General features: G+C 43.9%; 1 long non-coding RNA gene across 1 annotated transcript; it reads right to left on the bottom strand.

Annotated features, from left to right (window-relative positions):
* Nucleotides 1-69,316: 69,316 nt before the first annotated feature.
* On the bottom strand, nucleotides 69,317-126,640 carry LOC137561354 (uncharacterized). Its single transcript, XR_011029979.1, has 5 exons — nucleotides 126,549-126,640; nucleotides 99,570-99,772; nucleotides 96,993-97,075; nucleotides 76,773-76,822; nucleotides 69,317-69,584 (listed from the first exon to the last, which is right to left on the bottom strand). It is a non-coding gene; the product is annotated as an uncharacterized lncRNA (long non-coding RNA).
* Between the last annotated feature and the right edge of the window lie 17,539 nt (nucleotides 126,641-144,179).

Below are 144,179 nucleotides of genomic sequence, written 5' to 3'. Positions count from 1 at the left end.
TCAACAGCTTGAAAAATCTTACCAATGGAGAAGAAGATGAGGAGCCTGTATGGGAAAAATGTGATGGCATGTTTACTGCATTAAATATCCTTTTAGTTTTTAATAAAAACACCCAAAAAATAAAATGTAACCTATTTTCCAACAGTAAAAAACACAGACAATAGGAGTTCATATTTAAAAGATTAGGGCAAATGTAGTCACAATGCCTAAGGCGATGACATCTCTAAATATGCACATACCAATCCGTTGCATGAATCATAGTTAAAGAATCCACTAGGATTATGCTCTGTTTGCTCTATAATAAGTAATGAAAAGAAGACATATTTGTCAAGCTTATCACCTCATTGGTTCCAATGGTTTTAACCCAGAGGAAAGCAATGCAAAACGTTTAACCTACAGGAAAGAAAACCCAACCCAGCTCCAAAACACCATCAGATTAAGCCCTGGATAGCAGCATACAATGTAGGTCTTTTCTTGCATAACTGTGAACACTCCTTGAACTGAGAAAACATCTAAATTCTTTTTAGATGCAATACTTGATTTTTTCTTTTTCCCTTTCTGCCTTCACCACTTTTTCAGCAAAGGAAAAAATATACTAATAAGAATGAGAAGAAGAAGAAGAAGAATGTTATTGTCTTTTTATAACAGTTTTGCTTTGTCAAAATGAAAAAAAACAATTTCCAAACAAGAACTCTTTTGGATTGTATTATTACTATTTTTAATGTGTATGGTTCAGGCCACTTGCACACTGGCCACAGTGTGTTGCACTGCGGTACTCTTCCCTGCCACGAGGGAGCAGCGAGTCTACAGAGACTGACACAGTTCACGCTATGTGAAGCGGCATGACCGAAGTATTAAAATCACCACAATCCTGATGCAAAGTCAGAAGTGTGTTACTGCATGATACTTGCCTACCACACGGATTATGCAGTAATGCAAGTTAATGGGCAATGCAAGTAGTGTGCACGATGGGAGCACGGTGTGATGCGGCACAAGCACAGACCAACCCAAATCCAAGTGATTGACTTCCTGCCCAGCCTAGAGTACATCACTAGCCAAGGGGTGTGCCTATGTATATGACCTTGTCTCCGCTCCGTCGCACAGGGTCATATGAAGCCTCATTTCTGAGGTGCAATGCGGTGTGGTGAGGTGCAATGTGGTCCATGCACGGCACCACATCGCACCTATCCACTGTAAAATCAGCCTCAATGTTATGGTATAGAAACTAAACCCTATCTGTCCTCCTGCACCTTTGCAAATGTTTTATGTCAGGTAAACTATGGAAGTGCAATTATTGGAAAAATTGTCACAATACTAATAATGGAGTAAAAAAGTCTCACACTCAGAGAGCTGCTTGCACTGGCAAAAGTAAAATAGTTAAAGCTGGCCACATACTTCTAGATTTCCACCCAATGTTTCAAGATGATTAATTCCTTTCTGAAAAGAATCGATTTAGAAGGAATCAATTCCTACCACATACACAGGGCCGGCCCGCTGATGAGGCGGGGTGAAACTTTTGCCTCAGGCGGCAAAATTCCAGGGGCGGCACCCGCCCGTCCGTGGGTGCGGGGAGCCGGCCGCCGAGCTGGAGGGGTAGCTGGCAGGACGGGGGTATTGGGCCTAGCGGCGGGGAGGGGGGTCGGACCCCCCCCTCCCTCACCTGGGTCCCCCGTCCTCCGCTCCCCTCCAGCCTTAAATACAAGCAGCCGCTATGTGTAAGAGGCACGGGCGGGTAGGACTCACCTCTTCCTCGTTCCAAGCGTGCGCTCCACTGACGTCACTTCCTGCAGCGTTGCAGGAAGTGACGTCAGTGGAGCGCACGCTTGGAACGAGGAAGAGGTGAGTCCTACCCGCCCGTGCCTCTTACACATAGCGGCTGCCTGTATTTAAGGCTGGAGGGGAGCGGAGCACGGGGGACCCAGGCGAGGGAGGGGGGGGTACGACCCCCTCCCCGCCGCTAGGCCCAATACCCCCGTCCTGCCAGCTACCCCTCCAGCTCGGCGGCCCCCCAGAGCGCGCCCCCCGGGGGGGGGGGGCGGAAATTTTTTTTTTTGCCTCAGGCGGCAAATAGTCTAGGGCCGGCCCTGCACATACAGCACATCAAGTTTAAATAGATTCCAGCAGGGAATCTATTGAAATTTGATCAACCGCAGCACTGTACTGTTACATTTAGTGCAAAGCTATGGGCCATCAATCTACCAATGCTCTCGCCCTGCCCTCAATCGACCAAAATTTTACATCCTGTCTAATTGATACTTTAAATTGATTTTTGGTCAAAAATCCCAACAGATGAATCTTCTGGGAATCAAATGTGAAAATCGATGAGTGTATGGGCATCTTAAGTTTTGGAATGAAATAGCAAACATATAGTATGAGTAGTGTAATAAGTAATTTAAATAAAAATCTTGTAATACTTAATCTCTCTCTGCTCACATAAAAAAGATTGTGTAAATATAGACCTGAATTTTGGTCATCACATAAAAAATATCAATTTCTTTGTTTTATCTCCAAGTACATGCCTATCTGGGGTAATCCCAACTCCCTCCTAAGTCTAGAAAAAAAACTCCTCAGACCTGAGATAAAGAGATGATACAAATATTTGGTAATATATCTCCACTATTAGATGGGAGGAGGCTAACTTTTGATGAGGTTATTTCCAAAAATGACTTTCTAACAGATTTGGTATGTTAAAGAGAATAGTGGGAACAAGGGTAAAAAAACATTTTCAAAAAGACCTTGTAGTTTTTAAAAAGACCCTGATCACTAATTAAAAATGCAATTGGAACTTACCTGGGGCTTCCTCCAGCCCACTGTAGGCCACAAGGTCCCCCGACATCCTCCTGGCTCCTCTCCCAGTCCCGGCTGGCGACTCTGTTATTAGACGACTTCAGCCTAAAGTCGTCAGGCTGCTTCCCGCTTTGACAATATGTCATCACGCCGGCCGGCGTGAGAGTCCTGCACATGCGTGGTTCTCTAATACGTGATTACACATATAGTCAAAGCAGGAAGCAGCCCTGATAACTTTAGGCTGAAGTGGTCTAATAACTGAGCTGCCAGCCTGGACTAGGGAGAGGAGCCAGGAGGATGCCGTGTGGCCTACGGTGGGTTGGAGGAAGCCCCAGGTAAGTCCTAATTTCATTTTTAATTAGTGCTCAGGGTCCCTTTAAGAAAAATCAATTTTAAAGTTACGATTATAATTTTTTTTTTTAAGTGTGATTAAACATTTCTTGTCAGGGTTTCCTGTTGTCAGTACACTGAAAATGTAATGGCTAACCTGAAACCCCAGCAGAAGTTGCAACGCCTTTTCTGGGGATCACTGACTATAATACTACTGTATAAGGATCCCTGACAAATATCCCTATTATTTGCCTTAACAAAATTAGTGAAAAAAAAATGATGTGGGTCCCCCCTCCCAAGCCTTTTTCACTCCTTGCCAACCATGAAGGCTGGTATAACTAAAAGCCAGAGCACAGACCGTGTGGGGATCTGCACCTTGAGCTCTACCAACCAGCATTTTCCATGATATGGGGGGGGGGGGGGGCTCTGGCAGAAAGGGGTGGCAAAATTCATCTCTATTCCTGACTAGGCCTAAAGTTAGCACTTAGCTACAAAGGGAATTGTCAAAAAAATTAACACAGTGGGAATTCTGGACACTGTCTTGGCTCAAGTGACTACCCATTAATGTTAAAACATCCCCCAAGACAATAATGGAATAATAAAGTAAATCCTGCACCATTTTTTTTTTCAAGAATCTTTTCTGATTAAGGTTGTCAATGTCATTTATGGACCCCTGAAATTCCCAGAGTCAGAAAATTAAATTTACCAAAAAGGTTTTCAAAATTGTTGTGATCCACTATATCCCAGCATTGAATGGTCAAAAATGTGGCAGTTATAAAACATGTAATGGCTCAGTCAGTGATAATAATACACATGAATTGGTCAAAACAGTAAATAGGTAGTTGAAAAAAGGTACCCTTTTGTTAATAGGCTGTTGCCATGAAATATCCATAAATACATACTCATAAATATAAATAGATCAATAAAGCAAAAGCCAGGATCGAATCTGTAAATTACAACCTCTTGAAAACCCAACCTCCAGTTCATTCCCTTATGCAGCACCCTCCTTCTGCCCCATATTAGGTCCTATGCCCCTCTCCCACTGCAAAGCACCTCTGTCAGCTATGGTGAGGATAAGGGGCTCTTTCCTGCCCTATGTGCTCCAAGAAAGATGGGGGTAACATTGTGGGGGAGGAACTGGTAGAAATGGAAGTCCCCTTTGATGGATCAACCAAATATATATATATATATATATATATATATATATATATATATATATATATATATATATATATATATATATATATATATCTTCTGTTTATGCTGATTAGTTTCATAACATAGATGGGAGGCACTGTGGTGACATATAGTAGACTGCAGTAAATTATTCCGGATGCCTTTTTTTACAGTAGTTTTCCTGGTTTCAGCATCAAAAATACTTCCTATATAATTTATTGCTGTACATTAGTATGTAGCCCGACCCTTCCAGCGATGCTTAGTCTAGGCATCTAGGAGATGGGGCATTGTTTTTATTGGTTTTGGAATTCTCAGAAACACATATTCCACAGAGCTGCACCTGACAGAGCTAAAGATGTGGCAACATGTGATAAACGTCAGAATGTAAATCAGGGTGAGAAAAGATTTTATACTGGACAAACACTGATTAAATAATTAATAAATGAATATTGAACAAAAAAAACAACAACAATTTTATTCATTATACTTCATCTTAACTATTTGCCATTTAGGCTGCCGTACAACACTGGAGACAATATTTGCAGGGAATGAAATGCTTAGGAAGAGATACCTGGTTTTTGTGTGGAATATCTACATGTCAAAATACATTATTATCAGATATATAACATTATTTTGCTGACATAGATTGTGACCTACATAAAATTCTTCTCTGGATTATTTCCACATGAATCATATTTTCTTTATAGTTTTTTCAACATTTAGCAAATGTTTGCACCAGTTACAAACACACACTTAATGGACTCACTATAGACTTAAAATTGTCTGAATGTACCCAAACAATCTAACACCTTTTAGTGAGCTATAGATTTAGCTTACGTTATTCTACATGATAGAAAGCATAATTATATGACCTATATAGTATTCCAGTATAGAATTAATTTGTATGCAGTTAAGCACTAAACCACAAGTTTATGTCCACATTACTTTCAAATAAATGGATGTTGTTTATTCTTTTTGAGAGGACATATATTGATCAGGAACACTTCAACAAAGAGACTGTCAAAAGGCTTTCAAAGAAATTGACAGGTACTCAATGTTGGTTCCTCTATAGGTCGGAGTATTAAATAAAAACAAAATAACACGGTAACTGTCAATATCCTAAATCAAATATCAAAGTAACACATCAGAACAAGCAACATTTCTCACTCTAAAGGCACAGAGAAGAGACTCCAAAAGCATTAAAGGGGTTGATTCACAAACAGTGCAATAAACTCCATTACCTGGTGTAAATATTACTACAGAGTACCATAGCTTACTGCATGCCTAATTCAGTAAAACTGCATTAGGTTTAACTCATCTGCAAGCTGGTGTAACATACCTTCTGTAGTTGCTCAGTTAACCTAGTAAAATACGTTTTCAATGGATTGGAATATGTCCAGCTTTGTAAAAAAGTCAAAAAGAAAGAACTGCATGACATCCCTCCCTCATTAAGCTAAACCAGCTTTGGCTATAGGAGCTGTAAGCAAAGGCCTAGAGAGAAATCCTGTGAGCCTGACGGTCTCTGAACACCACTGTAGTAAGGGGTGAGAGCTTATAGAGCTATTTAAAGCACCTACAAACTCAAGAGATCAGATACGTACACTCACCCTGCCTAGTGTATGCATAGGTCTCCTCCCATTATGAATAGGTCCAAAGCCTTTAATAATTTTAGTCAGTAAACCACACTTATCATATTTTGTTAGAGACCCCACTTCTGTTTATAGACATGGCCAGGGCATGCAATCAGTAGCAAATAGAGGATATGTGGGAGACATCTGCTAAACTTGCTTGATTTGGGTTGTATCATGGAATGTGGGCGTTATTTTACTCATTTCTGATACCTAAACAACTAACTCAGTTAAAAACCCCAAGAGTTTGCATTTTGTGATTGTCATGTTTGTGTGTTAACCATGCAGGATACAATGCAACCTTCACATCAGGAGTATTGTGTCAGTGCATGAATATAGCAGTAGTGCATGCATGTTACCCTAATCATCGCCAGGAATAAGCAGAAGAAGAAACAACACATTTATTATAAAATAGATGTAAATTATGATGCTGAATTTTAATGAATGGTGTCACAGGAGCCCTAGTGGCTGACCGCACTTAGCCTTCTAAACGGTGCCAGCGCACAGATCGTGCGAACTCTGGTCGCAGTCAATGCGCAGGAACCGTTAAGAATTAGCCGCAGACAACTCAGAAGGGAGCCTGTGAGACACGGGTGATTACAACTTCACCCACTGGTTCAGAGTAAACTGCCACCACCGCGGTTACCATGGGACCGTGGAGCCCACTAACTGACTGACTAGTCCTGCGAATAAAACGGTTAAACACACGGTATTCTGTCTAGCCAACAACAAACAAACAGTAGCGTATCTTCAGAGACCCGGGATCAGTTCTGTGTGTGCTGATAAGCAGGGTAGCGGACAGTGAATGACTTGGAGAAAGTCGTTTATTCACGCAATATAAATAATTAATATATACAGACAATTATTAAAAATCACAATTATTAAAACAGTAATAGCCAGTATAAAAAAATAAAAGAAGGGAGAAAAATACTTAGTTCCTGGAAAGATGTCCTTTTTGTGGGAAAATCAGAGTTCTGGGTTTCAATCTGAGTTCAGAGTTCAGACCAGGTGGATGCCAGCATATCCTCAAGCTGGCACCTGATGAGTTCAAGATGTTTCAGTGTGGAGGACACTGAGTTTGGCTCCTCTGCCATTCTTATGCCCCTGATTCAGTAGGAGGGAGTGAGGGCGGGCCCACACCCCCCCTTAGAACATGAGATGAGTCCTCCCCTTGTCCTGGGGGCCAGAAATCATGCCTTAACCATATATGGGCTCTATCTCACAGAACCGTACAGGTCAGGGCAGATTTATTAATATTTTCAGGTCTGCCTCGATGTACCCAGCAGCCTGATACCAAACATGAGGGGTGGGACCCTTGTGGTATCAGCAGGGCACTTCCGAACTGCCTAACTGGCAGTCTTTCCCTCAGGATGGTCTGAAATTCCTTCAGAACCAGCGCCAGATAGGGTCAAGCCTGCTCTGTTAGTTTGGAGGGTCTGCCAGCCTGGCAACACAGAAAATATGATACATATAGCAGTTTATGGAATATGAGAGACCCCTGGGATTTATACCAGGTCATTCCCAGGCAAAGGCTCTTTGAAGTTGGCAGCAGCAAGCCACATGTCGGCTCCCTGCTGGGAAAAGGAGTCGGAGTGTCTGAGTTTCCTCACTCTAGATTGGTTCTGTCATGGTGCTTGTCACCTTATACCTGATGGATGGGCCATCAGCACAGCTTGAAGCCAGGGACTCTCTGGGCCCAGGCTCATTAGCATATCAAAAGAGCCATCCAGCCTGTAGGATGGTGCTCTCTCTCTGCTAAGAAAAGGACTTCAGCTGCCCCTACACACTCAACCCAGATTGTATCGATTTGAAGTGCAATCGATGCAGGGAATCGAGTGCGATCGCTTTTTCTTCATGGGCGGTTCCAGGACGCGTCTGCGGCCCCGCAACCGTCCGTGACAAATGGTTTGAAAAATGCATGTGTTTTATTTCATGTTTTTCTTTTTTTCTCTTCTTTTTAGCCTTTTATGGTAAATAGGTCCTCAATGGCCTTCTTAACTTGTTATTACATGTCCCTTTTTCCATACTATTACCTCTACCACCCACTTGGGGCACACAAAGGTGGAGAAGAGCTTCTTTTTTTAATGTTCTTAACACATTGCTTTGCAGGTGGAAGGAAGGGGGGAGGGGGTTAAGGGGCATTTTCCAAACCTATTGCAAGGTAACCCTCAAATAAGTAGCCTAGACAACCATCTTGGTCACTAACACTGGCATTTATCTGTGTACCACTGTACATACACTATAAAAATGCAACTGTTCGAGAGGATCGTGAGAAGTGCCTTTCTGGCTAGGATCTGAGAAACTAGAAGCAATTCTTTGCAGATTTGTATTTTAATGTCTAGAATTCAGTTGTTAACCCTTCATGCAATACAAACATGCATGGTTTAGGTGAATTTGAATTATTTTTTTAAAACCCACAAAGTTTGAAAACCTATATGGTATATTATATAGAAAATGTTGAGCCATAGCTTGGGTTTAACATCTGATTGTGTTTCAGTGACTTTATGAAATGATACACATTCATTGTGGCTTCCCTTTCCTACACTAGGTTGAACTGTAATTACCACCTAGTAGCATCTGAATCTGTTTCCCATGCTTAAGAAGTTATCTGATTTTTGCTAGTTGCTACACCATTCTATAAAACTAGAACCTAACAGGCTCAATACAGTATACTTTATCTAACTATGTATTTGTATATTCCTGGGTTTATTCAGTTTGTTAATCCAAACTTACATTCTTGTATTGATGAGAGGTGATTAACCCTGAACCTTACAATGAGCACATTTCATTATCTATCATGACCTCGTGGCTCCTTGCTTAAGTAATTGAATTTAAACCTCTCATAATGCAAACTCATTAACTCATAGGTTTTCATTGCTGTCAGTCACTGCCACTGAGATGTTCAAACAGCAAATGACCACATATGAGGCACCTATTTTGCTCAAATTAATTACTGCCAAAAAAATAATTTTTAGGAAATAAAATTATGTCTTCAAAAAAAATCTTTAAGATGAATATAAAGTACTACTGTGTCCCTTTCCTCCAGTGACGTAGGCTGGGAACCACAATGGTCAGTACCTGAAACAAATTCTGCTCTGCTTCAATTGGCTAAAATCTTAAGAAAACAACAATATTTATTTTGGTTTTTTTTTAAATTACGTAACATGGGGCATTTTTTTGTGAGCTGGAAGGCAATAGGGGAAAGAAGCGAATACTTTAGCTTGCAGCTGAATGGGGTCCCTAAAATGGGATGAATCTCCAATTAGACAATGTTTGTACCCATTTCTAGGTACGATAAATTATTTAACATAAACCTTCCTTTCCAGATATTTTTTTCCTATTAATATAATTAACTGGTTGATCCTGTCTTGGCCAGGCAGGCAGAAGGTCTCTGCTAGGCTTTTTCCCTGGAAGGATGACTTGAGAATATGGTCCATATGCAATTAGCTTACTCTCCTAAGTTATCTACTAGGAGAAATTGTTTTCTTTAAAATAACTTTTAAGCATTTTACAATTAAAAAAGTATTATTATTATTATTATTATTATTATTATTATTATTATAATGTATTTTATGACGAGGTGTGAAATTTCACCTAAGAGACAACTCAGGAGATAAAGTGAATTGCATATAGACCTATGTGTGATCTCCCTGAATCAGTCACTGACATTTCAGAAAATACATTTGCCATGTTTAACCTTTTCTCTGCCAAGCATGTACCAGTTACGTGTTGGCAGGGGAGTGTGCAAATTGGCAAGAACATAATAGGCATGTTAATTGGCAATTTGGCCCCCAGGAAGCAACGGGGAGGGGGGCCGACATCATTCCTCCCTTCCTCCACATGGGCCACCGTCCTCCACTTCCTTGTATGGCTGGAGCAGTGGTCGGTGTGTAATTACTCACCTGATCACTTGCTCCATGCTGTGTCCCACACCAGCTGCACTTTCTCCTCTCTACTTCCTGTATGACGCGTGATTACATACGAGTCATACAGGATCAGGAGAGCAGAGAGATGCATGCAGCCACACCCACCGCTGCTACAGCCATATGCCCCCCCCTCCCCACAGTGGCCCTCATACCTGCTACCTATACTGGGGCAACTATACCTGCTACCTATACCTGCTAGCTATACTGGGGGAACCTATGCCTACTACCTTTACTGGGGCACCTATACCAGCTACCTATACTGGAGCACCTATACCTGCTACCTATACTGGGGTACCTATTCCTGGCTACCTATACTGGCTGCACCTATATCTGACTATCTGTACTGGTGGGACATATACCTGGCTACTTTTACTGGCTGCATCCATACCTGGATACCTGTATTGGTGGCACTTATACCTGGCTACCTATACTGGCTGCACCTATACCTGACTAACTGGACTGAGGAACCTATTGCTGGCTACCTATACTGACTACACTTATATCTGGCTACCTGTACTGGTGCACCTATTCCAGGCTACCTATACTGACTGCACCTATATCTGACTACCTGTACGGGCACACCTATTCCAAGATAGGAAACGTGGGATACCAATATATATCTGGTATTATTGGATTCAACAGAATCAGAGCTTTTACAAACAGTAACATTTTTGGCAGTAAATGTAATTATTCCGTGAAAAAAAAAAACAGAAAAATATTTTATTTTTAATGTAACTTTTTTTTTTTTTACATACCTCACTAAAAAATGTTGTGGTATCTGCAAAAAAAGCATTTTGTTTCAGTGTTCAAGCCCAATTCATTACAGAAAAAAAACGATATTTTTTATGTCCTATTTCATGTAGATTTTCTTGTCAAAAATCCTAAGTAAACCTAATGAGTGCAAGATGTCTAAAAACTGCTTGGCAGTAGATGTTCCCATTTAGGACAAATTGGATGGCAGTGAAAGGGTTAAAGCAATAATATCTGGCACAAGCTGTTTCGACTATATAGGTTCCCCAGATCACTGGCAAAACTAGAACAGTGAGGCCTAGATACCATACTTAAACAATGTTATCATAAAGTAAGCAAGACCTACCCAGAGATGTCATACTTTAATTTTAACTATATTTTTTTGAACTTAAAGGATATGCTGCAGTTCTGCATTTCTGCTGTCAGACATTTTTCTGGAGTACCCTCCGTAGCGGCCCAAAACCAGCCAGCTTGTGTTCGCGCTTCCGTGGCCAGGAGCATTCTGCTAAAGCACATGTGTCAAACTCTGGCCCGCGTACCAAATTTGGCCCGCTGCGCCAGAAAACTTGGCCCGCCACTGTTTTTTTAATTAACATTAACTGTGGTCCGCGGCGCTTTAAAACTTGGCCCGTCACCTGATTGTGCGGGCCAATGAAAACTTGCACCAGCTGGCGGCTCCGCTCATCAACTCCACCCACCTCCTCCTCATATTAGTAGAGATAGAGCACTATGCTCTATCACTCTCTTGCTCCGCCCACTGACGGCTCTTCCTTCCTACTCCCGACATGTTACAGCTGACCACGCGGTGTGAGAAGCTCCGTCAGCTAAATTGGAAAGAGCGGCGGGGCATATGTTGAGCAAGTGCTTGCTGGGGAACTGTAGGCGGGGGGATCTGTGTGCTGGGGAACTGTAGGCGGGGGGATCTGTGTGTGCTGGGGAACTGTAGGCTGGGGGATTTGTGTGTGCTGGGGAACTGTAGGCTGGGGGATCTGTGTGTGCTGGGGACCTGTAGGCTGGGGGATCTGTGTGTGCTGGGGAACTGTATGCTGGGGGATCTGTGTGTGCTGGGGAACTGTAGGCTGGGGGATCTGTGTGTGCTGGGGAACTGTAGGCTGGGGGATCTGTGTGTGCTGGGGAACTGTAGGCTGGGGGATCTGTGTGTGCTGGGGAACTGTATGCTGGGGGATCTGTGTGTGCTGGGGAACTGTAGGCTTTGGGATCTGTGTGTGCTTGGGACCTGTAGGCTGGGTGATCTGTGTGTGCTGGGGAACTGTATGCTGGGGGATCTGTGTGTGCTGGGGAACTGTAGGCTGGGGGATCTGTGTGTGCTGGGGAACTGTAGGCTGGGGGATCTGTGTGTGCTGGGGAACTGTAGGCTGGGGGATCTGTGTGTGCTGGGGAACTGTATGCTGGGGGATCTGTGTGTGCTGGGGAACTGTAGGCTGGGGCATCTGTGTCCTGGGGGATCTGTGTGCTGTCTGTATGCTGGGGGATCTGAGTGCTCTGGAATCTGTGTGCTGTTTGTGAGCTGAGGAATCTGTGTGCTGGGGGGATCTGTGGGCTGTGCAATCTGTGTGCTTTCTGTATGCTGGGGGATCTGTGTGCTGTTTGTGAGCTTGGGGATCTGTGTGCTGGGGGGATCTGAGTGCTGTGGAATCTGTGTGCTGTATGTATGCTGAAGGATCTGTGTGCTGTTTGTGAGCTGGGGGAATCTGTGGGCTGGGGGAATCTGTGGGCTGTGCAATCTGTGGGCTGTCTGTATGCTGGGGGATCTGTGTGCTGTTTGTGAGCTGGGGGCATCTGTGTGCTGGGGGAATCTGTGGGCTGGGGGAATCTGTGGGCTGTGGAATCTGTGTGCTGTCTGTATGCTGGGGGATCTGTGTGCTGGGAATCTGAGTGCTGTCTGTATGCTGGGGATCTGTGTGCTGGGGAGATCTGAATGCTGTCTGTGTGCTGGGGAATCTGTGGGCTGGGGAATCTGTGGGCTGGGGGAATCTGTGGACTGGGGGAATCTGTGGGCTGGGGGAATCTGTGGGCTGTGGAATCTGTGTGCTTCCTGTATGCTGAGGGATCTGTGTGCTGGGGGATCTGAGTGCTGTCTGTATGCTGGGGATCTGTGTGCTGGGGGATCTGAGTGCTGTCTGTGTGCTGGGGAATTTGTGGGCTGGGGAATCAGTGAGCTGTTTGTGTGCTGGGGGATCTGTGTGTGCTGGGGGAGTCTGTGGGCTGGGGGAATCTGTGTGCAGTCTGTATGCTGGGGGATCTGTGTGCTGTCTGTGTGCTAGGAAATCTGTGTGCTGGAGAATCTGTGTGCTGGGGGAGCTGTGGGCTGGGGATTCTGTGTGCTGTCTGTATGCTAGGAAATCTGTGTGCTGTCTGTATGCTAGGAAATCTGTGTGCTAGCTGTGTGCTGGGGAATCTGTGGGCTAGGGAATCTGTGGGCTGTTTGTGTGCTGGGGGATCTGTTTGTGCTGGGGGATTTGTGTTTGCTGGGGCATCTGTGTGTGCTAGGGGATCTGTGTGTGCCAGGGGATCTGTGTGCTGGGGAACTGCTGGCATATTTAAAAGGTGCTGCGGACACATGTGGGGATAGATTTAGAGGAGCTGGGCCGGGTGGGCTCACAAGTTTTGCTTTGCTGGTCACCTTCTGCAGCATATTCATAGCTGCTGGGCACCTCAGGCGACGTTTGGTCATTTGCTGGGCACCAGGGCCGCATTTGGTGATGTGTTGGACACATGTGGCAGCATGTTAAGAGGTGCCACATGCTCGGAACACCTTCTTGAGAGTGACTGGGGCCGCATTGTGCTGGCTGGCTCCCTATACTGGGGTACCTGCTATGCCTGACAACTTGTACTGGGTCACTTATCTATGCCTAGCTACCTATACTGGGGCAATTGTTATGCCTGGCTACCCAAACTGGGGCACCTAGTATGTCTGGCTACCTATACTGGGACACCTATCTATGCCTGGCTACCTATATTAGGGGACATGCTATACCTGGCTACCTCTACTAGGGCACCTATCTATTCTTGGCTACCTATACTGGGGCACCTGCTATGCCTAGCTACCTATTCTGGGGCACCTATGCCTGGTTAACCTATACAGTGTGCACCTATGCCTAGCTATCTATACTGGAGGCACCTATTCATGGCCACCTATACTGGGGGCAACTGTACCTGGCTTCCAATACAGGTGTCACCTATACCTGGCTACCTACCTTCAATGAGGTTTTTTGGGTTTTTTTGTCGCACCGCGGCATTAACATGCAGTGCAAATTGTGGGTGTTGTGTGATCATTCCAAATGGGCGGGGAGGAGGATATGACCGTCGGCCCTCGACCTGGTCTAAGTTTTAAATTTCGGCCCTCCTTCTATTTGAGTATGACACCCCTGTGCTAAAGGCACAGTGCTCCTGCGGGTTGGCAGCCACTACAGAGAGGACACTAGAAGAATTGCTAACAGTGGAGCTGTGGCGAGGGACACAGAGATTTCTAGGGGCTGAAGGTAGCCCCAGGTAAGTAAATATGCAGTAATTTTTTAGCCTCCTGTATCCTTAAAGGATCATCTCTTGAAAGCTGCCAGACACTTAGGGCCATATGCAATTCTCTTTTTCACCTGAGTTTTCTCCCAAGAGATACATTTTCATCTTTGATTTTAAATAACTTTCCAGTACTTTTCAACTAAAAAAGTACCATAAAGTTGGTAAAAAAAAGTACTACTAAAATTATTTTGAGCATATTCTTGCCTTCTGGGGGCTTAGAATGCATTTTATTTACAAGTTTAAAAACATCACCTAGGAGAAAACTCAGGGGAAAAAGTTTATTATGTTTACCAATTAACTCTCTGCTGTGTCAGCTGACACAACTAAATGATCAAATTACAACTTGTGTTTAGTCACAGATGAGGGGGAATTAGTCAGGATAAACTCTGCACATGCAGGGTGCTATTCTCTATGCTTTTCTTCTGTCCTGTGCAAGAGCTCAGGTCCACCTTAAGGTGCCCATTAATGGTACAATTTTTTCATCAGATGCAATCTTTTGAGGCAGTTTTTACAATTATGGTGTAATCACACCAATTGTGATTTTACGATTGAATTGGAAGAGAGAAAATGCCCTAATCAACCCGTTTATGGGAACAATTTATTATCACCTACCATAGGCAAATGCAGGGGGGATTACAGCTGCCCAGAATCCCCCCTCAGACCAGGGCCGGTGCAGTGTCTGGGGACAGGCACAAGTTGAGACACCAGAATATCTGCAGGTATCCTGCAACTCACAGCATGGCCTCCTTTCTTTCCCTGCTACAGTTGACTTTGGATGTAGCAGCAGCGTGTGTACAGAGCATGGAGCAGCAGCATGTGTACAGAGCATGGAGCAGTAGCGTGCGTACAGAGCATGGAGCAGCAGCATGTGTACAGAGCATGGAGCAGCAGTGTGTGTACAGAGCATGGAGCAGCAGTGTGTGTACAGAGCATGGAGCAGCAGTGTGTGTACAGAGCATGGAGTAGCAGTGTGTGTACAGAGCATGGAGCAGCAGCGTGTGTACAGAGCATGGAGCAGCAGCGTGTGTATAGAGCATGGAGCAGCGTGTGTACAGAGCATGTAACAGCAGTGTGTGTGCAGAGCATGGAGCAGCAGTGTGTGTACAGAGTATGGAGCAGCAGCGTGTGTACAGAGCATGGAGCATCGTGTGTACAGAGCATGTAGCAGCAGCAGCGTGTGTGCAGAGCATGGAGCAGCAGCGTTTGTACAGAGTATGGAGCAGCAGCGTTTGTACAGAGTATGGAGCAGCAGCGTTTTTACAGAGTATGGAGCAGCTCTGGGGAACTTAACAGAGTTAGGAATGAGTACAGCCCTGTGCCCTGCTGTGTGAATTCCTCACTTTCCCCTTCATTAGCAATGTCAGCTGTCCTCGTTATTATCTGTATCCAAACTGCTCCTGATCGATCCCGTTGTCGATCGGGAGCAGATCGGACATTTGGGAAATAATTGTCAGATCCTGTCAGTCGGACGGAAAATTGCATTATGTGTACCCAGCATTATGTCCTACCACTGCTAAGCATTATGTCCTACTACAGCATTTTGTCCTACTACTGCTAAGTGGTTTATAGTATTCCTTTACCAGTTAGTTTACTGAGAAAATTGTTCATCGGGGTGCTGAATGTGGAGTCAAAAGAAAATTACTTTCTGCAGAAAAGTCAAATTTAGTGCAATCATGGGTAATGCAGAGATACATCCATTCAATACCAGTGTAATTTTTTTTATTTATTTGCATGCTGCACTAATCTTTTAAACTGATTTAATCAGTGATACTGTTTAAAAAAAGAACAACAAAAAACTAAAAATGATAGCAGTTTTTTTTAACGCTACAAAACATTGATTGATAAGGTTTTTAGTAATACAAGCATAGGATTTGTTTCCCACTTTAAGCAAGTTTGCAGAAATCGTATCCAAGCTGTTAAGAGATATTGTACATTTTATTCTGGTGTAACACAAACCAACACCTTTGTCACAACTGAGATTACAAGTGACGATAACATCTATTTAGCAGCTATGAATAGTTCTTATTCTGCTATTAAATGGGTAATGGGTCCCTCTAGTGGTACCAGGCACATACATGTACACCACATGCTATTCTTGCAGAAATGTTTATTCATGAATATGAGCAAATTGTAGCAGAAATTTCTGCTTGAAACTCAACTGTCTTTGCTGCTAGTCACCTGCAATTTTAGAATACATTTATTAAGTTGTGCATCAGGTTCCAGTAACAGCAAACATAAAAGATATTAATAAGTGCTATTTTTAAATCAGTAAAAAAAAAAGTGTGTGTGTTACATTTGGAAATACTGGATATAAAGGTGACCATACACCATACAATTTTAGCTACCTTTTTTAAGACTTGTTAAAGGGACCCTGAGCAGAGGCACTGGGTATGCATTTAAGCATAGCCACGTATAATTGATAATGTACACTCACCATGCTCTGTGTTAAACACTTCCCCCCTGGTTTGCTCGTTCTAAATCTCATTGCAGCGGCAACTCTGCTGAAAGTCGCACTTTGACCTGGGACCCGGAAGCCTTCTGAGTCCTCTCTGTGCATGCATAGGATTCCTGACTTCCTCCTCTGTTGCCCTCCTCTCTGCTACTTGTCATATGTGCATGGCAATATGATGCACAGCAGAGGGGAGGGGTACAGAGTAGGAAGAAGCTAGGAAGCCTGCGCATGTGCAGAGAGGATCCGGAGGCTTTCTGTTCCAAGGTCACAGCACGACTTTCGGTAGAGTCGTCGCTGCAGGGTAATTTAGAACGGGCAGAGAGTTTAACACAGGCCATGGTGAGTGTATTGACAATACCAATTATAAGTGGGAATGCTTAAAGAAAACCTGAACTGAAAATTTAAAGGCAAAATAAACATGAACAAGTCATACTTACCTCTCGTGTAGACTACTCCACAATCTCTTTTTCCTCTCCTGTGTCCTGTTTGTCCACTGTGATCAAGGGAATTATCCATCCTCCATTTTGAAAATGGCCATTGCCCCATAACAGAGTTCTGGTCAGCCCACTGTTAAACTGAAACATCGCCCACTTGAGCCATAGGGAAACATCGACATGATATATAACTGACAGTGACTCGAGAGATGGAACAGCAACTCGGCAATCCTCTGTGGGTGTGCGGGAACCAACCACTTGCACCAACAGGGGGAAGATCCGTCTTGTTTGGAGACAATGGTCCGCACCACATCCAAGTATAAATCAGCTATATTGAAGATCCATAAAATGCTGTGTAGCAGCTACAGCCCACTGTTTCGGTTTACATGCCCCCCTACAAGCCACTTAGCACATTGTGCTGAGCAGCTTGTAGGGGGGCATGTAACCCGAAACAGCGAGCTGTAGCTGCTACACATCATTTTATGGATCTTCAATATAGCTGATTTATACCTGGATGTGGTGCGGACCATTATCTCCAAACATAACTGAGTGACAGCAACTGATATATTTCAGTTCTGACAAAATGTTGTCAGAACTGGAAGGGATCGTTGTCAGAAGAAAATGGTGAGCTTCTGAGAGGAACTGATGGCAAGGTAACTATGTAATGTTCATATGAAGTTACCTCATGTGTTTATTTTAAATAATTTTACTCAGATCAGGTTCCCCTTAAATGCTATAAGGAATATACCTGTGGGTGGTCTTGATGCCGCCGAGACCCGATCGGAATCCACTACTTCCGGGTCTCGGCGCTTGTTCCCCACTGATAACGTGGCTCACAGGCTGCACATCCTGATAGGCGGAGGGTGAGTTCCCAGTACGCCCTACGCTAAGGTAAACAATAGTCAGCTGAATCCGGTCAGCTGACAGATTGGTGTAAGCTGATTCTACAGCTGACACCTAGGCAGGGCCTTGCGTGTGATTGATTGGTTGTGCGGAGTGTGGCTGGCCGCTGATTGGATGCTATATTGTATTGAAACCTGCAGAGTGCTCCCAGTCATTGCCCATGATAAGCATAACTTTGGCTAGTTACTGGGTGTGCACTCTGTGATTACTGATTGCTGGATTTTGACTTTGGATTGTATTTGACTATCCTTGTCTGCAGTGATTAACCTTGTTTGCTTCCTGGATATCCCTTGCCTGCTGCCTGGATTGACCCTTGCCTGTTTACTGGATACTCCCTTGCCTGCTTCCTGGACTGACCCTTGCCTGTTTACTGGATACTCCCTTGCCTGCTGCCTGGACTCACACTTGCCTGTTTACCGGATATCCTTGTCTTCCGCCTGGACCGACCATTGCCTGTTATTGGATACATCTTGCATGCTATCTGGATTGTCTTTTACCTGGAAACTTGCCTGTCATCCCTGTTACTACTACTGACACTCAACGCTGATTGCTTCATTCCTCTGGATTCAGGTAATAACCTGTGTGATACTGCTGAACCGTTAAACTGTGTTACTAGCCTCAGTAGTGGCTCCTGGTGGTATATCTGCCTTCTACGTCAGCTAGTATGCCTTGCTCGTCTAAGTCCTAATTAGGGCCAGCTAGCGGTGTGCCAGGCAGGGACAGTGTAGGTGTTAGTTAGTGGTATGCCAGAGAGGGATAGCTAGGTGAAGAGCGAGACCTTTAGCCTGGGACATACATACATGCTGACTCCGAGAATTATACCACCAAGCCTTACAAATGCATACCCAGTGCCTCTGCTCAGGATCCCTTTAAAATTCCACCAGTTTTCTTAACGCAAGGGTCAAAGTTAGGAGAATTACTGGTGGTTTTCCCACATGCAGAATCACATAGGATGTGAAAGCCCATGTTAATCAATGGGCTGATTCACATTAATGCGGTTCCTGCATGCAGGGAAAAAAAAAACTTTGCTGCCTGCAGTACTTTCTCACATGACTTCAAATCCTATTGCCAACAGTCAGCAGCTCCCAGCTGATTGTTGGCTGACGCATTCAGAAAATACACATTTAAAAAAAAAATGGTGCGATCCCTCCTTAATTGATTGTATTGTTTGAGGAATCAAAGCAATGTAGCATTCCGCTATCTTGCTTTCAAAACCTAATAATAGGCAATTATAGAAAAATTATAGGAAAATAATTTCCTCAAATCGCACAGGATGTGAAAAGTCAGGCTTAGAAAAAAAAAAAAAAAAAAAGAAAAACAGTATTGCTCCCAAATTGTATTAACACTTTTATTCATCATACAGGAAGGAAGGAGATAAAGTCAGAGCAAGTTAGTGCAATACCCTAATACCCCTTTATTAAAGTGGCAACAAATCTTTGGCTTCTCTTGACAGCATCTTTGTCCCAATGTCTACCTCCATTTGCCCCAAAAAGCATGTGGTGTAATAGTTTGCAGGGTGCTTTCTGTTAACCCATTTTTAAGGGTGTGTTACCAAATAGTTATTTGCCAGAGGGAGATTGGTGAATGGACAAATTTCTAGCCTACTACGTATTTACCATAAAGGGTTAAAAATAAATATATAAAAAAACAGATATTCCCCCAAAAATGTATGAAATAAACATATGGATGTTTAAAGTATTTTATGGAATTACTTGTCACTCTTTGTGGTAGATAGATTAGAAGTCATAAATAATCACTTTTACTTAGCTTGGGTGGTGCGACAGCGGGAAGGGCATGGAGGGTCTGGGTTTCCCGGTGGCTCTGGGGCCTGACCAGGGCCATTTTTTAGGGGCAGGAAGCAGAGGGCACCAGTGGTGCTCAAATACCCCTTTTCAAAATTCGAGTTAGGTCGAATTCGAATAGTAAATTATTCAAGGTCAGTCGAATATTCGAGTCGAATAATTTTTACTATTCGATTCGACCTCGGAATTCGAGCTCACTATTCGAGTCGGTATTCGAGCTCATTATTCGAGCTGACTATTCGAAATGGCCTTAAATAGCTTCCAACACTTGTTTTGAGGGTGAATGATGCAAGAAACCTCTTTTTTTCCAAGTAACAACAGCAAGTGATTATGTGGAGATGTTCCTTTAAAAAAAAAAAGTTGAAAAGAGAAGTTGTGTCCAGAAATTTGTTCAGTACTGTATATACTTCTTCTTCTTCTATATCTTCTTCTATATCTTCTTCTATATCTTCTTCTTCTTCTATATCTTCTTCTATATCTTCTTCTATATCTTCTTCTTCTTCTATATCTTCTTCTATATCTTCTTCTATATCTTCTTCTTCTTCTTCTTCTATATCTTCTTCTTCTTCTATATCTTCTTCTATATCTTCTTCTTCTTCTTCTTCTTCTATATCTTCTTCTTCTTCTATATCTTCTTCTATATCTTCTTCTTCTTCTTCTTCTATATCTTCTTCTTCTTCTTCTTCTATATCTTCTTCTTCTTCTATAGCTTCTTCTTCTTCTTCTATATCTATATCTTCTTCTTCTTCTTCTTCTTCTATATCTATATCTTCTTCTTCTTCTTCTATATCTATATCTTCTTCTTCTTCTTCTTCTTCTATATCTATATCTTCTTCTTCTTCTTCTTTTTCTATATCTTCTTCTTCTTCTTCTTCTTCTATATCTTCTTCTTCTATATCTTCTTCTTCTATATCTTCTTCTTCTATATCTTCTTCTTCTATATCTTCTTCTTCTTCTTCTTCTTCTTCTTCTTCTTCTTCTTCTTCTTCTTCTTCTTCTTCTTCTTCTTCTTCTTCTTCTTCTTCTTCTTCTTCTTCTTCTTCTTCTCTTATTTCTCTTATTTCTCTTTTCAAATTTTTTTTTTTAAAGAAATGCAGCTATTTTTGAGCGTAACAAATAGCTGGTGGCGCACGCATGTTGGAAGCGCCATTGTATGTGCTCCCTGGCAGTGGAAACACACAGACAGCAGGAGGTAAATTCAGCAGCAGGAGGAGGAGGATGAGTGTGTGGCAGCAGGCAGTCAATGAGGCAGGCAGCGTGACATAATAGCCCTGGTACCTAGCGGTGATACCAGGGCTGTAAATAAACACAGCAGGCAGGAGGTCCCAGACAGCGGTCGTGCAGCCCACATTGTGTCCAATACACAACTGGGACAACACAGTTTTAAACCCGGGCACCTCAGAAAAATTAAACCTTTTTTTTTTTTTGGTTTTTTTTGTTTTGTTTTTACAACAAATTACACAGATATAGCTATTTTTTGACGTAATAGCTGGTGGCAGAGTGGCAGCAGAAGGTAAATCTGTGTACCCTGGCAGTGGGAAACACAGACAGACAGACAGACAGCAGCAGCAGCAGGAGGAATGGAGGAGTAATTATGTGTGCAGCTATTGTTTGACGTAATAGCTGGTGGCAGACTGGCAGCAGAAGGTAATTCTGTGTACCCTGGCAGTGGGAAACACAGACAGACAGCAGCAGCAGGAGGAATGGAGGAGTATTGTGAGTGTGGCAGCAGGCAGGCAGCGTGACATAATAGCCCTGGTACCTAGCGGTGATACCAGGCCGTAAATGAACACAACAGGAGGTCCCAGACAGCGGTCGTGCAGCCCACATCGTGTCCAATACACAACTGGGACAACACAGTTTTCAACCCGGGCACCTCAGAAAAATTAAACCTTTTTTTTTGTGTTTTTTTTTGTTTTGTTTTTACAACCAATTACACAGATTTAGCTATTTTTTGACGTAATAGCTGGTGGCAGAGTGGCAGCAGAAGGTAAATCTGTGTACCCTGGCAGTGGGAAACACAGACAGACAGCAGCAGCAGCAGGAGGAATGGAGGAGTAATGTGAGCAGCTATTGTTTGACGTAATAGCTGGTGGCAGAGTGGCAGCAGAAGCTAATTCTGTGTACCCTGGCAGTGGGAAACACAGACAGACAGCAGCATCAGCAGGAGGAATGGAGGAGTAGTGTGAGTGTGGCAGCAGGTAGGCAGCGTGACATAATAGCCCTGGTACCTAGCGGTGATACCAGGCCGTAAATGAACACAACAGGAGGTCCCAGACAGCGGTCGTGCAGCCCACATTGTGTCCAATACACAACTGGGACAACACAGTTTTCAACCCGGGCACCTCAGAAAAATTAAACCTTTTTTTTTTTTGTTTTTTTTTGTTTTGTTTTTACAACCAATTACACAGATATAGCTATTTTTTGACGTAATAGCTGGTGGCAGAGTGGCAGCAGAAGGTAAATCTGTGTACCCTGGCAGTGGGAAACACAGACAGACAGCAGCAGCAGCAAGAGGAATGGAGGAGTAATGTGAGCAGCTATTGTTTGACGTAATAGCTGGTGGCAGAGTGGCAGCAGAAGCTAATTCTGTGTACCCTGGCAGTGGGAAACACAGACAGACAGACAGCAGCAGCAGCAGCAGGAGGAATGGAGGAGTAATTATGTGTGCAGCTATTGTTTGACGTAATAGCTGGTGGCAGACTGGCAGCAGAAGGTAATTCTGTGTACCCTGGCAGTGGGAAACACAGACAGACAGCAGCAGCAGGAGGAATGGAGGAGTAGTGTGAGTGTGGCAGCAGGCAGGCAGCGTGACATAATAGCCCTGGTACCTAGCGGTGATACCAGGCCGTAAATGAACACAACAGGAGGTCCCAGACAGCGGTCGTGCAGCCCACATCGTGTCCAATACACAACTGGGACAACACAGTTTTCAACCCGGGCACCTCAGAAAAATTAAACCTTTTTTTTTTTTAATGGTTTTTTGGTTTTGTTTGTAAAACAAATTACACAGATATATAGCTATTGTTTGACGTAATAGCTGGTGGCAGAGTGGCAGCAGAAGGTAAATCTGTGTACCCTGGCAGTGGGAAACACAGACAGACAGCAGAAGGGCAGTACACAGCAGCCCACTGTAGGTGTAAAATGTGTGGCTGCAGGCGACGTAATAGTCAAAGTGAACCAGGCTGGCTTAGTGAGCAGGAGCCAGGAGGTGGTAAAGGGTGGTAAGGCACATTAACGATGGTTCTTAGCCAGTTCATGTCCCCCTCTCGCCGACAACAGGGGCCAGGAACTCGCCTTCCACCCACGCCTGGTTCATCTTGAGAAACGTCAGTCTGTCCACAGACTTGTGAGACAGACGTGAGCGTTTCTCGGTGACCACACCACCAGCTGCACTGAAGCAGCGCTCGGACAGCACGCTGGAAGGGGGGCAGGACAGCACTTCCAGGGCGTACTGCGCCAGCTCGCTCCAGATCTCCAGGCGCTTGACCCAATACTCCATGGGATCAACAGGGGCATCGCTGTCAAGCCCGCTGTAGGACCCCATGTAGTCAGCCACCATGCGGGTCAGGCGCTGGCTGTGACCGGTGGAGGATGCTGCTGCATGCACCTCCTCTCTAGTCACTGCTGCCGGAGCCTCTACAGTCCTGTAGAGCTCATGGCTGAGAGACAGCAGGTCTGTGGGGCGCTTGCTGCTGGATGCAGGCACCTGCTGCTGCCTCTGTGCTGGCTGCTGGACAGTGGGGGTGGAAGGCTGGGGGAAGGCTTCCTCCAAGCGCTCAACAAGGGCCTGCTGCAAGCTCCTTATTTGTTGCGCTGGGTCTCCTCCTGCAGGCGGCAGGAACTGGCTCAACTTCCCCTTGAGGCGTGGGTCCAACATCATGCTGATCCAGATGTCCTCCCTCTGCTTCATCTGGATCACCCTGGGGTCTCTGCGCAGGCACGTCAGCATGTGCGCTGCCATTGGGAAGAGGCGGGCCACGTCTGCTGGCACATCAACGGCAGTGCTGCTGTCCTCATCCTCCTCCTCTGCCTCGTCAGCCTCATCCTCTCTCCACCCCCGCACCAACTCAGCTGCACTGTGCTGCTCCCCCTCATCAGCAGCAAGGTCAGGGACCTCCACCAAGTCCTCCTCCTCCTCCCCCTCAGAGGTGGACTGTGCAGCTGCTTGCCGCTCCTGCTGGTCCAAGGCTGCCGCTCCCTGTTCCAGCAAAGCATCGAGGGCCCTGTTCAGCAGACAAACCAGGGGCACCCACTCGCAGACCATAGCATGGTCCCTGCTCACCATGTTAGTGGCCTGCAGAAAGGGAGCCAGCACTAAGCACACCTGCTGCATGTGCCTCCAGTCATCATCGGGGACGATGGACGGGATGTTGCTGGTCTTGTCCCTTCTCTGAGCGGCGGAAACAGTGGCCAGGGCAAGGTACTGGTTGACAGCGTGCTTCTGTTCAACCAGACGCTCCAACATCGCCAGGGTGGAGTTCCAGCGAGTCGGAACGTCAAGGATCAGCCGATGGCGTGGCAGATCCAGCTCCTTTTGCACGTCTTCCAGGCTCGCACAGGCTGCAGCCGAGCGCCGGAAGTGACGCACAACGTTCCTTGCCGTTTCCAGCAGTTCGCCCATCCCCTGGTAGGTGCGCAAGAACTTCTGCACCACCAGGTTCAGCACGTGGGCAAGACAGGGGATGTGGGTCAGGCTTCCCCTGTCTATTGCGGCAACCAGATTGGCCCCATTGTCGGCCACCACCTCTCCGACTCTGAGGCCTCTGGGGGTCAGCCAAATCCTCTCCTGCTCCTGGAGTTTGGCCAACACATGGGTTGCCGTCAGCTTGGTCTTCCCAAGGCTGACCAAGTGCAGCAGCGCTTGGCAGTGGCGGGCCTTCACGCTGCTGCTGAGGCGGGGGGTTTGGCCAGGTGTGCCGGAGGATGGCAGAGGATCGGAGGAACCTGCTGCAGTTCCCCTGACCCTGCGGGGTGGCACCACCCACTGTGTTGCTGCTGCTGCTGTGCCCGCTGCTGCTCTCCCATCCTCACCCCCTTCCACCAAGCTGACCCAGTGGACAGTGAAGGACAGGTAGCGGCCTGTCCCGAAGCGGCTGCTCCAGGAGTCCATGGTGACGTGGACCCTTTCACCAACCGCGTGCTCCAGCCCTCGCTCCACATTGGCCATCACAAAGCGGTGCAGTGCAGGAATGGCCTTGCGGGAGAAAAAGTGTCTGCTGGGGAGCTGCCAGTCTGGGGCTGCGCAAGCAAGCAGCGCACGAATGTCGCTCCCCTCCTGCACGAGCGTGTACGGCAGGAGTTGGGAGCACATGGCCCGTGCCAGCAAGCCGTTCAGCTGCCGCACGCGACGGCTGCTGGGAGGCAGAGCCCTAACCACCCCCTGGAAGGACTCGCTCAAAAGGCTCTGGCGTGGCCTTTTGCTGGCACGGGAATCAGCAGACACAGCGGAGGAGGCCACTGAGGACTGGCTGCCAGAACAGGCCTCAGTGTCGGCGGCAGGAGTTGCAGAGGGGGGAGGAGCAGTGCGTTTCCGCACTCCTGCTGGTGCTGCTGGAGGAGCAGGAGGGCGGGTGGCTGCTGTTGCTGCTGCTGCTGAAGGCTGTGCAGTGATGGGTGTGGTGCCACTGCCAGCACCAGATGCCTTCAGTCTCTGGAACTCCTCATGCTGGTGGAAATGTTTCGCAGCAAGGTGGTTGATGAGCGAGCTGGTGCTGAACTTTAAGGGGTCTGCACCTCTGCTCAACTTCCGCTGACAGTGGTTGCAAGTGGCGTACTTGCTGTACACAGTGGGCATGGTGAAATATCGCCAGATTGGTGACAGAAACATCCCCCTGCTGCCTGTCTCCCTGTGGTGGTTGGGGGGGGGGCTTGGGGGGCTTGGGTGCGGCTGGTGGTGGTACTGGCAGATGCTGCTGCTGCTGCTGCTGAGCCTGAGACACCAGCAGGCTGTGGGACCTGCCTACTGCTGCCAATGCTTGCAATGATGCGCCTCCTTGCAAGGCCTACAAGAGCATCCTCCTCCTCCTCCTCAGAGCTGCTGAGGACGACATCCCCTGGAGGTGGTGGCACCCAGTCTCTGTCTGTCACCGGGTCATCATCATCCTCCCCCTCCTGAAACATGTCCTGCTGGGATGATGACCCCCCAAACTCCTCTCCTGATGCATGGATGGGCTGCTTGACTGTCGCCACAGTCTTGCTGTCCAATCCCTCATCCCCCAAAGTGCCCATCAGCATCTCCTCCTCAAAATCGCCAACAACAGCAGACAATACCCTGATGGTGCCTGGGGTAAAAATACTGCTGAGTGACAGGTCGCCAACTTGTGACGGTGAACTGGCCTCCTCCCCAGACCCTGCTGGGCGGCTGCTGCGAACAGGGGTGGTGGTGGTGGTGGTGGTGAGGGTGGAGGCCTCGGATGCAGAGCTGATGGCGGGCTGCTCATCCTCCGTCATGAGTTGCACCACAGTGTCTGCATGCTTTTCCTCAATGGGACGTTTCCGACCCGGCTGGAGGAAAATCGGAGCAGGTGCTACACGCTGCTGCTGCTGTGTCTCTGCAGCGTGAGTTGCAGATGCTCCTGCTGGGCGGCGCCCAAGGCGTCCATGGCCAGTGGCTATGGGAGGAATGTTAGCCACTGACGCTGCTGCTGCTGCTGCGGAACTGTGCATGGTGGCGCGGCCGCGGCCTGCCACAATGCTGCTCCCTCTCCTCCTGATTCCCTTGCTGCCCTTCCCCTTGCCCAAACCGCGCTGGCTGCCACTTCCAGACATCTTCGATGTTTTGGGCGTATAGACAAAAGTTTTTTAAAAGGGCGGGTGAAAAGTGGGGTACTTTAATGGAGTGGGTTGGTGGGTGAGGTGACTGAGTGAGTGTCCCTAGTACAGTAAGTAAGTAGTAACAGTCAGGAAGTACAACTAGCAGTTACAATAATCAGTAGTAATCACAAGTAAATTTAGTGTGTGTACACTACAGACAGTGAGTGCACGCACGCACGCGCAAACACGCGCAGGAGCTAGCCTATGAACAGTGACTGAGTGAGTGTCCCTAGTACAGTAAGTAAGTAAGTAGTAACAGTCAGTAAGTACAACTAACTAATTACAATAATGAATCAGTTATCAGAAGGAAATAGAGTGTGTGTAGTGTGTGTACACAGACAGTGAGTGCACACACGCAGGAGCTAGTAGCCTATGAACAGTGACTGAGTGTCCTAGACTCCTAGTACAGTAAGAGTAAGTAGTAACAGTAAGTACAAACAACTAACTAATTACAATAATCAATCAGTTATCAGAAGGAAATAGAGTGTGTGTAGTGTGTACACAGACAGTGAGTGCACACACGCAGGAGCTAGTAGCCTATGAACAGTGACTGAGTGTCCTAGACTCCTAGTACAGTAAGTAGTAACAGTAAGTACAACTAACTAATTACAATAATCAATTACAATAATCAATCAGTTATCAGAAGGAAATAGAGTGTGTGTAGTGTGTACACAGAAAGTGAGTGCACACACGCAGGAGCAGCTAGTAGCCTATGAACAGTGACAGTGAGTGTCCTAGTACAGTTACAGTATATAACTACAATACTAATACAATCAGTAGTAAAGGACAGCAGAAATACTGGTATAGAATAGAGAGAAATAAACAGAGGACAGGAGGACAGCTGCCCACACAGGCAAGGCCCTGAGGCCTAAAGCTGTAAGCCTGCAGCAGCTGGCCTGTCTCTATGTAACACAAATGCTACTAACTAAAATACAATGTCTAACTAACTAACAACAATATAGGTGTGTATAGGAGGTGTATGTGAGCAAAAATGCTAGGTAAATGACCACAATAAAGCTCTTGCTAAGCCAAAGCACAAAGGAGCAACTCTCTCTCTATGCAAGTCTCAGGCAAGCACGGAGAAACGGAACATGGCGGCCGCTATTTATAGGGTAGGGGCTGGCCAGGGTCCCCCTCTGTGATTGGCTGCCGTCAGAGGGCCTGGGAGCCCTCTGATTGGCTCTAAGGACATCAATCTGGGCTATGACGCTATTCGAGCTCGGTACCGAGCTCGAATAGCGCCGTTTGCTCGAATAGCTCGAATAGTGAATGGGCTATTCGAGTGTACTCGAATAGCCCATTCGAATAGCTACAGCTATTCGGAGCTCGAATACCGAGCTCGAATAGCTGGAAAAGAGCTCGAATATTCGAGCTACTCGAATATTCGAGCTCTGCTGAGCACCACTGGAGGGCACACACAGCTGTGGGAATGGGGACCCGACTCCGCCCTCCATCATCTTAGACCCCTCTTTTTAGCGCACCTCCCTCCAGAAATTAGAGCAGCGGCTGGGCAGGGAACATGGATTTGCTTCTTCTGGTTTCCATGCGATGGAGCTCCAGTCTTTTCTGTCTCCAGTGCCGCTCACTCTACTCCCTGATTAGTGGACTTAAAGTGAGCGGCACTGGAGACAGAAAAGACCAGAGCTCCTTTGCATGGAACCCGGAAGAGGTAAGTCAGTGTCCCCTGCCCAGCCTCTGCTTTAATTTCTGGAGGGGGAGCACTGAAAGGGGCCCAAGCTGAGGGAGGGCGGAGTTGCCCCCCCCTCCCCACAGATGTGGGTGCCCACTGCTCCCTCCTTCTTCACTTTAACCCTGAGACACCTATAGCTGGCTATCGATACTAGGGGCACCAATACCTGGCTATTTATACTGGGGGCACCTATACCAGGCTACCTATATTTGGGGCACCTATACCTGGCTACCTAAACTGTCAGGAACCTACATCTGGTTACCTATACTGAAGGCACCTATACCATGCTACTGATATTGGGGGAACCTATACCTGGCTATCTATATTGGGGGCACCTATACCAGGCTACCTATAATGGGGGTACCTGTACCTGGCTAACTATATTGGTGCACATATACTGGGCTACCTATACTGTTGCCACCTTTACCAGGCCACCTATATGAGGAGCACCTATGCCTGGCAATACAACGCTACCTATAAAGGGAACCTATACCTGTCTACCTATACTGGGGGCACCTACACCTGGCTACCTATACTGTAAGTATGCTTTGTTTTTTTTTTTTTTAATATCCTGCCTGCCCTGTCTTTCCAAATTCTGTTTTGAGTGGGGGGGGGGGGGGGGGGCCTCCAAAGTTTTGCAGGGGGGCCCAGTAATTTCTAGTTATGCCACTGGGTGGTGGTGGCTGTTAGTTACCCTCTTATTATTTTCTATACTATTACCCTCACCTCGTATGGAGGAAAGCAGAGTTGAGGAATAGCCCATTTTTCTTAACATTAGGATAAGAATGCTTTGCAAGAAGAGAAGGATTGTGTTTCCTTGCATTGCAAGGCATCCCAGAATGTTAAATTCTCTGTGAGTTGGTATAGGTTAAGGAGTTTAGTTACACTGAAAACCTTGCTTGTCACCCAATCTCCATGATAGTTAAAGGGGTCAATGCTGTTTTTCTTTAATACAAAATAATAATAACAAATTCATCATCATAACATCATTGCAAGGAGGTTTTATAAACAATTCCCATGATAAAATAAATATGTTTAAAAAGCAGCATTCCAACTATTGGTTGGTGCTCAATAGTCATTGGCCTCAATTCACTAAAGGGTGCTAAGTGTTAGCACGCCAGTGAAAAGGCACTTAGGACATGAAAACGGCCACTTCACGCGCTAATATGCGCGCACGCGTTTGCGCGCGCAAAGGTTAGCGCTGCACGGTGTGCGCGAAACATCGCACTGTTCATGCGCAATATAGCCTGAAAAGCTATTTTACACGTGAACAGTGTGACTGTGATGTTTCACACGCAACGGTGCGACGTTTCAGGCGCACCAACTTAGCGCGCGATCAGTAACAGCTTTGGACGTGCAAACTACTTAGCACCCTAGTTTGCACGTCCAAAGCTTTTAGGCATGCTAACTATGTTAGCACTCTTTTGTGAAACAAGCCTGTTGCCTGAAGCTAAGTAATAGTTGAGACTCACTTGTTAAATCTAAAAGTGACATCAGTGGCCGTGTGCAGGCTAATGGCCCATTTTCAATATGGAATTTGTGCTGCATTTATCAGATTTTAAATATGCAATAGGATAGGTGCTGGATGTATAATGTGGCCTATAATGGAATGATAGAAGACAAGTTAACCCTGTAACAAACAGAACCTAGGTATTACATTGCAAACTATAGTGTTTAAAAATTGCTAAATGATAATGAAATAGGCAAAGCATTTTGTTAGAATAAAGTGGTGAAAGGATAGAACAAATGTTGAGTTTGTACGACTGTTTGTGCCAGTGTGATAAAAAAATGTCCCTAGTGACACTAAAGATTCTAATGCCGTCCCCGAGTGAGCATATAGTGTCATAGGTAAAGCAATGAAAAAAAGAGTATGGCAAAATTAATAGTATTCTTCTCCACTCTGCATTAATTATTTTCTTGCGGCCTCAGCCCCTGTTGATATGAGGGGCAAATCTACCTAACAGATAACATGATAGCAAGTAGAGATTCTAGCCCTTTTCATCTCAACAAAAACTAGAATTAATGGTATGGCTTAACTTGAGCTTAAATTATGTTTTATGTTAGATACACTAGTAGTAGTCATATGACAGCTGACATCTCCCCTCTCCGGTGCACACGATCGCGTCAGGATGGTTTGTTATCGTGGACGTTGAATCTATGTCCAGTCAGGGCGGCAGCTCCACCTGCTGGACGTAGATTCAAAGTATGTCAGTCCCCAAAAGGTTAAACGGAACATCTTCCGTCACAATAAGCCAGGTCCCAGTCTCCTGTGTCTTTGAGTTGGAACAGTTCTTTGACTCTTTGCAACAGTGAGTACAGCTTCTCCTTTTCCCATCATGTACAGTGTATGAATTTACATTCATTTCAGGTGGTGACATTTGACCTGGCCACTTGTCTTATGCCAGATAACTAGTTAGGTTCCTATTTTTATTTTCTATTTGTTTTGCTAAAGGAAGCCAACATGCCAATGCATAGACTTTCTCTGAAAGAGGCAATCATAAACATCACTGTTAATTAACCTAGAATATTTACAGTCCACTTCTAGAACATTCACATCTGTTTGACACTGTAATGGCAAATTCAAATGGTTTAACACTAAAATGCTACAATGTAAAGCATTTTATTTTAACAGTGTGACACAGCTAGAGCCTAAAAACAAAGTATTCAAATATAGGGATGCTCATTCAGATTTCGCGAAATTGAAATTTCCGCATTTCCTATCGGATTTTTGCAGAAATACTCGATTACCACAATACAGTAATTTTAGCCCAATCACAGAATTCGGAAGCAATGGATCAATCAGAGATTGCAGAGTCAACTCGGAAGTACCGTATTTTTTGGACCATAAGACGCTCCGAACCATTGGACGCACCTAGGTTTATAGGACAAAATCCAGGGGAAAAAAAATAAACCAAACCTGGTGCATCCATGGTGCAGGGCATCTTTTGGAACATTACCCTCCCTGTCCCCAAGCTGTCCCTATCTCCTAATCTCACTGCCCAGCTAAAGCAACCCCCACAAGCTACACTAACCCCCATTCACTGCATCCCCAGTCCTTTCCAGCCTCACCACCTGCCCCCATTCACCTCATCTTGAGCTTGACCACCCTTACCACCAGCCCTATATCTGCCAGTCTGCTCTCCCCATACACTATCAATCCCTATTCACCAGCATCCCCTCTACCTACCTGGTACCCACCATAAACCCGGACCCCAAACTTCCTCTCTCCCTAACTTCCTTATACCTCTTCTAAGCAGCACCCATCTCCCCCACACTCTGATTCCTGCATCCAGGTCCCCACATGCCACTACTCCTCTCACACACACAGTGCTTGAACCCTCTCCTCTACCCCACAAACTGCCAGGAACCCTCATACCGCCACTCCCCAGACACATTTAAAACCAGTGCACAGCTGAGCTTACCCTCTAGAGAGAGCAGTAGCCCATCTGGCTGACTCAGCTCTTTGTGAGCAGTAGATCCTTTGCTGTCATGGTTGCTGTGCCTCTGGGTCTCTGCCTCCACCGGCTGCGTGTTGTGACACTCCGGGTCTCGCTGCAGCTATTCAATCTCGCTGTCTGTGCTGACTCCTCACCTCCCTGGGTCTGCTCCACTTGGTCACTCTGGGCTGCCATCGCTGCACACAGGAGTTTCCTATCACTGTTATCACTGCCTCACTGTCCGTGCTGGCTCCTCCCTTTCCCTTTCTCTGCTCCATGTGGTCAATCTGGGCTGCCATGCTGCCAGAAGTTTCAGATTGCTCTTTTTCTCTGTCTGTCTGAGCTGGCTGCCATCTCCTCAACCTGGGCTGCCATCGCTGCACACCGGCTGCACATCATGACACTCTGGGCCATATGCAATTCACTTTTTCACCTGAGTTTTCTCCTAGGAGATAATTTTCATCTTCAATTTAAAATAACTTTTCAGCACTTTTCAACTGAAAAAGTACTACAAATTAGGTAAAAAAGTACTATCAAATTTATTTTGAGTATTTTCTTGCTTTCTGGTGGCTTAAAGGGCATTTTATTGACAAGTTTAAAATTATCACCTAGGAGAAAACTCAGGTGAAAAAGTGAATTGCATATGGGCCTCTCGGTCTCCCTGCAGCCGTTCACTCTCGCTGTGCACCTCCCCAGGTTTCTGCACGTGCTCATCCTGGGCTGCCATCGCTTCACACTGAAGCCTCCTAATGCTGTTATCCCCGCCTCGCTGTCTGTGCTGGCTCCTCACCTTCCCAGTCTCTGCTCCATGTGCTGTCGGTGGTGCGTGGTGGTAAGCTTCCTGTCACACTCTCCCCGGGTTGACATTGCTGCTGCCACGCTTCTGGACTTGTACAAATACTAGCTTTACTACTATTTCTGCATAGGTGCGAGCCCAGGATGGAGCGATGTCTGCTGCAGGACTTTCGGAATGGGGGGGAGACACTTGGCACTGCACATTCGGACCATAAGACGCACTGACTTTTCCCCCCATCTTTGGGGGAGAAAAAGGGTGTCTTATGGTCCGAAAAATACAGATTTTGGCCAATCAGAGAATGCAAAAAAATTACCAGAAAACACTACTCAAAGATCGTAAAATGGAACCCGTAAATCAGATTTCTGTTGAAATACTGCATTAATGCAACTTAGTAACTTAAGGCCAATCACAGAACTCTGAAGCATTGGACCAATCACAAAATGCCAACTCGGATGTATGTGACCAATCAGAGAATGCAAAAAAATGACCAAAACATCACTACTCGGAATTTGGAAAATGGAAATCGGAAAACAGATTTCTGCAGAAATACTGCATTACCACAACTCGATAATTTGAGCCCAATCACAGAACACGGAAGCATTGGGCCAATCAGAGAATGCAGAGTCAACTTGGAAGTATTTGGTCAATCAGAGAATGCAAAAAAAAATAAAAATACTAATCAGAACTCGAAGATTAGAAACGGTAATCGGCATTGGCGCAAATAGGAAATTCTGTGGAATCGGAAATCAACATTTCCGACCATCCCTATTGAAAATACTCCAGTAATGATAATATAAAGGTCTGCAGCACAAAGAAAGGAGAAAGTGAAACAGTTATCCTAACTTTACAAATATAAACACCATCCATCCATTCTTTATGGTATATGTCTATTCCTCCCTGTCTACTTTCCAATAGAAAGTAATGTATCCTATTTTTTACTATTAAGATATGGATATCAAAACATGACTTTTCACTTCTCATTGAGAAAAGCCTGATAATGATTTGGTACTAAAATTAGAATGTGCTACTTCTTGCAGAAATGACAGCACCGAACATCATCTGAGAAGCTACAATGGAATTGTGACTTCTGACAATGACTTTTTAACTCTTCTTCATCAGGTACTGGTAAGTGGTAAAGTGATTTGCACATTGTCTGCAAGAGTGTGACTTCTTAAATGTTGAGCATTTATTAGCTTTTAAGATGTCTTTCTTAAGTCTTGCTATTTTAAATGAACTCAGTGTTAGAAAATAATGCAAATTCCCATCTGACTATAGGAAGCCTCTTTATGTTAGATTCCATCAAGTCTTCACGCATTCATATGCCAGCCTTGCCTGTGCTTCATAAGGAGTAACGACATGCCATCTACCCTTGAGCTTCCCCGGGTCACAAAGGGGTTGTATAAGCTGAACTTTAGTGCAGCATGATCTCCTCTGTGGTTGCTAAGCAATAACTGTGTTCTCAAAAGTGACTGATTCAGACCCTTGGCTGCTACATTTCCGCATTTAATTTGCAATTCTAATTTCCTGACAGGCAGAAGCAACCAAGCTGTTTACCTACGATTGCAAAAGTTATATTGAAATGCAAGAAATATCCACTGCCTGGAGCTGTCTCTGGTAGCAGAGAGAATAGGAAAAAACAGATTTAATCACAATGGGAAGTTTATGGTCCATTTAAATTTGATCAGTGTACATCATTATCCCTTAGTTCCTACCTAACCACAAAAGTCTATCTATCCTGCTGTCTCCATTTCTGCACTGTTAGCGAAGCAGACTAGCGTTTCAAGATAAATCTATAGTCAAATAAGAAAAGTTGCCATTTAAAGAGAACCAGTAGCAATGATAAAAAAATAACCTAAGTCTGCACCCTAATGAGCTTCAGCACTAATGAACTTTAGGACCTGTTCAGACTATGCGCGTTCCTAGACGTTTTCAGGGAACGTGTCTGGGTACCAAAAACGCATAGAAACGGCTCATAATGCTTTTGAATGGGCTAGTTCACATGTATGCGTATAAGACGCATACGTTTCTTATCCGCATTGCTGCATGCAGTTCTGTGCGTCACGCATTGAAACGGACGCAATGAAAGTCTATGGACGCGTATCAAAAACGCGTACTATTGTGTTTTTAGCGTCCGTTTTCCTCTGCGGTGCCCATAATTCTTTTTTTTCCCATGGGTCACGTGTGTGTGCAAAACGCAATAGAATACGCATTAGAACGCAAGAAAAACGCATGCGTTTTTCAACTTGCGTTTCTATGATTTTAAACGCATTCTTCATACGCAGATAGTCGGAACAGGCCCTTAGTCTTGGTTCCATAAAAAGGGGACTTACACAAGCCTAAGCAGGTCCTTTTGTACTTGCACCCTCAGCTGTTTTTTCTTTCTACATGATTTTCTATCTGATATTTCTTCCTATATGATATTCTACCTATGCAGCAACACAAATTACCAAGGCATGGTCCCATTTGGGAGCAGTGTAGCCAACTCACCCCTTTAATCAATGCTTGGTGTGATTTGCCTTCTTAAAGAGACTCTAAAGTCTCACAAAAAAGCTTCTTTTTATTTAATAAAAGTGTTTAACCTGGGGGCGTGGCCTGCGCATCATGGTGGATGGCTGCTTCTCTCAGGAGCTCCGTCTAGAGAACTGAAAATCCACAGCCATCCTCACTCCTGCAGCACCTAAACCAGCACAGAGACCTCTGACAACTCACCCTGAGCCTGGACAAACAACCTGAGCGAGGCCAAGGCGGATTTTTATCATCCAGCGCGATCCGGCACCAAGGTAGGCCACAGCGGCCTTCTACTGCATCTCCCACCGCTCCAAAGCTCCATCCACAAAGTCAGACCCCACTACAAGGGCCCCTGACTTCCCCTCCACCCAGACATTACCTTACCTTTCCTCCGGGAAAGCGGCCAGAACATCCGCGCTGAGCGCTGCCCCTCCGCGGGCATCAACCGCTAATCGAGCCCCCGGCTTCACAGGTCCCACTAGGCCTCACCCAGGTAAATCACTCCAAACAGCACAGCAGCCTTAGGAAACACCCCAAAACAGACCCCAACAGCGGAGAGAGCACCTAGGAAAGAGAGGACAGCGCTGAACTGCAAGTTTAAAAAAAAAAGTTCCAATCCCCCTCAGCCATCCTCTTGCTGCAACATACATTAAAGGAGCACTAAGTGCCCCCAATATAATCTATCTCAGGACACTGAAGCTTCTACTGCACACTGCTTAAGCCTATCTTCCCGGTTTTAATGGACTCTCTCACAATCACCAACTACTAACATACAAACAAACTAATTAAAACTGCTGCGACTGCAGCATAGCAGGCTCTGACATGCTGCAAGGATAATACTATACAACAATGAGCACCTAGTGTTTTATCTACTCCTATGCTTACAAACCCACTGGGATTATTCCTACTTATTGCCTGAATTAATAAACACTTTTTCTGTATAACTGATGAATATGGCCTCTAAAGGTAACAAGCAACATTCCTCAAACACAGCACAAATAAACTTCTTTAAAACCAAAGATGCTCAGGCTAACAAACTACCAAAAGATACAGGTAAAACTAGCCAAGATGATACAGATTCTGATCCAGAGCCATCTAAAAACAGAGACTTTACACTCAAGGACATCTCTGATTTACTATCAGAACTGAAAGACTCACTGAGGAACGAAATTCGTTCAGCCACTAATACCTTATCTGCACAAATAGATGAGTTGGGTGAGAGAACACACAAACTAGAGCAAAAAATGGACGAAACTGCAGACACTGTAAACAAACTCCAAGAAAAAGTCTCACAACATGATGTCCACTTTTCAGAGTCTGACCTTAAGCTAGAAGATCTAAACAACAGGGGGAGAAGAGACAATCTTAGAATCAAAGGTGTTCCTGAAAGTGTCACTGACATCAAGGCCTACATCCTTACAATGTTTAAAGCATTACTACCAGAAAGCCCCAATGAACTTTTTCGACTTGATCGCATCCACAGAGCATTGAGACCCCCCAAAAGTGGAGACAGACCACGAGACATCATCCTCAAACTACATTACTCAGAAATTAAATCTGACATTATGTGTGTTGCAAGAGAGCTAGGTCCAGCTGGAATCGGAGATCACAAAGTAACCATATATCCAGACATTTCGCCCATCACCCTAGCCCGCAGAAGGTCTCTCAAACCTGTAACGAACATCTTACAAAAAAGAGTAATTCGCTACAAATGGGGCTTTCCATTCATGCTGTACTTTCAACTTGGTCAGCAAAAATATCAAATACAAACACTCCAGGAAGGCCTCTCAGCCCTGAAAAAGCACAATCTTCTGGAAGGAATAGAAAAACCCCCAATGGACTCCTCGACTACATATAAAAGACTGGAAAGAGAATGGCAGACTTCGCCAAAAAGCAATACTAAAAAACTGAAAGACACTCCAACTACACCATCCAGAATCCCACACGCTCATCGTTCTCTCTCAATGAACACTCCATCTGCCTAAATAGTCAGGCAAAACTATCAGTCTCATATAAAACATACAGGAACTTAAATTACAAGAGGCAGTCGGAGTATTTGAAACAGCCCAGTTTTGATGACCACATCGACTTCCTCATAATATAAACAGATACTACTTTCCTGTAGACCTGTATTACTGGATTAATACCCAGTTGATTAACAGAAAGTTACTTCTTAGCATATAGGTTGTTTTTTCCTTTTATTGTTACAGTATATTGGTGCTCATTAATTTCACGTCTCTATATCAGGCGGTTTTCTTACTTGCCCCCATGAGGACATCTCATTGTGTCCCATGGAGGTCAACTCCACACTCCGTTCTGATATATTTAGGGCTTATTCAAAGCTCTAACAGACCTTACTTGGTCTCTAAGTTTATTACTGCATTGTATTTTATGTGTTTACTTCTTTTTTTTCTCTTTACTCCACAAAAGTTTTTCAAGAGAAACGAATCTAATTCATACTGTTCACTAGTTATAGTTTTTCCCCCACAGGTTCTAACCTCCTCTTTGCAGGCAAAATACAAAATGTTGAATATAAGGATATTGAAGCTCACGATTAACATTCTACAAAAGAATGTTCCACTTACTACATATATGGTACTGGCAAGGTATAGTACATCCCATTACCTAACGTCAACGCTGATATTACGCATAGTCTTATTGCTAACTTATGAGAGTTGTGTCCCTTAATGTTAAGGGGTTAAATTCCCCTTTCAAAAGATCAATGATGTGGAACCAAGCCATAAAACTTAAGGCAGATGTCCTAGGAATACAGGAAACGCACTTTCAGTTAAATAAAGCTCCCTCCTGTACCCACCCTCAATACCATGAAACATTTTATGCATACTCCAATTCCAAAACCAAAGGGGTCATGATAGCCATACATAAAAAAATATCCTTCCATCTCCATAATACCTTCTGTGATCCCCTAGGCAGGTACATTATCCTAGTAGCTGAACTTAATAATAGCATGTATACTGTGGTGAATGTTTACCTGCCCAATACCTACCAAGTAGCTGCACTGCAAAAAATTATTAAGAAAGTCAAAGAAGTGCAAAAAGGTAACCTGTTGATTATGGGTGACTACAATTATATCTTAGACAAATATCTTGACTCAACAAATCCTGCCAGACAGCACACAGACGCTCTAAGACATCTTATGTGGTCATCTGAATTGCATGACACCTGGAGATGCATCAAAGGCAATCAAAAAGATTTCACCTTTTATTCAACCCCACAACGCAGCTACTCACGTATAGATATGATATGGGTAGATAAGCATCTACTACAAAAAGTACGTAACGCCAACATAGAAAGCATTACCTGGTCTGACCACGCCCCAATATATGTAGACATACAAGAAAATTATTCATACAACCATGCCCCTCCCTGGCGTCTAAATAGCAGCCTAATCAATGATAGTAACACAGCCTCACATATCCAAAACCAACTTCAGGAGTTTTTTGCCATTAATGCCACCCAGGATGTTAGTGAAACAACAATTTGGCTAACGCATAAAGCCTTTATACGTGGTATATGCATTGGCCTAGCTGCCAAGATTAAAAAAGACAGAAAAGCCAAAATGGAAGATATTCTTAAACAGATCCAAAGCCTAGAACAACAACATAAAGAAACAGATTCGATAATGGTGTTAGAACAACTAAAAGGCTTGCGAACTAATTTACAACACCTTCTCTTATATCAATATGAACAAGCACTTAAAAAAACTAAATTCAAGTTCTATACCCAGAGTAACAAGCCTGGAGCATTATTGGCAAATCAACTCAAGAAAAGACTTGTGAAAACTAATATTCATTCCCTATACGATAAAAATGGTAGAAAATGTTTCAACCCCAAAGATATAGCAGACTCGTTTGCAGATTTCTACACCACACTATACAATTTAAAAACAGACAATGAAACTTACCAACCAACGCAAGAAGAAATTAACTCCTTCCTTGAACAAATCAATTTGCCTAAAATATCAGAAAACGATGCATCTGCTCTCCAAACCCCTATCACATCCCTAGAGGTACTAGAAGCTATTAACACACTAAAAATCAACAAAGCCCCTGGTCCAGACGGGTTAAGCAGTGAATACTATAAGACTTATTCAGGAATTCTAATACCCTTTCTCACTCAGACCTTTAATCAAGCCATACTATCTGCATCTTTTCCAACAGAAATGCTTCAAGCCACTATTACAACTATTCCTAAATCAGGCAAAGATCCCACCTCCCCTGCAAATTATAGACCAATCTCCCTGTTAAATACAGACCTAAAAATCTTTTCAAAAATTTTGGCCAAAAGACTAATTAACATCTTACCCACTCTTATCAAAAATGACCAAGTGGGCTTCGTTAAAAATCGTCATACCGCAGATGGTACCAGGAAAGTTTTAAATCTAATATTTGAAGCTGAAAAATGTCGAAGGCCTTCTCTGCTTCTCACTTTGGATGCAGAGAAGGCCTTTGACAGAGTCAGCTGGCTATACTTAAGATCTATCCTAAATAAATTTAACTTCCCACTATTCTTTCAACAAGCGATTATGTCTTTATACTCAGTCCCCTCTGCAAAAGTCCTTGTTGCCGGCCTATTATCCAAGTCATTTAGTATCACAAATGGCACAAGACAAGGCTGCCCCCTATCCCCACTCATATTTGACCTTGTAATGGAGCCACTGGCAGAAAAAGTCAGACAACACCCTAATATTCAAGGCATCAGAGTAGGCTCATCCACATACCCAATAGGCCTCTATGCGGATGATGTAATCATCATGATTGAGAACCCTGAAAAATCAATAGCAGCAGTATATGAAGTGCTTAAAGCTTTTGGGAAAATATCTTATTATAAAATTAACGAAAACAAGTCCCAAATACTCCCCTTTAACATACCTGATCCAATGAAAAAAAGAATACAAGCCTCTATTCCCTTTGTATGGGAACCCTCCCAAGTACAATATTTGGGGATTCAGTTGACCAATCACACCACTAAACTCTACACAAAAAATTACAGTCCATTACTTAAAAAAGTCGAAGACTTATGTAAAAGCTATAAACACATATCGATCTCCTGGGCGGGCAGAATAGCAGCAGTCAAAATGCTTATACTGCCAATCATAATCTACCAATTTAGAAATCTCCCCATAACCATACCCGCACATTTTTTCCCAAAAATTCAAAAAACCATTAATGAATTTATATGGCAAAATCGCAAACCTCGTATAAATAGATACATTATGGGAATTCCAACCGCTAAAGGCGGAATGGGAGTGCCAGATATCAAACAATACTACCTCGCCACGCTACTTGACCAATCCAAGTTTTGGCTAATCCCATCGGCAGCTAAAGACAAAGCATGGATCCAGTTAGAACAACACAATATGAGTCATAACTTAAGAGATATATTCCTCTGGACATTAATGCAACACCCAACTACAAAACCCCAATCTCCAACAACCCAAGCCTCATGGTTAGCGATAAAAAGGTTTGCCTCCACACAAAAATCTGGTGATGGAATCACATTACAACATTGCCCCCTAATATGGCTAAACTCCTTAATTGACGACTTAAACATAACTAAATGGTCTGAGTATGGGATAACCAATATAGGACATTTAATGAACGGAGAAACCCCCCACACATTCCTATATCTACAACGCAAATACAATATACCAGACACGGACATATATAGTTATGCCAAAATCCAACATTACCTACAACATCTACCAACACAGAGAATTATGTTCCACAGCGAGCTGATACCCATCATTAAATACAATATGGTCAAAAAGTCTTCTACAGGTGTTTGGTACCAATGTTTGAAACAATTTCACAAACGTGAGCATAAATACATAATTGCATGGGAAAAGGATTTGGGAAAAGAGTTCTCTCAAGAACAATGGAACAAATTTTTCTACATGTCTAGTCATATCTCGCACTGTACAACACACTGGGAAACTTCCCAAAAAATATTGCTAAGATGGTACCTGACCCCTGATAAATTATCAAAATATGACCAGTCCACACCTAACATATGCTGGAGAACATGTAAGGCAGAAGGTTCGTTCTTCCATATTTGGTGGCTTTGCCCTAAAATTATACCTCTATGGAAGCTAGTGATCCAATTAATTTTTGATATTACAGGTGTGCATATACCTTACAAACCTGAAACCCTACTGCTACACCTAGATATTAGTATGATCCCATCACACTTGAAAACTCTAATCTTACATATTCTCTTGGCTGCCAAAATCTCCATTGCTAGAAACTGGAAAACAAATAACTGTCCAAACACCAAACAAATAATTGATATAATACAACAAAACCGGTTATACGAACATATGTATGGTAGGACCTGTAGTAAAGAAAAAATATTCTTAGAGCAATGGAAGTTTTGGATAGAGTGGTACTCCATATATGAAAATAATCTCCGGACCCTTTTAACAACTATTTAATCTCTATAAGCCATAGTGAAACCATCACCAGAGCCTTATTAGACCCTCCACAATACTATGTGTGCATAACTTGCCAACCCCCCCCCCCCTCCCCCCTAACACCACCCTTGTTAAAGAATATCCCTTATCTGCCCCTTAGGCCTGCTTCAATACATATAGGGTATAATGTATAATGCATAATTGTATACCAATCCTTATTTCTACACTTGTTATACCACTTGTAATAGTGTTATTGTTACTGTTACTGTTATTTGGTTGTTATTAACTACGATTAAGAGTAGAATTAGACATCTAATGTCCAGAATGCCTCTTTGTCTTTAGTACTGTAAAGATATATTCACAATTGTAAGAGGTATGCATATAATTAATATCTGTATGCTGTTTTCTGCTTACAAAAAATCAATAAAAAACCAAATGATCAAAAAAAGTGTTTAACCTAACTAAACCGCCGCTTTCCTGCCGCTCTAATCTAACTAAATCCCCCCAAACTCCCCGGGGCACACTACGGGGAGCGCTTCCGCGTGAGGCAGGGCTATGAGCTGCAGCCCTGCTTCACACGCGTCTGTCAGCGGCGGATCGCCGCCTCTCCCCCGCCCCTCTCAGTCTTCCTTCGCTAAGAGGGGCGGGGGAGAGGCAGAGATCCGCCACTGACAAACGTGTGTGAGGTAAGGCTGCAGCTCATAGCCCTGCCTCACACGGAAGCGCTTAGGGTAGCAAAATCCACGACCAAGAAAGTTGTGGATTTTGCAGGGGAGAGGGAGGGGGGAGTTGGGGGGGGGGGGGGATTTAGATAGTTTACAGTGGCGGGAATGCGGCGGTTTAGTTAGGGCTAAAACACATTTATTAAATAAAAAGATGTTTTTTTAGATACTTTAGTGTCTCTTTAAAACAGAAGGTACGTGTGATAATTTAGCTTTAAGTGAAAATCTGTAGTTACCCACAATGCATTGCTACTGAATATGCAAATTATCTCTTTATGGCCCTGAAGCCTGGCTTGCATCCAGAACCACTGGTGTATAGCACGCCTATAGCTTTACATTTTATAGAGTCACATCCACCCAACTAGTGGTTTGAGTCCCCCCGAGCTGCTTGGTTACTCCCTTTAATCACTGACATATATTAATTATGCAGGTCTTATTGGAAGGTAGATGCAGTTTTGCCTATGATTATAAGTAAATCATCCCACAACCCTCAAAACTTAGGTAATTAAAGGAATTATTTGGTAACCCTGCGTTGGAGAGCAGCATGCTGGAGTTATATGCTTGACACGTCTCATGTCTCTTCAGTAGAGTTTAATGTACTGTATGTAGTAGAACCAATGAAGAAGCAATTGATCACTTTATCAAGGTAATGCAGTAGATTTTAAGGCTCAGATTTGCTCGGATCACTTTCTATGCTAGTGACAGTCTACAGTGGGTTGCAAAAGTATTCGGCCCTCTTGAAGTTTTCCACATTTTGTCACATTACTGCCACAAACATGCATCAATTTTATTGGAATTCCACGTGAAAGACCAATACAAAGTGGTGTACATGTGAGAAGTGGATCGAAAATCATACATCATTTCAAACATTTTTTACAAATAAATAACTGCAAAGTGGGGTGTGCGTAATTATTCGGCCCCCTGAGTCAATACTTTGTAGAACCACCTTTTGCTGCAATTACAGCTGCCAGGCTTTTAGGGTATGTCTCTACCAGCTTTGCACATCTAGAGACTGAAATCATTGACCATTCTTCTTTGCAAAACAGCTCCAGCTCAGTCAGATTAGATGGACAGCGTTTGTTAACAGCAATTTTCAGATCTTGCCACAGATTCTCAATTGGATTTAGATCTGGACTTTGACTGGGCCATTCTAACACATAGATATGTTTTGTTTTAAACAATTCCATTGTTGCCCTGGCTTTATGTTTAGGGTCATTGTCCTGCTGGAAGGTGAACGACCGCCCCAGTCTTAAGTCTTTTGCAGTCTCCAAGAGGTTTTCTTCCAAGTTTGCCCTGTATTTGGCTCCATCCATCTTCCCATCAACTCTCACCAGCTTCCCTGTCCCTGCTGAAGAGATGCACCCCCCAAGCATGATGCTGCCACCACCATATTTGACAATGGGGATGGTGTGTTCAGAGTGATGTGCAGTGTTATTTTTCCACCACACATAGCGTTTTGCATTTTGGCCAAAAAGTTAAATTTTGGTCTCATCTGACCAGAGCACCTTCTTCCACATGGCTGCTGTGTCCCCCACATGGCTTGTGGCAAACTGCAAATGGCACTTCTTATGCTTTCTGTTAACAATGCCTTTCTTCTTGCCACTCTTCCATAAAGGCCAACTTTGTACAGTGCATGACTAATAGTTGTCCTATGGACAGAGTCTCCCACCTGAGCTGTAGATCTCTGCAGCTCGTCCAGAGTCACCATGGGCCTCTTGACTGCATTTCTGATCAGCGCTCTCCTTGTTCGGCCTGTGAGTTTAGGTGGATGGCCTTGTCTTGGTAGGTTTACAGTTGTGCCATACTCCTTCCATTTCTGAATGATCGCTTGAACGGTGCTCCTTGGGATGTTCAAGGCTTTGGAAATCTTTTTGTAGCCTAAGCCTGCTTTAAATGTCTCAATAACGTGATCCCTGACCTGTCTTGGACCTGTCTTGTATGTTCTTTGAACTTCACGGTGTTGGTGCTTCCAATATTCTCTTAGACAACCTCTGAGGCCCTCACAGAGCAGCTGTATTTGTACTGACATTAGATTACACACAGGTGCACTCTATTTAGTCATTAGCACTCATTAGGCAATGTCTATAGGCAACTAACTGCACTCAGATCAAAGGGGGCCGAATAATTATGCACACACCACTTTGCAGTTATTTATTTGTAAAAATGTTTGGAATCATGTATGATTTTCGTTCCACTTCTCATGTGTACACCACTTTGTGTTGGTCTTTCATGTGGAATTCCAATAAAATTGATTCATGTTTGTGGCAGTAATATGACAAAATGTGGAAAACTTCAAGGGGGCCGAATACTTTTGCAACCCACTGTATATAGGAAACAAAGGTGGCACATGACCACGATGAGCAAACCTAATCTTTACATATTTCTCACTGAATCAAAATAATCGCGTGTTTTCTGCTATACTTTAGGGAACCATTTGAACTTGCAGGACACCTGTTGCAAAACATTTTGGCAGCTAAAAATTCATAATTTAAGCCACAAGGTCCTTGGCTGCCAGTGCTCAATCCTCCTGTGGTGTATCATCCCACTCTTGACATTTCCTATGCAAACACAGGGAGGAAGCAGTGGCGTAGCTAAGGAGCTGTGGGCCCTGGTGCAGGTTTTACATGGGGCCCCCCCAAGAACTTTATACATAGCAATTGATACAGCGCACCAAAACTTGCCAAGGACAACCACAGTGTCAGAGGTGCAAGAAGGGGATTGGGAACAGTGTGTTAAGGATTACTACTATTCAAAGCATCTATAGAAGTGATTATTACCAGCACAGGACCAATAGAGAGCTAATACTGTGATAGAGGGTGAACCCTTCGGGGCCCCTCTGGCCCAAGGGCCCCGGTGCGGTCGCTACCTCTGCACCCCCTATTGCTACGCCCCTGGGAGGAAGCATTCTTGCTTGGCATACAAACTGATGTTTAGTAAGCAATGTTTAAGGCTGCTCGCCCTTGTATCGCTAAAAGGAGGAACAGAATAAAAAATGGTGTGTTTTGCACATTGCATGTATTGTTTTGTGTCAAGCGAAAGTTCCTCCTTTTTTGTTTGGGTTTGTTGGATCCCATTTTACAGAATGCTAAAAACAGCTGTATTACAGGCTATCTTATGTAGGGCCATGATGCTATTTGTGCTGTCACTCATGCACACACACACACTTACACATCCAAGCTCTACTGCCATAGCCATAAGAGATGACTGCTGTGGTCTGGAATCACTATAGTATAGGTTGCTATGATCCCCAAGCCTGCTATTATACTTTGCAAATCACAATGGCCTCTTAATAAAACTTGCAAATCCTAAGCTTTATAAAGCCATTGTGTCTATTTCACATGGCCTGATGCTGACCCATCATCCTGAAGTTCTGTGTTCCCCATCATGTGAATATACAGGTGAAGGAGTCCCCAGCTCTATCTGTGCGAAAACAGAGTGGCTGGCTGCATGTATATAAAGGGATAATTTGCATATTCAGTAGTGGTGCATTGTGGGTAACCACAAATGTTCACTTATAGCTGAATTATTGCAAAGTTCCTTCTGTTTTAAGAAGGCAAATTTCACCAAGCTTTGCTTATTAGTAGCAGGGCTTTTCGGTCTCTTTTATCCCCCTATACATTCCTAGTGGTTTGGGTCACCCTGAGCTGCTTGGTTACTCTCATGTATATAAAGTAAACTTCTAACAGATGGTCAATAAACCCCATTTATTACAGAAATAAACCCCATCATTAAAGCACCCCATTGCAAAAAACAAAAACAAAAAACCATCAAATAAACATTTATACTAAAGTGAACACTCACCATAAAAATAGTACAAAAGTGAAATTTTGTAACTTCAGAGAATGCAGTAATTAATTTGTTTGTGTTTCCTTTTTTTTCTTCATAATGTCAGACTTTGTGCTGCAAGTAAGGAAGGTCCCAGAGGTGCCTGGCTCTTCTACTGACCACATATGCTATTGCTCCGTTGTTATTGCCTGATGAAGCAGGATCAAACCTGCGAAACACATTGCATTGTCCCCCGGTGTATGTAAATAAACTTGTTGTATTTGAAAATACATTGGCAATTTTTGAGTCTGCTTGGAGGAGGTAAGTCCACCACTGCCTCCTTATTTTTTAAACTTTTTAGATTCTTTTATCCTTTTGGTGCCTCTGTATCCATACTACACTATATTAAGTGCACCCTTGGTGAAGGGGGATCACCCCTTTTTTCCTCATCTACGGAGAGTGACTTCTTAATCCTGAGTGGGGTCAGGTCTAATCTCCCCACCTGCCTATACAGTGGTTGCCTTGGAGGTAACCCTGCTTTGTGAGTATAGCTTATTACTTTATCATACTTCATTTCAACTACCAGTACAAACTACACTATATTTGGCTCTTGGTGTCCCTACTCTGTGTTCTGTTTTGCAAGTAAGGAAGGTCACACCTCCTGCCTGGTCTCATAACAGTACACAGCTTTCAAATATCAAAGGGACTCTAAAAGTACACCTGAAGGGAAAAAAGGTCCCAAGTTGGGTACTTACTTTGGGAGACAGAAGCCTCTGGATTCTCCAGAGGCATTCCTCGTTGCCCTCCTCACCTTCCTGCACTGAGACTCGCCCAACCCTCGACAAGGTCTTATCAATGGGGCTCGCACACACTGCACAGGTGCAGACAGCTCATACCTGCACATTAGCACTCAGCTGAACAGGCTTGTTTTTTTCTGCCGAGCCCATGCTGTGGCTCCATGCTACTGCGCAGGTGCAATCCGTCTCCACCTGTACAGTGTGGCTGAGCTCTTTGGAGGTCCCAGCACTGGAATGAAGGGACAGAGGGGGATGGGTGAAGCTTCTGTTGGATCCAGGGGCTTTCCTTTCCCAAGGTAAGTATCTACATTTTTGATTTTCGAATCTCGCAGTTTTACTTAAAGAGACTCCGTAACAAAAATTGCATCCTGTTTTTTATCATCCTACAAGTTCAAAAAGCTATTCTAATGTGTACTGGCTTACTGCAGCACTTTATACCATCACTATCTCTGTAATAAATCAATGTATCTTTCCCCTGTCAGACTTGTCGGCCTGTGTCTGGAAGGCTGCCAAGTTCTTCAGTGTTGTGGTTCTGCTATGAACTCCCCCTTCCAGGCCCCTGTATGCACACTGCCTGTGTGTTATTTAGGATTAGAGCAGCTTCTCTCTTCTCTCTTATCTTTTACAAGCTGGATAAATCGTCCTCTGAGCTGGCTGGGCTTTCACATACTGAAGAATTACAGACAAGGGCAAAGCTGTTTGCAGGAAGAAACAAGCAGCCTGAAACTTCAGTGCATGAGAACAGGGGGAAAGAAACACACAAATGATCTCTTGAGATTCAAAAGGAAGGCTGTATACAGCCTGCTTGTGTATGGATGTATTTTCTATGTGTGGACATACTGTACATCAACCTACTTCCTGTTTTGGTGGCCATTTTGTTTGTTTATAAACAAACTTTTTAAAACTGTTTTTAACTACTTTTAATGCGGCGAGGAGCGGCGAAATTGTGTCAGAGGGTAATAGGAGATGTCCCCTAATGCACTGGTATGTTTACTTTTGTGCGATTTTAACAATACAGATTCTCTTTAAAGTATATACAATATTAAACTAAGCTCAATGCTTTTTGTTTATTTTAAACTCATTCCAACAATGAATGTTTTAATAAAATGTTGCTCGCATGGCAGGTAGCATAGCTAGCTAGCTGAGGGCTGTATTTCTCACAGAGGAGGGTGAAAATGGCCAGAGGGAGGCAGGAGCCCATTCACAGGGACTCTGGTCACTGCAGTGTTTAAGTTTATCATAGTAGAAATGTTTTCTTGTTAATATTAGCAATTAACAAAATAGTTTTACTTGCTAGATGCTTTTAAGTTCATGAAATCAGTAAAATTTCCTGTAACCCTTATGAAGAGGGCAATTTTTCATCTGTTTGCAATGCTCTCAATTATGGCAACTTCTGCCATGTTGATGTATAATAGCATGCCAAATAGGGAAATGCTACAAAAGATCTTAAAATAAGCAATCCCTTTCCTCTCATTTGCATGTACTCCTTATGCTTTAATTTGCAGTTTGCTGACATCTGTACGTGCTTTTGCAGGGATGAATTATACATGGAGGTAGATGCAGCTTATTTAGTCTTAACCCTTCTGATTTTTTTATTTTCTGTAAGATTGCAATACTACTATCAGATAGGACATTGCGTTTACCTAACAAAAGTGAATACTGAGAAGTTTTCAAAGATAGTCATCATTAAGAATTCCTTTTTTTTAATAGGTGCACAAATTATTGTCAGGGCACATATGCTGGAAAACCATGAACATTATCACAAGGCTAAAAGTCTATACCAAGACCACTTTTGATTCTCCCACTTAAACATATATACCTAAGTGGAGAGGGAGGGACCAATCAAATGGGAGAAATTCTGTGATGAAGGATTTAAAATACAACATTCTCCCATTTATTAAAGAAAAAAAACTTTGTACAGTTTTATCAGTAAATTAACTTTAGGCTATACAGGGTTGATTCAAAGAATTTATCTTATGAAGCATCTCTCCAAGACCCCTATTCAAATTACTTTTTCTCCATAGTTCTCTCTTAGGCAACATTTTAACACATTATCAATAAAATACCTTAACCACTTTACTACCGAGCGCCGTTTATAAACGGTGTATGGCTGTCAGTTCTCATCTGCAGCATCATTTATAAATGGCACTTGGTAAGTAATAGCAGACACTCCCCCCCCCCCCCCCCCAGATGCTCGTATCCCACGGGACCCAGCAGTACACTGTAGCCAGGTCCCGTGGGTAGTAGCAGAGCGGTCACTTGCCGTTCTGTGTGTCACATGACCGCAGTAATCATGTGATCACTGCTGTCATAACAATGGAGGAGAGCTGAACGGATGTTCGTCCGTGTGACTCACTTCCCTGCGATGTACTGCAGGACCTGGCTTTGTACTGTAGCCTGGTCCCATAGCTAGCAGCAGAGCAGCCAATCGGCTGCTCTGAGGGTCACCTGATCACAGTGAGGGCCCTTTTCCACTAGCAATCGCAATCACAAATCACAAATGCCAGTGATTGCGATTGCGATTTTTATTAATTCTGTTATGTGATTGCGATTTGCGATTTTCATTTGCATTGCATTATCATTGTAAAAATCGCTCCAGCAAGCGATTGCGATTTGCGATTAGCGATTTCCGAATCGAATCACTGTAGTGGAAAATACTTCTCGTGATTTCTATGATAAAGTAACAACCCTAGCGATTTAAAAATCACTAGCGATTTGCGATTTTGCGATTCAGCAATCACAATCGCTCTAGTGGAAAAGGGCCCTTATTATGGATTTTAAGTTCTTAAAAATGCAAAATACATTCAGTTGATTCTGGGCCCCCCAGTTATCTAGCAGTGTGACTGAGGCAATACTAATACTAATGTATTTGGTATCTCCATACATGGAAGTTTTAAGATGTATTTTTGGGTCTTCAAACAGCATGTGGGCATTGTGTGTTTTCACAATAGCGTGTTTGCAGAAAAAAAAAACTATTTTTTTTTTATTTTACCCAATGTTTCCAATCAAAAAGAGTGTCCTTAATTACACCCCTTGTCAAATATGTTGAGGGTATAGTTTTCTAGATGGGGCCATTTTGGGGGATATTCAATGGTCTTGTACCTTTAGCCCTGCTATAAATGAAGTATGGTGCTAAAAAAAACTTGCTTTACATTTTTAGTCTTCCGAAACCCAAATACATACAATTTTTCCTGTGACATCCAATAATACCAAATTGGAAATAAACACAAATGTGGTGTCTCTACACTCAAGAGACATTGAAAAAAATAGTTTAATGCTAGGGATACACGGTACGTTTCTGTACCGTGTATCGACCAGCTGATCTGGCCAGCTGATAATATTCAGCTGGCCCGATCATGCCGCTCGACCCGCGCACGCTCGATTCCCGCCAGCGGACAATGGCAGGGAATCAAGCGGAGATAAGGAAGCGCTGGCGGGGACAAGCGGCAATCGATCCGTGTGCACGCGCGGACGAGCGGGGATGGGCCGGCATCGAGCCGCTGGCTCGATCCGGCGCAATAAACGAGCCGTGTATGCACGGCATTAAGAAAAAGTACATTTCAACTTCACTTTCAAAATATTTTTGTAGCATCAAAGTGAAAAAACTTTTTTTTTTCAAAATTCTATGTAGTTTTCATGGATTTATTGTTTTGTCGTAATGTGTTTGATTACATGTTTAACATTAGAATTAAACCCTATCCATTCTGAAAAAACAACAACACCAAGATAGTCTATTTCAAAAAAGTACAGAAGAATTATAAGCTGTGGAACTGTAACACTCCCAAAGGCAAAAACAAATGCTCTGGTACTGAGAGCTGCTTTTACTGAAGGTAGCGACGTGGTTAAAGTACACCTGGGACTTTAATTTAAAAAAAAAAATCAGATACTTATCTAGGAATGGGGAAGTCTCTGGATCCTAATAATTCTCCCCATGTCCTCTTCTGCAGCCCTGATCAAGCATTGGCTCCACTGGAGATACAGCCTCAATAAGATTTACACTGGCCTGCCTGCACAGGCGCACTAGTGGCTTTCTGCTCGAGCTCCGGGGGGAATAGCCAAGTCCGATCAGGTCTGCTCTACTGCATAGGCGTGAGCAGTCTGTGCCTGCACAATAGAGTGGGCCCATTTGAGCTTGGCTATTTCCACTGGAGCCTGAGCAGAAATCTGCTAGTGCGTCTGTGCAGGTAGGCCAGTGTAAATATTATTGTGGCTGTTACTCTGGGGCTCCTGACAAGCTCCAACAAGGGGATTTTCTGGAAAGCTGGCACTGATCCCCTTTGCTTAGGAGGATGAAGGAAGCCTCATTAGGATCCAGAGGCTTTCCCCTACCATGGTAAGTACCCTCTAGAGGCACTTTTTCCCTTTAGGTACACTTTAAACCACCAGCAAGAAAAAAAGACCCATTTCATGAGATAAGGCCATTGTTCAATTACGTTTTCTCATGGAAGATGTTTCTTGAGCATATCAATAAAATATTTTTAAGCTCTCAACGTGTAAGAAACTACTCCAAATAAACTTTGTTACTTTTTTACTCATGTTTTAGCACTTTTTTAATTGTTTTGTGCTGAAAATAAATTTTTTCAACTAATCTACAAAATATCTCCTGGAAGAAAACTCAGGAGGAAAGTTAATTAGATGGGATCAATGAGAGATAAAGCATGAATTAAGTCAGATAAGAAGAGAAAAATAAGGAATAAAGGCAGATAAGAAGAGATAAATCATGAGTTAAAGAGGGATGGAACTCAAAGTTCATATATGGTCTTAACCATTAAACACAGCAGAAAACTTATTAGAGGGATTAATAGTTATTACAGGAATTCATACTCAAACTAAACAATGCAGAAAAGTTGCTGCTGCATCCATGAGAAAGTTAAGAACTTTCTCTCCTTTATTTGCTCAGTAATTTATTCATTACAAGTCAATCGGATAATTTATCCTGCAACAGTATGCTATCAAATAGCTTCAATGAAGTGTAAATATGCATTCAATTTAATTAAATAAATCATAAGGTAAGATAGATGTTGATTCAGGAGTTGATTCATAAAACGCATCTTTCTTGATCTATCTTAGCTCACAAATTACCTTTCCTTATCTGTTTATGTCATGGAAGGTTTATCTCTCCTTAGGGCTAGTTCAAAGTGCATCAATTGAGTTGCAGAATATTTTTGCATGTCAATTGACTGCCCATACAATTCAATGGGTCTGTTCACATCTCTGCATTGCAAAGGATTGTGTTATTCTAACTCACTGCATGTAAGCTCTAAATTAAATTCTATGACCAGTCTCCAATGCAGTTATGCAACACACTACTGTGAATCCAGCCTTAAATAGTTTAGATGCAAAATAATGAATGTGAGATAATTTAAAATAAAACAATAGCAAATCTTTATGGAGTTAATTTACAAATTTCTGAAAGATCCAGTGTTGGCCAGATGCAAACAATATGCGTTAAAACCAGTTTAAAATATTGCAATAGTAGTACAGAGGCGCCAACAGGGTAAAAACAATATTTCTTTAAAATGGATAAAATGAAGTAGGTAGCGGTGGACTTACCCCTCCAAAACAGGTGCCAGGCTACGTACCGGACCGCATTGGTTATATGATCCTATGTATTGCCTGAGGAAGTGGGATATACCCGCGAAACGCATTGCACCTTGTTCGGAGTATGTAAATAAACTGATTGCTTAAAACAGCAATTTTTTGTGTATGTTTTGGAGGGGTAAGTCCACCGCTACCTACTTCATTTTATCCATTTTAAAGAAATATTGTTTTTACCCTGTTGGCGCCTCTGTACTACTATTGCAGTTGTTTCCACCCCTGGTGGAGGGGAATTCTTCCTTTTTCCCAATCTACAGAGAGCGACTTCTTAATCCTGAGTGGGGACAGGTCTAATCTCCTCACCTGCCTTCGTAGTGGTTACCTGGACGGTAACCCTTGTTTGTGAGTATAACTTACCTATACTTACCTTCTATACCCAATTTACAGTACATACTACACTATACTGGGCTCTCGGCGTCTTCCCTTATATTTTGACACCGTTTAAAATATTGATTGTCTTCTTCAATAAAAATTGAGAGTTTATGTGAAAGAGTATAGGCAGGGTATTATTATATCTTGTGTAGCAGAGGTGTTCTAATGTGAACTATTGTGGCCTTGGCTGCTTGTTCCCTAAAAGGGATTTCTTATTAGTAGTATTAGTAGTATTACTCATTATGTTTCCATTTTATAATTAGCTATTTTAGCACTTATACCCTCAGAGCTTGGTTTTTGGCAATGCATCAGTCCTGCAATACTTCATGCAATAGGACGGCATGAGGGTACCTGGTTGTTCAGCCCTTGACTGGTCTAAGTGCCAGGAAAATATGAATATGTTATGGAGTGGACAGACATTATGAAATATTTTTATTGAAGCAAATGATCCTTAAAACATCACTTAATTACAGAAGGATAAAACTTGCAAATTATTTTGTTACGCACTTCTAAGCTAGTTACCTGTTTATTACTGCTGCTTTATGGCACACTTATAGCTATTACAAATCTATCACTTAAGTAAAGTGATTCCTTTCTGCATTATGTAAGTGTATTATTTGGGGAATTTTGTTTCTGTGGCCCCAGTTCAAGGAGCTTTACTTGTTTTGTAAAGAACAAAATTTAAGCTACTTTATTTGTCCCATGTATGTTTACCATGCACAGGCAAACAGAAGCGCCAAAAGGATAAACATCTATAAAAAATGTAAAAGTCGAGGGAGGCCGAGGTGGATTTCCCTCCTTCAAGTAGACACAACAAACTGTTGATAGAGTTCAACCAAATGTTTATTCACATACTCCAGAAAGTTCAACACGTTTCTCAGGCATATCCCGCTTCCTCAGGCTTTGAACGAAGCATAAAACTCATATAGGTCTAGTACAAAGCAAAGTGCCTCTGTTAGACTGTACATGTTCTAAGTCCACCCTTGGTGGAGGGGTGTTGCCCCCCTTTTTTCGATCATCAGAGAGCGACTTCTTAATCCTGAGTGGGGACAGGTCTAATCTCCCTACCTGCCTTTACAGTGGTTGCCTGGAAGGTAACCCTGGTTTGTGAGTAACAATTAATATCATATACTTAATTTGTCACACCTATATTACCAGTACATACTACACTATGGCCTCGATTCATAAAAAGCAGTGCGATAAAAAAAATCTTGTCGGGAAAATACCGCAATCGGTATTTTTCTGGTCTGTGTGCTAATTCATAAAGATTTCCCCAGCCGCCGTTGAAGGTCAGTAAATTACAGCAGCCCATTGAGCGGTAGAGTAGAGCAGTGTGGCGAGATCTCTCTTTTGCCCTGCACAGATGACTCGCACAGATGACTCATACAGACGACTCGCACAGACTTTCCCTGCCTGCACAGATGACTCATACAAACGACTCGCACAGACTTTCCCTGCCTGCACAGATGACTCATACCGATGACTCGCACAGACTTTCCCTGCCTGCACAGATGACTCATACAGACGACTCGCACAGACTTTCCCTGCCTGCACAGATGACTCATACAGACGACTCGCACAGACTTTCCCTTCCTGCACAGATGACTCATACCGATGACTCGCACAGACTTTCCCTGTCTGCACAGATGACTCGCACAGATGACTCATACAGACAACTCACACAGACTTTCCCTGCCTGCACAGATGACTCATACAGATGACTCGCACAGATTTTCCCTGCCTGCACAGATGACTCGCACAGATGACTCATACAGATGACTCACACAGACTTTCCCTGTCTGCACAGATGACTCATACAGATGACTCACACAGACTTTCCCTGCCTGCACAGATGTCTCATACAGACGACTCGTACAGACTTTCCCTGCCTGCACAGATGACTCACACAGACGGCTCTCGGGACAGATGACTCATACAGACTTCGGCTCCCTGCACTTTGCATTGTTAACACCTCACCAGAGGTGTCGGTAACTTGTTAAGACCTCACCAGAGGTGTTGGTAACTATAGTCAGGCTTACCGCTTGTTAAAGGCTTTATGAATTGACATTTGCTGACAATTTACTGACATGTATTGGAGGTAACTACAGCCAAGTCGGTAATTTATCTCCCTGGTTGGTAATGTCATCTTTTCATGCGGTAACAGCCTTTATAAATTGACACTTTGCTAAGTGGTCGGGGAAGTCTGCTGTTTTCAGCATTACCGCATGCGGTAATGCTTTGTGAATTGAGGCCTATATTGGACTCTTGGTGTCTCTTTCTGTATTCCACATGTATGTTTACCAACATTTTCCCATTCTGCCTAAAGTATCTTTCTACAACCTCTACCTCTCTCATTGTCTCTCCCTCTTTTTCTGTCTGCCTGTCTCTTTATTTTCTGCTTATTGTCTCTCCACATTTTCTCTATGTTCTTTTTCTCAATTATTATCACAAATATACACAATTATGTTGATGATAATTACAAACCGCAGGCATAAATATTACCGCATGAATGAAATATACACCAGTCCATGTAATTGTAATAATGTGTTAGCAAAAATAACTACTAAAATTACTACTCCGCCTTCAAAATATTCTGGTGTTTTATGTTTCAATGCCCTTTGAATAGCACGGCTTACAAACTATAACAATAAAAGCGTGTTGCCCAAACTAAAGTTTGGTAGCAATTACTGGGACAAAATCATCAATAATGAAAACTACAATAGACATTTGTTGGAACATCTGAGGAAGTTGATGAAATTAAACAAAAATAAATTTCTAAAACAATACATACTCCACATAAGGGACCTGAAGATCAGCTCAGAATTAAGAAACGCTATTTCTTCACATTCTGATCTGCTAGAACTTCAAAAACTGCCTATGGAAGGTACCTTCTACACAGAAAGATTTGCAGTTGTCAAGCTTGGCAAGTTATCAGCTCACAGCTCAGCTCCTATGCCCCAATCCACCACCACCTTCTTGACCCTATGTGGCGCGTCCCCGCTTGAATGAGAGCTTAAGAGCACACCTGCCCGACCTTGGTTACACCCAAGCCTTGTAGGTGCAAGGTATAGGAGCTGAACGTAGAGTGAACTATATAACTCACCAGAACCGGAGAAAGCGAAAGTGCAGTAACAACCCGAGGTCATACACGTAGTATCAGAAGTATCGAAGTACACTAGGAGCAGGCAAGATCGAGGTCAGACTATTAGAGATGGCCCGAACCTCCGATTTTAGGTACGCGAACCTCCTGCGAAAGTTCGGTTTGCGTGAACTTTCGCGAACCGCAATATACTTCAATAGGGAGGCGAACTTTGAAAACTAGAAAAAATTATGCTGGCCACAAAAGTGATGGAAAAGATGTCTCAAGGGGTCTAACACCTGGAGGGGGCATGGCGGAGTGGGATACACGCCAAAAGTCCTGGGGAAAAATCTGAATTTGACGCAAAACAGCCTTTAAGGGCAGACATCACATTGAATGCTAAATTGCAGGCCTAAAGTGCTTTAAAACATCTTGCACGTGTATACATCAATCAGGGAGTGTAATTAGAGTACTGCTTCACGCTGACACACCAAACTCACTGTGTAACGCACCGCAAACAGCTGTTTGCGTAGTGACGGCCATGCTGGACTGGTGCACACCATGGCCAGAGTGCAGGCTGTGGCGGTTTTCAAGCCCATATGGTCGCCGGGCTGTGGTAGCTCAATGAAAGAACAACAGTGACTGTCCAGCTGATCAAATTTGGTCTGTCCACACTGAAGCAGCGACCTTATTATCTTTAGTGTGCCACCCCCGAGACACTCATATAGGTCATTGCTTCATTGTGACACGCAAGCCCCTTCACCGCGGCAAGGTAATGATCATGCAGGGGAATGGACACATGTACATGCCTTTTGTTTTGTTGTTGCAGCCACAATGCAGCCAGAAAAATTAGGCAGGCAGTGGCCTAAAAAATTCAGGAATCCGCCTGGAGTCCTGGACCCTGTTGGTGGTGGTGGAGAAGGCAGTCAAGCGGCCGGCGGGCAGAGGTGCTGTGTGGGGAGCGACTTAGTCTTGGGGCAGGCAGCCAGTCACACAGCGTGCAGGCAGAGATGCTGTGTGTGGGGACTGACTTAGCCTTCGGGCGGGCAGTAGCCCTCCGGGATCCATGCCTCATTTATTTTGATAAAGGTCAGGTACTGAACACTTTTGTGACTTAGGCGACTTCTCTTCTCGGTGACAATGCCTCCAACTGCACTGAAGGTCCATTCTGACAGGAAGCTAGAGGCAGGGCAAGACAGAAGTTGGATAGCAATTTGGAACAGCTCTGACCACAGGTCAAGCCTGCGCACCCAGTAGTCCAAGGGTTCATTGCTGTTCAGTGTCTACATCCACACTTAAGGCCAGGTTCTCGGCTACCTGCCAGTCCAGGCATTGGTGGAGGGTGGATCCAGAAGCGCTAAGTCAAGGCATTGGACTAAAGAATATCCTCATGTCCGACATCACTATGAGATCGCTGGAGCTTCCTGTCCTTGCCTGCGTGGACATGGAAGGGGGATTTTTGGCAGTGGTATTCTATTGCATTGTGCTGTGACATCACCCTTAAATGCATTGTAAAGCATCGTTGTCAGCTTGTTCTGCATGTGCTGCATCCTTTCTGCCTTCTGGTGGGTTGGTAACATGTTTGCCACTTTGTGCCTATACCGAGGGTCTAGTAGCGTGGCCACCCAGTACAGCTCATTCCCCTTGAGTTTTTTTATATGGGGGTCCCTCAACAGCATGGACAGCATGAAAGACGACATCTGCACAAAGTTGGATGCAGACGTACTATTTATCTCCTCTTTCTCTTCCTCAGTGACGTCAGGTAAGTCCTCCTCCTCCCCCCAGCCACGAACAATACCATGGGAATGTCGAGCAGCACAAGCCTACTGCGACGTCTGCTGCAGTTGTTCTTCTGCCACCGCCGCCTCCTCCTCCTCCAAAGGAACACCTTCCTCATCATTCGAGTCTGACTCCTCTTCCCCACACGACTTTTCCTCCTCCTCCCCCCTCTGTGCTGCCGCAGGTGTTGAGGAAATTGCTTCCACAACTGTTCCTGCCATAACTGTTTCTCTTCACGCTCCTCCACAGCTTGATCCACCAATCTACGCACGGCACGCTCCAGGAAGTAAGCACACGGGATCAAGTCACTGATGGTGCCTTCACTGCGACTAACCAGGTTGGTCACCTCCACAAACGGCCGCATGAGCCTGCATGCATTTCGAATCAGTGTCCAGTTCGGGGGCCAGAACTAGTGTTGGGCGAACAGTGTTCGCCACTGTTCGGGTTCTGCAGAACATCACCCTGTTCGGGTGATGTTCGAGTTCGGCCGAACACCTGGTGGTGTTCGGCCAAACTGTTCGGGTTCGCCCGAACGGCTCAATGCCTGGCCGAAATGGGCCCCTGTTCGGCCGAACAGGGCCCTGTTCGGCCGAATACGGCCCCCCTATGGGGTCGCAGGCATTAGGGGGGAGCATGCCCCGATGCGGGGGGGGGGGTCGGAAATTCCCCCCACCTCCTCCGCTAGCGCTCCCCCCTCTGCCCGCTTCCCCATACAAAAGTTTAAGGATAGTAAAACAGTACCGGTGGTAGTGGCTGGCAGTGGGCGGCACTGTGAAGTGAGTGAGGAGGAGGAGTCCGGAGAGTGACGCGTTGAGGGAGGCCGGGTACCCTTGTGGTACTTCCGCCCTTTCTCTGACCTCACGCCCGCTGCCCGGCCTCCCTCAACGCGTCACTCTCCGGACTCCTCCTCCTCACTCACTTCACAGTGCCGCCCACTGCCACCCACTACTACCGATACTGTTTTACTTTCCTTAAACTTTTGTATGGGGAATCGGGCAGAGGGGGGAGCGCTAGCGGAGGGGGTAGGGGGAATTTCCGACCCCCCCCGCGATCGGGGCATGCTCCCCCCTTATGCCTGCGACCCCATAGGGCCCCCAAAAGCGGGATGTTCGGGGAGTTCGGGGTTCGGCCCGAACATGCCGAACATCTCGGCCATGTTCGGCGAACTTTCCCGAACCCGAACATCCAGGTGTTCGCCCAACACTAGCCAGAACATCCCCATCTCGCCAGATTGTGTCCTTCTACTGAAATTGTAGAGGTACTGAGTGACGGCTTTCTCCTGTTCTAGCAGACGAGAGAACATGACCAGGTTCGAATTCCAGCGAGTAGGGCTATCACATATCAAGCGCCTCACCGGCAAGTTGTTTCTCCGCTGAATGTCCGTAAAGCATGCCACGGCCGTGTAAGACTGCCTGAAATGCCCACACAACTTCTTGGCCTGCTTCAGGATGTCCTCTAAGCCTGGGTACTTTGACACAAATCTTTGAATGACTAGATTCAGCACATGTGCCATGCAGGGTACATGTGTCAGCTTTCCTAAATTCAAAGCGGAAAGGAGATTGCTGCCGTTGTCACACACCACGTTGCCAATCTCCAGCTAGTGCGTGGTCAGCCACTGATGCACCTGTTTGTTAAGAGCAGCCAGGAGAGCTGGTCCAGTGTGACTCTCCGCTTTGAGGCAAGACATGTCTAAGATGGCGTGACACCGTCATACCTGGCATGCAGCATAGGTCCTGGGGATCTGGGTCTGTGTAGCTGGAGAGGAGATCGCAGCACCAGTAGAGATGAACTGCCACTCAGCCAAGGAGGAGGAGGACGACGACAGCGAAGAGGATGTAGCAGGAGGAGAGGAGGTGGCAGCAGGCCTGCCTGCAAGCCGTGGAGGTGTCACAAGTTGGTCTGCTGCACAGCCACATACTCCCTGCTTGCCATCGGTCACCAGGTTGACCCAATGGGCTGTGTAAGTAATGTAGCGGCCCTGACTGTGCTTGGCAGACCAGGCATGCGTGGTCAGGTGGACCCTTGACCCAACGCTGTGTGCCAGAGATGACACCACTTGCCTCTCCACTTCACGGCACAGTTTGGGTATCACCTTTTTAGAGAAATAATTGCGGCCTGGTTTCTTCCACTGCGGTGTCCCAATGGCCACAAATTTACGGAAGGCCTCAGAGTCCACCAGCTTGTATGGTAACAGCTGGCAAGCTACCAGTTCCGCCACGCCAGCTGTCAGATGCCAGGCAAGGGGGTGACTGGCAGTAATTGGCTTGTTTCACTCAAAGATTTCCTTCACAGATACCTGGCTGCTGTGGGCAGAGGAGCAGGAACCGCTCAAGGGAGAAAGCGGCTGAAGATGCTGCACCTGAAGGAGGAAGAGGAGAAGGAAGGTGGCTTTTCTTTTGTGTGCTGCTTTTGCTCAGGTGCTCTTCCCATTGCAGTTTGTGTCTTTTCTTCATGTGCCTTCATAAGGCAGTTGTCCCTACGTGAGTGTTGGCCTTTCCACGGCTCAATTTTTGGAGGCAGAGACAATAGATGGCATTGCTCCAATCTGAGGCAGACACATTAAAACATTTCCAAACTGCTGAGCCCCCCTGGGGTGATGGCACTATGGTGGCATCAGCAGCTGACGTTGAAGGGCATGTTGGCTGGCTTTACATAGGTGGCGATACATGCCGCCGGACACTGCCACCAGCTGTTTCTGATGGTGAGCTCCCCCTGCTTCTTTCAGCAACTCGTCTCCTCCTACTCCTCTCTGAATCCCCCTCTGAACTGTCCCCCTGTTCATCTCCTCTATTGGGGGCATACGTGGGATCCATATCATCATCATCATCATAATCATCCTGCCCAGCTTCGCTTGCCTCAGACACCTCTAAAACTGCACCAACAGCAGGTACTTCATCATCTTCACACGTTACGTCTGCCTAACTCAGACATATTAGGTGGTGTAACTTGCTTAGCTCCTTCATCTGGTTGTAACAATAATGGCTGTGAATCAGTTAATTCCCCACCAATTAACTCCTGCGAAGTGTCAAATGCAATGGATGTGGTGCTTGTAGTAGCGCTGGTGGCTGCGGAAGATGAGGTGTTCTGTGTTAAATAGTCAACCACGTCCTGATAATCTTGGGAGTTAATGGGACTTGCATTCTTCTGAGCACTGTACTTTGGTCGAGAGCCACACGAAATCACATCAACATGACCTCGCACAGACCTGCCAGGTGGCCTTCCTCTGGGTCTGCCTCTACCTCTGCCTGTTTTGTCCATTGTGTCCATATCAGGGGGGATGAAGTGAAAGGTATGCACTGATTTGACTAATACAATGTGCAGTCACACAGGTGCAGTTAACAGGTATGCATGGAGTGGTATATCACACTGCGTGCACTCATGTAGGTAGGTAGGTGCACTGAACACAACAGGTAGGTATATGCAGTGATGAGGTGGGTGCACTGAACACAACAGGTAGGTATATGCAGTGATGAGGTGGGTGCACTGAACACAAGAGGTAGGTATATGCAGTGATGGGTATTACAATGTGCACCTGTCACACACAGACAGGTAGCAGACAGGCACAATGACACTACATGCGCTCAACACACGTAGGTAGGTGGGTGCACTGTGAACAACAGGTAGGTAGGTATATGCAGTAATGGGTATTACAATGTGCACCTGTCACACACACAGTTAGTCACTAAATGTGCTGGGCCTGGCAGTGGCACACACACAGTATGAATTATCAAGGGTGTCTATGCAACACAAGTGTCAGTGGGACACACAGAAAAAAAATAGATCACAAGAATAAGATTAGCTCTCAAAAGAGCTGTTGTGGGGTGCTATTTTAGCAATAAGTCCACCTGAACATCTCCCTCTTTTAGACGGTTTTTAAACATTTTTATTCTACTCTGGTGTCTCTGTACTCCAAGCCTTGCTGAAATCTTGATTCCACACTTGGTGGAGGGGTGCTACCCCAATTCCTATCTACAGAGAGCGACATCTTAATAACCTGAGTGGGGTCAGGTTCTAATACTCCCCACCTGCACTTGAAGTGGTTGCCTATGGGTAACCCATGTTTGTGAGTATTTCTAAATATTTTGCTTTAAACCACAGCCAACTTAACAATACTACACCATATTGGGCTCTCGATTTCTCTTTGTTCTTCCAAGCACATTTTAGCAATAAGAATCAGCAAGGGGAAATCAAAGAAGCCTACAAGAGTCTAACTAATCTTTCCCTATGAGAGAGTCTGCAGCAGCTGTCCCTTCTTTATTTACTGCAGGCACACGAGTGAGTATAATGGCCGGTGGTGCATGCCTTTTATAAGGGGGGTGAGGCTTCAGGCGAGAGTGTAGCCTGATTGGCTACAATGTGCCTGCTGACTGTGATGTAGAGGGTCAAAGTTGACCCTAATGGTGCTCTATGGGGGCAAACCGAACTTCCGTAAAAGTTTGCAGTTGTCCGTGATCGCGAACCACCGGAAGTTCGCTGGGAACCATTCGGGCCATCTCTACAGACAATCTGAGGTCAATGCAGGTGGCAAACAGAGAGTAGTCAGATTCCAGGCAGAAGGTCGGTACAGGCGGCAGACAGAGGGTAGTCAGATTCCAGGCAGAAGTTTGATTCACCAATAATCCAATACAATAATCACATGCAGCAAAAGCACACAGCCAAAGCTATCACAGGCAATGACAGATTGCACTCAGCAGGTTTAAATACCAACAGCATCCAATCAGTGGCCGGCCACACAACACAGCAACCAATCACACAGCTGCAGCCCTGCCTGAGTGCCAGCTGACTAACATTACAAATCTTACCTATGTGTCAGGTGACTAAGACAGTCAGCTGACACAAACTCTTATGTTTTCTTAGCGAATAGGATGGATGTTTACTCCAGATCGTCCGTCCCGACACAGTGTGAGAATGCTGAGGACCTGAAGCGGCGTGCGCAGCCCCGTCGGGAAGGACGCCCACGTTGCTAGGGTCTGCATGCACAGAGAAGGAAGAAGACGGAGCGGCTTGTTTATCGCCGCGGGAGCCGTCACAGCGGGATCGTTCAGGTAAGTCCCTTACAGCAGTCTACTGAGAGGCATATTTTACTCCTATTTTGTGCTCTAGAAGTGTAGGTGTGGCACGTGTGTGTGTGTCTCTCTATGTGTGTGTGTAGTGTTTTGCTTTCCTGTGTACTCTTTGGTGTTTTTTCATGAATGTGGCTATGTAGTGTTGTGTTTTCTTCTCCTGCCTCTGTCCATGTGTGCACCTATTCTTCCTTATGAACTTCCCATCGTGTTTTCTCACAATATTGCAGAACATTTATACAGTCAGCAGGCTTCATTGTTTACTCCGTGCTTGGCAGTAAGAGCCCTAGTGACCTCATAGTCAGGTGAACTCCTGGACTCACCAAAAAAAATTGGCTTTATTAGAGTCTAAATACTGTATATATAATCATGTATAAATTATTCCACACATACACCAACCCCCTTTTTGGCCTAAAAAATAGGCAAAAAACTATGACCCGCCCGCAATTGGCCGACCCTCAATGTGCACATTGGAGCTTGCCAGCATCACATTGGAGCTTGCCAGCATGTGCAGAGTGCATACTGGAGCATGCTTCAGCATAAATACCGTATATACCGGCGTATAAGATGACTGGGTGTATAAGACGACCCCCCAACTTTTTCAATTAAAATATAGAGTTTGTGATATACTCACCGTATAAGACTACCCCTCTTCCAACGTACACCAAATAAAAAAAAAATCATATACTGGTGCTGTACTGTATGTGGTACCCAGTATATAACAGTATATTGTCAATTAACTGGTTGGATTGGTCAACTCTCCCTGTCTCCCTGTTTATCAGAGCAGTATGGAAGAACAGATCGCGCTGTGCCCATAAAATACACATCTTTCATCCTTATGGCTCACCCTTGTATCCTATTTACCTCCCTCTCTGCCTCTCAGATCTCACACATATGCGCCTGCGCCGCTTCACTACAGTCCTCAGCAGCAAGATCTGAGAGACGGTAACAGGATAGGGGGTATCACCCGGCATCAATGATACCCGGCGTATAAGACGACCCCCAACTTTTCAGAAGATTTTCAAGGGTTAAAAAGTAGTCTTATACGCAGGAATATACAGTAGCTACCTGTCCTTTCTCCAGCTTGTATCCTCTAGAGTTCTGTGCAGCTTCTCATCTGGCCACTAGAGCTCCAGACTCTCTGTCATGTGACCGCAGTGAGCCTGCAGCTCTATTGGCCAGTTCAAAAGCTGCATGGAACACTAGAGGATTCAAGCTGGAGCAAGGACAGGTACCTATACATGCTAAAGCACGCTCCAACACACACTCTGCATATGAACCACATGCACGCACGCACGCACGCACGCACACACACACACACACACACACACACACAAACACACACACACACACACACACACACACACACACACACACACACACACACACACACACACACACACACACACACACACACACACACACGCGCACACACATGCGCGCACACACGCACACACACACACACACACACAGACACACACACACACACACACACACACACACACACACACACCACCCTGGTACATCACCAGTGGATATGCCAACTTCCCACTGCTTTTCACCTAAAATTTGAGTGTAAAAGAATTGGCCTATCTGTGGTGATATATGGTAGCTCTTGATATCCTGTCATTGATATTGTTATTATTTGGCAACTCTGGTACAATCGAGGCTGTTAATAATGGAATGGAATTTTTTTTCAATCTAATCTCAAAGTACCAGAGTTATGTTATGCATTTCTAACTGTTCTGAAGAGTTTTGAATGAAAAAAGTAATTAATGTACTTGGGCTGGACCCTTGCAGCGATAAGTGATTCCACGGGGAATATTTGCAGACTGCAAACCGAGCCAAATGAAATCTTAGTTTGGACTTATCAATTTGCTGAACACTAGCAACCTTTTTTCCCTTATTTTTCTTTTTCTTCTTTTAGCTCATCAGTATGAGTTATAAGAATGCCTGACAAAAATAAGAAGCATCTTGTAAAATGCATGTCCTTTGTCTCTTGTAAAAACATGAAAATCTGTGCTTTGTAACATAAAAGCAGAATGATACATGGATACCAGTGGGAAATTATTTTGGGATGACAGTGAGCGAATATACGTAGAAATCACAGAAAGCGACATAGAAAAAAATGTTCTGCCAAGCATCTCAGCAGCTGAGCCTGTCACATCTGAGATCCATGCTGCCTTCTGCCTTCCTGTTCAAATTGAGTTTCCTGCATAAAGAAGTATTTCTTTAGTCATCATGAAAGTGGAGCATTATTACAGGAGAATGGAAATGTGATTTCTCCTGAGTTGTTCCCCTGATGTTATGATCCATCATCATTTGTCTTAAGGGCTAGTTGAATAAACAGTGCAGGTAGATACATTGTGTATTACAGAACCACTTCCCATATCTACATAAATGTTATAACCAGTTTTATGCATGAGATGTTTTATAAACATTCATGTCTATGTGCAAGATCCTAGAGATAATAAAGACAGAATAATATAACTTGCTTGACTCGGCATGGATTTACCTCACAGGAGCCTATAGGCACAGATGTCCTGGCACCTTAGACTTCACCCTCCATGAACCTACAAATTTCCACTAAACTGCACTACAAGTGTGCTGGCTGGCCCAGCTGTCACTTTTCCCTTTCATCCCTTGCCCGTCATAGGTAGCTACAGGTGCCCCTTAGTATTAGGTAGCTAAGAGTACCATAATATTAAGTTTTTAGAGGTGCTCCCAAGTATCCTCAGCTATTATTAGCTAGAGCTGCCCCTGACTGAAGGGAGATCTTGGGCTTGATTCACAAAGCAGTGCCATCTGTTAGCCCGCCTGTGAAAACCCCCTTAGCACATCTAAACCAGCTTTTCGCTCGCGAAACTTTATGCGCGTAAAACTTTACGCGCGCACTGCACAGAACGCAGGGCGCTTCGCGCGAAGTGCCCATTAAAGCTTATGGGACTTAGCGCGCGCATAGGACTTTGTGCGCGTAAAACTTTGTGCACAAAACTTTGTGCGCGATCTGATTGAGAAATCCGGTGCTAATCTACTTAGCACCCTGGTTAGCACGTCTAAAGACTTTAGACGTGCTAAGTAGGTTAGCACTGCTTTGTGAATCAAGCCCCTTGTCTGTGGAATACCAAGAGTACGGTGGGTTACCTCTCATTTACACTCTCATCAGGACTTTGCATCGGGAGGAAGGAGGGAGGCTTTCAAGGAGTGAGCCGCCTTTCAATCATCAGGTGCCTGTAGGTACATGCCTACAGTGCCTTATGGTAACTCTGGCCTTGTGCTTGACCAAAGAGTGGTTGGTCTCCATTCTACTCATCTGCAAAATCCCAGAATAGTCAGGACACCAATAAATGTTCTAAGGGTGTTTCTTGAATCATCAGCCCCATCCATCCATTTTTTTTCGGGAGCCTTTAAGGGTCCCTGTTTATCAGGGCACACAGATACCATAGACTAGTGTACTGTAAGGTATCCAGGTGATCACCACTAACTACCCTTCAGATGAAATACCCCAATCTCCACCACAATCTTAACCTAGAGCAAAGCCTACACTTGCCCAAGAGAATAAATATGTCTACCAAACTTCTATTGCCCCAGGACTTATTCACTTATTTGTACAAAGTATTGAATGTGAGGCTAAGGTAACTGATAAAACACTCAAAGACCAAACAAAGGCAGATTCCAGGTATGAGGCCAAAGCTCATACATAGAAGATCAGATAATTTATGATCAGAGGGATAGCACAAGTCACAGTCAGAAACCAGCCAGAGGTCATACACAGAGGATCAGGCAGATAGCTGGCTAAACCAGGAGATGAGACAGGAGCGTGGTCAGTGAAAAGTAGATGTCAATACAGGCAGTAAACTGGGAAGGTCAAAGAAGTCGAGGTGAATACATAAATAGAGCAATTCAGAAGTATACTCTAAGCTGAGCAGACAACTGAACAACATAAGAGGCATAGAACCCAAACAGGAAGACACTTTTATGTAACGCGCAACCAGTCAGTGAGCAAATGCCAATCAGACTCATTAGAACATTAATTAGCCTGGTGTGATCTACTAGGAATTGGCTGCAATTGGCTGCAACCCAACTGCCATGCAAAGCAGGCTTACTTGGCAAATAATAAGCCTAATGAGAACCAGGTAAGTTTGTGGCAATACCTAGAGTGGGTGACAACACTACTCCTGCTAGCTTAGGCTGATGAAGAGCATAACGAGAATGTACACAGTATGAGTGCATGCCTACTTAGGTCCTATTCCTAACATGTAGGATGCTGTACAATAATTAAAGTGTTAAACTGTCACCATGGTGTTAATTTTGTGTTACATTCCCACCAAAAACATTTAATTAACCACTTGAGGCAAAATGGAAGTTTCTAAACATCCTATTTGTGCACTAATTAGTTTTGATTTGATTAATGTCCATTGTGTTGAAATGCGTGTGCATCAGTTTTAACCCCTCAATGGAGGAGCATTCTGTGGTTAAATCAGTTAATTACTTGACAATTGCAAGCGTTAATATGTTATGGGTCAAACATTCTGGCACCTGGAGTCCCTATCTTGTGAAGGATTCAGTTGATGTTATAATAACCTGCATTGGAACAATTAGTGATCTGCTGACTATTCTGGGATTAGAATAAGGTGGGCCTGATTTATTAGCCAACAGATTGCAAAATGTAATTTTTTTGATCATTTATGGTACATCCTGCCCACCCTGCAATGCTGCCATGATGTGCAGAGAATAATAGTCTACCGCGTCACTCTCATTAGCTAAAATTGGCATTGTAGTTAATTGTGATTAGTGCAGGTAGAAATGTAATTTGTTGGTTTCTATAGGCAACAACACATCTTCTGTTCAGCACCAGCAGCTTAGCTTCAGGGCCGGATTTGTACTTTTTACCGCCCAAGGCCAACGATACTGGCTGTATGGTTGTTATCTCTGTGTGCCACAATGAGAATTCTCCTTACTTTCCATCATTGGATGTCACAGACAATAACTATTTTAGTAATATGTGTATAGATTATAAATTATGTTTTCCTTAAGAACTTTTATGTTATGATTGCCATCTCGTTGTGTCACCATGAGAGTTAGGTTTATGTGTACCTGCAGAAAAGAGCTTACAGGTCTTGCAGGGACGAAACAAGTACAGGATAGAGAGTTCAAAGGTTAACTCTGTCTTTGTATATAGGGATGGCTGCATAGAACAGCTTTACTGCCCCTCACTGAGCCGCCCCTAAATTTCTAGTGCCCTAGGCCATGGCCTATGTGGCCTTGCCAGAAATCCGGCCCTGCTTAGCTTATAGCTGTACTCCGCGATATGACATTCTCACAGCAGGCAGATGTCTCATCTCAAAAGTGGACTCAAGCCTAAAAGAGAACCCGACTTGGCATATTATAATCTTAATAGGACCCAGAGGCATGTTGTGTGCACAAAGACATGCCTCTGGGTCATTGCACCGCCACTGCCAGCCCACTGCACCGTGTTGCACCTCCTTAAAAGATCGCCAGCCTAGCAACAATCTGCTTGCTGCTAGCTGGCTTTATTTATGTGAGCATGTCAGTAGCATCTCCCCCTGATAACACGTTCCCCTCCGCTGCTCTCCGCCTCTGTTTGCTTCCTCCAATAGGAAGCCAAGCCGTCACCCAGGATTACTTCCCTCTTCACTGCTGAGCATCACACTTAATTTTCTGTAGGTTGCTCGCATCATTTATTTTAAATCCTGCCAGTCCTAAGTACATTTATATTTTGTTCTCTATGCAGGTTAAATCTCTTATGGAATTTAGAGCCTGAGAGTGTGGGGCTATGCCTTCTAAGCAATAACAACCTGCACCGTCTATAAGACTGTGGAGTACTTTGTGATCAGAGAAAGTTTACCCCCTTTGAAGAACACCTTATTCCTTAGAGGGTAACTCATGGTAGAATGCGGAAGCCCCTTAACCCTTTTGGGAACGGCCACCTAACCCCCCTTAAGGACCAGGCATTTTTGCATGGGCGGGCGCATTTAAGGGGGGAGGGTCAGGCAGCCGGATCCCTGTTACGGATTGCTGGGCATGGTGTCCTAAGTGTGGCCAGGTGTCCCCCCTGTAGCTGGCAACCTATACTCACCTTCCAGGCTCCAGCGATTGAGCTGCTGTGGACACCTCTACTCTCGCTGGCATCCCCACTCGTACTGCCACTAAGTCCTGGGCTTGATGATGTCATCAAGCCGTGACCCAGTCCTTACGTCACAGCGAGTGGGGATGCCAGCCAGAGCGGAGGGGAGTGCAGGTCGCCAGGGGAACGGCAGGAAGGTGAGTGGATCCTCTTCTTTCCCCCCTACCGCCGAGGTTCTTATGGAGATCACTATGAGCCGCCAGCGATTGTAGCGATCACGTGACCAGGAGCCATACGCTATGGCTCCTGGTCACTGAGGGGAGATGTCAGCTGTCATATGACAGCTTAATCTCCCCTCTCGGGTGCGCATGATCGCGTTGGGAGCAGAAACGGCAGGCGGTGTAAATCCTATGCCGCATCAGGTTAGAACGGCTACAAGTGCGGCGTAGGATTTAATATAGGTGGGCCCCAATGGGTTAAGCAAGAGGGAGAACCCAGATGTCCACCACAACCCATGTGGATTGAGTATAGTGATACATTAGTATGCCTTAACCATTTACAAAAATAATTAGAAGTTAAGCAAAAAATGCAAACACCAAGAAAAATATTTTATGTGAATAATAACAATTTTTAACTTACCTTTTATTAACAATGCCATGTGAAGGACCTCAGAATAAAGGTCCCGTGTCAGTGTCCTCCTAATTAAAATTCCAAGGCAAAGTAAGCAACATTTCCATAAGAAATGACCCATGGTGAAAAACTAGTTGCATGCAAAATTCACCCAAAAAATGTCCCATGGCAAAAAAAGAAAGTTGGGTGATATATTCCTAAAATATTTATTCCCCAGCAAAAAATGATCCCATGCCATGGCCACAGGAGGGCCTACTGCTTCTTCTTAAAGCTGCTGTGATACCTAGAGGAATAGAAAAATAAAAGCAGGAGATGAGACAGAAAAATGTCTTTCATTATATGCCTAATCCATCTGCTTATAAATGATATATACTTTGGAATCACTACCAACATCATTATCACCACCATGTTCCTGTTTAGCCAAGATAAGCAAAGGTCGGGTGCCCATCCAAGATGGTAGCCAACCAACCTTTGCTTATCTTGGTCCCTTTGTTTGCTGGCACGTGTTAGTAGTTGAATCAGACCTATTATTAGCATTTCAGCTAGTACTGACTATGGAATGCAGACTACTGATGACTTTAACTTGTTACTGTGAGGAAACGCGGAAAAGCCGCCGTCTCTCGAGGTGAGGCGGCTGTTTCCGCGTCCAGCATGGCGTCACAACGCGGAAAAAACGCCGCATGCCGCATGGGCAGTGCGGCGGAATCCGCATTGGTAACGGCGGAATCCGCATCAGAGGCGGCCCCCACATTAGATTCATTGCATGACAGTACTGGTGTGGCTGGGACTGATAGTCCACCAAGATTCAAACTTACACGCGCGCGAGCACAGAGGCAGAGTTTAAATAGCAGTTAGAAGGGTGTCGGCTGACCAGCTGGGTCAGCTGACAAATTCCACTGCTCCCATTGGACCAGCAATTAGGGAGGTCCTGGAAAGGTCCTAGAGTATATATACTGCTGGTTGTTCACTTGCTCTTTGTCTGGCGTGCGATCACACATGTGGGAGCACCCAGATCCGTAGTCAGATCCGTAAGTGTGCCGGGACCAGCTGGAGCTGTAATCCTACACTTAGCTAGATTCTGTTGATAGCTAAAGTACTAGTTTGATTGTGATTATCTGTTATGACTTTTGCCTGCCTTGACCACCCTTCTGAACTCTGATCTTGTACCTCGTTATTTCTGATACTCTGTTGCCGAACCCCGGCTCGTTCCTTGACTCTGCTTCTGCCTCCTGATTTTGTACCCCGATATATCTGATACCCCGTTGCTGAACCCTGCCTGTGCTTTGACTCCGCCTTTGCCTCCTGATCTTGTACTTTATCTGTCTGTGTGTGTACGACCTGGCTTGTCCGACCTCGAGAACCGACCTTACCGTTAGAGGCGGTTCCTCGCTCTGTTAGCGATCCTCCCTCCTTAGGGTCACTTTCAGATATACCGTCCTACTGTCAGTCTGACTCCTCCCGTCTTGGAGAGCTCAGGTCTGCGGAAGGAATCTGTGCAGTACTCCTTGCTGCATTGAGGCCTTGTCCTCTAAGTGTTACTGTTACACTAAACACTACACTCTACTCAGGTGAACAGAGGTTAGTTTGTATATCGGATTATCGGTGAGACTGCAGATCACTTATAATCTGGTATATATCTGTATTTCCGGTGATACTGCAGATCACCGGTAATCAGATACTCTCTGCACCCACCGATCGTTACAGAACGCCAGACCAAAATACAAAATGGACGCAAACACTCATTGTCTGGGTGTACTTGCCGCTTCGGTGGACAACATCAATCAAGTACTGGGCACTCACATAACTCTTATTGATGCCCTATCAGGGTCTGTACAAACCCTCCAGACATCAGTGGATCATGTGCGATCCTCTCCTAGCTCTGACATACGTATGCCTGTACCTGAAAGCTTTTCCGGCCACAGATCTGACTTCCGGAATTTTAGGAGTAGGGTGTTGTCCTATTTTGAGTTGAGACCCCAATCTTCGGGTACTGAGACCCAGAGGGTCACGTTTATTAAAACTTTGTTGTCCGGCGACTCCCAGTCTTGGGCGTATAGCCTGCTCGCCGGAGACAAAGCTCTTACCTCTGTAGAGGAATTTTTTAAAGCTATGGCAGTAATTTACGACGATCCGGACCTTGCCTCGACTTCTGAGCGGAAGCTCAAGCTTTTGCGTCAAGGCGAAGGTCCGGTCGAAGATTACGCGGCCGAGTTTAGGAGGTGGTCAGTTACGGCCAGGTGGGACACCTATGCCCTATTAGATCATTTCTTGTCAGGGCTGTCCGATGAGGTCTCTGATTTGATGTTAAGCCAGCCCGAGCCCAGAACAGTCGATGAGGCCATCTCAGCGGCCATCCGAATCGACCGCAGGCTGCGCTACCAAAAACAGACCAGGGGTAGTTCCCGTCTCAGAGGGGTATCTTACACCACGGTCCCAGTGACTCCACCTCCTACTATTTCACCTTCTCCCGTCTTGCCTCCTTCCGAGCTGATGCAGATTGCTCGGTCAAAATTAACCCAGGTAGAGCGAAGACGGAGAATGACCGAACAGCTGTGTTTGTACTGCGGTGAAGGGGGGCATATAGTACAGAACTGCCCCAATAAGCCGGGAAAACGCTACCGCTTAGGAGTGGTGGGGGGTAACACCCTGGGCGTCCGACTTTTACCCCTAGAAGAAAAACGATTGCTTCTTCCCTGTACCGTTACGTGGGAAGATAAGACTGAGGTCACGGAAGCCTTTATCGATTCAGGCTCCGCGGCAAATTTTATGGATTTTGAGTTTGCTAAGAGATTGTGTATTCCGCTCACACCAGTACAACCACCCATCCAGGTTACGGCAGTGGATGACTCTCCTCTGCAAGGGAATCACCCACTGTCTCAGACACCAGAGGTGGGGGTCACCATAGGGGTACTGCACTGGGAAAAGTTACAGTTCTTTGTGTTGCATATGACAACCTCCACCATTATACTCGGCATGCCATGGTTGCACCTTCATTCTCCACACATTGATTGGGCCACCGGCCAACTAATTTCTTGGTCAGCACACTGCTTTCAGCGATGTTTAGGGAAGGTGACATTGGGCCAAACCAGGGTTCATGTACAGGGGGTACCTGAGCAATATGTGGAATATTCTGATGTATTCTGTCCCAAGGCTGCAGACAAGTTACCCCCACATCGCCCTTTCGATTGCCCCATTGATATACGTTCAGGTTGTATGCCCCCTCGGGGTCATTTGTACAATTTATCTGGGCCAGAGAAATTGGCTATGCAGGAATATATCCGTGACAATTTAGCCAAAGGCTTCATCCGGCCGTCCCGATCGCCTGCTGGAGCAGGTTTCTTTTTCGTTAAAAAGAAAGACGGGGGCCTGCGGCCCTGTATTGATTACCGGGGACTAAATAAGATCACGGTAAAGAATCGCTATCCGTTACCCCTGATAGACGATTTATTTACGCAGGTCACCGATGCTAAGATCTTCTCAAAGCTGGATTTACGGGGCGCGTACAACCTGGTGCGCATTAGAAAGGGCGATGAGTGGAAAACGGCCTTTAACACGCCAGACGGGCATTACGAGTATCTGGTGATGCCCTTTGGGTTATGTAATGCCCCGGCCGTTTTCCAGGAACTCATCAACGAGGTCTTCAGAGAGGTGTTGGGGAGATTTGTGCTGGTCTATCTAGACGATATACTTGTTTTCTCCAACAACCTCTCTGAGCACAGAATGCATGTGAAATTTGTACTCAACAAATTAAGACAAAACTCACTCTACGCTAAGATTGAGAAGTGTATTTTTGAAGTCACATCTGTCGCCTTTCTGGGGTACATAATTTCCACCACGGGCCTGTCTATGGACCCCGCCAAAGTCTCCGCTGTTTTGGAATGGCCTCAGCCGGTTGGGTTGAAGTCTTTACAGCGTTTTTTAGGCTTTGCGAATTATTATAGAAGGTTCATAAAGGGGTATTCCACGGTTATCGCACCCCTCACCTGTCTTACGAAAAAAGGGGCAGATACCACCCACTGGTCTCCTGATGCATTAAGTGCTTTCTCCACTTTAAAAGATTTGTTTTGTTCCGCACCCATCCTGAGACATGTAGACACCTCTTATCCTTTTATTGTTGAGGTAGACGCCTCGGAGGTTGGGGTAGGGGCTGTGCTGTCTCAGCGGTCAGGCTTGCAGGGAAGGCTACACCCTTGTGCGTATTTCTCTCGTAGGTTCTCTCCGTCAGAGAGAAACTACGATATAGGCAACAGAGAGCTCTTAGCCATTAAACTTGCCTTTGAGGAGTGGCGTCACTGGCTGGAAGGAGCAGAACATACAATTACTGTATACACGGATCACAAGAATCTAGAATACATCGAGGGGGCTAAGAGATTAAGTCCCCGTCAGGCTCGATGGTCTTTGTTTTTTTCGAGGTTCAGGTTCATAATTACGTATACCCCGGGTAGCAAGAACATTAAGGCAGATGCCCTGTCCAGATGCTTTGAGTTGGAGACAGCGCAGCCTTCTGCCCCAGAGACCATTGTCCCACAAAATTTGGTGCTGGCCGTAACAGAGACTTGGGAAGACTGGACAGAGACCTTGAGTCCTTTTCAGCAGGATGTCCCTGAGGGGAAGCCGGAGGGGGTTTTATTTGTGCCTCTGCCATTCCGTCTCCGGGTGCTACAGATATTCCATTCACACAAGAATGCGGGACATCCTGGGGCATCTAGAACGCAGGATCTTGTGGCCAGGTGCGCTTGGTGGCCGTCTCTGGCAGCCGACTGCAGAGAATTTGTTAAGGATTGTGCGGTATGTGCTAAAAGCAAACCCTCCCGGCTGGCACCTGTAGGGAGGTTGCAGCCTTTACCCACCCCGAGTGAACCATGGACCCACTTGTCCATGGATTTTGTGGGTGAGCTTCCCAGATCAGAGGGCATGTCGGTCATTTGGGTGGTAGTCGACCGCTTCAGCAAGATGGCCCATTTTGTGCCCTTGAAAGGACTCCCCTCGGCCCAGGAATTGGCAGACTTGTTTATCAAACACGTGTTCCGGTTGCACGGCATTCCGGAAAACATAGTGTCCGATCGGGGAGTCCAATTCGTATCTAAATTCTGGAGGGCATTCTGTCATCAAATGGGCATGAAGCTGTCGTTTTCATCGGGCTACCACCCACAGACCAACGGTCAGACGGAGAGGGTCAACCAGTTGTTAGAGCAATTTTTGAGATGCTACGTTGCAGAGGCGCAGAATGACTGGGTCAAATTTCTGCCCTTTGCAGAATTTGCACAAAACAATTTGAAAAGTTCTTCCACTGGATTTTCTCCGTTCCAGGTTGTGTCTGGAAGATTGCCCAAATTTTCACCGTTACCAGTGGCCTCCACTCCGTTTCCAGCTCTGGAGGCTTGGCAAAGGTCTTTTAAAGACATTTGGCGGACGGTGAGAGACAGTTTGGAAAAGGCGTTTCTGAGTCAGAAGGGTCAAGCTGACAAGAAACGGTCTTTGGAGTGGAGATTCCAACCAGGAGACTTGGTTTGGGTATCCACACGTCACTTGGCCCTGAAACAGCCCTCAGACAAGTTGGGTCCCAGGTTTGTCGGGCCTTTCCCGATAGCCAGAAGGATCAACAACGTCACTTACGCTGTTGATCTTCCCGCCAGCATGCGTGGGGTAAGGTCCTTCCACGTATCCCTGCTTAAGCCAGCAGTCCATGTGGGTCCCACTCCTCCTCCTCCTGTGTTGGTGGATGACCAACCTGAGTACGAGGTAGAAAAGATTTTAGATTCACGCGTTGTACAAAACTCGGTACAATATCTCGTACATTGGAAAGAGTACGGCATTGAGGAGAGACAATGGGTACCGGGGAGTCGCATGCATGCGGACGAATTAAGGAGGGAATTTCACGCCTTACATCCCGAGAAACCTGGTAGGAGTTGTCCGGAGTCCACTCCTCGGGAGGGGGGTACTGTGAGGAAACGCGGAAAAGCCGCCGTCTCTCGAGGTGAGGCGGCTGTTTCCGCGTCCAGCATGGTGTCACAACGCAGAAAAAACGCTGCATGCCGCATGGGCAGTGCGGCGGAATCCGCATTGGTAACGGCGGAATCCGCATCAGAGGCGGCCCCCACATTAGATTCATTGCATGACAGTACTGGTGTGGCTGGGACTGATAGTCCACCAAGATTCAGACTTACACGTGCGCGAGCACAGAGGCAGAGTTTAAATAGCAGTTAGAAGGGTGTCGGCTGACCAGCTGGGTCAGCTGACAAATTCCACTGCTCCCATTGGACCAGCAATTAGGGAGGTCCTGGAAAGGTCCTAGAGTATATATACTGCTGGTTGTTCACTTGCTCTTTGTCTGGCGTGCGATCACACATGTGGGAGCACCCAGATCCGTAGTCAGATCCGTAAGTGTGCCGGGACCAGCTGGAGCTGTAATCCTACACTTAGCTAGATTCTGTTGATAGCTAAAGTACTAGTTTGATTGTGATTATCTGTTATGACTTTTGCCTGCCTTGACCACCCTTCTGAACTCTGATTTTGTACCTCGTTATTTCTGATACTCTGTTGCCGAACCCCGGCTTGTTCCTTGACTCTGCTTCTGCCTCCTGATTTTGTACCCCGATATATCTGATACCCCGTTGCTGAACCCTGCCTGTGCTTTGACTCCGCCTTTGCCTCCTGATCTTGTACTTTATCTGTCTGTGTGTGTACGACCTGGCTTGTCCGACCTCGAGAACCGACCTTACCGTTAGAGGCGGTTCCTCGCTCTGTTAGCGATCCTCCCTCCTTAGGGTCACTTTCAGATATACCGTCCTACTGTCAGTCTGACTCCTCCCGTCTTGGAGAGCTCAGGTCTGCGGAAGGAATCTGTGCAGTACTCCTTGCTGCATTGAGGCCTTGTCCTCTAAGTGTTACTGTTACACTAAACACTACACTCTACTCAGGTGAACAGAGGTTAGTTTGTATATCGGATTATCGGTGAGACTGCAGATCACTTATAATCTGGTACATATCTGTATTTCCGGTGATACTGCAGATCACCGGTAATCAGATACTCTCTGCACCCACCGATCGTTACAGTTACTTAATGTAAATACTAGCTGTGACATATTTGTGCTTTTAAACAGACCTAAAATCAGCAGTGGGACTATATTACACTTGTGACCTAAGCCCGTTTAAAAACGGGTTCAACGTCAGTCCTCGCCGCAGCATCACAACACACATGCGAGCGCCCACCCGTCGCATGGCCACTCATGCCTGCTCGCCGAACACGCCCGCCCGCCCAGCCGACCAGCCTACCACCAGGCCCTGTCCTGCATCCTGTCCCAACAGCTTTCAGTGCTTGACAAGCGCAGTAGCATAAAAGCACTGTCACATGGACACGGACGCAGGGGCACTTGCAAATTATTATATAGGATTATTAGTGGTTGGAAACTAAATTCAAGACACCTTGACCACGCAAAAGTATAAATACACTAACAATTTATATACTCACAAAATCTTCAGCTTTTTTATCCTCTGACTGCATCCTGCAGAAAAATGCATCTGACAAAATAAATGTAATGATGATACAGATTAGGCAAGAAAAAAATATTGGCAAGATCAAAGAAACAACAATAAAACAGAACAAACAATCATCGTATAGGCTGTACAAACAAACATCCAATTATTATTACGGTAGGTTTAGGGATGTGTGGAAATGCTGATTTTTGCTATGCCTGCATTTCTGCAGAAGCAATAGTTTACATAAAAATGAAGTGCTTTTTAGGGATGGACTTGAAATTGCTTAAGTTTTTTAGGAAATCGGCTTGCAATTACAATACTAATATTCTTGAGCAAAGAAGAGAACCAGTGCAAAGCAAGGGTGAAATGGGGAAGGTTATGAATGTTAACTACCTTAAGTCCGCTCCACGCCCGTGGGTGTGGCGGCAGCCCCAGGACCGCCTAACGCCGATTGGCATCAAGTCCTGGGGCTGCAGTTTGCAGGAGATCGCGCGCAGGATGTCTGCGCATTATCTGCTCGGGGGCGGAGCTCCGCCCCCTCTTCAGTCTCCGAGTATCGATCGCCGCTTGGAAGACTATTAGACGGCGTAATCGCCGTCTATTTACATGTACAGCGCTGCGATCGGCTGAAGCCTATGACAGCTGATCACCCTGATTGGCTGGCAGTGGGAGGGAGGGAGGGAGCAGGGGATTCAAAATAAAAAAAACAATTTTTATTCAAGAATAAATAACATAAATATTTATAAAAAAAATAAAAATAAACAACTGTTGAGTGATCAGACCCCCCCAACAGAGAGCTCTGTTGGTGGGGGGGTAAGGGAGGGGAGGAATCACTTGTGGGCTGTGTTGCATGGCCCTGCAGCTTGGCCTTAAAGCTGCAGTGGCCAATTAATAAAAAAAACAGCCTGGTCTTTAGGGGGGTTTAGCACTGTGGTCCTGAAGTGGTTAAGAATGTGATGGGGTGATGGGCTGATAAGATTGGGGCAAGAGTTGGGGCAACTGGAGAAAGACCTGCCAATACTGGGGCATACCTGGCAATTTAAACTGGGAACTACTGAGAAACTCATCGGCTACCTGAACTGGGGACCTTGGATTGAGGGGAAGGGGAGCAAGTTGGCCACCCACACTGTTCTGGCTCATCAGTCAAATTTAAGATAGCTATGTGGCATTAAAAAGTTTGCCCACCCCTGGTCTAGGATAAGCATCATATATAAAGTGTTTCTCTGATGCTGCAACCAGGATAATGAACGTAAAATTGGGTATCCTTAATAATGTATTATGGTACATTCTACTATATGTCATTACAGTGCCTCTTTAAGCTATTAGCATGGTTTCTTTGTGTTCCAGGATTTACTATTATAAGTGCTCGTTCACACTGTACTGTGTGCAGCATTCCATTTTAAAATTGAAAAATTGCTTATTTTTTTTTTTACACTTTTTATAAATGATTTAGTCAGTGTTTTCCCATTGTAAAATCTTTCCTCTCCCTGATTTACACTCTGCAATGTAACACAGATGACAACATCTTTGGTCCTGTCAGGTTGTCTCTGCGGAATGTTTGTTTACGGATCATTCTAAACCCAGTACACAATAAACCTGATCTCAGAGTGTGTGGGGGGGGGGGAGTAGATTCTGCATATCTTATCAGCCTAGGCTAACCATCACTGGGTGTGCAGGGCTACATACCAATGTACAGCAATATACAAATAAAAGAAGTGTTTATGATGCTGAAACCAGGATAATTAACATAAAAGTGGGCATTCTGAATAATTCATTGCATTCTACAGAATATACACAGAATCATGTACAGAACATGCGTTCATTGTATAACACTTATTATGCACATAGTGTAATGCACAGTTTACAAGCAGTGTGTCCATGTTGTACATGAGTTGCACTACTGCAATTCCTATGACATATTTGCATACAAATTCTCTTTGAGGTAAAAAAAAAACAAAAAAAAAACTTTACGTGGGCTGAGTATGCATGTGCATTTTAATTGTTTTCTGAATCTGCCTGATAGTGGGTACATACACTAACATTCTCACATTCCTGCATGGAAATTAGCTGCATAGACTCAGAAGACTTGTAACTTATACTTCAGGGACTGTGCAAGTCGCTGCAGCAGGTTGCCACTCCCATTTAGCATTTCATGTTAGTAATTATATGTAAGAACTCATGATTTTGTATACACATAAAAAGTATGGTAAAACGCTACAAACGTCTGCTAAAAACCCAGTAATGCTCAAAAGTGAACTAGAAAAGGACTGATGTTGTCATCTCTATTCTGACAGAAACCGATCTATTACATAGGCGTCAATTCACCAGAGGTTACCAACCTATTTATCTCTTGGGAGGTAATTTACCTCCTGTGATATCTCCAAATAGCAATTCTCCAGAAGTATAGGGGAAAATATCGACAGAGAGAAATGCAAGAGATAAATGTGAGATAAGTATGAGATAAATAAGTGATAGTTAGTAGTTAGTTTTTCTCCAAATCACAATTCACCAGGGAAGAAAGGGGGTGTGGCCATTCGTTATTTTTTCATCTCTTTATCCCCTGAATGAACCTGGAGATATCGTGGTTTTCACACAGCAGCTGCTGCTGTGGAAGATGGAGCCTTTTGAGCTTACTCTGTTAGGCCTGGTGCACACCAAAAACCGATAGCAGATCCGCACAATGCTAGCAGATTTTGAAACGCTTTTTCTTATTTTTCTGTAGCGTTTCAGCTAGCATTTTGCGGTTTTGTGAAGCGTTTTTGGTGTAGTAGATTTCATGTATTGTTACAGTAAAGCTGTTACTGAACAGCTACTGTAACAAAAACCGCCTGGCAAACCGCTCTGAAGTGCCGTTTTTCAGAGTGGTTTGCGTTTTACCTATACTTAACATTGAGGCAGAAACGCCTCCGCAATCCAAAATCTGCAGCAGCCCGGGAGTATGTGTTTCTGCAAAACGCCTCCCGCTCTGGTGTGCACCAGCCCATTGAAATACATTATCCAAGCGTATCCGCAGCCGCAAGCGGATCACAAAACGCAGCTGAACCGCTTTGGTGTGCACTAGGCCTTAGAGCTTGCTTCTATTATGAGGAGACGAAGGCGCAGGAGGAGGGTCTGTTTAATCGCCCCTCGTATTTTTCGTGAGAGAACAGTTCTTGATAATTTTACTGAGACAGAGGTGGTGAAGAAGTTCAGACTCACTCGTGATATGATTTATGATATGATCCGGCAGTAAAAGGCGGGAATACTCTGGTCAGGTAGTGGTAAAACTCCGCCTCCTACCCACAATGCTTCACTTTCGAGCTTACAGAGAGGAAAAGTATCCCATGTAAATCATTAATACCGATTACCTAACTCTCTGCTTTCTCACACTTTCCTCATGCATATCTCTCCATTATCCCCTGCTATCGAACACTTTTCTCTCTGTCCTCTCACACTGGTGAATTGACTTCAGAGTGTTAAAATACCTCATGAGATAAACTACCTACCTTTTTTCTCTTAGTAAATCCCCTCTGGTGAATTGACGCCAATGGCGTCAATTCACCAGAGAGGATTTACTAAGAGAAAAAAGTTAGGTAGTATCTCATGAGGTATTTTAACACTCTGGAGTCAATTCACCAGTGTGAGAGGACAGGAGGCTATATGCAATTCACTTTCTCTCCTGTGTTTTCTCCTAGGTGATATTTTCACAACTTGTCATAAGATGCTTTTTAAGCCTCCAGCAAGCAAGAAAATACTCAAAATAAATTTGGTAGTACTTATTGACCATCTTTTGTTTACATTTTCAATTGTAAAATGCTGAAAATGCACTTTACAGAGAAGATGAAAATTATCTCCTAGGAGATAACTTAGGTGAAAAATTGAATTGCATATGGGCCAGAGAGAAATGTGTTTGATAGCAGGGGATAATGGAGAGATATGCATGAGGAAAGTGTGAGAAAGCAGAGAGTTAGGTAATCGGTATTAATGATTTACATGGGATACTTTCCTCTCTGTAAGCTTGAAAGTGAAGCATTGTGGGTAGGAGGCGGAGTTTTACCACTACGTGACCAGAGTATTCCCGCCTTTTACTGCCGGATCATATCATAAATCATATCACAAATGAGTCTGAACTTCTTCACCACCTCTGTCTCAGTAAAATTATCAAGAACTGTTCTCTCACGAAAAATACGAGGGGCGATTAAACAGACCCTCCTCCTGCGCCTTCGTCTCCTCATAATAGAAGCAAGCTCTAAGGCCTAGTGCACACCAGAGCGGTTCGGCTGCGTTTTGTGATCCGCTTGGGGCTGCGGATACGCTTGGGTAATGTATTTCAATGGTCTGGTGCACACCAGAGCGGGAGGCGTTTTGCAGAAACGCATACTCCCGGGCTGCTGCAGATTTTGGATTGCGGAGGCGTTTCTGCCTCGATGTTAAGTATAGGTAAAACGCAAACCGCTCTGAAAAACGACACTTCAGAGTGGTTTGCCAGGCGGTTTTTGTTACAGTAGCTGTTCAGTAACAGCTTTACTGTAACAATACATTAAATCTACTACACCAAAAACGCCTCACAAAACCGCAAAATGCTAGCTGAAACGCTACAGAAAAATAAGAAAAAGCGTTTCAAAATCTGCTAGCATTTTGCGGATCTGCTAGCGGTTTTTGGTGTGCACCAGGCCTAAAAGAGTAAGCTCAAAAGGCTCCATCTTCCACAGCAGCAGCTGCTGTGTGAAAACCACGATATCTCCAGGTTCATTCAGGGGATAAAGAGATGAAAAAATAACGAATGGCCACACCCCCTTTCTTCCCTGGTGAATTGTGATTTGGAGAAAAACTAACTACTAACTATCACTTATTTATCTCATACTGATCTCTCATTTATCTCTTGCATTTCTCTCTGTCGATATTTTCCCCTATACTTCTGGAGAATTGCTATTTGGAGATATCACAGGAGGTAAATTTCCTCCCAAGAGATAAATAGGTTGGTAACCTCTGGTGAATTGACGCCAATGTCTATACTAATATGCCAACTTTGTTTGCCACAAATGTATTCAGGGATCCTGCGATATGTTTCTTAGTGCAGTTTTTCCCACATCCAATAAATAGATGTGTGAAAATCAATTGCAGGCCTACTTCTTTGTCAAGAACAGCCACTGAAAGAGACACAAACCCATCTGTAGGTACTAAAATTGCTTTGTTTTAAACCTCATCTACAACGTATTCATATCTATGGCTGCAATATCTCCATGGAAACCAGTTTCAGGAAGATATGTGTGAAAGCTTTATAGCTATAATAATGAATCATCAGAATTACATTTAAAAGAATTTATGGTTTATGGGAAAAAACATTTTTCCAATGCAGTTGTAAATGTACTATTTTCCTGGAAAGTAGCATTAACATCTTATATTGAATAGTCCTGTGCAGAAAACTGAATAACGAAACAATGACATATCAAAACATCACTCAATCATAGTATAGTACTACTTATTTGCATCATAAATGTCGACTTAAATATATGAAATCCCTACCAGACTGCAACCTGATCACTAATACAATCATAATATGTTGTTGATTTCCTTCCCTTTTGGAACTCATGATTAATTAGAGTTTACATGGTGCTTTCAACAGAAGCTTCGTACCAGGGTTTCTCAACTCAGTCCTCAAGTACTCCCAATAGTGCATGTTTTTGTGGAAATTCACAGAAGTAGTTAATAAGCTCTGCTAATTACCCCACCTGTGAATGTTTGAGGTTATCTGCAAAATATGCATTGTTGTCGGGACTTGAGGACTGACTTAGTCTAGAAACCCTGTTCCATACCACGCCTTCCATTTGTTTGCAATAGGAAAAAGAGTACTTCTTTACCCTGTGCCACCCCCCCCCCCCAACACACACACACACACACACACACACACTGGTTTGTACTGGTTGAACTCGATGGACGTTTGTCTTTTTTCAACCAAAATAACTATGTAACTATGTAACACACACACTTTTCCGGTATAGCCATCTAACAGAATATACAGTGTATTCCATGAGTACTACAGCATGTTCCATTCAATAGTGAGCAATATATAGTCAAAATGTAGGAGGTAGGGGTGATCTAAATAAGCAAAGGGGATGAAGAGAAAACTTTGTGGGTGGCCTACGAGCTCTGTCCAGCATGTTGGTATGTGCCAAGTTGGCTTCCACTTACACGTTTTAAATGGAATTGGGGTCATGTGATACATGTTTTAAGGTTAAAATTTGGTAAGAAAAGCACTTGCAATGCAATATCTGTTTTAAGTAAAAATTTATGACTAAGTAAAGTAAGTAAAATCAGTAACCAATCATTTGTATAAACATGTTTAATGCATGATAAATCGTATGCAAACCATTACATGTTGTGTTTCTGTCATTGCTGAACACATTCTGCAACTTTGACTGCGCTATCAATCATGTCAATTGTGTTACGCTTTATCACAAATGGAACATATTAAATACAAAATCCCAGAAATCAAAGATATCAACACCTTAGCTTCCTAATAGCTACTGAGGTGTTGCAATTACTGCTTTTTTACATGATACTTGAACATTTATCCCAACATAAAAACATAGAAAAGTAGGCAATATTGCCAGATTAGAATAGGACTCCCTGGATAGGGGCCATTGTTGCATTGTTGCAGTCAATAAACTTATAATGACTTACTGCAGCAAAGTATCACTGGTTTTAATTATAGTTGGGTGCTGTGGCCCATTTAATTTATATATAACCAGATCAATTCAAAACAATAGTTTTCAAAAACAAAACTAAAACAAACTCTGTATATTCTTTTTAAGTTTAATTTGGGGCATATTTTGCCTTTAAATTCCAGTGGGAAATACAGTGGGATGCCAAAGCTTGGGCAACCTTGTTAATCATCATGATTTTCCTGTATAAATCGTTGGTGGTTATGATAAAAAATGCCAGCATATAGGAGGTACACACAGTGATATTTGAGAAGTGAAATTAAGTTTATTGGGCTTACAGAAAGTTTGCAATAATTGTTTAAACAAAATTAGGCAGGTGCATACATTTGGGCACCACAAAAAAGAAATGAAATCAATATTTAGTAGATCCTCCTTTTGCAGAAATCCCAGTCTCTAAACGCTTCCTGTAGGTTCCAATGAGAGTCTGGATTCTGGTTGAAGGTATTTTGAACTATTCCTCTTTACAAAACATCTCTAGTTCATTCAGGTTTGATGGCTTCCGAGCATGGACAGCTCTCTTTAACTCACACTACAGATTTTCAATTATATTCAGGTATGGGGACTGAGATGGCCATTCCAGAATGTTGTACTTGTTCCTCTGCATGAATGCCTTAGTGGATTTTGAGCAGTGTTTAAGGTTGTTGTCTTGTTGAAAAATCCAAGCCCGGCACAGCTTCAGCTTTGTCACCGATTCTTGGACATTGGACTCCAGAATCTGCTGATACTGAGTGGAATTCATCAACTTTGACCAGATTCCCAGTCCCTGCACTGGCCACACAGCCCCACAGCATGATGGAACCACCACCTTTTACTGTAGGTAGCGGGTGTTTTTCTTGGAAAACTGTGTTATTTTTCCTCCATGCATAACGCCCAAATAACTCAATTTTAGTTTCATCAGTCCACAGAACCTTATTCCAAAATGAAGCTGGCTTGTCCAAATGTGCTTAAGCATACCTCAAGTGTCTCAGTTTGCACAGTGACTCCATCTGCAGCAAAATGATGTTGTAGGTCTTTGGTGCTAGTCTGTGGGTTGACTCTGACTGTTCTCACCATTCGTCACTTCTGTCTATCCAAGATTTTTCTTGGTCTGCCACTTCAAGCCTTAACTTGAACTGAGCCTGTGGTCTTCCATTTCCTCAATATGTTCCTAACTGTGGAAACAGACAGATGAAATCTCTGAGACAGCTTTCTGTATCCTTCCCCTAAACCATGATGGTGAACAATCTTTGTCTTCAGGTAATTTGAGAGTTGTTTTGAGACCTCCATCTTGCTACTCTTCAGAGAAAATTAAAAAAGGAGGGAAACTTACACATGACCACCTTAAATACTCTTTCTGATTATTGGATTCACCTGTGTATGTAGGTCAGGGGTCACTGAGCTTACCAAGCCAATTTGATTTCAAATAATTCGTTTTAAAGTTTTTGGAATCAATAAAATGACAACAGTTCCTAATGTATGCACCTGTCTAGTTTTGTTTAAACAATTATTACACAATTTCTATAAATCCAATAAACTTAATTTCACTTCTCAAATATCTGTGTGTGTCTCCTATACGATATATTTAACTGACATTTTTTATTGTAACAACCAATGATTTATACAGGAAAATCATGATGATTAACAAGGTTGCCCAAACGTTCGCATCCCACTGTAGTTTATATTTGAAAATTATTATTGTCTGTGAAAGCTAATTTTGACAATAAATACACTATTGCAAAGGCATATACTTTTTTTTAGGAGTTAAACGTGATATTGTTTTTTTTCAGGTACATATTTTAAAAATAAAAACTCTTTAGAAAAGCAATTATATTGTGATTAAAGCAAGCTTCAAATTAGTAGCAATTACTCTGGCTGCAATGCTGATGAAAATATGTGATGCAATTTCCCTAAAGCCTCCAAACAAAAACAAACAAAAACAGTGCAAGGTATTTATCTTGGAGAAAATTGTTCACAGTCCACTGATAAAGGGCACAAAGCTGCCCATATTTAATTCTGAAGTATGGCCATTTGGTTTTAGTAGGTAAGCTATTAAATGTGTCATTCATTTTGGAGATGGGATTATACATAAAAATATTTACTGTATGTACTGCCATTTTTTGAATATTCCAAGGAAGACATGTGGTTGCAGGTATAAGGTATGTGTATGTGCTATAAGGCATGTGTTTGCCGGTATAAGGTGGGTGGGTGTGTGTGTGTGTGTGTGTGTGTGTGTGTGTGTGTGTGTGCGTGCGTGCGTGCGTGCTTGCGTGCGTGCGTGCGCTATAAAGCATGTGTTTGCAAGTGTAAGTTTGAGTATATGTTTGTGGGATAAGGTAAGTGGTTGCAGGTATAAGGTATGTGTTAGGGGTATAAGGTATGTGTTAGGGGTATAAGGTATGTGTTTGTAGAGTAACCAAGCAGCTCAGGGTGACCCAAACTACTAAGAATGTATAGGGGGATAAAAGGAACCAAAAAGCCCTCCTACTAAAAAAGCAAAGCTTGGTGTAATTGCCTTCTTAAAACAGAAGGAAATTTGCAATAATTCAGTTATAAATGAACATTTGTGGTTACCCACAATGCACACCTACTAAATATGCAAATTATCCCTTTTTGCCCTTGTTAAGCCAAGCAAGCATCCAGATCCGCTGGTTTATAGCAAGCCTATAGCTTTAAGTTTTACACAGCCATATCAAACCCACATGTAGACAGCCTGTTTCGGACTTTTGGTCCTCATCAGTACATGGCAGGGATTGATAAGGCTGTATGAGATAGGGCTTGGACGAGTTCAACAGAGTAACCAAGCAGCTCAGGGTGACCCAAACTACTAAGAATGTATAGGAGGATAAAAGGTGGGTTTACAGCTATACCTGTCCTTCAAACCTGGTGGAACAGACCCTACCCCAAAAATAAACTCTTGCTTAGCTGAGCTACAGGCATGGATGAATGATAACTGGTTGAAACTGAATGCTGACAAAACTGAGGTCCTGTTTGTCCAAGGCCAGTGCCCGCCATCAAAACAGCTCTATCCTAAAGCAACACCAATCAGGATTGGGAATTCAGACATAAACAGCTCCAACCTTGTGCGCAGCCTTGGCGTACTAATCGATGGGGAATTGAGTTTCAGAAACCAAATTTAATCTATAGTTAAATCCTCCTTCTTTCATCTGAAGAACATTGCAAAGATTAAACATCTGATTCCCCCAGAGGATCTTCCAACCCTAGTCCACGCCTTCATCACATCACGACTGGACTACTGCAATGCCCTTTATGTTGGCCTCCCCAAAAAGGACCTGCGTCGCCTGCAATTAGTGCAGAATTCTGCTGCCAGATTGCTAACAAACCAGCCTCGCCACTGTCACATTACACCGATCCTTCGCTCACTGCACTGGCTACCAGTGGAATGGAGAATACTCTTCAAGATTGGACTGCTGACATTCAAATCCCTGCACAGTCTGGGCCCTGGATACATGAAGGATTTGCTAAAGCTGCACCACACCTCTCACAACCTCAGATCAGCAAGTTCTGTAAACTTGGTCACTCCCAGAGTGCACCTCAAAAAATCTGGAGATAGAGCCTTCTGCCATGCTGCCCCTACTCTCTGGAACTCCCTACCACACCCAGTAAAGACAGCACCATCCCTGGAGCTATTCAAATCCAGACTGAAAAGCTACCTGTTTAGCCTAGCATTTCCAGACTTATAAAATTTCTTCCTCTGTACCACGATGGTCTGAGCCATGCTTATGCGCTTTGAGTCCCACGGGAGAAAAGCGCTTTACAAATGTAATTTGTTGTTGTTGTTGTTGTTACATGTGGGTTTGATATGGCTGTGTAAAACTTAAAGCTATAGGCTTGCTATAAACCAGCGGATCTGGATGCTTGCTTGGCTTAACAAGGGCAAAAAGGGATAATTTGCATATTTAGTAGGTGTGCATTGTGGGTAACCACAAATGTTCATTTATAACTGAATTATTGCAAATTTCCTTCTGTTTTAAGAAGGCAATTACACCAAGCTTTGCTTTTTTAGTAGGAGGGCTTTTTGGTTCCTTTTATCCCCCTATACATTCTTAGTAGTTTGGGTCACCCTGAGCTGCTTGGTTACTCTGTTGTACTCGTCCAAGCCCTATCTCATACAGCCTTATCAATCCCTGCCATGTACTGATGAGGACCAAAAGTCCGAAACAGGCTGTCTACATGTGGGTTTGATATGGCTGTGTAAAACTTAAAGCTATAGGCTTGCTATAAACCAGCGGATCTGGATGCTTGCTTGGCTTAACAAGGGCAAAAAGGGATAATTTGCATATTTAGTAGGTGTGCATTGTGGGTAACCACAAATGTTCATTTATAACTGAATTATTGCAAATTTCCTTCTGTTTTAAGAAGGCAATTACACCAAGGTATGTGTTTGTAGGAACTTGACCAGGATATTGAATGTGGTTGTGTTTATCACAGCTTGACTGGCAACAGCTTATTAGAGTTCATTAAAGTAAGCCTATTGTTTACATCTGAATAAAGGGTTCCGCTGCATTAATTACAGCCTTACTTATGGTGTTGCACTGTTGCTTAAACCATATGTCCACCTTCTGTAAAACAAAAAAAAACATTATTAAATGATCATTTGAATGTTTATTCTATGAAAGATGCCTTGCATTGTTGTCAGCTGTAACTGAGATGGGTGTGATTATCCATATTGCAGTGTACAGATACCTCCATCCCTTCTCACAGAAAAAGGTTTCTTCATAGCAGTAAATTCATGAAGCTGCAAAGATCAATACGTTGTACTGCCAGCATTGTAAAGACTAAATATCGCTTGACCCCAATCCATATGCGGTTACCGTGGTTTGTAGCAAGTTGTAAAAAATGTAAATAAATATATTATTACCACCAGGATGCCCAGAAGAATTGGGGTGGGGGGGTGAACACTCCCAAGTCTGTGACAGTAGATTCTGGGGGATGACCCACGGTGGCATTTTTATGATTTAAAAGGAGAACAGGGGTATATTAGTACCCTTATACTCTTAACTAAATGTCCCAAACATTGCAATCCTTTGGGATCTTGATTGAAGATTCCAAATGACTACCTCCTTGGTCCCTGCACTGAAATCTCCAACTGACTAGAGTGTCGAATATTGGCAGGGAGGAAGTGGCAGTTATCTTCCTCTGTCCTCCCTAGGTACGCCCCTTTATCCCCCACCTAGGCTGGTAAAAAGGGAGAAAAGAGTATTTGGGACTTGGGGGCACACTGTTTTTTTTTTTACAATAGAAATGTAAATAAATAAATAAATAAAAGCATTAAAAAGAAACTGATACAGATATGATAAAGTATCAAATGTTAAGTCATGAGTGGTGCTGAAGAAAGCTCAGCAAAATCAATTAGGCTAAGGCAAGCAGGAAATTGCTATCTAAAACATTAGTATGAGTCACCTAGTATGAATCACATGTCACCTTGATTGTCCTTTAACCACTTGCCGACCAGGGGATATTACAGTGATCGGTGCTGCGTGGGCTCTACAGCCCGCAGCACCGATCAGGAGTGCAGCAGGGAGATCATACTACCCCCTTTTTTCCACACTAGGGGATGTCCTGCTGGGGGGGTCTGATCGCCGCCGGCTGCATTTGCTTAGCGGGGGGGGGGGGCTCTTCAAAGCCCCCCTCCGCAGCGTTCTCCGCCGTCTCGCCGCTCCCTCCCTCTCCCTTTCCCTGTGAGCTGCGCAGGACGGATTTCCGTCCTGCGCATTGAAGGATAGGCTTCAGCCTATCATATGCCGGCGATCCCCGGCCAATCAGAGGCCGGGGATCGCCGATCTGCCTTACGGCGCTGCTGCGCAGCAGCGGCGTATGATGTAAACAGCGGGGATTTCTCCCCGCCTGTTAACATTTTGCCGGCGAGCCGCGATCAGCGGCTCTCCGGCTGTTCACGGAGACACCCTCCGTGAACTGACATGGAAAGGCCGCTCATGGTAACCCGCAGACGACCAGTTTACGCCAATCGGCGTTAGCTGGTCGTCAAGAGGTTAATGAGCTAGTGGATTGAACAGAAAGTGATATTACCATATATCCAGATGATACAAAATTATGTAGAATTATAAACAGTAAGCAGGATAGTGACATTCTGTAGAAGCTTGATAACATGGCTAAATGGGCAGACATATGGCAGATGAAATTTAAGGTCGATAGCTAATAAGGTCACATATCTTGAATATGCCTGGGTCAGAGCTTTGTATAAAATAAATAGGATATTCCTGAAAACCACAAACTTGGAGATTGATAGTAAGGTAAGCAAATGTATTCAATGCCAAGCAGTAGCAACTAAGGCACATAAACTCTATTTTTTCACTCTCTCTGTTGTTTGGTATACATTGACAAAAAATCGAATGGAAGGGAGCACCGACAGGCAAAAAGGACAAAAGCGTGCCAAGACCCAAACCCCAGTGCATCCTCCTGGGGAGCACCAGTCAAAAACAACAAAGGGGTTGGCACTGCAATAAGTAATGTATTTAAAAAGTATTTTGGGATAAGTCTCCCTTTATCAAGCCACCACTTTGCAGTTTGATAAAGGGAGACTTATCCCAAAACAGCAGTCACTGTTGCCACGCAACACACAGAATAAAGAGCTTTAAATGCTTATTGTGCTGCTGACCCGTTTGTTGGTTTGGTATACATTGGACAATTCTGCTTATCTTTACAACTTACAGAATACAGTTTTGCTCCATTTTTTTGATTGTTACATTTCCAGAATTAACATAAAAAAATCTTGAGTACAAACAAATAAATGCACTGCCAATGTCATTCAACACCAGCGACTACTAGATATTACATCTAGCAGCTTTGGATCCTCCAGTGTTGAAGTTTGGGCAGTTTATAAATAGTACTAAACATTATAAATAGTACTAAACATTATAAATAGTACAAAATGAGTTGCAAGTGTAGCACAATCCCAATTCTTGGCAACAAGTAGGAGGCGCCCGGGGTGAGGAGTATGTGATACACAATGTAATTAGGCTACTATAGGTACTCCACAGGGTAGGTCCAACGATAAAAGTAATATAAAGTAGTCCTACCTTATGGATAAGAAATTTAGTCGAGATTCAATTTAGGCAGATCAATTTAATAAGAGCACTTTAGACAACGCGTTTCACGGCCTCAGCCGCTTCCTCAGGTCAATACAGTGCCTGAAGTGAGTAGTGTCCGAGTATCCGGGCGCCTTTAGCTCGCGCCGTTCTCCGGAATGTAAACCCAATTTCTTCCAGCCGTGTGCTCCCTCCACCTCCTGCAACTTCTGTAACGACGTTACAGAAGTTGCAGGAGGTGGAGGGAGCACACGGCTGGAAGAAATTGTGTTTACTTTCCGGAGAACGGCGCGAGCTAAAGGCGCCCGGATACTCGGACACTACTCACTTCAGGCACTGTATTGACCTGAGGAAGCGGCTGAGGCCGTGAAACGCGTTGTCTAAAGTGCTCTTATTAAATTGATCTGCCTAAATTGAATCTCGACTAAATTTCTTATCCATAAGGTAGGACTACTTTATATTACTTTTATCGTTGGACCTACCCTGTGGAGTACCTATAGTAGCCTAATTACATTGTGTATCACATACTCCTCACCCCGGGCGCCTCCTACTTGTTGCCAAGATTTTAGATACCCTTTTTTGTAGAGGGGAGATTGAAATCGAGTCTCTCGATTTTGCAATCACTTTTTGGAGCAGCGACCATCCAGAAACTAAAGGCCGAGTGGGGACGGTACTTCCCCACTTGCGAATACGAGTGGTTGCCTCTGCTGCAACCCATTTTTGTGAGTATAATATCTTAAAGAGGAACTCCACTGAAAATAATGTAATAAAAAAAAGTGCTTCATTTTTACCATAATTATGTATAAATGATTTAGTCAGTGATTGCTCATTGTAAAATCTTTCCTCTCCCAGATTCACATTCTGACATGTATTACATGGTGACATTGTTACTGTGGGCATTTTATGTAGCTGTTTCTAGCTGCTCTGGCTGTTAGACAGCTCTAAACAGCCATTTCCTGTCTGTAATCATTGTTACATTGTGGCAGTTTGCCAGGAGTACCGCGGTATTCAGAGCCTCTTGTGGGAGTGGTTTTAGCACAAAATCAGTCACACAGCGCCCCCTGATGGTCTGTTTGTGAAAATCATTCTATTTCTCATGTAAAAGGGGGTATCAGCTACTGATTGGGATAAAGTTCAATTCTTGGTTGGAGTTTCTCTTTAAGATCTAATACCATACACTGATATACTAACGTTATTGCACCAGATTGGGCTTCCGGATCTCTCTGTGTTTTTTCCCTCTACTACTCTACACAATCCCAATTCATCCTGTGCCCTGAATGGAAAAAATACAACTAAAAAGTAGCTACTTTCACAACATTTCAATAAATAAAATAATCCCATTTATGCTTGTTACTTATTTAGGTAGTGAAAGACTACAGCAGGGTTTGATTTTTCTATATGCCATTATTGTTTAGAAATTCACAACAAGATATATTTATGCTTTTTAATGATTTCCCATAAACAAGATTTTATCATGGGAGCCATTTAAACGTGCAGATCTGATGACTTGCGACTCAGTAAATATTATTTTAAGATGCTTTCATGGATCATCCAATCCTTGGTGTCCTGCCAAATACCAGTGTAATAATTTGTAATTTACACAGTTAATTATAAATCAGAAAGAACTGTATCTTACATCTTAATTAGCAAAAAACTTCATAATTAAGTCAGCAGACGTCTTTTAAAATGAAAGGTAGAACTTGATTGGAAATGAGTGGGTTTAGACAAATTAACCTTGGGCACAATTTCATTACTCAGTGTCTTTGAAAATGATAGGAAGCAATGTCAAATCAAAAGAGATGTTATGCTCTTTAAATATTTGTGACGCTATATAAATGAATTACACTGGAAAATAATGCCTTATTCCAGCCTTGGAGTAGTGGGAAAGCCTATTCTATGCATCACAAGCATCTGATCTTTACCTTTAGGAACTTTAAATCTAATTTCCAATAGATTCTGCTGTAATTAGCTATAAATTCCGCTTACAGTGTCATCAGCTAGTGCTGCACTTGCTCTTTAATAAATAACACAATACTGAGAAGTACAAAGTTGTAATAATTAAAGTGAAGCTAAAGATAATTGTACTTTAAACTGCAAACTGCTTGTCTTTTACTTTCTACAAAATATACAAAGTACCGTACAAGTATTTCTTTACATCGGTATGTTAAATTCCAGTGAAACTATATTGGGTGTGGATGCATAAGGGCTGTGAGCAGACATTTAACATAATGAATTCCCAGCAGGTATCAACATAGAGATCTTCCTTAATTAACTGTGGGGGAAATCTGGACTAATGTAAAGTAGAGATGAGTTTAAAGAGAATTTGTAATCTAAAAAAAAAACCTCTGGAAGATACTTACCTTGGGAGGGGGAAGTCTCTAAATCCTAATGAGGATTGGATTCCTCCAAGCTTCAGAGGTGGGGGAAGCCTCATTGGGATCCTGAGGCTATCCTCCCCCCCCCCCCCCCGCCACCGAGTTAAGTATCCCCCCAGAGAGGGGGGGGGGATTACCTGGGGGGGGCGTTGTTACAGGTTCTCTTTAAGGAGAAAGTGAATCATTGGATGTTCCATCAGATAGATAAATCAAAAGCTAAGTACCAAAGAGAAAAAGATAAAAAAAAGTGAAATGTCCCCAGATAAGAAAATTAAGTAGTCACATTATCACATACAAACCTCCAGATAAAAATATAAAGTAGTCACAAGTATCCACATAAAAAAAATTAAACAGTCACATGAAACAGCTTCCAGACAAAAGAATCAAGTAGTCAGAAGCCTCACGATAAATTAATGAAACAGCAAGTTGCCTTGAGATAGAATAATTAAGTAGCCATGTACCTTTAGATATCAGTATTTATTTAATTATTTAAATATTTATATAGCACCAACATATTACGCAGCCCTGTGCAGAGTGTATTGTCTTGTTACTAACTGTCCCTCAGAGGGGATTACAATCTAGTCCCTACCATAGTCACATGTCTATGTATGTATCATGTAGTGCATGTATCATAGTCTAGGGCCAATTCAGGGGGAAGCCACTTAACTTATATGTATGTTTTTGGGATGTGGGAGGAAACCAAAGTGCCCAGAGGAAACCCACGCAGACATGGGGAGAACATACAAACTCAGTGTAGATGTTGACCTGGCTGGGACTCGAACCGCGGACCCAGCACTGCAAGGTGAGAGTGCTAACCACTACAACACTATCATGTCCAGTATTATGTAGCCAGATGTGCCCTCCTTCTGTATAAGTTGCTAGATGCCCTCCCATTCCATATACATACCTTGATGCCCCCCTCAATACAGTATAGGTAACCAAATGACCCCCTGTTTACTTAATAACGTATACAGTAGGTAGCCAGAGTCTCAAATAACACCCCCCCCCCCCCACACACACACACACACACAAACACACACCATTCCCCCAGGGCCAAACGCTGGAAGCTGATGGGGTGGGTTGGTGGGAGGCAGAGAGGGAGGGACAAACACTGGGCACTGATGGAATGGGAGGGTCAAAAACTGGGATTAGATGGGAGGGACAAACTCTGAGTGCTGATTTGGTGGATGGGAGAGACAAATACTGGGTGCTGATTTGGTGGGAGGGACAAACACTGGGTGCTGATGGGGTGAGGGACAAACACTGGGTGCTGATGGGTTGGGTGGGAGGGAAAAACACTGGGTGCTGATGGGGTGAGGGACAAACACTGGGTGCTGATGGGTTGGGTGGGAGGGAAAAACACTGGGTGCTGATGGGTTTGGTGGGAGGGAAAAACACTGGGTGCTGATAAGGTGGATGGGAGGGACAATTACTGGGTGCTGATTAGGTGGGTGGGAGCGACACTGGAAGCTGATGGGGTGGATGGGTAGTAGGGAAAAATAGCCCAGCAAAACTTTGCATAGAGTCCCTTCCTTCAATATAAAGTAATGTCCTAGCTACCATTAGTGTTGGGCGAACACCTGGATGTTCGGGTTCGGGTCCGTTCGCCGAACATGGGCCAGATGTTCGGCATGTTCGGCCCGAACCCCGAACTCCCCCGAACAGCCCGCTTTTGGGGGCCCTATGGGGTCGCAGGCATAAGGGGGGAGCATGCCCCGGTCGCGGGGGGGGGGGTCGGAAATTCCCCCCACCCCCTCCGCTAGCGCCCCCCCTCTGCTTGCTTCCCCATACAAAAATTTTGCGTAAAGTTCAATAGTACCTTCAGTGGCTGGCTGGCACTGTGGTGTGAGTGAGTAGGAGGAGTCCGAGTAGGACGCGTTGAGGCCGGGCAGCGGGCGGTTCAGCTGTAGTACCCTTGTGGTACTTCCGCCCTTTCTCTGACCTCACGTCCTCTGCATACGAGGGTATGCGTCATCACGTAGAGGTCAGAGAAAGGGCGGAAGTACCACAAGGGTACTACCGCTGAACCGCCCGCTGCCCGGCCTCAACGCGTCCTACTCGGACTCCTCCTACTCACTCACACCATAGTGCCAGCCAGCCACTGAAGGTACTATTGAACTTTACGGAAAATTTTTGTATGGGGAAGCGGGCAGAGGGGGGGAGCGCTAGCGGAGGGGGTGGGGGGAATTTCCGCCCTCCCCGCGACCGGGGCATGCTCCCCCCTTATGCCTGTGACCCCATAGGGGGGCAGTATTCGGCTGAACAGAGCCCTGTTCGGCCGAACAGGGGCCCTGTTCGGCCTGTTCGGCTGGGCATTGAGCTGTTCGGGCGAACTCGAACTAAAAAGGCCGAACACCATGAGGTGTTCGGCCGAACTCGAACATCACCCGAACAGGGTGATGTTCTGCAGAACCCGAACAGTGGCGAACACTGTTCGCCCAACACTAGCTACCATACATATGACATTGATTAGACTGTGAGCTCCTCTGGGGACAGTCAGTGACATGACTATGTACTCTGAACAGTGCTGCGGAAGATGTCAGTGCTATATAAATACATAATAATAATAATATGGTAGGACATTAGACTATGAGTATGGTAGTATCAGAGTGTGAGCTCCTCTAAGGGCAGTCAGTGACATGACTATGTACTCTGTAAAGTGCTGCAGAAGATGTCAGTGCTATATAAATACATAATACAAATATAGCACACTAGGCTAGATATGGTGGGAATCATTTGATTGTGAGCAATGACAAGTAATGTCAAGTGCCAGCAATTGTGAGGCCTCCAAGTAATAATAAATGCAGCAATCCTGAGAAGTTTAGTGGACCTCCTCCCTCAAATATACATTTCCCTGGCATCAAGTGGACCCCTCCCTCCCTTATACAATTCTCTGAGTCTAGTGGATCACCCTCCCCTATACAGTTCCCTGGAGTTTAGTGGTCTTTCCTTCCCTGTACAGTTCCCTGGTGTCTAGTGGACCTCCTCCCTGCCCTATGCAGTTCCCTGGAGTCTAGTGGTACTTTCTCCCTTATACAGTTTCCTAGTGCCTAGTGGACCTCCTTCCTGCCCTATACAGTTCCCTGGTATGCTGTTGTTCCCCCCTCCCCTATACAGTTCCCTGGTGTCTAGGGGTCCTTCCTCCCTACAGCACCTCTCTGTTCTCTATCGTAGTCTAAAGCCAATTAAAAATACCAGAGATGGATGTTGCGCCCATTAGCAAATAATTAAGCGAATATTTAATATCACTTCATTTGACTATTGCACATACAGTAAAATTAATAAAAGGTATTCTGTATGATATGCAATTGATCTGCCTTAGAAGGTATATACTGTAGTACAATGGGGGACCAAGTCTAAGTAAACCTGAGAGAGGGGAAATAAGTTGAGCTGGGCTTCTTCCAGCCCTGTGTAGTCATTGAGGTCACTCTGCGTTCTCCAGGTCCCTCCTTTCATACCAATTAGAGTCCGCAATGCGATTGGGTCACACACTATGGCGCAAGCGCTGTCCCGACTGTGCACCTCCTTAAATGCACTCCCATAGCCAGGAGCATTTTGCTCATGTGCATTTCCAAGTCTGTACTAACTGTGCATGTGCAGAACACTCCCAGCTGTGGGAGTGCGACTGAGGAGACGCAAGGACAGGACAGTGCATTGGCTGTAAGCCGTGACTCTGGCAGTTGTGGACTTGGGGAGACAGTGACACAACAGAGGGTACCTGCAAGACACTGAGGGACCTGACAGACTATGGGGGCTGGAAGAAGCTCCAGATAAAGGAAAAATCACTTTTCCGTCTCAGGTACACTTTGACACTTGCAACACCATCTGCCCCTTTTCAGCATAAAACTAAAGCCTGGTACACACCATGCAATTTCTTGCCAGATTGAATGAAACATTTCCAACAGGTCCAATCAGCTCCTCCCTCCTGATTGATAACTGCAAAAAAACAATTGAGTTATCCATCGGTAGCTGATCGGACCTGTCAGAAATTATTAATTCAACCCATCAATCTGACTGGAAATGTCATGGTGTGTACCAGGCTTAAAGGAATCATCAAGCTGTAAGGCCCCCTCCCTGATCTACTTACCAACAGGGCCGGATTTCTGGAAATGCCACAAAGGACATGGACTAGGGCGATGAAAAATCATAAGGATAAAAGGGCGGCAGGACCTGAGAGAGATAAGAGGCTGCATGTCAAAATAAATAATTTCTCCTGCTCCGAAGCCGCCCTGCTTTGCTGCACACACAGTCAGAATTCCAGAGCTCCGTGTATTTTCCTTACTGCTTGGTGTGCAATGAGACAGTGCTATCTCCTGAACATACAAGCTTCAGTTTAGTCCCAGGGGTGTAGAGAAACCTAGATCACCATGTGCTTGCTGTGCAGTCTGTGACTCTGGTTGTAGACACAATTTCTGATCCAGTAAGGTAAAAAAAATTATTTCCACTTTACAACTCAAGCTGGGCTAAACAGTGTATTGCTGGTCAGACTCTGTTAAAGACTTGAGCCATTCCTTCTCCTCTCCCCCCCTGGATTTTAAATCTTAAACAGAAAGATAAGGTTTTTTTTTTCTCAGCTAAATCTGAACCCCTTACTGGCTCATTTTAATGGCAACAGTACTGCAGTAGTATGAGATATATAATTATAATTGCAAATGTACTGTTCTATACTTTTGTATTGTTACTTTCTGTTTTGTATACCAAAAGTAATAACATATACTAAAAGTTAAAAAAATATATATTTGTACCTTGTTGGCAAACAGTAAAAAAAAAAATCTGTGAAAGAATCAGTACAATAAATAATCTAAAATAAATTCAACAGATCTGTAATTACAGAAGAGCAGAGAGGGAGATGAACTGCTCTGCTACTTCATGCCTGGTACACACCATACAATTTCCCATGAGATAGACCGGTCAAATCGATTATTTCTGACAGGTCCAATCTGATTTCTGATCATTTTTCTGATCGACTTTGTTTAAGTGATCGGAAAATCAATTCAACCCATCTATCTGGTGCATACCAGGCATTAAGGACTCACTGCTCTGACAGGAAGAACAATAATTCATCATTTTTCACAGAGAAAACATTCATACGTATACACGCGTCACTACAACAGGCATTTCCTCCTGCAAACAAGTGATTGCTAGTCAGGGTGTTGGACAGAATGATATTGAGTGTGTGTGTCTGTGGAGTGGGGGGCGGTTGGTGGTACTGGGCCTAGGGCACTGGAAAGTCTAAATTCGGCCCTGCTTACCAGTGGCTTCCTCCAGCTCATTCCCGGCAATATATCCCACGAAGCAGCTCCGCTCGCAGCTCGGGAACAAGCTGGAGGAAGCCACTGGTAAATAGATCGGGTAGGGGGTCTTACAGCCTGATGATTCCTTTATGAGGCAGACTGGGGGGGGGGGGGCGTAGGGGGCGTTGGAGAGAGACAGATATGGCCAGGAAGGAGGAAAAGACATAGAAACAAGCAGCAGAGGGCCAGATACACTGGCTGCAGCTTCAACTTCAGAAAATCCCTCCATGCCCAACAAGTATCATTCTAAAATACATCATTACGATCGCTGAGATGCATACCTCACCCTCATGAGCTCTCCTGTCAAGCAACACGTGCTCCAGCCCCTGCACAGTCACAGCTAACAGCCAGCTTCTGTTACTCACAGTGGGGAACAGTGACTGGCTGTAGCTTCAGATAATCCTTCCATGCCTGACAATATCATTCTACAATACATCACCATGATCTCTGAGATGCATCCCCCACCCTCATGTGCTCTCCTGTCCAGCACCAAATGCTTCAGCGCCCTGCACAGTCACAGCTAACAGCCAGCTTCTGTTACTCACAGTGGGGGCCTGGGGGACAGTGACTGGCTGCAGCCTGAAAGCACAAAGAACACCCGAGGCTGACAGTCTCTGCATTAGGATGGCTTTCTTGCATCTGCTTCAAGCTTGTCTCCTAGTGGCTGCTCTCAATGCAGGGCCAATCCAGTGTGAGCTGCCAGGCTTTAGCACCACATTACAACACAATTCTCACTTTACTCCCCTGGCCTTGGCTGACTTCTTCTACTACTGATGCACATCACGCTGGAGCCTTTGAACTTTGCCACCTCAGCCCAGCATCACATGGGGTGGAGCTACCAAAGCACAGCCAGCCTGCAGCAGCCTCTCAGCGCAAGTGATTACAGCATTGAGAGGAGAATTTTTGTGCTGCAGGTGGCTGTTGGAGCTCTGTCAGACGAGGAGGCGAGGCCAACTGAGGTAAAAACTGTACTACAGTGGCCCAGTCCGACCCTGTTGAGTGCTGAAGGGGTGGGTCGGTAGGACAAACACTGGTGGTGATGGGGTGGGTAGGACAAATGCTAGGTGCTGATAGGCTATGATCGACTATGATGCTTCAATAAAAATATTATTGTATTTGCAGTTTACAAGGTTGACTCCTAGATAATATATTCACTGGATGGTAATGCATCTGTTGTAGATCCTGGTAAACCTGATTAGAATATTAACTTGGAGCTGATAGTTTCTTGTGGCATCTAAACTAAGCAACTCATAATGCTTCAAACAATGGAAATAAAAAAAAGTATTGCTATGTCTTTCTAATAACTTTTAAAGACTGTGTATAATATTAAATGGGTCAATTCACTGTGAAATAAAGTTCAGAAAACTTGCCTGCCCATCCCTAGATACCATGCCATTTCTTCGGAATAATGGTCTCATGGTAGAAAAATAGTCCCATGCCATTATCGCATGCCTTATCCTCAGGAAAAATATCCCATGGTGGAAAAATGCTCCCATACCATAACATCAGAATAAATGTCCAGTGGCAGAAGAAATTGTCCTACTCCATTTCCAAGGAGGTCCTACCCAACAAACTAAAAAGAAAACAAGACAGAATTAGAGAAAATAGGGAACATACTTTAATCAACTGTAGCTGAAAGAAATGTTCTTGCTATCAAATGAATGTGACAGTTACAGTCTATTGATAAGCAGATTGATTATGCATGTAATAAAAACCCTTCTAATAGCAATGCCAAAACTGGTCCCATTGCCAAATGTTAGTTATGTTTAGAGATGCTAATATTTATAGCGTGCATGTAAATTTAATGCAAATTGTATGCAGCTTTGGTCAATCAAAATCATAAGGAAGAAGATTTGATTAACTCCATTTCAAGCTGCCAATAGCTTACATAAAATGTGCATGCAAGGCAGAATTATTAGCAATTCACTGACCATTTCTACTAACTAAGTATGTCTGACTGACACAAGATCAGCCAAATCTCTCTCTATAGGTGAGTTAATGGGAAGGCAGGGGAAGGTTAGAATTTATGGTTAGGGCTAGACATAGGTGTAGAAGGGTTAGAGTGGGATACTTACAAGTGCCTGATAGTACAATATTGGTAGCTACTAACCAATTTTGCCACTATCAACATTACCCAGCACCGAGAATAAGCAATGACCACTTAAATGACCACTATCACAAAACATTGAAAAAATTTAAAAACATAAAAACACATAAATAAAATGTACATTTCTCCGAGTAAAACGTGCTAGATATTACCTTTCTCCTATGTTACTGTCACTTACATTATGTAGTAGAAATCTGACAGAATTGACAGGTTTTGTACTAGCCCATATCCTCATGGGGGATTTTGAGGGTTTTCTTTATTTTCAAAAGGCAGTTGCTCAGTCCAACTGCCAGAAGGTGCGTAAACAGGGAGGAGGCCACCTGCATCTTTATATAGATCCTTTCGATGGAATGCTTTTGTAAAGAATAAATTAAATACTTTGGGCTCGATTCACCAAGCGGCGGTATGGCAGTTTGGATGTCTTAAAGGTTAAGATGTCCAAACTGCAGCGCAAACGACTTTGTTGCAACATTTCAGGGGCACCATATGCCCCATTTTCGTCGCACCGCATGCGACGTTAACATTGCATCGCGCAACATTTTTGTCGCACCGCGGTACCGCGTGCATGCGCAAATGGACTTTTTGTGAATCCAGCTCTAAGAATCCTCCATGAAGAGATGGACTAGTCAAAAAAACCTGTTAGTTCCAATAGATTTCTGCTAACTACTGTAAGTGACAGCAACATAGAAGAAAAGTAATTTATAGCTCATTTTACTCTGGAAGAAACATACTTCTTATTTGTATGTGTTTATATGTATTTTAAATTTTATATTTTTTCTCGATAGTGGTTCTTTAATATGTACTGAGTGCAAATACCCAGATGCATCATCCTGTGGTTGCCATGCCCAGTGTACATCTGCAATCACTGTATTCCTACCTGTTAGTTGAGATGAACCAAAACCACAAACCACACATCTGCACACAATTCTATGGTCTGATTTAGATTAAAACAAACTGCACTTTAAGTGCTGTGTATCAAATTGTCATTCTCATTTTGTACACCAAAGTACTGTCAATATACTGTAATTGCAAATGTGATCTTACTAACAACTGTAGAAAGGTATACTCAGAAGTTAATTAAAATGGTAACATCATTTTTTAAATCTTCAACTTATTATGGCTTGCGTAGCAATAATATATGTTCTAGAATTTTCTCAAGAAAAGCGATGTTTCCTTTTAAATGATTCTTAATACACTGATGCATGTCTGTATTCATAAAATTAATTGGAATGATCATGTTGAAGAATATGCATCATATCGGGGTAGTATTTATGTTAGCATTAACCCCAATGATAAAAATGTAGAAGTGAGAACATGATAAAGTGTAGAATATCTTATGTTTAGTTTGTAAAATGTTGTGTGAAAAGTTGTGTCTGCATGATTGGAGCTGGGGATGAGAGTGAGGGTTTTGCCAATAAATCTGTAAACAAAGATAATCCTAATTCCCGAAAAGCCAAACAAAGCACCAGTGGCGTAACAAAGGATCTTGGGGTCCAAGTGTGAGTTTAACATGGGGCCCCAAGCATTCTATTGATATGGAGCCCCAAAACCTACCAAGGACAGCTGCAGTGTCACAGAGGTTTATTTAGAGTAAGGAAAAAGCGTGTTAAGGATTACTACTATACATTGCACATATAGAAGTGTTCGTTACCAGCATAGCACCAAATGAAAAGCTAATAAGATGGATAAAGGATTGTTCCCTAGTGGGCCCATCTGGTCCAGGGGCCCCCGGTGCAGTCGCAACCTCTTCATCCCTTGTTGCTATGCCACTGCAAAGCACCATTCATATTTTGTGAAAAACATTATGCATGTCAAACATACATCTGTAATTACTTCCTTATGCATAGACTGAGCAGCGAAATTACACCTTCAGTGACATATTTTATATAGTCTTAAAACAATAATAGCAAATTATTGCATTAATAAGGATCAGTATTTTTACATTACATGAATAATATAGCAATGCCTTATACCTTATGCCTTATATGTTTTGAAAAACTGGTGCAATGTAAATTGACATATATACTGAACAAGCCATCTGCACTTTTTATTACTAATAGTAATGATTCTTACAGCAATAGCTTAACATAACAAAACACAAAACACTCTATAAAATGTTCATCAAACTAGAAAATATTAGTGACCCCCCTTCCCCCACCCTACCCCTTAAGCAATCCAGGCGGTGTTAGCATTTTGTAATTAAAGGTGCCCTAAGCAAAAATGATCACGACCACATAATACCATAATCTTTACAAATCCTTTAGCTTTCGTGACAAGACATCAATAAGTCAAAGGCAAAGAAACAGGGAAATAATAGAACCAAAGGCACTCGGAATGCAATAAAAAAAGAGGATTAGATCTACATTACTTTCATTACATTATATTGTATTTTTATTATTAGGTCCACTGTTATCATTTAATCTTAGAGCTAGTGTGTCTGATAGAGTGGAACAAAAACAAATGGAAATTATTTTCTACCCTAAAGAATTCTAGATGAAAAAAAAAGATTATCTTTGCATTTATTTAAATGAAAAAGTGTGATTTCCTATGAACTGCCACAGGCTGTCAGTTGTTCCTATAGCAATACATCCTCCTTCTCTAAACTGATTACATGACTTGAGCTTTGCCCTACAGGCAATAAGGCAATAAAATCTTCTTTTTTATTTTATTTTTTTATTTTTTAACACTCTCTTACAAAAGACAGTTAATGGGAATTGTGAGTTTTTCAACCATGCAATTAATTTAAAATTTCTAATGAACATAAGTTTTGGAGCTAATTTAATTTACTTTAGCAATGTATTTGCAAATAATTAAGATTACGACAGGCAAAATGCAAAAACAAATATATATTTCCTGTATCGTTCTGCCAAAGGTATCTGTTATACCAAGTTCATGTTTGTGTTAATATCATCTTTGTATCACAATTTGCAGCCAGCTTTGACTCTCTAACACTCTAAAATTGACAAGAGGCTTGAAAAACACTTTTTACTGATATCTCCATGGCAGCATACGGTCTGACAGTTCCCTACCTCCAAGTACCTTTTAGGACACCTTCTGAGAATAAAAATAGAGCTCCTCCCCTTACCATCATTCCTTTTTTTTTTTTTTGTCCTTGCTACCAGTTAGATTTTTTTTGCTACCGCTCCTCTTTTTACCCTCTTTTTACCCTTACTTCCATGTTTTTTGCTGTCCCAATCAGGTTTTCTAAGACTCCCCTGACTTAAGTCCCATCTTTCAAGTATCTAAATTATGCAAAGAGAGCAGGATCATGTTTTTGCGCTCCCTCAGGATTTCAGTGCCTGCCTAAAAGGTTATGGCTATGAGCACTATACAGTACTTTACCTGGATGAAGAGTGCAGCATTTGCATCATTACTGGTCATGGCATGTTAGCAGTCTGAGCAGGGACTGGGACAGTAGGGTCTGTGACTGTCACTAGTGTTCCGACATCTGTGGTGACAGGTTTTTTTTGCGATCTTCAGTGGTGATATGCGTTCATCTCTCCACCTCGATACATGGAGCAGCAACTGTTCTGGATGTCGGTCTCAGCATGCGCATCAGCGTGTGGCCATTTTGATGTGGTGGCCATTTTGGATGGGGCACAGTCTATTACTTCCTATGGCCAGATGTTGGGGAAGCCATTTTGGAAAAGGGAAATTTGGCTTTCATCATAAAAGAGAGCCAGGAATTGTCCTTCTTACCACCAGTTGCTTATTTTACCTGCACAGGACACCAGCGTTTGTGTGTAGTTCTTGCCTAATGAAGGTACTAGTCTATTGGAGATGCCTATTTCTTGTGAAAATTAATTATTATTTTTTCAACCTCTAATGATTGCTAATTGTTTCTTGTAGCTGCTTTCATGGGGAGCACGTCAAAAAGGGTATACCATAGTATAAATAGGTAAGGGTGGTGAGTATATTTAAAGGAAAGCTACATGTTGTTTAAGGAACCTAATTATTTCTCATGGGCTGCTTCTCTTATTTACAGCCCCTGGGAATCTTCTGCCAACATCCCGCCGGCCATACGGAAGCGCCGGCGGGATGTTAAATAGACGATCGCTGCATACAAAGTGTATAATACACTTTGTAATGTTTACAAAGTGTATTATATAGGCTGCCTCCTGCCCTGGTGGTCCCAGTGTCCGAGGGACCACCAGGGCAGGCTGCAGCCACCCTAGTCTGCACCCAAGCACAATGATTTCCCCCCCCCCGCCCCAGATCGCCCACAGCACCCCTCAGGACCCCCCCTGCCCACCCCCAGACCCATGTTTACACCCAATCACCCCCCTAATCACCCATCAATCACTCCCTGTCACTATCTGTCAACGCTATTTTTTTTTACCCCCCCTGCCCCCTGCCCCCTCCTGATCACCCCCCCCCATCCCCTCAGTGTACTGTATGCATCTATCCCCCCTGATCACCTGTCAATCACCTGTAAATCACCTGTCAATCACCCATCAATCACCCCCTGTCACTGCCACCCATCAATCAGCCCCTAACCTGCCCCTTGCGGGCAATCTGATCACCCACCCACACCGATAGATCGCCCGCAGATCCGACATCAGATCACCACCCAAGCGCAGTGTTTACATCTATTCTCTCCTCTAAACGCCCACTAATTACCCATCAATCACCCATCAATCACCCCCTATCACCACCTGTCACTGTTACCCATCAGATCAGACCCTAATCTGCCCCTTGCGGGCACCCAATCACCCGCCTACACGCTCAGATTGCCCTCAGACCCCCCCTTATCAATTCGCCAGTGCAATATTTACATCTGTGCTTCCCTGTAATAACCCACTGATCACCTGTCAATCACCTGTCAATCACCCATCAATCACCCCCTGTCACTGCCACCCATCAATCACCCCCTGTCACTGCCACCCATCAATCAGACCCTAACCTGCCCCTTGCGGGCAATCTGATCACCCACCCACACCAATAGATCGCCCGCAGATCCGACATCAGATCCCCACCCAAGCGCAGTGTTTACATCTATTGTCTCCTCTAAGCACCCACTAATTACCCATCAATCACCCCCTATCACCACCTGTCACTGTTACCCATCAGATCAGACCCTAATCTGCCCCTTTACGGGCACCCAATCACCCGCCTACATGCTCAGATTGCCCTCAGACCCCCCCTTATCAATTCGCCAGGGCATTATTTACATCTGTCCTTCCCTGTAATAAACCACTGATCACCCATCAATCACCCCCTGTCACTGCCACCCATCAATCACCCCCTGTCACTGCCACCCATCAATCAGCCCCTAACCTGCCCCTTGCGGGCAATCTGATCACCCACCCACACCAATAGATTGCCCGCAGATCCGACATCAGATCACCTCCCAAGTGCAGTGTTTACATCTGTTCTCTCCTCCAAACACCCACTAATTACCCATCAATCACCCCCTGTCACTGCTACCCATCAGATTAGACCCCTATCTGCCCCTAGGGCACTCAATCACCCGCCCATACCCTCAGAATGCCCTCAGACCCCAGCCCTGATCACCTCGCCAGTGCATTGCTTGCATCTATTCCCCCCTCTAATCACACCTTGAGACACCCATCAATCACCTCCTGTCACCCCCTAGCACACCTACCCATCAGATCAGGCCCTAATTTGCCCCGTGTGGGCTCCTGATTACTCGGCCAAACCCTCAGATCCCCCTCAGACCCCCTTCCGATCACCTCCCCAGTGCATTGATTGCATCTATTTTCCCCTCTAACCACCCCCTGAGACACCCATCAATCACCTCCTGTCACCCCCTAGCACTCCTATCCATCAGATCAGGCCCAATACAACCTGTCATCTAAAAGGCCACCCTGCTTATGACCGGTTCCACAAAATTCGCCCCCTCATAGACCACCTGTCATCAAAATTTTCAGATGCCCATACCCCTGAACAGTCATTTTGAGACATTTGGTTTCCAGACTACTCACGGTTTTGGGCCCGTAAAATGCCAGGGCGGTATAGGAACCCCACAAAATGACCCCATTTTAGAAAAAAGACACCCCAATGTATTCTGTTAGGTGTATGACGAGTTCATAGAAGATTTTATTTTTTGTCAAAAGTTAGCGGAAATTGATTTTTTTTTTTCACAAAGTGTCATTTTTCACTAACTTGTGACAAAAAATAAAATCTTCTATGAACTCGCCATACACCTAACGGAATACCTTGGGGTGTCTTCTTTCTAAAATGGGGTCACTTGTGGGGTTCCTATACTGCCCTGGCATTTTAGGGGCCCTAAACCGTGAGGAGTAGTCTAGAAAACAAATGCCTCAAAATGACCTGTGATTAGGACGTTGGGCCCCTTAGCGCACCTAGGCTGCAAAAAAGTGTCACACATGTGGTATTGCCGTACTCAGGAGAAGTAGTATAATGTGTTTTGGGGTGTATTTTTACACATACCCATGCTGGGTGGGAGAAATCTCTCTGTAAATGGACAATTATGTGTAACAAAAATCAAACAATTGTCATTTACAGATATATTTCTCCCACCCAGCATGGGTATGTGTAAAAATACACCCCAAAACACATTATACTACTTCTCCTGAGTACGGCGGTACCACATATGTGGCACTTTTTTACACCCTAAGTACGCTAAGGGGCCCAAAGTCCATTGAGTACCTTTAGGATTTCACAGGTCATTTTGCGACATTGTTGGTTTCAAGACTACTCCTCACGGTTTAGGGCCCCTAAAATGCCAGGGCAGTATAGGAACCCCACAAATGACCCCATTCTAGAAAGAAGACACCCAAAGGTATTCCGTTAGGAGTATGGTGAGTTCATAGAAGATTTTATTTTTTGTCACAAGTTAGCGGAAAATGACACTTTGTGAAAAAAACAATTAAAATCAATTTCCGCTAACTTGTGACAAAAAAATAAAAACTTCTATGAACTCACCATACTCCTAACGGAATACCTTGGGGTGTCTTCTTTCTAAAATGGGGTCATTAGTGGGGTTCCTATACTGCCCTGGCATTTTAGGGGCCCTAAACCGTGAGGAGTAGTCTTGAAACAAAAATGACCTGTGAAATCCTAAAGGTGCTCATTGGACTTTGGGCCCCTTAGCGCAGTTAGGGTGCAAAAAAGTGCCAATCATGTGGTATTGCCGTACTCGGGAGAAGTAGTATAATGTGTTTTGGGGTGTATTTTTACACATACCCATGCTGGGTGGGAGAAATACCTCTGTAAATGACAATCTTTTGATTTGTTTACACACAATTGTCCATTTACAGAGTTATTTCTCCCACCCAGCATGGGTATGTGTAAAAATACACCCCAAAACACATTGTACTACTTCTCCCGAGTACGGCGATACCACATGTGTGGCACTTTTTTGCACCCTAACTGCGCTAAGGGGCCCAAAGTCCAATGAGTACCTTAAGGATTTCACAGGTCATTTTGATAAATTTTGTTTCAAGACTACTCCTCACAGTTTAGGGCCCCTAAAATGCCAGGACAGTATAGGAACCCCACAAATGACTCCATTTTGGAAAGAAGACACTCCAAGGTATTCTGTTAGTAGTACGGTGAGTTCATAGAAGATTTTATTTTTTTGTCACAAGTTAGCGGAAATTGATTTTTATTGTTTTTTTTTCACAAAGTGTCAATTTCCGCTAACTTGTGACAAAAAATAAAATCTTCTATGAACTCACCGTACTACTAACAGAATACCTTGGGGTGTCTTATTTCTAAAATGGGGTCATTTGTGGGGTTCCTATACTGTCCTGGCATTTTAGGGGCCCTAAACCATGAGGAGTAGTCTTGAAACGAAATTTCTCAAAATGACCTGTGAAATCCTAAAGGTACTCATTGGACTTTGGGCCCCTTAGCGCAGTTAGGGTGCAAAAAAGTGCCACACATGTGGTATCGCCGTACTCAGGAGAAGTAGTATATTGTGTTTTGGGGTGTATTTTTACACATACCCATGCTGGGTGGGAGAAATATTCCTGTAAATGACAATTGTTTGATTTTTTTTACACATAATTGTCCATTTACAGAGATATTTCTCCCACCCAGCATCGGTATGTGTAAAAATACACCCCAAAACACATTATACTACTTCTCCTGAGTACGGCAATACCACATGTGTGGCACTTTTTTGCCGCCTAACTGCGCTAAGGGGTCCAAAGTTCAATGAGCACCTTTAGGCTTTACAGGGGTGCTTACAATTTAGCACCCCCCAAAATGTCAGGACAGTAAACACACCCCACAAATGACCCCATTTTGGAAAATAGACACTTCAAGGTATTCAGAGTGGGGCATGGTGAGTCCGTGGCAGATTTCATTTTTTTTGTCGCAAGTTAGAAGAAATGGAAACTTTTCTTTTTTTTTTGTCACAAAGTTTCATTTTCCGCTTACTTGTGACAAAAATTAATATCTTCTATGAACTCACTATGCCTCTCAGTGAATACTTTGGGATGTCTTCTTTCCAAAATGGGGTCATTTGGGGGGTATTTATACTATCCTGGAATTTTAGCCCCTCATGAAACATGTCAGGTGGTCAGAAAAGTCATAGATGCTTGAAAATGGGAAAATTCACTTTTTGCACCATAGTTTGTAAACGCTATAACTTTTACCCAAACCAATAAATATACACTGAATGGGTTTTTTTTTTATCAAAAACATGTTTGTCCACATTTTTCGCGCTGCATGTATACAGAAATTTTACTTTATTTGAAAAATGTCAGCACAGAAAGTTAAAAAAATCATTTTTTTGCCAAAATTCATGTCTTTTTTGATGAATATAATAAAAAGTAAAAATCGCAGGAGCCATCAAATAGCACCAAAAGAAAGCTTTATTAGTGACAAGAAAAGGAGCCAAAATTCATTTAGGTGGTAGGTTGTATGAGCGAGCAATAAACTGTGAAAGCTGCAGTGGTCTGAATGGAAAAAAAGTGGCCGGTCCATAAGGGGGGTAAAGCCCTAGGTCCTCAAGTGGTTAAGCAAGGAACACATAGCTTTAGCTTTGCTGGAAGAGACCAAGTCACAGAAGAGTGGAATAAGACAGTAAAAAAAAGTCCACTAAAAATAGTTTACACAAACGATATCCACTGTCTGTCTGGACAAAAGTCTGCTAAATGCATATCCAATAGTGGATACTTTAGTCATGAAGTTGGCCAGAAATGTAACTTATATAGAATAAAACACTTCAGCGCAGAATCATATAAGTCCACCACCTGGAATCACCATAGAAAACAGATGCGCTTACCAGATCCTTACAGACCTTAACTACAGGGTCTGCAATATAGCTTTATGAGGTCAGCAGCAGGTGTCTTCGCAGCCAGCCTCCTCTCCGGATATATAGAATATTCAAATCCTTATTTGCAGTGTTTCACCATATTGAGACATGCAAAGGAAACAATGCACATCTAAGTGTATCTATAGCGATTTTAATAATGCTCCATAAAAACAGCATAAAAGATTTTAAAAGTCACTCACATTAAAAGTCACTCACCCTGATGAAACTCTGACAGTGAAACCGGTCGGGTGAGGCGGACGTGTGGCTGGACGGCGTCCTATGATTTATGTGCTGTATTTCATTGTGGGTCCCTGTGATAATGGCCCAGATGTGAGTGACTTTTAAAATCTTTTATGCTGTTTTTATGGAGCATTATTAAAATCGCTATAGATACACTTAGATGTGCATTGTTTCCTTTGCATGTCTCAATATGGTGAAACACTGCAAATAAGGATTTGAATATTCTATATATCCGGAGAGGAGGCTGGCTGCGAAGACACCTGCTGCTGACCTCATAAAGCTATATTGCAGACCCTGTAGTTAAGGTCTGTAAGGATCTGGTAAGCGCATCTGTTTTCTATGGTGATTCCAGGTGGTGGACTTATATGATTCTGCGCTGAAGTGTTTTATTCTATATTGATTTAGACGCTATACTGAAGTGTTGGACTTTGGCTACTACACATATATTGTTCTATGCATTAACGATTTTTTTTGGCTGCGCTGATATTTTGTTTTGATCAGAAATGTAACTTAATCCTTGGAGGACTCTGTGTCCTTCAGACACTTATTGGGTAGAAAGCTTCACCATGATTTGAAGCAATCTTACCTAGCTCCCGGTGATTTAGCGAGACTGGCTGTGGCATTGGTGTCAGAGGTAAAAGCCATTAAAGTATGGACCAAAAATGTGGAGAGTGCCACAGCAAGAGCTCTGGAAAAAGAAACTGTGATACAGCTCCTGGATGAGCTTAGATTGGCACAACATTTTGAGGAAGAAGTGGCTATAGATGTAATACGTAGTGCCAGCAGGTCCATGGTTTTTTTGATAATGGGGAAAAGAGCCCTATGGCTTAAGCCCTAAGCAGCTGGTCCGTCTTCCAAGACCAGCTGGACACACAACCTATTTGATCCTTCAAGGACCAGCAAAGTTCATATTCAATGCACCCACTGGACCCAGTAACTCTGTTGAAAACCTACTTGGATCATACTTCCACTTTTAGAGGCTCTGACAGACTTTTTGTTATTACTTCTGGAGTTAAGAAAGGCAAGAATGCTTCCTCAAGATTAATTTTGAAATGGATTGTTACTAATGACCAGTAACTGACATCCTTATAAATGAGTAACTATCTGCACAGTGCAGGAGCCACTGCAACTTTTCCAACAGACCTAGAGTAATCAGATTCTATAGTAGACTCTACCAGACTACCACACCCATATTTTCTGATAGGAAGTCTTTAGAACAGTTGTATTTATCTTTGAGCCTAACATACAGTACAGTATAAGTTACAGTATATAATGTTTATCTTGTAATACTTGTAAAAGATACAAGGGTCCCTATTTCCATAAACTTTTCTCCTGAAATTTAGCTCATCTTTCATCTTATTTACAAGCTAACTTTATATCACCTAGCTACTGAAAGACTACTAAAAAGTAGGTTAAAAGTAATATCAAACTTATTTTATAATTTGTTCATGAGAAGTGAAAATATCTCCTGTAAAAAAAAATGTAGGAGAAAAGTTAATTGAATACGGCATGAGGGGAGAAAATGCACACACAGTAGTGCAGTAGTTTAGGTGACAAAGGAACATCTTTAATAGATCAGTGACCAATAAAGTAACCATTGATCAATCCATACACCAACACAAACCTGAGCAGCAAATTTTAAAGCTAGAATTTGTTTGTTTGTTGTTTTTTTTTGTTTTTGCATAAATAATAGAGTGAAGGGAAATGCATATTTGAATATGACACCTTGGGTTCCTAATGGTATTTTCAACTGGTCAATGGGAATTCTCTTAAAAAAGGATTCTCACTTATCCCCATTAGAGATGGCTCGAACCTCCGATTTTCAGTTCGCAAACCTCGAATGCGAACTTCCGCAAAAGTTCGGTTCGCGTGAACTTTCGCGAACCGCAATAGGCTTCAATGGGGAGGTGAACTTTGAAAACTAGAAACATTCATTCTGACCAGAAAAGTGATGGAAAAGATGTTTCAAGGGGTCTAACATCTGAGTTTTTGCATGGATGAGTGGAATACATGCCAAAAGTCCCGGGGAAAAATCTGGATTTGACGCACAGCAGCGTTTTAAGGGCAGAAATCGCATTGCAATGCTAAATTGCAGGCATAAAGTGCTTTAAAACATCTTGCATGTGTATACATCAATCAGGTAGTGTAATTAGTGTACTGCTTCACACCAAACTCACTGTGTAACGCACCGCAAACAGCTGTTTGTGTAGTGACGGCCTTGCTGGACTGGTGCGCACCATGGCGAGAGTGCAGGCCATGGGGGTTTTCAAGCCCATATGGTCGCCGGGCTGTGGTAGCTCAATGATAGAACAACAGTGTGTGTGTGGGGGGGGGGGGTCGAGACTGACTTAGTCTTTGGGCAGGCAGTAGCCCTCCGGGATCCATGCCTCATTCATTTTAATAAAGGTGAGGTACTGAACACCTTTTTTGACCTAGGCGACTTCTCTTCTCACTGACAATGCCTCCAGCTGTGCTGAAGGTCCTTTCTAGGATGCTTGAGGCAGGGCAAGCCAGAAGTTTGATGGCAAATTGTGACAGCTCTGGCCACAGGTCAAGCCTGCGCACCCAGTAGTCCATCGCTGCTCATACTGTTGATGGTTCTTTCTCTACCATTGTTAAAGAAAGCGTACGACCGGGGAATCACACATCCAAGAAAGGCAGCAGGCATGACATGCAAGTCTTGAGGTAGTGCCAAAAAATAACAATACAAGAGGACTTTTGAGGCCCTGCTGTATATGAGACAAATCAACTTTAAATCCTTTAACGAGAATCTGTTATGGAGGGCAAGTCTGCCATCCATTCAACTGTGTGACTGATAAAGAAGTTTCCATATTACTTTCTCAGTACCATGGTGACCACGGGTAATGGCCAGGGATTCAGGGTTCAATTCTGGTCCGGAGTTATAGCCTGAGAAATGGCTACCACCACACATCCAAGGAAGGCAGCAGGCATGGCATGCAAGTCCAGAGGTAATGACAAAAAAATAACAATACAGGAGGACTTTCGAGGCCCTGCTGTATATGAGATGAATCAACTTTAAATCCTTTAATGAGAATCTGTTATGGAGGGCAAGTCTGCTATCCATTCAAGTGAAAGGTATGTACTGACTGCCAGGTATAATACAATGTGCAGTCACACAGGTGCAGTGAAAGGTATGGACTGACTTGACTAATACAATGTGCAGTCACACAAGTGCAGTGAAAGGTATGCAGTGACTGGTATTACAATACAATGTGCAGCTGTCACACAGGTGCAGTTAACAGGTATGCACGGAGTGGTATATCACACAGCGTGCGGCCACACAGGTACTGTGAACAATTATGCAATGACTGGTATGACAAATTTGCAGCTGTCACACACACAGGTACCGTGAACAGGTACAGTGACTGGTGGTATTAAATATCACACTGCGGGCACTCACGTAGGTAGGTGGGTGCACTGAACAACAGGTAGGTATATGCAGTGATGGGTATTACAAATGTGGAGCTGTCTCTCTCACACACACACACACACACACACACACACACACACACACACACACACACACACACACACACACACACACACACACACACACACACACACACACACACACACACACACACACAGGTACTGTGAACAGGTACAGTGACTGGTGGTATTAAAAATCACACTGCATGCCCTCTTGTAGGTAGGTGGGTTCACTGAACAACAGGTAGGTATATGCAGTGATGGGTATTACAAATGTGCAGCTGACACACACACACACACACACACAGGTACCGTGAACAGGTACAGTGACACTGCATGCGCTCATGTAGGTAGATGGGTGCTCTGAACAACAGGTAGGTATATGCAGTGATGGGTATATCAAATGTGCAGCTGTCACACACACAGGTAGTCACTGAATGTGCTTGGCCTGGCAGTGGCACAGTAGGAATTACCAAGGGGCCAAGGTCCAGCAGCTAAGACTGACTGACCTGACAGGGCTGTATATGCAACACAAGTGTCTGTGGGACACACACACACACAAAAATTAGATCACAAGAACAACATTAGCTCTCAAAAGAGCTGTTGAGGATGAGGAGTGCTTTTTAGAAATAAGTATCAGCAAGAAAGAGCAACCTAACATGCCTAACTTTAGCCTAACTAAGTTTTCCCTAATGTCTCTGCAGCACCTCTCCCTTCTCTAATTACTGCAGCCACACGAGTGAGTGAAATGGCTGACACTGCCTGCTTTTTATAAGGGGAGTGGGGCTCCAGGAGGGAGTGTAGCCTGATTGGCTACCCTGTGCCTGCTGACTGTGATGTATAGGGTCAAAGTTGACCCTCATGATGTAGTATAGGGGGCGGGTCGAACCACCATAAAGTTTGCGTTCGTTCACGAACGCAAACCACTGAAGTTTGCGCGAATAAGTTCGCGGGCGAACAGTTTGGGCCATCTCTAATCCCCATTAGTGGGCCAATAGGAAGCCCTGGCAGAAGATATAACAATGCTTTATGCTGGGGCTCCTGATAGTATTGCAGCAGTTTCTGGAAGTTTGATTGTGATGGTTGTGTGTCAGGCGGCTCTTCAGACAAAAGGGACAGAGGAGTAGAAGATCAGAAAACAAGAAGTTTAAAGGATTGAGAAAAGAAGAGGTCGGAGGCCTGTGCCTTGGGTTACTCCAAGATACAGGAAGTGATAAAGGGAGGTGGTCTAGGAATATAGAATCATCCTATATAATAATAGGCAAGTGTCTCTGTGTCCCATGCCCCTGTGTGTGTGTTTTTTAGTTGTGTGCCTGTTCAGGGACGCAGAGACATTGCCGAGAGCTGGGGGAATGACGTGTGGCTCTTGCTTGAGAACAGGGAAGGACGGGCCCAGAAGGGGGGCGGGCGAGTGCATGCGTGGGCATGTGCGCACACAGCGTGCGTGGGCGAAACCCGGCGTGCTTGCTAATGAGGAAGAGAGGCAGTGCAGGGGTCGCGGACACAGCCTACCACCCGTTTTTAAAGCGGATCTGAGATGAAAAACTAACTATAACAAGTAACTTGTCTATATATCTTATCTAAAGTTTAGATGGTTTACACAGCAAAGCTAGCTGAAAACACTTTTAATAGAATATGATTATTTATTCCTGTGATACAATGACAGCAGCCATGTTTGTAAACACAAAGAGGCAGGCTTATCTGTATCTTGAGCCATCAGCCTAATCCCCTCTCCTCCTCCCCTCTGCCTCTTAAATCAATGGCTAGTAACACCTCCCCCTCCTCCTGCCCAGACTGAGCTCCCATGAGCCCTTGCTACTGCCAAGGCTCTCTGAAAACCTGTGGGCGTGGCTTTTTTAGTTTATAGGGAATTAGAGTATTAAAACAAAAACAAAAAAGTATTTGGCTTGAGGAATGCCCTATAAACAATTCTTATTTGCTATTTGCACTATCTTTTCCATTTCTCTTTTCTAGGGGATCTTTCTTTGCACTGTACTTTAGCACTTTCAACTATGGTTGACTCCTACTTCACATAATGTTGCTGCTATAGGTTTTCTCTACATCCAATTGTTTTTTTTTTGGATGGCTATGTGTATCTCACACCTGTGTATAATGCTATCTATTTTTATCATTATTAATTGAATGGTCAGTATTGTATGGATTAATAGCCTTGTGATGACTTTATAACTTTTGTATTTAACAATATTAATGATTGGCTTAGTGTTCAGCATGGCTGCCCTGCGTTGTTTTTACGTGTTTTTATTACTTTTTGTTGAATAAAGATTTGATAACGCAGATATAGACCTCTTGAGTGGTGCGGTTTTTTAGGGAACTTCTGTTTCTTGCTTGATCCTGTTGATTCTACAGTTCATTTCTGCAAACTCGTATACCATTATATTTGGTAATTAATTTTGTGGTTGATGGTGCTTGCCCGATTGTGTGTGTGTGTATTATGCCCTATAAACAATAGGAAAGTAACACAATTATGCAATGTGTAAAAGTTCACCTCGGATCCACTTTAAACAGGCCTTAGGCCTAGTTTTAGGTAATAATAAAATATGATATGTTAGCATGCTCATTGAAAAATGCGTAATCTATGTGACTACAGTTGCGTTGGTAGCATGTATATTTAATTACTGTATTTGTTATATTTTAAAACACTCCCTAATGTATTTAAAAACGAAGCTTTGTATTTGGTATTTAATGTCTGCAATAAATATTCACTGTTATCTTGAGTTTGATTTAACAAGAAAAATCCCTTTTGCTAATTACAAGAACCCCCTAATGGTTATGTATCTCTAGCTATATATGCAACTCTAGAAAATTGGCTCTTTCCAGATATGAAGTTATGTTAACTACATTAATCCAGCCAACTTGGGATCATTTTTTAAAATTGAAAATTACGTGGCACCAATTAATGGGCTGTTTTTTTTCTTTTTTTACTTTAATCAAGATTTGTAATTTTTGTACTAAGACAAGAAAAAGAAAAAAATATTGTTTTGACTGAAAATAAATAAATAATGGCCCTGTGGTGTGGCGCCTCACTCCCACAATATCTGCTATAGGATGACTATGATAGACAGATCCAAGTTACAGTTCTTATTTAGTATGCTTGAAGTGATCTTTTATAATGGTTGTTGAGGGTAAAGAAAAGGCTAGGAATTTTTACTTTGAAAGGACTTTATTTTCTTAATAATAAATATGACATTTACTGACATTATGCAATGGAAATATCTGGTTAATATTTCACATGGAATGTATACTTAATAGCACAAGAAAAAGGAATAGCTTGATACTATATAAACATAGTTAAAATTAATCTACTTTCTGACAGGAAGACATAAGCTTTATTTCCTTAACAGTGTTTGTATTGTTAATGTGTCCATTATGAGTATTTCCTTAAAGGGAAGGTTCAGGGTGGCTGTTAAAAAAATAAAAATGCCCATCCACTTACCTGGGGCTTCCTCCAGCCCGTGGCAGCCAAAACGTGCCCTCGGCGCGCTCCGCAGGCTCCCGATCCCCTCCGGTGGCCGACCCGACCTGGCCAGGCCGACTGCCAGGTCGGGCTCTTCTGCGCAGTACAGCCCGGAGGACGTCCGATGACGTCAGCGCGCCCCCGTGAGGCGCATTTTGAAACGCAGAAGAGCCCGACCTGGCAGCCGGCCTGGCCAGGTCGGGTCGGCCACCGGAGGGGACCGGGAGCCTGTGGAGCGGCGCCGAGGGCACGTCCTGGCTGCCTTGGGCTGGAGGAAGCCCCAGGTAAGTGGATGGGCATTTTTATTTTTTTAACAGCCACCCTGAACCTTCCCTTTAACAGTGTTTGTATGTTTAATGTGTCCATTATGAGTTGTCTGATCACACAGGCAATGAATGTGTAAGGCTTGGTGGTGTATTCTCCACAGTCAGCATGCAACGCATGAGCTGACGTGGAGGAGGTACACACACTAGCACAAGGAAACAGGCTATCCCCAGTATAGTGGAGGGGAGGACTGACTCCAAAAGGAGATTGTGGCGCACAGAGCCGGTGCAGATCCGACAGCCACAAACAATGCTTTCGCTATAACGTCTCAGCGCAAAGTAGCGCTGAGCGCATAAACCAGAACTGAGGAGATCAGGACAGGTAGACAGAATGAGCGCTTGCTAGCTAGCCGCTACTTAGTGACAGCAAGCGTCCACAACAAGACAGACTGGAATGAGGCAGCCAATGCGTTGCAGCGATGGCGTGCCTCACAAAGACAGGACAGGATAGTCAGGAAACAGCAGGATCAAGATAGATGAACGTAACACAGACAAATATACAACAAGTATGTTTTCCTAGCGTATTACAATTACAGCTATCAATGAAACTATTTGTAACGTCTGACTAACATATGTATATATCGGCAATGAACCGATATATGACATAAGCAGGAATGCTGACTAGGACTGGAGTAATACAGGGAACAGGACTCAGAAGGATTCGCTATCTCTTCGCAGAGATGAACGCAATCCACAAACGGTAACAGGACAGGATTCAGAAGGATTCGTTATCTCCTCGCAGAGATGAACGCAATCCACAAACAGGACCAGGAACAGGATAACTAGCTCAGCACAGGTGATCAACGTGCTAGAACTGACTAACTGAACACAAGATATAAACAGTTCGTGTACGTATATATCAGCGTCACTGATGTATCAACGTAACACGAATACAAGGAAAATAATAAACGTGCTGGTATGCATATATATGGGCAATGAACCAATATATGATGCAAAACCAGCAAAGTATCTTTAGAACAAGAAACACGATCGGGGGCTGATGCGACAGCAAGACAGGCTTAAACTGAAGCTATGAAAACCCGAGGAGTCCTGCAGGAAGCAGTTCTTTATACTGAGGTCATCCAATGGGAGCAGACATGCAGATTCCCACACAGGTGAATGATAATCAGTCACAAGCTGACAGCAGGGAAAGGCAGACAAAGCTATGCAGCTTGCATGGAAAGAGATCAGAACTACCTGAGCTGCAGCACTACTACTTCCAGCAATGCCTGCTGCAGCAGCGATCATGACAGTACCCCCGCCCTTAAAAGCGTATTCCAGACGCTGTTCAAAACTGAAATTCCCAACAAAACAGTCTGACTGATAATTCATGATGACCGGGACAGCCCGGCAAGACCGAATTCCAGAATCAGTCCCCACAAGACTGGACCCATCAGAACCAGAACCTACAGAACCATGCCCATCAGTACTACAAGCCCCAGTGTGAAACCCATCAGAACCATGATTTCCAGAAGAAAGCCCTCCGAAACTCCCTGAGCGATACCCACCGCCTTCCAGGAACCGTTCAAAAACGCCAAAGCCTTTGCAATGCCCACCGGGACTGTCTTTACCAACACAAAACCCACTGTTGAACCAGTCCAAGGCACCAGGACAAGTTTTCTCAGAGACCTCCCAGAACACCTTGAAGCTCCAAAGAGATCCCCATAGGTCAGAACGCCCATTAGGCTCACATGGAGAACTATCAAGAACCCCTATGGAACCTAGGGCAATTCCCGAGTCAGGGCCACAAGGATAAACATCAAGATCAGGGCTTTCAGGGACCAGAACCATCTCTGGGCATGCAGGCAGACTGGCAACATCAGAACATGTTCCTACTAAGGAAGCATCAGAGCACGCTAACACCTTAGACACACTTGGGCATTCTGGCACACAAAGAACATCTGGGCACACTGGCACAAGAGAAACCTCTGGGCATGTCAAGGAACTGTGAGCCTCAGGGTCAGCCAAGACAGGACCAAAACCAGGACTGGCCAAAAAAAAATCATCATGACTAGACTTCGCAACTACTGGACTTTTACACGAGAATGCAGGATCAGACTTAGATGTCGCTGATTCCAGCAAAGTCAGTAACAAATCAGATTCAGGGGCACTAACAAGACAGGACAAATCTTCTGATGTATGCACTGAACCAGATAGGGACTCCACAACTACCTCTGGACTGGACAGAGACTCATCTAATACACTGGATTGGAGCTCATGAGGCGCTGCAGAACAAGTCAGTATTGCAGCAGCCCCCACCGGACTAGGCAAAACTGAGGAATTCCCTGGACAGGAAGGGGACTCTGGAACCTCTGCCACAGCGGCCAGAGAAACAGAATCTTTCAGGATACAGGGCTGGGTTTCAGGAACACTCATCAGACCGGACTGAAATTCTGAGATTTCTATTATTTTGACCAGAGAATCAGAATTATCCATGTTACAGGGCAAGACTTCTGAAACATTCAAAGGACAGGGCTGGAGTTCCTCGGCTGTTACAACACTGGAGAGAGACTCAACAATATTGGTTAAATCAGACTGTGTACAGGGCAAGGTATCTAACACACTTGCTGATGAGGACAATATTTCAATGGCTTCTGCTTTGCTGGGCAGAAATTCATCAAGTTTTATTAGAGCAGACTGTAATTCCAAAACAGCTGCTAGACAAGTGAATATTACTGCAACACCAACTGAGGTAAGCAGTGCCTCAGACTCCTCTGCCAGAGGGTTTGAAGTATCCCAAGTACTGGGTGAAGCATAAGACTCTGCGACCACAGCTTCACTGGACAGGATCACTGAACAGTCCATATTGCAGGGCAAAACCATGGAAGCACCTGCTGGACAGCATAATGATTCTGTGACCTGAGTTTCATTGGAGAGATCTACTGCACAATTCATGGTACAGGGCAAATTTACTGGAACATTTTCTGAACAAGGTAATAATTCTGCGATTTCAGGTTCACATAGCAGATGCTCTGAGCTATTCACGATACAGGGCAAATTTACTGGAACATTTTCTGAACAAGGTAATAATTCTGCGATTTCAGGTTCACATAGCAGATGCTCTGAGCTATTCACGATACAGGGCAAATTTACTGGAACATTTTCTGAACAAGGTAATAATTCTGCGATTTCAGGTTCACATAGCAGATGCTCTGAGCTATTCACGAAACTAGAGCGAGGTGTAGAAACAGGAAGATCAAGACACAATGTTTGCGCACCTGAATCACCATTCAATTGTAAAATTGGAAAATTCAGATGCTGGGGTTCTGAGGTTTCTGGACAGGATTGCTGGGACTCGGAAACTGATGTAGTGCATCTATTGGCATCTGCTGGATCAGACAGGAGTTGAACTTTATTAACACAGGTAATTTCTGCAGAAGTGTTTGCAGAGACAGGCAAGATTTTTCTGGTGTCTGTTTCACTGAACAAAGACTCATGAGTACTGGCTAGGCTGGACTCAGAAGTCAGCAGGACCTCTGGATTCTCTGCTGAGAAATTTGTGCAGGGCAAAGTTAAGAAAGTATCAGTGGCTTCTGTTTTACTGGGAAGTAACACTGAGTTATCCATGGTACAGGGTGGAGTTACAGGAACATTCACAAGACATGGCAGGGACTCAGTAACTGGAGAAGTGGAACAGTCTCCAATTGACAGTGTGTCTTCCCTGGTATCAACTGATTGAATCGCATAAAAATCGTCCAAAATCATTTTCCACACATCGATCAATGGAGCCACAAAGTCATACCCACACACACCAGTTTTTATTAGGTTATAGGCAGACTTAATGCATGCATTCAATACTAATTCACTTTTTGCACTGTAAAATTGACAAAATGAACTTGAATCATTCTTCCATTCATTGACCAGAGCTTCCATCTCTCCTTTCTCAAATGGAGGATTCCAAGCATACTTAACAGGCAGATCATAGTTTGCAGATATGATTGTGGCAGGGACATATATTGGGTTAATTAGCAGGTGATTGGAAGATTCCTTATTCTTAAGAATCTCCAATACCTGTAGCAAGTGTTGAACTGTAGTGTATGCAAACTTTCCTTGCTTCACAAATAAGTTGATTTGTTCAATACTCTGTAATATCTCCTCATAATCATACTCAGATAATTCTTTTAAACAAAAATCTTTATTTTCCCTAGCCAGTGATGAAAGTTCATTAGTAGTTTCATAAGTCCATTTAACTCCCCTGAAAGACAATTGCATTTCATTATCTGTTAATGGCAGAATCTCATTATAGGTCTCAGTCGCTAAGGATAACGACTCTGCAGATCGGACACGTTTCTTAGAACGTTTGCGTTTTGCCTTAGATCCTGCTGTTTTTGGTGATTTATTCAAGGCTGCAGGAAAATTATCAGGAACACTCTCTGCTTGCTGATCATTTCTGCAAACAATTGAAGGAGCAGCTGATTGGCCTGCTGCCAGGAGTTCATTTAGAGGAAAAGGCAATGGATCTATGCGCAACCAGTTATGGATCACAAACGCTAGAAATTCCAGCGGTCTCTCATTCAAATCGGAATGATTGAGAACATCACATGCCCACTGAAATAATTGCCCTTTAAACAAAATATAAACTAGTTGGAGTGCCCAGGTTGAAACAGGAGTCGCTTGGAGATCAGGATTGGCCAGGAACCTGGCACATTCAGAGAAAACTCATTTTCTGTTTCAGAGCTAAGTTCTTCAAATTTCTTAAAGGTACAGGAACCATAATTAACAGTGTCATACTTTCTGGGAATCCCCCCCACAATGGGGATTGGTAATGGGGTTTTCATAATGTAAGGCTTGGTGGTGTATTCTCCACAGTCAGCATGCAACGCATGAGCTGACGTGGAGGAGGTACACACACTAGCACAAGGAAACAGGCTATCCCCAGTATAGTGGAGGGGAGGACTGACTTCAAAAGGAGATTGTGGCGCACAGAGCCGGTGCAGATCCGACAGCCACAAACAATGCTTTCGCTATAACGTCTCAGCGCAAAGTAGCTCTGAGCGCATAAACCAGAACTGAGGAGATCAGGACAGGTAGACAGAATGAACGCTTGCTAGCTAGCCGCTACTTAGTGACAGCAAGCGTCCACAACAAGACAGACTGGAATGAGGCAGCCAATGCGTTGCAGCGATGGCGTGCCTCACAAAGACAGGACAGGATAGTCAGGAAACAGCAGGATCAAGATAGATGAACGTAACACAGACAAATATACAATAAGTATGTTTTCCTAGCGTATTACAATTACAGCTATCAATGAAACTATTTGTAACGTCTGACTAACATATGTATATATCGGCAATGAACCGATATATGACATAAGCAGGAACGCTGACTAGGACTGGAGTAATACAGGGAACAGGACTCAGAAGGATTCGCTATCTCTTCGCAGAGATGAACGCAATCCACAAACGGTAACAGGACAGGATTCAGAAGGATTCGTTATCTCCTCGCAGAGATGAACGCAATCCACAAACAGGACCAGGAACAGGATAACTAGCTCAGCACGGGTGATCAACGTGCTAGAACTGACTAACTGAACACAGGATATAAACAGTTCTTGTACGTATATATCAGCGTCACTGATGTATCAACGTAACACGAATACAAGGAAAATAATAAACGTGCTGGTATGCATATATATGGGCAATGAACCAATATATGATGCAAAACCAGCAAAGTATCTTTAGAACAAGAAACACGATCGGGGGCTGAAGCGACAGCAAGACAGGCTTAAACTGAAGCTATGAAAACCCGAGGAGTCCTGCAGGAAGCAGATCTTTATACTGAGGTCATCCAATGGGAGCAGACATGCAGATTCCCACACAGGTGAATGATAACCAGTCACAAGCTGACAGCAGGGAAAGGCAGACAAAGCTATGCAGCTTGCATGGAAAGAGATCAGAACTACCTGAGCTGCAGCACTACTACTTCCAGCAATGCCTGCTGCAGCAGCGATCATGACAGAATGCATGTTGTTTGCTGGCACTTTTGTAATGAAGGTAGATAGGATTTATGATATGATTATACAGGAAGATGGCATAGTAAAATTCTAAAACCTAAACTGATCGCTCCATAAATAAGCACTGATAAGATAGTATCCTATAATACTGCCCCCACAGTATCAAACATTTGCCAAATGATAGCATAAAATGTACACAAAATAACATTTAATTGCCCTTTTTTAGTGGTTAGACAGTAATTGTATTGTCATATTGCTGTACTAACTCCTATTTTACTACACAAGTTTGCCCCTTTTTTATTTGTTTTATAGCAAACTTTATTAGAGACATTAAAAGGCTTAAAGGGGCACTATGGTGAAAAATTATAAAATGTAAAATATGTGCAAACATATACGGATAAGAAGTATGTTTCTTCCCTAGTAAAATGAGCCATAAAATAATTTTCTCCTATGTTGCTGTTACTTACAGTAGGTAGTAGAAATCTGACAGAAGCGACAGGTTTTGGACTAGTTCATCTCTTCATGGGGGATTCTCGGGGATTTATTTATTTTCAAAAGCACTTAGTGAATGGCAGTTGCTCTGTCCAACTGCCAAAAAACTGTGTAGCTGCTCGCTGGCCAGCATCATTGTTTAAATCCTTTTTAGGGAATATCTTTCTAAAGAATAAAGGCCTTGCTGAGAATCCCCTATAAAGAGATGGACTAGTCCAAAACCAAAAAAGTCACTTCTGTCAGATTTTTACTACCTACTGTAAGTGACAGCAACATAGGAAAAAAGTAATTTATGGCTCATTTTACTCTGGAAAAAGCGTACTTCTTATTTGTTTATGTTTGCACATATTTAAAATTTTAAAATTTTTCACCATAGTGCCCCTTTAAATGGACCATGTCACATTTTTCTTGGAAATTCTAAAAAGTTTTGTTATATCATGGATTCTTAACCTTTTCATGATTACTAACTCTCCATGGATAATCCAGCATGCCCCATATGATCTTCAACAGTCCTATAAGGTACTAATACAACTTAAACATATGAAAAGGGTTTGGTTTTACTTTACATATGGATAGCTAGGGAATAGAGATGCTAAGAATTGCAACTTGATTACAAATGTAATGCAAAGTGTATGCAGCATAAAAATGGGCCAATTAAATGTAGTTCCTATCGGTTTCGATTGGCCCAATTCCAAGCTGTATGAAACTTAAATTACATTTGCATGCAAGCCAGCCCAGAATGTTTTATTTACCTTCTCTTTTAGGGACAGAAAAACTGAAAGAAAATTATGAAGATTTTTATCATATTTATTTATATAACAATGGCAAATCACAAATATCCAAGTTAGGTCCAAGTAATCAGATTTTTGTTTATGTGTAAGGAGAACATGGAATCAAGGTCCAGTTGCTGACATTTTTACTAGCATGCAATTTAAAGGGACTCCAAGCACCTCTCATGGGTATGCCTAGAGACTCCGATCAGTACTGCAAAGTACTTAAAGATGCATACCTTTCTGTAGCTTGTGCTCTCCTCTTTCATTTGATGCCTGAATCGCCATTCTACACCAAATAGTTTTTATTCGATTTCAATTTAAAAATTGCGGCTGCCATCTTGGCTTTGTTATAACTTCCGGGTCACCCCTGTCTTCTCTGTTAGAGAAGTGCATCACTGAATGAAGCAGGAAGAGGAAGTGACATGTATGGCCATTGCAAAAAGCTCCTCCAGAGGGGTCATAGCACGACTTTGTTGGAAGTCGTCTGGCTTAAAGGCATGTCCATGAGAGGTGCTCTGAGTCCCTTTGATTTATGTGTTTTCAGGTTTGATCATAAAAAGAATCCTATTGAAGCAAACCTGAAGTGAAAAAACTTATTATATAATGAATTGTATGTGTAGTATGGATAATGAATAGAACAATCGTAGAAAAGAAAAGAGTCTCATATTTTTATTTTCAGGTATTGTAGCTTTTTTTAATATAACATCGCATCATACTATCACAATCACAGTTTTAAAACCTTACTCTGTCTTTTAAAGTGAATGTTTACCTGTTTTAAAAACAAAAAGTCAGATACTCACCTAAGGAGAGGGAAGGCTCGGTCCTAATGAGCCTTCCCTCTCCTCTCCCGGTGCCCGGTCCCGCGCAGGATCCCCCGTGGCAGTATTCGACCAGTTCGGTCAAATACTGCCACTTCCGCATGCCGAAGGGAGCTTTCGGAAGGCTTCGGGAGCACTCGGGCTCCCGATGACGCGGCCGCTCCTTACTACGCATGCGCGAGCGCCCTCTATGACGTGCTCGCGCGTACGTAGTATGGAGCGGCCCGTCTTCGGAAGCCCAAGTGCTCCCGAAGACCTCCGAAGTCCCTGCAGCGGCGGACGCGAACGGGGGAGCCAGCGCAGCACCGAGGGCACCGGGAGAGGAGAGGGAAGGCTCATTAGGACCGAGCCTTCCCTCTCCTTAGGTGAGTATCTAACTTTTTTTTTTAAAACCTGTACTCATTGGCTTTAAGCTATAAAACAAAGCAGACATAATGACTCTTTGAATTTCCCTGCAGTAAAACCTTATTGCAAGCTGTATCTCACTGTTCCTTGGCTGTTAAATGCTTCAGAAAACAGGACTTTATTTTACCCAAATAGCTCAGAGAAACTCTTTTTGCATAGATGACAAAGAGAAGAGGCTCCCAGTTACATAATCCCAAACTCTGCAAATTGGTCTGGTTGTCAATGATCATCTGCAAAAAAACAGCTCTGATTAGCACCCGGGGGAGTATTATTATTTAGTATATCTATAGCGCTAACATCTTCCACAGCACTTTTCAGAGTTTATAGTATTTGACACTAACTATCCCTCGGAGGGGTTCAAAATGTAATCCCTACCATAGCCCTATGTCTATCATAGTCTAAGGTCGATTTAAGGGGAAGCCAGCCACTTAACTTATCTGTATGTTTTGGGATATGGGAGTAACCTGAAGTGCCCAGAGGAAACGTATGCAGTCATGCAGAGAACATACAAACTCCATGCAGATAGTGCCCTGACTGGGATTATAACCAGGGAACCAGCACTGCAAGGTGAGAGTGCTAAACCACTATGCCACCCATGTCACATTACCTATCCTTCTGGGCATTCTGGCAGCACATATATTACCATCTATTTCTGTACATTTTTGAGTTCCCATTTGACACATTATGGCCTCAACCAGGGTAACACACATGTAAATGCAGCACTTCTGAGTACAGGAGTTTGCATGCTGGTTGCAATTTTCTGGTGCCAGCAGGAGCTTCCAGTTCTAAACAGCTTGGTTTGTGCCAGATGCCTGGCATTACCAGACCTGGCCTATTGAATTAATATTTATATTGTCTTCTGCCCTGCTTGCTTACCTATGCCTGATTTCTGACTCTTGCCTTGTCTGCTGCCTGCCATACTTGATTACTGGTGCCTAACACGATCTCCGCCCAAATAGTGACTCTCCTTGTCTGCATTGCCCAACTCTTTAGCCTCATACACATGCTTGATAAAACTCGATTCAGGTGAGCGCCAGCCAAGAGCATTGGTCACACCGCTTACCTTCCTCCCTTACTTACAACTTTACTCCCACGCCACTTGTTCATCATATACTGTTATGGATGTTATGTTTGTGCAAGTACAACTCTATGATATATGACTGTGGGGTGTACTTCCTGTTTCCTGTTTCCAGTAATTACTGTTATTTATGTTACTGGTCATTCTGCTAATAACATGGCTCCTGCACAGTAGTCATTTGTGCTGTCTTTATTTACACCACATGAAACAAGGTGTCAGAAGTATCTGAATCTGCGCTGCTTCTGCACATTTACCTCTGAGAGCCTGACAGCCTTGCAGTGTGTTTGTGCCTCCAGTCTCCTGTCCGTGAAATTGAGCATTTGATACAGGCCAGAACAGCATGATGGCAGCTAACAGCATTCCACTACCTGAGCCAATGAGAGTAAGCGGAAATGTCTCTGATAACTGGGACGCCTTCAGGGCTGAGTTTGATGACTACTCCCTAGCAACAGGGTTAAAGGAGAAGCCTGACGCAGTCCAAGCAGCAACTCTGAGGAGGGTGATGGGCATTGAATGCCTCAATGTTCACAAGTATAATCTAAACCTGACAGAGGAGCAAAAGAGTGAAACCAAAGCCATCCTGGATGCATTAGAAGCATTCTTCAGGCCTTCTAAAAATGTAATATATGAAAGATACATATTTGGCTGCTGCAATCAAGAAGACGGTGAATCGATAGACAAGTTTACCAAACACACAATTGGAGAAACTCACTCCCAAACAGTTCTCTGCTGCTTTATAAAGCCTGCAGGCTGCTTATAAGCCAATGAGAAGTGCACACATAATACACCTAGCTTGCAGTGATAATCAAGCAGAAGCTGAGCAAGTCAGCCAATTAGTTGGAGAGGGCTTCAGTTGCATATAGACAATGGCTATATGACCAGCAGGGGGCACCAGCGTGCAGGATATTCCCTCTCATCTGCCCCCCTCCTAACTAAACTGCATGGGATACTACAATAATTAAAAACAATGGTGCATGAGCCAGCCTGGGGCCCCGGGAACTCTCACTGCCCGGGGCCCCAGAACCAGCATCTAACACCATATGTGAGCGCAGCCAAAACCTTGGAGCTGCCACCTCCAAGGCCTGTCTCCTACTGCTCTAAAACTTACCAAACACACAATTGGAGAAACTCACTCCCAAACAGTTCTCTGCTGCTTTATAAAGCCTGCAGGCTGCTTATAAGCCAATGAGAAGTGCACACATAATACACCTAGCTTGCAGTGATAATCAAGCAGAAGCTGAGCAAGTCAGCCAATTAGTTGGAGAGGGCTTCAGTTGCATATAGACAATGGCTATATGACCAGCAGGGGGCACCAGCGTGCAGGATATTCCCTCTCATCTGCCCCCTCCTAACTAAACTGCATGGGATACTACAATAATTAAAAACAATGGTGCATGAGCCAGCCTGGGGCCCCGGGAACTCTCACTGCCCGGGGCCCCAGAACCAGCATCTAACACCATATGTGAGCGCAGCCAAAACCTTGGAGCTGCCACCTCCAAGGCCTGTCTCCTACTGCTCTAAAACTTACCAAACACACAATTGGAGAAACTCACTCCCAAACAGTTCTCTGCTGCTTTATAAAGCCTGCAGGCTGCTTATAAGCCAATGAGAAGTGCACACATAATACACCTAGCTTGCAGTGATAATCAAGCAGAAGCTGAGCAAGTCAGCCAATTAGTTGGAGAGGGCTTCAGTTGCATATAGACAATGGCTATATGACCAGCAGGGGGCACCAGCGTGCAGGATATTCCCTCTCATCTGCCCCCCTCCTAACTAAACTGCATGGGATACTACAATAATTAAAAACAATGGTGCATGAGCCAGCCTGGGGCCCCGGGAACTCTCACTGCCCGGGGCCCCAGAACCAGCATCTAACACCATATGTGAGCGCAGCCAAAACCTTGGAGCTGCCACCTCCAAGGCCTGTCTCCTACTGCTCTAAAACTTACCAAACACACAATTGGAGAAACTCACTCCCAAACAGTTCTCTGCTGCTTTATAAAGCCTGCAGGCTGCTTATAAGCCAATGAGAAGTGCACACATAATACACCTAGCTTGCAGTGATAATCAAGCAGAAGCTGAGCAAGTCAGCCAATTAGTTGGAGAGGGCTTCAGTTGCATATAGACAATGGCTATATGACCAGCAGGGGGCACCAGCGTGCAGGATATTCCCTCTCATCTGCCCTCCTCCTAACTAAACTGCATGGGATACTACAATAATTAAAAACAATGGTGCATGAGCCAGCCTGGGGCCCCGGGAACTCTCACTGCCCGGGGCCCCAGAACCAGCATCTAACACCATATGTGAGCGCAGCCAAAACCTTGGAGCTGCCACCTCCAAGGCCTGTCTCCTACTGCTCTAAAACTTACCAAACACACAATTGGAGAAACTCACTCCCAAACAGTTCTCTGCTGCTTTATAAAGCCTGCAGGCTGCTTATAAGCCAATGAGAAGTGCACACATAATACACCTAGCTTGCAGTGATAATCAAGCAGAAGCTGAGCAAGTCAGCCAATTAGTTGGAGAGGGCTTCAGTTGCATATAGACAATGGCTATATGACCAGCAGGGGGCACCAGCGTGCAGGATATTCCCTCTCATCTGCCCCCCTCCTAACTAAACTGCATGGGATACTACAATAATTAAAAACAATGGTGCATGAGCCAGTCTGGGGCCCCGGCAACTCTCACTGCCCGGGGCCCCAGAACCAGCATCTAACACCATATGTGAGCGCAGCCAAAACCTTGGAGCTGCCACCTCCAAGGCCTGTCTCCTACTGCTCTAAAACTTACCAAACACACAATTGGAGAAACTCACGGGGCCCCAGGCTGGCTCATGCACCATTGTTTTTTATTTTCGATAGACAAGTTTGTCACCCGGCTAAGAGAAAAATCTGCAAGCTGCGATTATGGCTCTTTGAGAGATGAACTTATTCGTGATAAAATAGTTCTGGGTATCACCAATGAAAACACACCGCCACCTTTTGAGGAAACGTGATTTAGACCTGCAAATCGCACTTGAGATATGTCATACTGCAGAACTTACTAACAAGCATATGAAAGCTATGGAACAGGATAAAATGATTGACAATATCAATGCAGCGTCCACACAACAGCACATGTTTCAGCACAAGAGTCGCCTGCACAATTCACCTGAGGGGAAGCCAGCATCATGCAAGTACTGTGGCAATTTGCATGTACGAGTGAAAGAAACCTGCCCTGCATATGCGAAATTCTGTACAGCCTGCGGTAAACCAAATCACTTTGCAAGGGTGTGTCTCTCCCGTGACATGAAAGCAAGGAAGCTGCACACAATTCAGCAAATGCCTGATTCTGAGGATGCACAACTGCTCAGCACTGATATGGTTTACTCTTCAGAATGCATCGGTGCTGTAAACACAAAGGGCAAGAAATGGTTTGTAAACCTCAGATTAAATAATATAATCCAACCCTGCCAGCTGGATTCAGGTGCAAAATGTGATGTAATGAGTTTAAAGGTCAAAATGAGACTGGTGCCCAGAACACCACTTCAGCCTAGCAGCACTTAACTAAAGCTGTACTCAGGGGAAGTTTTGGAATCATTGGGACTTCACAGAGGCGCTAATCGTGACCTTGAGACTATACTGTGTACTCCTATCTGTTTGTTGCTTGAGAAAGCAGGAACATACCCATGAAACGCGTTGCACTGTTTGTTTTGGAGTATATTAATAAACCTGCTGTCATAAAACTGACGGTATCTTGTCTGCTTCGGGGAGGCGAGTCCACCACCACCTCCTGAGGGATTTTAAGCCTTTTAGAACCTTTTATCCTGCTGGCACCTCTGTTCACTCTTACAGTACTCAGGGGAAGTTTTGGAATCATTGGGCCTTTTTCAAACACAATGCACCATACGTGATTGTGTGCATGAACTGCACTTTGAGATTGTGGAAGCTAATCAGAAACTGCTATTATCTGGTTCAACATGTGAGCACCTGGGACTGATGCAGTTCACTATTCCTGCTGAGCTGCACAATGTTGATAATCAGCCAGCGAATTCTCTGACCAGAACGCTGACCAAACAGCAAATTCTTCATGCCTACAGTGATGTGTTTGAGGACCCTGTAGTGTCTGTTCCAGGAGAGGTGCACTTTGAACTTGACCCTGCCATTCGACGGGTACAATGTGCTCCACGGAATGTGCCAATAGCTATTAAGCCACAGGTGAAAGCACAACTGGACAAATATGAAGCTGAGGGACATCTAACTTCAGTATCACAACCCACAGACTGGATAAGCAACATGGTGGTCATCAGGGAGCCTGAAAAGATCAGAATCTGTATCGATCCCAAGTTTCTGAATATGGCCCTGAAGCGGTCACACTACCTAATGCCAACACTTGATGATGTTTTGCATAAACTTCCAAAAGCACGTATTTTTACACTTGTGGATGCAAGACATGCCTTTTTACAGTGCAAACTAGATGAAAAAAAAGCAGCTACATGACCACCTGGACTTCTTGGGGAAGAAAGAGATGGCTTAAACTTCCATTTGGAGTCTCTGTGGCACCAGAGGTCTACCAGCGTAAGCAACATGAACAATTGAGTGGGCTCCATGGAATTGAGCCAATAGCTGATGACATCCCTATAGTTGGCTGTGGTAATACTGATGAAGAAGCTGATCGTGACCATGACGAGAAGTATATATACATATAGCATTACTAGATCGTTGCAGACAGGTGATGCTGAGGCTTAGCGTAAAGAAATTGCAGTTCACGGTACAAGAAGTTCACTTTCATGGGCATATCCTGTCTTCACACGGCTTGAATGCTGACCCAGAGAAGATTAAAGCCATTGTGGACATGCCAAAGCATGCTGATGCCAAAGCAATACAGAGATTTATTGGCTTTGTTACATATCTAGCAAAATTCTTGCCCCACTTATCTGAGGTGTGTGAGCCACTAAGACGACTTTTGGACAGAGATGCGGTTTGGCGCTGGCTTCCCAAGCATGACCAGGCAGTAGAGGATATTAAACGCTTGGTCACCTCTGCACCAGTATTGAAATACTATGATGTTACTAAGCCTGTTGCCATACAAAGTGACTCTAGCAAAAATGGCCTAGGTTGTTGTCTTTTGCAAGAAAGTCAACCGGTTGCATATGCGTCCAGAGCTCTTTCATCAGCTGTGCAAAACTATGCTCAAATTGAGAAGGAATGTTTGAGTATTGTATTTGCCTGCCAACACTTTTATCATTATCTTTATGGATGGGACTCCATTACAGCTGAAACTGATCATAAACCTCTGATATCCATATTCAAGAAGTCCCTTTTGTGTGCTCCCAAGCGTTTACAGAGCATGATGTTTACATTACAGAATTACAATCTCAATGTTGTCTACAAGTTAGGATGTGAAATGTATATCAGCGATACTTTGAGCAGAGCTACGATGGATAATGTGACCTCTAGAGGTGAGCATGAGCATCAAACAATTTGTCTGCTGCAACAGGAGCAAATTTTCTTTGCCGATATCAATCAAGCAGACAATCTTAATGTCACGGCTCAGCACCTACAGCAACTCATACAGCAACGTTACGAGCTCTAAAGTCTGTTGTCTTGAGTGGGAGGCCAATGATATCTTGTACAAGGGTCCAAGTGTCATAGTGCCGAAGTCACTGAGAGCAGAGATGTTATTAGGCATACACTCCAGTCACATTGGAAGTGAAGCATGCTACAGACAAGCTTGTGTTACGCTTTACTTGCCTAACATGCAAAGTGAAATCAAAGATTTTGTCAGTAATTGTCCTACCTGCAATAAATATGCCCACTTACAACAGAAGGAAACCATGATGTCGCATGAGATTCCGACACGTCCATGGCAGTTCATCAGTATAGACTTGTTCAACTACGCTGGCAAAGAATACCTATTATTAGTTGACCATTATTCAGATTTCTGAGAAATAGATCTTCTTCCTGATTTGTCCACTGAAACCACGATTAAGCGGTGCAAGTCTCAGTTTGCTTGTTATGGCCAACCAGATAAAGTGATCTCCGATAATGGCCCTCAGTTTTCAAGCCAGCAATTTAGAAGATTTGCCAATGAATGGGAGTTCGAACATATTACTTCATCGCCATGTCATCCACAGGCGAATGGAAAAGCTGAAGCAGCTGTAAAGATTGTTAAGAACTTATGCAAGAAAGCATACAGTGATGGTAAAGACTCATGGAAGGCCATTCTGCATTGGAGAAACACTCCAACCAAAGGCATGGATAGCAGTCCAGCGCAAAGACTGATGTCAAGGAGGTTAAAGACCGCCTTACCGGCAGCAAATAAGCTTTTAGAACCTTGTGTCGTACAAGGTGTTGCAGAAAAGTTAAGATTTAAGAGACAAATGTCAAAGGCTCATTATGATACATCGGCCAGGGATTTGCCGGAGTTGAATATTGGAGAACAAATCCATTTGAAACCTTTACCTGGGGATCGAACGAGCTGTTGGAGAATGGGTACTTGTTTGCAAAAAGTTGCACCACGCTCGTATCTTGTGGACATTGACGGAACTCTTTATCGTCGCAATCGTGTGGATTTACGAGTGGCAGAAAAACCTACATCACAATACCCTATTGATAAGCCAGACTCTCTTAGTACAACAGGGATAAACGTGCCCCTTGACTGTGAGGAATGTATAGAAGGGGTGCCTCAGATCAATGGTACTGACAGTCCTGAGCAAACTAGTACACCTACCAGCAGTCGAACGCGGAGTATGTCAGCAGGAGATGAGAAGAGCCCAGAAACTTCCAAGAGGACTAAAGGACTCTGTGTACCAGGGACAATTGTCACCCGTAGTGGCACGTGCTCAAAACCACCTATTAGACTTAATCTATAGACTATAGAATGCATTATTGTTATGTCTCTTCAAATTTAAAATGTTCATTTATTAACACTAAAAAGGGGAAGATGTTATGGATGTTATGTTTGTGCAAGTTCAACTCTATGATATATGACTGTTGGGTGTACTTCCTGTTTCCTGTTTCCAGTAATTACTGTTATTTATGTTACTGGTTATTCTGCAAATAACATGGCTCCTGCACAGTAGTCATTTGTGCTGTCTTTATTTACACCACATGAAACATATACCTCCATCTAAATGTTTGATGTTGTTTAACTTACTTGCTTTAAAACAGTGGCACAGCCTTCAGCTACATGTTTCTTAATGACGCACTGGCTAAACCTCCTGCTTTATATATCAATATGTGATACAAATGACAAGTATACCTATAAGTTGCAAGATATTCATCTTTACCTAGTCATCTAAAAAAACATTTAACCGCATATCATAATGAACTATCTGGCAGACTATATGTACCTCATGTAGCTCCTAGATGTATTTACATAAATAAGGTTCTTCACACTGCGCAATTCAGCCAACTGTGTTAGGGATTCATTTCATTTTGAAACCTAAAAAAGTGCTTCTTCATAATGCTTGATTACTGATTGAGTGATTGTTTTTCATTCAGCAATGGAGAAGAAAAAGTAAAAATAGCAAATATAAACAAATTGATACTTATTGGTACATGATGACAGTTGGAGGTGCGGAAGGATAGTCGACGGCCGTTTCGCCCCCAAATCAGGGCTTTCTCGAGACCGAATAACCTCTCAACACTGGGAAGCAGGTTATATACTGGAGCCCTTCCGCATGATCCACACCTGTGTGGCCCGCCTTCCAGATCTGGCAGGCACCAATCAAAAAAACTTGTGTATACCTGTCATGCCCACACTCACCTGTAGCTAGTACCCCGATCGAGCCAGCCTATCCGGAGGGTTGTATCAGCGAATCCTGCTGTGAGGCCCCTCCTATCTGATGGGCTTTCCTCCGATGACGCAATCAAAACATCCGCCCGTGTCTGTATTGGAACGCAGTGCGTTTCAATATAATTCTGGGATCTGCTTCTCACGTTATTACCATCATTGTGTGGGTGCGCTGAAACCGTCCGTGTAGTATTCATATATAAACGCTCCACTACCATCTTGTGGTGAGATGGCTAACTTTTAAAAATGTGTGCGTGCTGTGGACGTCGCAGACAAAATTCCGGGTGATGGTCATTCATGGCCCCGCCACCACCATCTTGTGGTGAAATGGCTAACCTCTAAACACAATAGGTCATAAAAAGGGAAAAAGACGAGCCTCCAAATAGACGACCTGCATTCCCTGTGCCAGGACATACTGTTTTACATAATCACTGGAACCCTTGTTTGCAAAATTTTATATAAAGACAACACATCATCCAAGAAAAAAATGGGGGGGGGGGGGAACATATTAGACCAGGAATACCTTAGAAGATATTAGAAAAAATTGCAGAGCGATAACACTATTATACAATATCACCTTAAATTATATCAGTGAGTAACCCGAGTAACATATGCTACAAGCTATCTCAATATGGGGTATAGTTAATCATGTATTACCGACTCGCTTTCCTCCAGCATCATTGCATAGCTTCATGTCGTACCCTACATCCACCACCACAACATTATTTAGCAATTGCTATCCTCAACAATACTTATACAAAAGAGTACATAATTGATTTTTTAAGTACACTCAAATGGGTATGATCGGGGCCAGGTAAAACCTACCCCATCATCACTCATCATCATTGTACTACTTATGACAATTTTAAAGGAATAAAGCAGTATTTTATCAACTTACACACTTATTTTTTGTTGCTATTCAGGTTGTCTCAATGGGTGACTCATACAGGAGGATAAAACCTCCCGGATGTCAGCTGTTATCATAGTCCAACCTGTTACATATTATAAAAAGACAGCCATATCCAACTTATCATTAAAACCCATCGGGCCCTCCGTCTGTAGTCTCATTATCCATCTGCTTTCAATCTGCAAGCCCCTGTTGTTTGATACTACCCTATCAATCCCAAAAAACTTCAAACAGTCAGCATTTGCATTATGTTTTTCTATCACATGGTCAATCAACCTTTTTGCTCCTTTCCCATTTCCAACTGATTTATAGTGCTCTGAGAACCTCTCCTTCATGGCCCTCGTAGTTTTCCCAATATAGATAAGATCACATGGGCAACTCACTGCATACACGACCATTTCTGTCTGGCAGTTAAAAAAAGTGCCTGCTTTTGTTGTTTTCCCCATATGTGTGAAACATTTTCTACATCTAACCTGCCTACAATAACTACATCTTCCACAGGAATACATTCCCAAGACCTTTGATTTATTTAGCCAAGTTCTCTTCTGAGGCATATTGAATTCACTTTTAACAAGTTCATCCTTCAAATTTCTACATCATCTAAAGGAGATACAGGGTGGTTCCTTACACTTATCTTTCAATATTGGGTCTGTTTGCAAAAGTCCCCAGTTCCTTCTTACTGAGTTTGCAATAATTTCCCCCATTGGTGAATGGGAAAAGTGCATAAAGAAAGCACTTTTTTGTTCTTTTTTACTGGGTTGTAAGAGGGTTGACCTGTTTACCCTATGTATCCGATTCAACGCTGACGTTAGAACTTGTTCCTTATATCCCCTTTGGGCAAATCTGTTTTTCACTTCAATGATCTGCCTTATTCCTTCTATCTCATCTGAGTTGTTCCATTTAATTCGCAACATTTGACTAAAGCTGATTAAAGCTATCCTTTAATTTTGCAGGATGGAAACTTTCTCCATGCAAGACCATGTCTGAAGCTGTGTTCTTCCTAAATGTCTTTGTAGTTACCTTGTTGTCTACTATTTCAATTTTCAAATCCAGGAAATCCAAACTCTTTCCACCCCAATTTGTTGTTAAATGGAGGTTCACATCATTATGATTCAAAGAATCTATCCACTGTTCAAATTCATTTTGATTCTCTGCCCAGATAATTAGGGCATCATCTATATACCCTCTCAGAGTGATTGTTTTTGTTTGTTACTCCTTGAAACTTGTACGGCAAAGTTAAACAAAATTACTGTCATGAATAGGGAAAGAATCGATAGATGTGCAGTTTCAAAAAGAGGAACCTCGCTGTCTGTATTCAAACACTTAGGGCCCGCTCACACTGCACGCGTTTCCATATGCGTTTTGGAAACGCGTGCGGGGGGGCCGACAAGCAGGACATCAGACATTGCATAGAGTGCAATGCCTGATGTTCACACAGCATGCGTTCCGGACCTGTGCGGTCCGGGAACGCATGCTGCACGCAGATTTTACAAAAACGCGCGGCTGTCCCATTCACTTTTCAGTGATGGGATCAGCCACGCAACGCATACGAACGCGGATGGCGTGCGTTCGTACGCGTTGCGGTCCGCATGCGTTGCGGTCCGCACTTTGTAGTCTGAACGGGCCCTAAATCATGTAAATGAGGTGTTGTAATAAGCTCGTTAACATAATGGAGATGAACACACAGGAGACCCCAGAAAACAACTATATGTACCTATGTGAAGAGTAGATGTGCTGTCGTGACCAAGGCTGTCTGTTGTGAAAGGAGAGGATCTCCCGCAACTTGTGTAGCTTGTGTAAGAGTTGCATGATGGGATCATTTCGATGAACGTTAGTGACCTTTAAAAGCTGTGTGGCCACCTTATTGTGACATGTACTATCTGCTCCACCACCATCTTCTGGTAGTACACAAATGAAGCCCAGACCATAGTAAAGGTACCATGCAGATTGGAGAAGTACTAGTAAACAAGGTTACTGATTATCACATATAGTACAGACTGTTTTATTTAGAAAACACAGCCTGCAGAAGCTTATTATTTTTACACCTTCATCTCACCACAGTAACTTCAAATTCTCTGACAGAAGTTAATATTCTTATCTGTCAAGCGGAATAAAGCTGTTATTCTTTGCAAAAACGTGAGTGTGTGAGAATCATAACAAATCATCCAACACCAAGAGCTGCACCTAGGACCAATCACTTTCACAGCTTCTCATTGTTTTATTTTATTTAGGTTTTTTTTTTATCTAGGCTTTTTCTTGTCAGGTTGACTTTTCAGTACTCCGCTCTCTCTGTTAAAAGTACAGATCCAGCCCACTGAAAAAGCTGATCACTTTGTTGCATTGCTAGTTTTATAATTCATAAGGATAATTCATGAGGTGCAAATTTCACTTGGGGTTATAATGCTTCAATACACTGTAAGTCCATATCACCAGGAGTAGAGATAAGTTGCCAATTGCCAAACTATTTGCCAATGCTATTAACCACAAACAAACTTAATTGTTCCTTCTGTTTCCTGAATTCCTTATATTTCAGGTTTTGATCTCTTTTGATATCTAATTTGAATGTCCTCTTACTCCAGTCTTTCCACTTTCACAACAGTTGTGCCACTTTCATGCTATCCCTTTGTCTTGTTCCCAGCTCAGCTGTATCCTGTGCCCAAGTCTCCCAGCGGTGAATCCTCTTGTATGCCTTCACCAGTCCAGGTTGCCATCTACTCATCAAACTCTTACATAGCCTTTCAACCCCCACCACCTCTGTTGCACCAAGAAAGCTTTACCCCACTCCAATTACTGCATCATCACTCTGCCGCTGTAAAACTTTGATGATATTGAAGATACAGAAGAATTCAGCAAAGTGTTTATACTCAACACACAAGCAGCATATCCTTTATGTCCAAGGGGGAGTGGCTTCATTTATGACCCCAACTTACTACCTATAACACCTCAGCCAACAAGCCTCTTTTTCAGACCTCACTGCTTACATACCATATACTTACTCAATGGCCAAATTGTACTGTGCTCATCGGGCACATATTTAATATTAAACAATGTAATTTTGCTTCATGCTATAAACAAAGTTTTCCTACTGACCTTTTTGCTTCATATTAAACAACAAAATTAAAGGGAGTCTGAAAATAAAAATAAAAAACAGATACTGGCCTAAAGAGAAGGGAAGGCGCTGGGTCCTATAGAGCCTTCACAGTCTCCTCCGCACGGTCCCAGCATTCCCCTGCAGACTCCCCCGCTAGCAGTCTCAAACACATGGGTCGTAGACTGCTCTCTTCCATGTTGGGCAGGCTTCGGGAATCTTCAGAAGCACTCAGCTTCTGAAGACAGTCCTCTCCTTATAGCGCACGCATAAGTGCACACTCACACCTGCGCAGTACAGAAGTCTAAGTGCTTCCAAAGACTTCAACAGTCTCCCGAATTGGGAGCCTGTGGGGGAACAAGGGGACCGTGAGGAGAATGGGAAGGCTCTTTAGGACACAGAGCCTCCCCTCTCCTTAGGTGAGCATCATGGGCGTCGCTAGCGTCATATATCCGTGGCCCGTGCCACGGATATGCTGTTGGGGTGCCCCGTATTCCTTTCCCTAGGGTGCCTGAACATTTGTGGCTCCTATTGCAGGCCACCAGGTGTACGATATGGTGGCTGCTTGTCATCTGCAGTGGGAGTTCCAGCCAAGCATTCATCCGCCCCCTGCCCAATCACGAGCACTTGGCAAGGGGGTGTGTAATTATATTCAAAAGGTAGGGGGCTGGAAAGAGCTTGAGTAGCCCCGCCTGCTGCATGAGTAGATGCCCAGAGACATGATTTGCCCATCCACTGCATGGCATCCTGCCATCCTCATCATCCTGCTGCTGTCCTTACTCAGCCTGCTGCAATCACGCTACAGCACATACCATAGCTGAGCTATCAAAGCTGTGTACGTGTGTCAGTATGCAGCCCCGCCTACCTCACCTATGGTTCCGTCTCCCTCCATTCATTTCCTCGTGGCTGCACAGAAATGTCTCTACTCTGTCCAGCTAGAGCAGAGAGAGCCTGGCACTGCAGTGTGTGACAATGGAGGGGAGGGGGTAAGAAACTAGTTTTATGAATAAGATTACAGAGATACATATGGAATTCTCATATGTAAATTACTGCAGTGTGGGATGCCTGGCTGGCTGTGAGCTGCTAAAATTTACACCATTAGCATTTTCAAAACAATGGCATCCAACACCACTGTAAACCCCACATACAGGCAAGGCATGCTAATAAGCCAGACACGAGATAAGATGTTGGGAGAAGAATCCTTCTTGCAGTATCCCCCTTCCCCAGCATGCTCTGTATATCTGAGCTTATTAGAGTGTCTGTAGTTTCCTGCCAACCCTGCAGCTTTTAGCTGGTAAGCAGCAAGTGAATGTATGTTTTTTCCTCTCTTATAGCTGCCTCCTTTTTTGCTTTTTTTAAAGCCATGCTGTGATAATGGAAAAAAGAAAAGTCTTATCCCTCCAGAGGCTTCCTACGTCCTACTCCAGACTACCACTGCTGCCAAGGACCTTTGTCTGTGAGTGACTGACCACAGCTGTACTGCACAGGTGACTGATTACTCTTGCCTGTGCAGTAGCACAGAGCCATTTTTGCACAGCAGAGAAAAATCCCTGCTCAAGTGGCTCCGTGCTACTGCATAGGTGTGAGCAGTCTTGCACCCGCGCAAAGCTGTTGTGTTTGTACACCGGCAGGAGTGCAGGTACACGACAGTCCCTTGTTGAAGAGGTTTGGGAAGAGGTTTGGAAATTGGAGGCCCCAGTGCTGGAATGAGGAGGGGGACAGGGAAGCGTTGTGCCTGTACATATAGTAAACTAGCTGCTGCATGTGCTAATCTCTGCGACCACCTGTATGTACAGTATAAGGGGTTACTCTGTGCCTGTACTGATAGTAAACTAACTGCAGTGTGTGCTGATCTCTGCTACCACCAGTATGTACAGTATAAGCTGTTACTCTGCACCTGTACTGATAGTAAACTAACTGCAGTGTGTGCCAATCTCTGCTTGCTCCAGTATGTACAGTATAAGCTGTAACTCTGTGCCTGTACTGATGGTAAACTAACTGCAATGTGTGCTGATCTCTGCTTCCTCCAGCATGTACAGTATAAGCTGTAACTATGTGCCTGTACTGGTAGTAAACTAGCTGCAGTGTGTGCTGATCTCTGCTTCCTCCAGTATGTACAGTATAAGCTGTAACTATGTGCCTGTACTGATGGTAAACTAGCTGCAGTGTGTGCTGATCTCTGCTTCCTCCAGTATGTACAGTATAAGCTTTAACTCTGTGCCTGTACTGATGGTAATCTAGCTGCAGTGTGTGCTGATATCTGCTACCTCCAGTATGTACAGTATAAGCTGCTATTCTGTGCATGTACTGATAGTAAACTAGCTGCAGTGTGTGCTGATCTCTGCTATCTCCAGTATATACAGTATGAGCTGTTACTCTGCAGCTATATTGATACTCACTGTACCGTATGCTGTTAATTTCTACCCCCAGTGTGTACAATTTGAGCTGTTACGTGTCTTTACTGAATGTAAATCCACTGTATTGTGTGCTGATCCCTGCTACCTCCAGTATGTACAATTTGAGCTGTTACTGTGTCTTTACTGAATGTAAACCAGCAGCAGTGTTTGCTGATCTCTGATACCTCCAGTATGTACAGTATCAGCTGTTACTCTGTGCCTGTACTGATTGTAAACCAGCTGTATTGTGTGCTGATCCCTGCTACCTCCAGTATGTACAGTGTTAATTAGTTGTAAAGCCTGATACACACATACAATTTTGATTAGCCAATTTTACTACTTCTGGGTATCATGAGAGCTCAGCTCTGTCCATAGTATTCAAAGTATTTTCGCCCTCATACTACATGGGGGTGGTAAAATTGGTCACTGATTGCCCAATCAAAATTGAATGTGTGTATGCATCTTTACTCTATGCTCATACTGATAGTAAACAAATTAAAGGATAGGGGGCTCCATCCAACATTTTGTTGGACAGGTTCATTATCTTTAGGTTACACTGCTGCTAAGTTCATGTACATTTGGCCCCACCCACTCGCTGCATGGCCCCACCCATTTTGCACGCCGCAGGTTGTTCTCTTCTGGTGCCCGTGGGCCGTGGGTTTCCCAGATCTCCAAGGATCCTAGCAACGCCCTTGGTGAGCATCTGTTTTTTTATTTTAACTACAGATTCACTGTAAGTAGAAGAATAGTGTTAGATGTAGATAATCTAGTGTTAGAAGAACAGAACAGTGATCAAAAACAAGCAGAAGGTGAAAGAATGATTCTCAGACTGTATAAGCCAGTTGCGTGAGGTCCAGTGTTAGCCATGGAGAGAATCTGAAGACATAGCAACAAATGTTGTTTAGGTAATACCTTCAATGACTAACTGTACCAGATTTATTTGCAAGTTTTCAAAACTTTAAAGAGACTCCGTAACAAAAATTGCAACCTGTTTTTTATCATCCTACAAGTTAAAAAAGCTATTATAATGTGTTCTGGCTTACAGCAGCACTTTATACTATCACTGTCTCTGTAATAAATCAATGTATCTTTCCCCTGTCAGACTTGTCGGCCTGTGTCTGGAAGGCTGCCAAGTTCTTCAGTGTTGTGGTTCTGCTATGAACTCCCCCTTCCAGGCCCCTCTATGCACACTGACTGTGTGTTATTTAGGATTAGAGCAGCTTCTCTCTTCTCTCTTATCTTTTACAAGCTGGATAAATCGTTCTCTGAGCTGGCTGGGCTTTCACTAATGTTGGGCGAACAGTGTTCGCCACTGTTCGGGTTCTGCAGAACATCACCCTGTTCGGGTAATGTTCGGGTTCGGCCGAACACCTGATGGTGTTCGGCCAAACTGTTCGGCCATATGGCCGAACTAAGAGCGCATGGCCGAACGTTACCCGAACGTTCGGCTAGCGCTGTGATTGGCCGAACGGGTCACGTGTAGTGTTGGGCGAACATCTAGATGTTCGGGTTCGGGCCGAACATGGCCGCGATGTTCGGGTGTTCGAGCCGAACTCCGAACATAATGGAAGTCAATGGGGACCCGAACTTTCGTGCTTTGTAAAGCCTCCTTATATGCTACATACCCCAAATTTACAGGGTATATGCACCTTGGGAGTGGGTACAAGAGGGAAAAAAATTAGCAAAAAGAGCTTATAGTTTTTGAGAAAATCGATTTTAAAGTTTCAAAGGGAAAACTGTCTTTTAAATGCGGGAAATGTCTGTTTTCTTTGCACAGGTAACATGCTTTTTGTCGGCATGCAGTCATAAATGTAATACATATAAGAGGTTCCAGGAAAAGGGACCGGTAACGCTAACCCAGCAGCAGCACACGTGATGGAACAGGAGGAGGGTGGCGCAGGAGGAGAAGGCCACGCTTTGAGACACAACAACCCAGGCCTTGCATGAGGACAAGAAGCGTGCGGATAGCAATTTGCGTTTTGTCGCCATGCAGTCATAAATGTAATACAGATGAGAGGTTCAATAAACAGGGACCGGAAACGCTAACCCATCACAGATGTTCATTGTTCATGTTACTTGGTTGGGGTCCGGGAGTGTTGCGTAGTCGTTTCCAATCCAGGATTGATTCATTTTAATTTGAGTCAGACGGTCTGCATTTTCTGTGGAGAGGCGGATACGCCGATCTGTGACAATGCCTCCGGCAGCACTGAAACAGCGTTCCGACATAACGCTGGCTGCCGGGCAAGCCAGCACCTCTATTGCGTACATTGCCAGTTTGTGCCAGGTGTCTAGCTTCGATACCCAATAGTTGAAGGGTGCAGATGGATTGTTCAACACAGCTATGCCATCTGACATCTAGTCCTTGACCATCTTCTCCAGGCGATCGGTGTTGGAGGTGGATCTGCACGCTTGCTGTTCTGTGTGCTGCTGCATGGGTGTCAGAAAATTTTCCCACTCCAAGGACACTGCCGATACCATTCCCTTTTGGGCACTAGCTGCGGCTTGTGTTGTTTGCTGCCCTCCTGGTCATCCTGGGTTTGCGGAAGTCAGTCTGTCGGCGAACAACTGGCTAGAGGAGGGGGAGGATGTCAATCTCCTCTTTAAAGTCTCCACAAGGGCCTGCTGGTATTCTTCCATTTTGACCTGTCGGACAGTTTTGGAACATTGTGTTTGTACCATGGATCCAGAAGGGTATAAACCCAGTAATTGGTGTTGTCCAGAATGCGCACAATGCGTGGGTCGCGTTCAATGCAGTCCTAGGCCGAAGAGGTCATAGCCTAGGGTCACAAAAACCTGTTTATTTGGGCTATTTCAATGGTAGTGATGGTGACGTACATAAATCTCAGCCATGGCCGTTAGCAACGTCTGAATTTCACGAAATGTCTCATGCAGGTAGAAGACATATTGTTAGACTTGGATTCCAAAGATGGGGTCCCTACATCTCTGCAAACCAGAGTTACAGGGGTCCAAAATTGGTAAAATCCCCCATAGGCTTTCATTGGGCCTCCTATTTACAGTTCCAAAATCTCACATCTTTTCAAAGGGCAATGGATCAGCAGTGGCAAATTTTCTAGCATTGTAGGGACCCTTAAGGGGGAACATGACTGGTGAGTTTCGGGCCCCTAGGCCAAAGAGGTCATAGCCTAGGGTCACAAAAACCTGTTTATTTGGGTTATTTCAATGGTAGTGATGGTGACGTACATAAATCTCAGCCATGGCCGTTAGCAACGTCTGAATTTCACGAAATGTCTCATGCAGGTAGAAGACATATTGTTAGACTTGGATTCCAAAGATGGGGTCCCTACATCTCTGCAAACCAGAGTTACAGGGGTCCAAAATTGGTAAAATCCCCCATAGACTTTCATTGCCTCCCTATTTCACGTTCCAAAATCTCACATCTTTTCAAAGGGCAATGGCTCAGCAGTACCAAATTTTCTAGCATTGTAGG

Source organism: Hyperolius riggenbachi, chromosome 3 (genome assembly GCF_040937935.1).
Source record: "Hyperolius riggenbachi isolate aHypRig1 chromosome 3, aHypRig1.pri, whole genome shotgun sequence".
In the NCBI taxonomy this organism is placed as follows: Eukaryota; Metazoa; Chordata; class Amphibia; order Anura; family Hyperoliidae; genus Hyperolius; species Hyperolius riggenbachi.
Note: the sequence above shows the minus strand (reverse complement) of the source record. Positions and strands in the feature narration are given on the sequence as shown.